At 37.7% G+C, this 144,179-nt stretch overlaps 2 protein-coding genes across 8 annotated transcripts; both read left to right on the top strand.

Annotated features, from left to right (window-relative positions):
* The first annotated feature begins 5,657 nt into the window (after window positions 1-5,657).
* TFPI (tissue factor pathway inhibitor) lies at window positions 5,658-51,460 on the top strand. 4 transcript variants are annotated; one of them, XM_076342180.1, is made up of 9 exons: window positions 5,658-5,830; window positions 18,021-18,140; window positions 25,482-25,682; window positions 34,714-34,752; window positions 37,927-38,103; window positions 39,684-39,779; window positions 40,259-40,351; window positions 50,620-50,802; window positions 51,174-51,460. In XM_076342180.1, the coding sequence occupies exons 2-9, from the start codon at window positions 18,026-18,028 to the stop codon at window positions 51,284-51,286; spliced, it is 1,017 nt and encodes a 338-aa protein (XP_076198295.1). In that variant the 5' UTR covers window positions 5,658-5,830; window positions 18,021-18,025; the 3' UTR covers window positions 51,287-51,460. The 4 variants fall into 4 exon arrangements, with proteins under 4 accessions (XP_076198295.1, XP_076198297.1, XP_076198298.1 ...); XM_076342181.1 differs by lacking the exon at window positions 5,658-5,830 and adding an exon at window positions 10,975-10,994; XM_076342182.1 differs by lacking the exon at window positions 18,021-18,140.
* A 7,438-nt stretch (window positions 51,461-58,898) lies between these two features.
* Window positions 58,899-128,297, top strand: CALCRL (calcitonin receptor like receptor). 4 transcript variants are annotated; one of them, XM_076342178.1, is made up of 14 exons: window positions 58,899-58,991; window positions 90,417-90,571; window positions 95,321-95,417; window positions 96,452-96,596; window positions 98,116-98,226; window positions 99,186-99,298; window positions 102,381-102,472; window positions 108,096-108,222; window positions 109,820-109,973; window positions 111,226-111,286; window positions 111,407-111,473; window positions 117,227-117,445; window positions 117,811-117,852; window positions 124,437-128,297. In XM_076342178.1, the coding sequence occupies exons 3-14, from the start codon at window positions 95,370-95,372 to the stop codon at window positions 124,656-124,658; spliced, it is 1,401 nt and encodes a 466-aa protein (XP_076198293.1). In that variant the 5' UTR covers window positions 58,899-58,991; window positions 90,417-90,571; window positions 95,321-95,369; the 3' UTR covers window positions 124,659-128,297. The 4 variants fall into 4 exon arrangements, with proteins under 4 accessions (XP_076198293.1, XP_076198292.1, XP_076198291.1 ...); XM_076342176.1 differs by lacking the exon at window positions 58,899-58,991 and adding an exon at window positions 59,002-59,146; XM_076342177.1 differs by lacking the exon at window positions 90,417-90,571.
* The last annotated feature ends 15,882 nt before the right edge of the window (window positions 128,298-144,179 follow it).

Below are 144,179 nucleotides of genomic sequence, written 5' to 3'. Positions count from 1 at the left end.
GCTTCTTCTCTAACAGATTTGGTAGTTCAGCTGGGGATACTTTTCAACCAGTAAGAAATTGATCTGATAATCAGTTTCCTCTCATCCATCACTGCTTCTTTTCCTGTTCTCACCCCTAAAAATACCAAAACAAATTAGGATAATCCACTTATCCAACTTACCCTTGTTAGCCTTGCTAAATGTTTGACTTTCAAAGCAGAAAACCCTAAGACATCTGTGATAAAATAAATTTGGATGTAAAGCCTGAGAAACTTGTAGATTCTCTTCCCTTTAAAATAGTTCCTACATTTCCATCAGTCAACTTCAGTAATATTGTGCCTTCTACCTTTGAAGTGAGGACAGAAACAAAGCCTGTGTTTTTAGAGTTTCCTTATTGTACTATCTCAATATTCTGCTATCAGCAACAAGTCACCCTCTTTGTTCATTCTAATTTCAGTCTTTCGAAAACACTTGAAATAGCCATGGTTTTTATATAAGAACAGGAAGTTGCAGGAAAGAAGAACAGTAAGGGGGAAAAGAGGAATGTGTTATAGAGACAGGTTTTCAAGGGCCAGCTGCTGGGTTCTGATCTTCCTTTCACTGAAGAAGATCCTTCACTTTCACTTCCTTTCATGTTTTTTTAGGTGGTTTTTAAATATTAAATGCTATAAAGAGCACAATAAAAATAATACAACAGATATAATATAAAACAGTAATAGAGCCATTTGCAAAACTCTTATTAAAAGGAACTTATCTTAAGTTCCTCTTCTAGAACCTGGTTGGGGTTTTGAAGTTGTATGCCATCAACATGTAGGTGACCTCAGCTGGAAATGTAGGCATATACTTCAGTGGCCTCAAAAAGATCAGCTAATCTTAAAATAATGTAACACTTTTAACTACAAAACTGACTACTAATAGTGCAGGTGTGGAGTCTGTGATAGGTAGCTGACTGTCCCCTCATGTAAGTGTTTGCTGCGGCATGTACACATGGGAAACAGCAACTTTCAGTGCTTTCAGAAATTCTGCAAGAGCAACAACCTTGCACTGTGTAAGATGATTAGCGTCTGCGCTGAGGAAAAGGCCCTTGGGAGGTTTTAACCTGTATGCTGACAGCGACCGCTACATCTTAGCTCTGAATTTAAACTCACTGGGGCAAGCCAACAATGCTAGTGGTATTTTTCCCGTAAGCTTGCTATCTAGTTCCTTATGAGGATTCGGAATACCCATACTTTTTCATCCAATTCAAGTACCAAGTAGAAGTATTAAGTTATGATGTAGTTTGTTGAAGGTGGGAGACAGGAAGCTCTTGCCTCCGTGAAAATTTTTAAAGAACTAAGCAGTGGAAAAATGAAGTGGCATCACTAGGGGGCAACAAAACATCACAAACATCTATGTTGTTAAAGACCAAGCAATGTCACACCCTCGCTGAGAGAGGCATTTGTGTCATGACCTGAAGAACAGCTTGTGTAAGCAAATGGTTTTGTGTTTTTCCAACTGTGTTACGTAGTAAATCTTGCTTCAGGGATGATAGAACTCAAAAAAATATATATATATTTTATATATGCATACACAAAACTTTTCATATAGTTTTGTGCTGCTTTTTCTCTGTTCTGGTACAGTAAAACAATAACAAGATTGGACATTTTCATTTCTGAACACCATGTATTTAGCACTGTGGTTAAGTATAACATATTCTGCTAAACCCCATCCACTTTGTACAAATAAAGATGCACAGTATAGGAGAATTTGAATTTGAAGTTCACTTCAAATGAAGTCTTTCCCTCCATCCCTTTCAGTCTTGGCATGACCACCAACCCAAACTGATGACAGATTCCAGAAGACAGTGACGCTGCCCCAGTCCTCTGAAGCTATTTGGTTAGTTATTAGCCCTTGTCTTCCATTTTCATGATGTCTTGCTGTCACTAACAATACTCCCAGTGTAAAACCAGTAATAGCTTGCCACACTGCGGTGGAAACGTAGGCTGTGGTAGTACCATGGCAGATGATGGAGGGAGGAGGGTGGAGTATCTGACCTGAAGTCACTGGTTGTGGGTTGTAAGCATTTTTCAAAGCCTAAGACTTTTACCATTAGGATTGTTGGCCTTGCCTACCTTCGGCAGACCAGTAGTCAAGACAGAGCTCTAAGCTAGGGGGTGTTCTGGATAGATAGCACATTCTCTCCTGTTTTTGCTGTTGGAAAAAATGGAGCTGTCACCAGAAAGAGGTCAATAGTGAGAGCTACCAGTTGAGACCCTGGAGCCGAAGGATTTTTCCTGTATTCAGATGGTAGCCAGTGTGCCTTTTCAAGCAGCGTCTGTTCATTCATCAGGTTTGTAACGACGCTGACCTCTCACATAAAGCTTCCTCCATTTTTTTTTTTCATTCCCTGATCTCCCAATTTGTGGGTAGCAATTCTATGCACTGTCAGAAGGCTAAAATCTAATCATCTCAGCTTTGAACTCTCCAGAGCCAAACTACCTTTGAGTATTCCAAGAATTTGTACAAGGCATTTTTTTACGGCATCTCTTAGTTTACTCTACCTGTACTGTTGCATATATCTGTTTACTGATACACAGTGAGGCATGGAGGTCATGAAAAATGGAGCTGTAAGTCAAATTTTTGTTTTTATCGAAATGCAGTATAAACTGTGCTCACGTCAAATTTCTTTATGGAAGTTCTCAGTGATATGAATGATCTGGAATACATTCAGTAGCGCCGGTCTTGTTTACTATCCTTCAGACATTCCTGCTGGGCCTCCTCTGCCCCTCTCCAATCTGTGATGTTCTGGGGTTGTAATCCCTCAGTAAAGCTATCCTGGCTATAGAAAAATCATATAAATGCTCTCTGGACTTTCCTTTGACTGTCAAACCCAAGTAATTTCAAAATAGGCCAGCAGAAAGCAGCCTGTAAAGGAGGCTGGAATATTAGGCTTGTACTGGCCCTGCTGCATGCCAGTGTAATCTGTGAAAAACAAGCAGAATTTGGTAGCTAGCCTGCTGATGTATGTACTGTAAATGGTCTTTTCTCACACTGATTCAATAACGTGTACAGTTCCTACTATTGCATAACTGGCCAGAGCTTGACTCTGTGGGTTGACCTCAGAAGTCATGGGAAATGGTGATCTTCCAAAATGTAATCTTTGTATTGGCAATTGATTCATGTAGCACATGCTGTAAATAAACATGAAGAGAGAACATAATGATAATGTCATAGAAATTCCCTAAGTAAGGATTCTTGGGTTCTTCAGAACAGCAACAAAGCTTAATAAAAGTAACTACAGTTACGTGATATCTTAAGGAGAAGCTAGGTTGGTGAGTTCTGTGATTTGCAAGTTTTACTTTTTGAGAGATTTCTAGACTCCCATAGGACCTTAGAAAAGTGCTTTTCAGTGACTAGTTTTAGAGCTCTCAGATTTCATCTCGCTGATCTCGAAAGCTACGTCTAAAAAGAAACAAAAAATGTTTTTTAGAATTGTAGGGACTTTTTCCACTGTGGACCTATTGACAACGGTCTTAAGCTATCAGCAGGTTTCAGGACAAGCCAGGGGTTAGTGTGATTGTCTAGGACAGGTCATAGCTGAATGGAATTCTTTGATCCCACTAAAGGTTCAAAACAGTTTTATTTCCATCTTCAAAATCTGATTCCAGTTTCAGCTGAAGCTTTTTATGTTATGGTTACAATGCAAAGGAGTCCAGAGACCCTCCTGACAACTAAGTTAGGAGGACTGCACGTGGGAACTGGAGAGACATTAACAGGATAGAAAGCAAAAATATTAATCTTAAAATGAAATACTGTTTCCTTTGAATTTTTCTTTTGGGCATGTGCTCTTCATACACATGTTGGTATTTTTACTCTTATCCTGTTTTATTACTTACCAAACATTTCTTAATCTAACTTTTAATCAAAATAAGGGGTTTCATTCTATGTCCCCCAAAATACTTTTCTTTATATGTGATTCTCAACTTATTTGACCAAAAGAAGACAAAATGTGTTTTAAGACTGTAGCATTTTCTTGTTTTTCATGTCTGTGTGGACTATTTCTTTCAGAATTACTTTATTATTTTGTACATCAAATCTGAGTGACTTGAGTGGGATTTTGCGGGAAAAGAAAGAACGATGCTGACACATTATGACAGAAACTTTTTATTCTTTTTTGAATGTTCACTTTTAAAAAATATATATTTCTTATTAAAACCAAAAAAGCCCACTTGAAGTTTTGACCAGGTCAAGTCCCTAGATTAGGAATATGTTTTCATGGACTGGTAAATTCAGACCATTCAGCATCCGGTATGACTAAATATAAAGCAGCTCCTCTGTAAATGCCTGGTAGAGTGGAGCAAATTTGAAACTATATCTGTTCATCCACATAGATGCATTTTAAGAAAAGCCAAACGAAGAAGTATTTCATTTTTTGGAAATCTAGTTGGTTTTGTTTCTATTATAAATGTACAAACTGAGATTTCTTTAAATCATGATGTCATTTTAGTACATCTGTTTTGGGCTGTCTTACTTGTGACCTTTAAAGAGATTTATGGATAGCACTGCCAGACACCAATTCTTAATACATGGGCCACCAAAATATGTTTTTCAGTGGCTCGGTGTCACACAAATGACAGACTGACCATTTCCATTTAAGCAACTTCTCCTGAGCTGGGTTGCTTCTTGCTTTATCTGAGCTAGGAGTTGGTAATTAGTAACTGCATGGTAGACTCCCACCACCAGCACTTAAACCGCCCCTTTACTTTGTGAGTGCTTCTAGTCCATTTCAGGACAGTTAATCCATTTGATTATTGACCCAGTTAATAGTCAGTAGACTCAGCTGACTACTGACTTTGCCCTCAAAAGGATTACAGACATTCTTACAGTCAGGAGCAACAGGCAGGAGAGCTAAGAAGCTGCCAGGAGCACTTCTGCTTGTGTCAGAGATAGCTAATCTGTTATCTGACTATCAAAAACTTCCAGTCTGTTTCAGGATGGTGATGAACAGATGAATACAAATCTTCAATGAAAGTGATTTAACTCACCTGTTTGTCTTTGCCCTGAAATAATTGCAATTAGTTACAGCTACTAACCATGTAAGTTACTGTTCTTCAGCTCTTACTTCTGTCTCAGTTGCTGTTTAATTCATTAATCCAGGACTAGGATTCTGGTCGTCTGTCTCTACATCCACAAGTTACAAGGTCTCAGTCTTACAACTAGAGTCCCCGTCTCTGTCTTCACCCATGGTACTCTTAATGATGCTTAACTTTAGTTTTAGCACATACTAGCATGATTTGTAAATAGATGGCATGTTCTAGCTGAAGGCAGAACAGCCTTTGTAGTACAGCTCCAGATACCGTGATGAATGTAGCCCGGATCTAGAGTGAAGACCATGGCTTTATTTAAAAACGAACAGTCAAACAAAAACCAACAGTAAACTACAACATATCTCTCTTAAATAGGCAGCGAGTATGGCATCCTCATGAGCCATATCAAAGCCTGCAAGGTACAATGAATAGAGTATCCTACAGACTGTCTATCATCTTTAAAAGTGCATTTCATTTTAGCGAGTGCTGTTTAGAAAACAGTTGCTCTAAACTGCAGGCAGATCTGAAAACTTTAAACAGGAAGCGTCCCTGCCGCTGCTGCAGATCTCTGACTTCTACCCAGAGTGAACCCATGTGCTCTACAAAAAGCAAGAAGGAGTAGCTGATTAATCCACAGGCAGGAGCCTGCTCTAGGAAGATCAGGTTGCAATCCTGCCTTTGTAGCTTTACACCACACCCCTTCAACGTGAGTTAGTAGGGGAGGATCATATCCAGCACTGATTCAGGAATTCTTTCTTTCTCCAAGGACTGTTGCTAGGAGTTTGGTGAGTACTTTGTAACAGACTTTCAGTTTTACAAGAGAGCGCTTTTTTTTTTTCTTTAGCTGGCAGAAAGGAGTATCTACTGTTATGTTTTCTTTAGAATGTGGTAGATGCAGTAGTCAGATGTTTACATTCAAAGTCCAGCAATGAGTGCTGCGAAAAGGGAGACTTTTTTCCTCTGTAAATTTGAAACAGTAGGACAATGAATATACTGTTATGATTACTAATACAACTCGTCCTTTGTGTCAGAATGTCAGACTAAGGTATTTTGAGCTCCGAGATAGTTCTTTGAAAGAAAACCATCCTAAAGGTGAATATGTTAATTTTGATCAATAGCTGGAGTTTGGAAAAAAGCTCTTGTTTTTTAAAACAATTTCTCTGCTACAGTAGCTCCAAGGAGGCTTGATTCAGACAGAGTGGTCTGCCAGACTATTTCAAATCCTTCCAAGGCATGTAACATTTGAAGCAATTAATATTTTGAGAGGTATGAGAACATTTTAGGAGAAACAAATTAAGCTAATGCTACTATAAGCCAATTTCACTCACAGTGTATATTGAAATTCTCAAGAAACTAAAAACACTTGAACTATGAGGAGGGTAGTGAATGAGGCTTACAGTGGTGGCAATGTAACAAACACCACCCCGCCACCCCCAAAACCCCAAAATATTATTGGTGATTTTTGTAATAGTTTACTTAGAAGAATTGACATAAACTTAATTTTCAGTAGCTGTGTAATGAAAAACAATGATACTAGCCTGTACTTTAAAAAAAAAAAAAAAAGTTAGCTAAAATTTAAATAACTATGTTTTAGAAAATCTAAATACAATTTAAATGAGGAAAAGGCATGTAACAATAAAAAAGTGGAGTAGGGAGAACTAACATTTTGGATGGGGGGAGTCTGTGAAAGGTCAATGTGACTCAGTACTCTAGAAATTAGTCATCAAAGTACTTCATGGAAGACATGTAAAGATATAAACCTTCCTTCCTGAATGCCTTATGGACAGACGCAAAGACAGGAAGTCCAGCTGTCAGTATAGATATGAACAGCAAAGGCATGCTGTAGGAATTGCTAGGCACCTACTTGGGAAAAATTGTCAGCCTTTTCCCTTTGTAATCTTCTGCTCATTCTTTAATTCTACTAGGAGGGAGTTTGTGATTGTCTGTGAAGGCAGCAAGTATCTATATCCACAGTAAATTAATTTGGATTATTGTTTAAGCTGAATTTGAGAATGGTAATCAAGTTTACTTTGTATGTAATGCCCACAATTAGAGCAATATTGAGGAGGTAAAGATGATTAAAACACATTCTTCTCTGGCCTTTTCTCCTGTCAAATTATGTCCCACATGAAAGAGTTCATTAGAAACTAGCCATGTGGGCAATTGGTTGATAAATACATGTCTTTAAAATTTTTATAACTTCTATGCTGGAGAATCTCCAAGCGTGCTTTAAATTGACTTTCAGCAATCTTTATGTTTAGCCTTACGTTGTGCATTGCATAGTTTGCAATCTGGAGATTTAATGCATTTCAACTGTCTGGTGTAGTTATATGACCTTTAAAGTGCATTTAGCCTTTTAGTGCAGTGCCTGCATTTACTAATATTGCTAAGGAAAACTCACCTAGCTAATATTCCAAATACAGAATAACTGGAAACTGAAGTTTTATGATCTTCTTGACTCAGGGCAGGTAGAACAATCAATGGCATTGAATTTATCTATCCTTAATCTCATCAGAGAGTTAGTTTTGAAAGTCTAATGGTAAAAACTTATAAATTGTTGTTAACTATTTTAGGATTTAGTGTCAGATCTAAAGGGCAATGAGGGAGAGTGTACAAAAAGGAGGCAGAGTTTCTGTCAGAGAGGAAATTCTGAGAGATTGGGGAAAAGTGGCCCAAGATACAGTGTGTCTAGGAAACAAAGCAAAGGTGTAAAAGAACAAGCTTCCTAGTAATAGGCTTTCAGAGGACATGTCCAGAGCCTTTAATGAGTTTGAAATCTCACCCCTAGCTAGGCCAGACCCACAGTCAGAGAAGGAGAGTTACTGGATTCCAGATCTAGCTTCAAGGACTGTTTATATGTTTCTCCAATAACCCTTCCAAGTTAAGTGCATAAACAGGAGCAGACACTAGCATTCAGATTGTCTGTTCTCCAGTACAAGGGCACTGATATCCTTTATGCTATTTGTGTGACCCTGTGGATCTTGAATGACTTTTAGGGCAGAGAACACAGATTGCTCTCACCGATATATCAATGGGATTAGAATAGTTTCTGGAAACATGAATATTAAATCTCCTCTAGGAAAAAAAAGAGACATTGACACTGTCTTTCACATTCTGGGAAGCTGCTTTAGCACCTACATTTACTTTAAAAAGGTGATTCTGGCAATAACTCTCTTCTACATTTTAAAATAAAGTGGTAGCTGCTTGAAGTGCTTTGTAAATATCATGATTTTGTTTGTGTGCATTCAGTATCTTCTGAGTATGTCTGCCAGAGAGAGTCAGAGCGTGTGTACAGGAACAAGAAAAGAAATTTTAAAATAAAAAAACAGAACATCAGTAGAGCTTAGGAGCCTCAAGAATTACGTGACTCTCATATCTCACAATTTTGGAGCAAACTGTTTAAAATCTGTCTAATTTCAGTACTTTCTGTTGCTCCTTGTTTGGGCTACATTCTGAACAGTCATATTTTCTCTCTAAGAACTGGGAGAAGCTAACAGTTCCTAAAGAAACCAGAACTGGATAGATGTTTTGAAGATGGGATCTTGATATCTAAAGCTGTTCTTCACACTGAAACCAGGGAGAGCTGTCTTAAAAAGCAGGGACAAATTACCTACTTCTGTGTGTTTCTCTTATGAAACTGTTTTTACTTTACAATAGGGACAGAGTGCCCCTGGGGACAGAATGAAGCAAAACCATATGGGGAATTGTATAACTCCTTTCCTCTCATAGTTGTTTCACAGCAAAATAGACTTATTTTTAGTCCTTTTAATTTTCTCTTGTAACTCCTCTGTTCGGTTTCCTTAATTACATCCTGTTGCTGTTAATACAGCTGTTCATTTTCCATCTGTAGTATTGTTGCCATCTTCCCTGACATGTGCCGTTCATAACTGAGTATACCTCTGAAGTTAACTGGTTAATTTGATTTACTGTTTAGTGAAAAAATAAAACTAGGCATTTGAACATGTTGACCCAGGATATGATTTGGACACAAGAAAGTTCAACCTTCTTCCAGAAAATAGAGCATTCCAAAAGAACTGATTTTAAAACAATTCTATTGAAAAGAGCAATTGCAGCAAGTGAATTAGAAAGACAAGTATTATATGAAGGAAATACTTAGCTGGCACAGTTTTTATGAACATCACAGAAAGGTCTGCGGAAGTGCATTAGCATTTTCTGCAAACACTTTCTACTTTGGCTGAGAAGCAATCTTTTTCCTCTATATTCATACAATCTTTAACATAATGAGGTCCTGGACAATGATTTATGCTTTCATCAGTCAGAGAAAAGGTAGTGTAGAAAGATGAGGCTAAAGTTTTCTGTGCTCTGAGATGCATCTGATGAATGCTCTATGTCCACAGAAGCTGGCACTGCCACCAGAAGTACACGATCTGTACTATGGAGGGAGATGAAGGGGATGTGACCTTTTCTTTTCTATGGCAGTGTTATTTCATGTTGGTTTTAAGTATTTGTAGGGTGATAATCTGAAGCAGTCTGAATCTGGGGGTATTCCCACTGATGACAATTACAGCACTGTGTACATCACCTGTGTGATGATCCAAAGCTCGTACATCCATTGCAGTAGAAATTTATGTGGTGTCTCCAGCTGGGAAAATAGACAGGGTGAGCTAAACTTGCTTGAGAAAGCAAGGAAACTTGTATTTTGATTTTTGATATGCGTGCAAAATGTAATCTGTGTGATGATGAGGTTACAAAATGTTAATAGTAAGATATGGTAAAAATCAGCCACACAAGGTATCAATGTGGAAGGTAGTTTCCTCCTATGCCTGCCTGTTATATTTTCAGTAACTGACAGCTTCGCTTTAGTGAAATCGAGTAGTTGTGTTTCTGTAGAGTGTACAATGTGAAATTATGCACAACTGGGTTGATAACAAATATACAGCACTGAAATGACTCTCTCCGTTAGAAAAGAAGGTTGCGGTAAGTTAACTGACCTCTAAATACATGACTATTTATCAATAAGCACAGCTGAGATTTGAAAACATACACTATACTTTTCAAGTCCAAACTGCTAGAAAAAAACAGGCTAGAGGCTTTATAATGTTAATGTTGGGACTGCCATGCTGTGTTCCTAAAACCATAACTCATATTGCTGCTTGTCTGTTTTGCTAGTGGCTTTTGTGCTCTGAGAGTAGCTATTATTAGGATGCTGAAGGCATTCTCTGTTTGAAAACAGGATTGTATGACCTATATTTTTGCTACAAACAGGTAGTTTCTGTCCAAGTAGTACAGGTTTGAGCATGGTGGGTTTGGTGTTTTGTTTTTTAAGATTTGTGAAATTCTGTAAACTAGTAATTTGGTTTAGTCCACATTTAAAAAATATTTTGGTAGGAGCAAAAGAATATTTCCTTTCTCTGTTGAAAGCTACATCACAATGAAAACAGGCTGTAAATGTGGAGTAGAGATTTACGTCGGCTTGGGATGTGGCATGTCAGATAGATGCAGTTGCCACATCTAAATAAATAAGTGGTTTATTTCTTTATTTCTGTTTGAATCAGTCTTCTGTGACGTGGAAAGTGAAATTCAAATAATGTTCTCATTATGTCCTTTATGAGAAGCTCATAATGTTGGGTCCTGTGCCATGTGTTTTATTTTGGATTTTTTTCCCTATGGCTGGTAGAAGGAGCTACAAAATCATTTGTCATTCTCCATAAAGGTATCACTAGTAGTTCTATGACTTGATGTAGGCAAATCCAGTGTTCCTGTGAAAAGTGCAGCTGTTTTTAAAAATCACTCTGAACTTCAGAGTTTATAATTCACTTGGACTGTTGCATCAGGTGCTCTGCACTGCATGATCAGGGAGTTAGGAAAATTACTTGCAGGCTACTTTTGCCAAGGCATACTCTCACCATCTCTCTGCCTTCCAGAATATATCCAGTTCCCAGCTCTTGGGTGATGGATGTCATGGATATGAGGCCCGGACTGAGCCAGGTGAGGAGAACTCAATGGAGGAGAAATTAGGGTCCTTAGCTGTGTCACAAAAGAAGCTGAGTGGAGACAGGATGGCAAAAGTACCTGCTGCCAGGTGTGAGCTGACTAGGAGAAGGGAATAAATAGGTCCTGGAGCTAAGTTGGGAAAATGGAAAACAGTTTTAAAGCACGAGCGAAAGGAGTTGACAAAGGAAAGTGAAAAGGCAAGAGCAGTCTATAATTACGTAAAATAAGAAGGGTGTTCTTGTGGTAGGCTTATTAATTTTGGGGGTTTTTTGTTTCAATTTCAGAACATATCAATGTTTTTTTTTCAATTAGTTTATCAGTTGTGTTTGCAAAGCAGCATTTACAACCTTAAAGCAAACAGAACCAAAGTGGGTTTGTTTTTCTAAATTTTCACTCCCCAGTTTTCACTTCATTTCCCAGTTTTCACTTGGTAATCTAAGAGGCTGGAATAGTGCAGCAGCAAGTCAACGTTTATGTTAAATGATGAAAGGTTGGTAACCAAGCAAAATCCTCTTTCACAACAAGAGGGAATTTTGAAGTTCTTGGAGGAATATGATGGAGTCTCTGGTCTCAGGACTGATACAAACTGTTAGGGCTGCTACTGCACGGCACAGGAGGGAGATAAGTTGGGGGGGGTGGGGGTGGGGGGCTGGAATTTCCATAGCTCGTGCTTTCAATCAGTAATGTTTGCGTGCTGATGATCCACAGTAGACTGCCTCCCTTTTTATTAAGTTACTGTGACACTGCAAGGCTTTGCTCTGGCAGAAGTCAGTTTGAATGAGAGACCAGCACTGACTCTGGGACTTACAAAACTATGTATGTATCATCATTCTTTGTTCAGTTTACATCAGAGCAGAGGTGATAGAATTCATACTTACTTCATTCTTCATACTTACTCCAAAGTAAATGAAAAAACATGATGCTTCAAACAGCTGCAAAATAGCACATGTAATAAAACACTTGTTAAGGGAACTCACTGACTGCCAGCTGGGAGACAATGCTGCAGGTACAGTCTAATTAAATCTCTGTCATACAAGTCCTAGTAGGTAGTACAAGATATTATAGGGCAAATATAATGCCTGTGAAGTATAGTGAACTGAAAAAGGTCTGCTTTTATATCAGAGGTGCTATAATCCTGTCTAATTAGTCCTTTTTCTCTTTAATTTTAGGCTGTGCTAAATTCAACCTCTGACTATGCACGTCCTATCTCCTTGCTATTCATTCCTCTATTTACTTATATCCTTTGCCTTCTTTTCTTTTCTTTTCTTTTCTTTTTTTTTTTTTGTGTGCTTCCATTTCCTGGGTTGTCAGTGTGAATGAGTCACTTCTACAGTCATTACAATGTCACTTTATGCCATTTTCTAAAGCTGGCTTTTTTTGGCTACTACCGGAAATGCTAGCTTTTATTTTGCCTTTTCCAGTTAGCTAGTTAGAGATGAATACCATGCTGAAGAAATGTTTGCTTCTACACATTCTGGTAACTGTAGAAATTGGTGTTGAAGAGACTGCTAAGTAAATATATATACACACATAAAAGATCTGACTCCAGAGGCTGCAAACTGCACAGAGAACACACCGAGTTTTATACTTGACTGTCTTTAACAAAAAAAATCTTGAGGGCTTTCTCATATTTCTGTGTTTAGGTGTCAGGATAAAAATGGCCTGGTTATAAGACCAGGTAATAAGGATCTACTACTGGGAACTTCCTTGATTTCTTGTGGTCTGCTTTGTCTACCTATATTCCAGCTTGAGGGAAGCTAATGGCATTTTTCACAAATGAAGACATTTAATTAAACCAGTAAATAAATCAGTGTCAGTTATTACCCACAGATCTTTGATCCCCTTTGTCAAGTAACTTAGACGTTGTCTGTTGTAGATATAAAAATGTCTCATTCAAAAGGTAGGTAGTTTGGGAGCAGTAGAGTGCCAGTTCCTAAGGAAATGTCTTAGGAATTTATGAAAACTGCATTAATGACACTTTGATGTCAAGAACAGCCGGTATTAATATTGGACTGATTCTTGGCTGTCCTAAATTAGAACCCTTCTGGAGTAAGGAGCTATATTTACTCCCAGAGATTTTCAGAATTTGGCCTAAATAATCAAACCATTTAACATGAATCTTTTAAACTCAAAACATTTCCTATCTTTCCCACGACAGACAGTCCTTCACAAATGTGTGCATTTGATATTCTACTGAGCCAAATGTCATAGATGAAGTATTTTGAATTGTGCTTTCCATATAAATGCAATAAAAAATAAACAGAATGCATTAAAAAAGGAAATAAAATCAATATCATAAGAGGCTTACAGCTTTAAAGTTCTGTTACTGGGCAGCTGAAGATTAAATCAGAAAACTTGGACTTTTCTCCAGGGTTTGGGTTCTTTAATGAAAAAGCAGTGCCAAGTTCACTTTGATCTTGGATCTTACTCTTCCTTTAGGAATTATAAGAAATAATTAAGCTACAGAAGGATTTAAGCATTTCAGTACTAAAACCTTCACCCCCTTCATCCCACCTCCACCCATACCTGACACAATGTTCTGGGAATGTGTGACCTTGGGGGAAGGTTAGCAAGAAGCTAAAGGAGATTACGTTTGGTCAGTAGACTTTGCAGTAAGGCAGATATGCAGTTATACAGCCTAAATTTTTCCTCTTGGGAAATTGCCCAAGCATCAGGAAGCCCAGCTTTTCACAAGATACGTTCTTCAGGGTAACGTAGGAGTTGAGTGGAAGAATAAAAATACTGTACCCTGGTAAGATTTTTGTTCTCTGTACAAATGCACTAATTTATCCTCATAATCACAGAGTGACAATTATATACGGTAGTTCATGTTATACTAAATTCTATTTTTAAAGAGTCATCTTCAAGTGAAAAATAGAAACTTATTGAGGATTTCCATTTTTGGCTGATTGTTTCCTATATTTTTCTTCTATTTGGGAACAGGCTTTTGGGAATATTGGATGACTAAGTAAAAATGGATTACTAGATTTTGCAATCTAAATCTATACTCTGCAGAATCCTGGAAGAAGGAACCAAGGCCTCAACTTGAGTGATCCAAAAGCAAATTCAAATAGAATTTTTCTGAACTAGTGAGAGTTTTGCCATCGTGTGTGGAAAAACTCAAATATAGAAAATGAGAGCCCAGGGGCAAACTTTGAATTAATCCATGGGCAACTGAGGTCGGGGATAATTTGCAAGTTCCTTTATGAAGGGTCACAACTGTGCCAACGATTACAAATTAAAACTTCTAAGGAAAACAATGTACTTAGAAAATTACCCTTTCCCATGTCATTTCAAAAACTAAAATTGAAAGTGTATTTTGTAATTTTTCATTCCCATGAACTCACAGCAGCCAGGCAAAGTGTGAAAGCTTAGGATCTGTTATTACTATATATCTAAGTATCAAATCTGAATATTTGATGATATTTCTGCTTTTATTCAGCCTAGATGATGTCAAACTGTCACCAACTTTATTTATATTACAATGCTAAGTACTTATTCTTGTGCAGTTGTTTGAAATTTTTTACTTAATATTTCTCCCCATACAATTTTTCTTAGTTGTGGATTTATTTTAATTTTAGTTAGTGTCCAACAAACATCATAACTCGGATGTCTCTCAAATCATAAAGATGATCTTAGACAACTTCAGGTTACCTTGTACGCAGTTGTTTTGTTCCTCTTTTAAAGCATGACTGGACTTTTTATTGGGGGTGAATAAAAAGATTTGCTGTAACTATTTCTCTAACCTTTGGATAAAAAAGTAAATTTCTTCCAAGGCCATGTACCACAAAGCTTTTCATGGAAGAAAATCTGGTATTAGGCCAAATGCATCGTAAGAGGTAGTCTGTTCCTGGCAATCATAGAATGGACTCTGAAAGCTGAAAAGAAACATTGTTACCTCTAATCACTTTGTGCAGAAATACAGTCAATGGAACTCCTTTTTAAGATGTTTTCTTGGTTTATTTTGGATTTCTGTTATACTCTTACATGGTATTATTTTGATATGTAAAAAGCTTTGCTTATTACCTATGTGATTTATTTCTAGCATCTGAAGTCTAAGACTATTTTTGCCAGGTAGTGTATAAAGAGATCTATTTCTGTGGATCTTTTGGCATTAAACTTCATCCACTTTCACAGAAGCTGATCAAATTCAGGGAAAACTTCCTGAAGCTGTGACAGTAATTTCAAGGTTGCCCATTGCCCTTAGTCTGGAACAGTTACTTTGCTTTCAGTTTAATTATAGTGTGTACTGTACTCAGAAAAAAAATGAAGAGGGAATATCTGTTCTTTGATTGATTGGAAAACTTGAAAATTACCTGAATAATGACAAGAAATGCTGAGAACATCCCAAAGAGAGAGCATGCTAATGCTAATGTTGGGTGCTTAACTCAAAAGTATGCAGTGGATAGCAATGATCATTTCGGGAAGGACTCTTCCTTTCCTTTAATAGTGTAATATTTTAAAAAGTCAGTGATGAGATACCATTGGGACAACAGCTGGGAGGAGGATGGCATTAGAAAATGGAAATAATTAACTAGCTCATAATTATCACATATAAATAAGAGACTTCCAAACAGACTGACAAAAGAAGTAAGGCAAATGAGAGCAGATGGGGTACACAAGTAAATGTAAACAGCATTAATTAATGTAATTAAGTCTAAACATCTGGCATGTTAGAGTGAACTGATAACTGATAAATCCATAGCACAGTGCCATGATTTTTTCCTCTGTGTTTTAGCAATATTGTAGGGATATCCTCTGGTCAGCCAAGCAGCCCATAAGTAATTCCTCAAGTAAAGAGGTTGGGGAAAAAATATTTATGGATTATTCACTCTGAATGGAGCAAACAGATTACTAGAAATTTGTCGCTGAGGAAAGGGGAAAGATAATACCTTATTAGATTAAGTTTTAATATGTAAAACAGTATAGGAATGTAAAACTCGAGCTCTAGTTAGAAACATGAATAAGGACACTACTTCTGTTTCTTTGAAAAATACCTGAAAATGAGTGATTGTAGCTCTTGCATGTTTTCTCAGTTTACATAATGTTTCAGAATTTGTAACAAGTTGGTTTCTATTCCAAGAGTAGTTATTACATCTCTAGTAGAAAGCAACAATTTCTGAATTTGCTCATAGAAGTAAAAAATAATATTTGAGGAAATTTTGTTTAAAAATCATGATTAATAGCACAAAATGACATCTGAATTATTTTGCCAAACTTTATCTGGATAAAGGATTTTATATGTCTACGTAGAAATTAAGCTTAAAAATTTAGCTTAAACAGAATGAAAGACAAATGCATTCTTTTTTTTATTTTGGCAGGAAAGCATTATGATGCAAAAATTAACACTGTCATATTTTCCGGCTAACATAGAAATTCCTTTGATCCCAAAATTCTGTTCCTTTACACAAAAAAAAAGAATGAAGACACCTCTCAGTGTTTTTCACTACAATATATACTGAAGCCTTCCAAAGGGAATTGTCAATTTAAAAAATTATCCAAGTAATTAGTGCTACTCGTGGTCTGGTCTGTAACTTCACCAAGACTTATTTTTAAGAACGCGTTTCTTTTTTACTACACATGCTGCAAGTTAGGAAAACACTGAATATGCAGGAAGGAAAAATTGGTAAGTTGTCAAGAGAGAAATGAAAACTCTGGCTCTGATGTGGTGTTGAAGATACAGCTGCATCTTCTGGCTCTGGCACAGTTCAGAGCGGCTGTGGCAAATTGGTTAATCTCTGCGAATTTCACCTTTCTGAGACATTGTTGCTTGCTAGTGTTTTCCTAGATACCATAGCTATGATTTACTTCTAACTTCATAGACAAAGACATATCACTCAGAGAAAAGTTTTATCTGTTAAACGTGACTTCTCTTAATGTCACCTGCCACTTCAGCATCATCTCTTTAGCCTTCCTACTATAAAGCTGTATCCCAAGCACAGTGACAGGTCATCTCATCTCCTCCCACAGGCCCTCCTGCCCTCACTGTTTTAGGTGATGCAGACATGCTGTCTTCACAGGCATGTAAACAAAAACATTAAAGACAAAACAGCGTCTGAAAGCTAGGAACTTCCTAGTCCTTAGATCTCTAATTTCTATTAAGTTAATATTAATTCGCCAAAGTTTAGTATCGTACTTTAAGAAAAGGGGATATCTATAGGGAATCTAGCTGTTGGTAGCTAAAGGAGATATTGAGCTTATTCTCTAATTAGAATTAAAAGATACTTAAGGAACTTTTAGTTAGTTGGACAATATGTATTTCTAAAAAAGTTACAGCAAAAGTTTTCCAGAGGTACTCTCATATGTGCATGCATAACCTCATCTTTGGCAACTTGAACATGCCAGCTGCCATGGAATAAAAGTATTTTCTTTGTGTGAATGCCTATGGTTGCACTGATCCTATGTGAAAAATAGTAGCTCTGCACTTAAGTGAGGTATTCAATATTAAAGGGATCTACAAGATACAAAATACTTCTTAAACCATTGAAGCCCATGTTGCAAAAAGTTCACTGACTCCTATGAAATGCAACTTACGCAAAAGTCCACTATAAATTGATGGGTAACTATAAATTGATGAAATATTTGTTAAAAATAGAATCCTATGTTTGTGGCAATGAATCTAGGATCTGCAGACAGGGTAAAACTTATTTGGAAGGACTGGACATGCCAGCCAACTATACATAGTGTAAAACTGATCAGGACGTTAAAAGTACAAAGTGTTACATTTTATATCATGTATTCTGGGAGGTGATTTCAATTGTGGCTTAAAATAAAGATAATAGCAGTGCCTCATCTGTACTGGAGATGGGATAGAAGACTTGCAATCAGCTGAGCACAACTATAAATCTTGTCTTGTTTTTCATTGTGCTTACAATATAATTATACTAACATAACTCACATTCTTTCCAAAGCTCCCAGTTTGTATGTACCCCTATGGCTATGCGCTACCCTGCTAATGACTTTTGCAGAGCACTCAAGGAATTTGATTGAAGTGTATATTGTCATTTATATGTTGTACAGGAAAGATGAAGGGAAGAAAGAAGGCATGTTCCTTACCTTTAACCTTTATCTTGCTGTTCGTTTGTATCACTGGGCATGCAACTGCTGACTTAGATGACGGCGAAGAAGAGGAAGTTCTGGGTAAGAGGTTACAAAAATGTCACATAAAGCTATCTCAAATATCAAAACTCACTATGTTAAAATGCACTGTAGATGTAATTCTGTACTTGAGAATTTTTCTGGGAAACTTTTGAAAGTGGAACTAAGCTAAAAATGCACTAGTTTCTAACTAACAGGGAGATGCTCAGAATTTTGCATTAAGCTCTAGCAAAATTGCCTTCTGTAAAGGCTTCTGTTTCCCATGCTTTTTGGAACTTCTAATCCTAATCAAACAGTGTGTTAGATTTCAAGATTATTCCCTTAAAGCTGTGCTTTAGGACCCATGGAAAAGTTCAGTGTTTAGGGGGGAAAAAACCATACAGCCAGTAAACTCAGGTTTTGTCTCCCCACGAAAATGGAGCAGAAACATGATGAATAACATTGTAGACTGATGTTACTCTGTCCTGTGCACAGCTCTCGAGTCACAGTTACTTTGCTAAGTTTGGTCTAAAGGTGATGCAATTACTGCCCTAGTTGTTTTTCTGGGCCTTGAAGAAGCTCTTTGTATAGCCCCAAGTGATTTGATATGGCTGGATAAATAAAAACTCGCCAGTTAGAAAGAGATTTTTGTTAAGAAAAATGATGTCAGAAGTATGACTGTTAGAACTGGGGAGGTTCTCGGATTCTTACCGTTGTAAGATCATTGTTTACTTTCACTTCATTGACATTAAGTAAGGTGAGTAAAAATTCTATACTGGATATCATTGTGAAAGATATTTTAGTTTCCTCCCAGACAATTTTGAGAAAGCAGATGAGGCAAAAATACACTTTTTGGGCCGTACTAAAATATTCTTCTTTCCTTTGAGAAAATGATTTACAATTGTGATCGCTTTCTTAAGCTGCAGAGAACCGTGCAGTGGATACTTCTCCCATTTGACAGGTCTGATGTTGAAGCCTAACTGGAAACGCAGCTAAGGGGAACCTTTTTTTTTATGTTGGCACTCTACTTAATCTGCCCATGTCTTGTCTGATTTCCATTGAGATTATTTCTCTCTATCAGTCTTTTGCAGCAGTGTTCCTTGAGACAAAAATGTTAATTGTGCACAATCATGGCTATACTACAAACGAAGCTAGTGCTTTAGGACTGCGTCACAATTAGTCACTACAATTATAAGGTATGCACCGTTCCGCATTAAGCATATGCTTAGCGTGGTTGTGTAGTCAAGACTGTTTCATACAGAATAACTTTGTTTCTCTTTAACCCTGAAGTACATAAATGCCCTTCTTGTTTGAGGGCAAGGTCACATTTATCTTTGCTCTACCCTGCAACTCTTAGTTTTATAAAAATCCTTAGCCTAAGCTTGCAGTTTATGAAGGCCAAATTGTCTTGCTTGTTAAAATAACACACTTCATCACCAGAACAAGAAATCTGCTGGATTTTTTTTTTTCCTCTATTTACTTACTTTGTTGATAAAAGACAATAAGAAAATAATCTCAAGGAAATTAAATAGTCTTTTTATTGGGCATTATATTATCACTGATTATTTTACAACCAGTCATTTAAGATTATACAACCAGTAACTGATTTAGCGTGAGGAACAGTTCTCAACTTTTGGGCTTGTATTCCAAAGTAAAAAAAAAAAAAAAAATCAAATGTGATGCTTAGAAATTAAACTAGGACCCTGTTTCTGTGACTACTGTTTTTTGTTTACAAAAAATATTTTTGTAGTACCCTTTTTCTATAAAATGTTTACATTGTTGCTAATTAAAATTATATTTGTGGTTTCTTAAGAGTGAAATTCTGGTCTCAGTGAATGTACCTGTAGAAACTCTGTAGGCTGCAATTTCACTGGTAGGATTTATTTTCTGAGTTAGATAGTTATAAAACATTGACATATTTTACCCTAGATTCAATAAATTTCAGGTATTAAAGGATACAATAAGTTATGTGCATCTATTATTTGTAATGTCATACTTTTGGATCACATTGGGCACAAGTGCTTTATGAATCTAAGAGGGTTTTTTGTTTATTAGTATTTAAATTACAGTAATAATTAAGGTTGCAAGTCAAGTCCAACGGGATAAAAAGGATTCTCAATTTGTTCTCTTCTGGCAAAAACTGTCATTTTTCCACCAATAAATAAAGGTGATAACAAAAATAAAAGATATAAAAACAACTAGTTTATGTGTATTGTTCAGTAATACCTTATGTGGTTGGGAGCACTTTAGTTGATGTTCCAAAGCCTGAAGAAAATGATTCATAAGTTGAATGTGCTTTTTATTCGTATGTGGAAGTTTATTGAGAATAAATGTGACTGCTTAAAGAAAGGGTAGGAAACACATGGATAGGAAGAGCCCTGAACAGTGTGCGGGTGGGAAGCTGTCAAAGTGACAATGATGAAGAGAGAAGAAACAGCTATTCATTAGTGACAAGGTGCTTAGTATTGATATCACTTATCAAAGAGACACATTTACAAGAAAGCCTGGAAAGATGACAGCGTATCTTTATAACTGAGGATAACCACAGAAAGTCATATAAGGTTGAGAACACACAACCTAAGCAAAAAAACCCAGAAAGTATTTTACACAAAAAGTCAGAAATATTCCTGACCAAGTTTTATTTTCCCAATTTAATTTATATAGTTCTGTTCTGAAAAGCAACTGTGCAATAATACTGTTGTCTTTTATATCTATTGTGCCGTAGGTATAATACGGAAATCAGTTCACTTTCTAATTAAAAGGATGTATTTTTAACAGCCAGCCCTGCAGATTATCCTTAAGAGTCTGAAAGTCAAGTTAGTCTTGTATTATGCCTACAGCCAGGGGAAAAAGTACTGGTTTTACTTGTATTCATGTAAGAGGATTAGAGACGTTATTCACCACTTCTGGTTTTGTAATATTATATTGCTTACTAGTAAAGTGATAACGGTGCTTTGCATTGACTAACTGCAGATTATTAGAGCTCTCACAATGAAATTACTGCATGTTAGTTGATAGTAGCTGTTCGTGTGTTAAACAGCCATGTCTTGACTTGCAAAAGTTGCCATGTGAATGACAATAAATGCGAGAATGGCTGTGCTGTGTGGGAACAGTCTTGGCCGGTATCCTGTTTCTGGCAGTTGCCAAAAATAGGAAGACTGAAGGAATGGAGGAAGAAGGCAGTGATGTAAAACACCTGCACTAAACTCTTGCTCATTGTGAGCCGTTTCATCAGCATTACTTTGCACTTACCAGAAAGTAAGTGGTAAACAGCGGAAAGATTGTTAAGACAGAGCAATGGGCACTTGGTGCCTTCTGTTATGAAAACCTATGTAGCTGATGTAATAAAGTCATTAAATTAAAAATTTGAGGAGGGTGGGAGAAGGTGAGGAGAGGAGGTTTTGCTTTGCTTTATTTTGGTTTTAGTATGTCAAGTAATCACTTTTGTGTGACATCGAGCATCAGCTGTAACCATTACTTAATGTATTTCTAGCAAAACAAACTCAATTTTCTTGGTCTAGGGTAGTACAGTCCTATAATTCTATAGGACTTTTCTAAGTTTATTTGGACCAGATGCCTAAATTGGATGACTAATAAATATCCAACAGGGCCAGATCCAATGTGGACGATTAAACTAATTTTCTTTTTAAAATGACAAATGCAACGTGCTATGCTTAAGAAGGAGAGTCAACGCATTCATAAAAATAAGGTGGAAAATAACTGTTGATGCACCTGTATAACAAGGTTATATTTGCTGGAAAGTAAGTGGAAGTTGCAGAGCATTACAAAAATAATGCAATGTTGTTGTAAAAAAAAAAAAAAAAAAAAAAGGCAAGTAATTCTGTGATGTATTAAGAAAAAAACAAAGGATAATTATTCCACTCTATTTGGCACCAGTGATGCCTCAGGTAGAGGATCATGTTCAGCTCTGGGCAGCACACTTTAAGACAGACCAATAGGAAAAGATCCAAAGGAGTGTTGTAAGAGGGTTAGAAAACAAGGCCAATAAAAAGTTTGGAAGGGAGTTTATTTAGTGTAGGGATAATTAAGAAGAGACAAAAATCTTCCTAAAGAAAGACTGGATGGTTTTTAATTATTCTGTCTATGCATTGAAGGAAGTACAAAATGATTTAATACGTAATAAAGAATATTTAGGCTGTATATTACAAAAAAGGCCTGTCTTGTGAGAAGGGTAGTGAAATACTGGAACTGGCTGCTTCACGTTGCTGGGCATTTTACTTCACTGGAGTAATTTGAACATCAGTCAGAAAAGGTCTCAAGGTATTTATACTATTAGAAATATGCCAAAACTTGAATGAGAAACTCCATTAAAATTCCTTCCAGTTTTAACTTCCCATGTTTCTATTGAAGAATACTCACTGACCTTCCTGACAGACATCTTCCCTAAATGTCATATCCTGTGCTTTTCATGCAGGACCTAAAATGTAGTAGGAACAATTTGTTCCAGTGTTCAAGAGCAGAGGAGGAGGCCTTATACTAAGAATTCATTTTCTCAAGGTATATTCCACATGTGAAATGAGTACAGGCAGATTTGTATCCATGCAGATCTACTGGCCATACGATCTCACTCGCCTTCTCATCTGCTGCGCTAATCTGAGAAGGAAAGCTAATGTTATATCATCTGCGTGAGTTAAGTGTTCCCAGGTGTAAAATAATGGGGAAGAATTCTTTCACTGTTCCCAGACACAAGAATGATTCAGTTCCCATGAATCCCTTTGAGACTTCTTTCTTCAGAGTCACTTGGTTATTGTTCAAAGTTGGAGGGTTTGGCCCCTGAGGGTTTCACAGGGTACAGATTTTAGCCAAAGTATGGTAACTTGCTAGCACTCCTAGGCAAATAAATGTCTCATTGCCAAAAAGTGTGACACAGACAGCCATTATGTTTGCAGCAGATGTCAGTGCATCTGACAGTGGTAACAGTGTCACTGTGACTGCAGAGGGAAGGCCTTAGGAGGTAAGGAGAACAATGATTTAGTTCTGTGGGTTTGACGGGAAATAGGCTAGGAGTTGAGACCAGAAAGTTCCTAAGATAAACTCTACTAAGCCATTTGTTCATCATCTTTGTGTAGTTTTGCAACTATGCTTGCACACCATCTCTGTTTTGATAGCCCACAACATTGGTGTGGCATAATGTAGCAAGCAAAATGAGCTGACATAACCCCATGTCTGAAATTCCAGTAGTTAGGAAACCTAGTAAGTTTTCACAACCTCTTCTAGACTGAACTGGGTCGCTAACACAGGTCATGTAGGAGATCTCATTTCTTGTGTGCCAAGAAAACAACATGTTTATCAACCAGCTGCCAGCCCTCACCCCAACCGCATCTGAGTTGGATCTGTTTCTGTGGAGCTCCAAATGTTTGATTTTACCATTTCAGGAGTTACTCCAGAAGTTACTGAAAACTTTGATGTTTTGAAGGCATTTTTTCCCTATTACTGAGTGGGGGAATTCCAAAGTTTCATTTTGCAGTGCAATATCCTCTCAACTTTTGAAGTTGAGCCTTTTTAAGTCCCTTCCAAAGGATTCCCAAACCTGTTGGAGAACTTTAGACGTTTCAGGTCCAACTTGGAATCTCTTGTGATTCCTAAATCCTAATTCTTCATGGACTCGAGAAGACCCAGATAAGGAAAATGGCAAGAAACAGAATTCAGAAATCTGGCAAGCTGAGCTCCATAGGAAGTTTACTGAATCTAACATCTCTTAAAAATGTTTTAATCCATCCACATTTCCTCTTAGACAGTCTTCAATAATATTTTCAAATCTATTTTCCAAACTTCAACATCTGTAAATATAATTTCACTAATGAGGAAACAGTCACAAACTGGTTTAGGGACTGAATATTTAATGAGAATTTTGAAATTAGTCCTCTTAATCTGTATTTTAACACCAAATTGTCAATTTTTGGAAGATTAATTGTGTGCTACACTTTTTGTGTTGGTGGTAATTGTGTAATAAAGGTTGTTAATTTTTCAAGGATTTAAATGTATGAGTTAAAAGATTTTACTGCTGAAAATTGTTTCTTTCCTGTAGGTTAAAGTAATAGTTATCAATGGCTCAAATGGAATAAAATTAGTAAACTTCCATTGACCTCAGTATTTATAAGGATTTATCTCAGCTGTGCATTTCATTTAAAGATTATATAAGGCCGATTTTATATGTTAAAATTAGATATCCACAGAGCAGGTAGGTACTAGTTATACCAATTTCCTTTTTACCATGTCGTAAAGCCTGATTTTTGTGGGTTCTTTTAATTAAAAAACTGGAAATTTAATCTAGTTAGTAGTAGGAAGCTGTGCAACGATTATGTAAACTCTTGTCCTCATCCTTTTTTTTTTTTCCTCCTGTTTCCTGGGCCACTGCAAAGAGCACTGATAGACACTTTCACATATAGGTGTTAAGAGACATCAATGTTCTGATTAGCTCTGGGAGAATGAATGACAAATTTCAGGTCTGTTCTTCTGGCTGCTATTGCAAGCACACAAGCTCTGTAAAGCTTTCAGAACCCTCTAGAGTAAAATAGTTCCTTGGAAAAGCAAAACAGGAAAAGATATTAAACCATATATTGATAAGGGAACAGTACCATAAACTGGATCATCAGTCAGAATTTCGTTATAGACATTGACAGTGTAAAACTTTGCTAGTGTTCTTCACAATATATATGACAATTTTTACAAAACATTCCCTGACATAATAATGTATATTGAAAGACATAGAAATGACACGATTTGAAAAGATACAGTTTCTTTTCACCTTAACTTTCTAGTTGTATACTTCTTAGCTCCTGACAGCTCTGACGCAAGAACAGTGAGATCAAAGAAAATAAGACAGTATGATGACCTTTCAATTGTACCGGCTGGGTTTATGTACCAGGAAGGTGTAATCTGATAGTGGGATGGTGCCCTCTGCAGGGCTGTCTTGCTTAGTTCGTCCCACACTGTTCGCTGTGAGATGTCTTTATGAGCTATGTTCACTATTAGACGTGCATGGAAGAGAGCACAAGGAACCCTCTTTCTGCCTTTTTTTATGCAGGGGTAGTCATTGTGTCTTTGGGAGCTTCCAGGAGTTTCTCAATGTGTTTGTTGTTCAGAATTGCTCACTAGCTCCTGTGAATAAGCCACTATCCATAGCTATTTAGAGATTTATAATGAGGAATATGAGCTGGTTTGGTTGAAAATTGAAACCACACATTTGGTTTGACTGAATGGAATTTGTGTTCCAATGCAGATGATGATTTTCTTTTTACATCTCAGTTTAGTTCAGAGCTTTACAGCCAGATGTTATGCAGTTCCTCTCTAGCAGAAGACGCAAGCAATCTCATTTTGAAGTTATGCTGTGCAGAGAAGCAAACTAACCTAATAACATTCTACTTCTCCTCTGTATTACAGGTGCTGCTTTGCCGCCAGTGAAACTAGGGCATTCAGTCTGTGCCATGAAAGCAGATGAAGGTCCATGCAAAGCAATCCACATGCGCTATTACTTCAATATCCAAAGCCGTGAGTGTGAAATATTTGAATATGGTGGATGCCATGGCAATGAGAACAACTTTCTAACACTGGAAGAATGTCAGAAGAAGTGTGTGGTAACAGGCCAGTACCCATTCTCTTATCCTCCTATCAGTTCTTCATTTGCATCTGTTATTTCTCATCCACAAACCATATGAATTTTGGAAGTAGAGGCCCTCTTCAGTTCCTATTGATACAGTAACATGATGCCTCTGATTATGTTCCCAAATATTATACTATGTTGTAGTCATCTGAGTTATTTTACATTGTGCAAGCAAACAGTCAGGATTTGGAAAGATAAGTGTGACCTTTTTTTAGTGGAACAGTGGAATAGAGAGACCAATACAAGAAAGCTTATTTTCTAGCTAGAGCCCTGTTTTGAATAACTTCTTAAAGTGAAATTGATTTTCGGCTAAGCTGGTGGGCATCACAGATGTTCTTTATTGCTTTCAGAGTATCGAACCCAATTTTTGATCCCAGGTTTCTCCTTCACGTGAGAAGCTGATAGAAGCTGTCCAAACTCTTGGACATCTGCTTTGATTCAACATAATTAGAACTACAGTAGTAAATAATTCTCATGAAAAATGTCGGTTATAGCTGTTTGTCATAAAAGATCTGTTTTGTTGAAACCTCATCACTTAATCGTTAGAAAGAGGAAAATGAGATCCAAAATATGATACACAGCACAATATGCAGAAAGTGCCTTGTGAATACTTTTTTTGCTATTAAAATTGATCATTGGAATTAACTAAGGCTTTCAGCCTTGTGAAAGTAACAAACTCCTGTTCCTCACAGGAGTGTATGAAACTTAGAAGATTCTTAAAATTGGAAGTTAATGCCAGTGGAGCTAGAAATTCGACAAGTTCATATTTTTAGAGGCTGAAGGAATTCAAGTCTTATTGAGAGTTTCCTCTGGATACCTAATATGGATCTTGCTTTCATGGGAATTAGATGGAATGTGTCTGGCTGTGTAAACAGGAAGTGATAGTGAGGGAGGTACTGAGGGAGGGCAATAGAAACAGAAGGAAAATTCCAGAATAAAGAGCTCCTCAAAGGTGTGTGATAACCCTCAGATAGTATACCAACTCTGTGTTTTTTTTCCCAAGTGAATTCATATATAGGATGTTCATTTATTTAGACTTTGAAGTAAGATAGAAGGATTCATTCTCAATAGAAGGTACTTTTCAGTCACATATGCCTTGCCCAGCAGCAAAATATGTCATTAAGTGTTACTGAGCTCAAGACAGTGATGCTGGACAATCCTGCAGTAGAGAACAGTTTACAGGTTATTCTGAGGATGGGCCACAAGCAGATGAAAATTGTTAATCTCTCCTGCCTATTAGAGATGTACCCTGGTAGCACCATACTGCTATGCAGATCTTGGTAGATGTCACTTTGTTTGCCCTATTGTCATAATTTATTCTAGCCCCGGGCCTTTCCATAAAACTGGAAATCTGCTGATGTGCTATAGGCACTGAGTTGGTTTGCAGGATATAAATTTGTACCTTCTAGGATCAGCATAAGTCACTTTCAAGCACAGCAAGTTTATATATGTTACAAAAACTACGTCCAGAACTTTGAGATTAGAAAATTTATTTCAGAAGCTCCTTTTTGGGTTTTCTGACCAAAACAGGCTCTATATATAAGACAAGCTGATTTATAGCATCATGCTTTGTCTGTAATAAATGTAACTGTCTCTGTTAGCCATCTCCCATCCCTTCCAGAATTCACATCTGCGTAGCATTTAGATCAGGCCTTAAATCTGTTACATTGTCTGTTTCACAACACATCTGTATTTCCTGATAAAAATTACCATGAATTGTGTCACTAAATTTATTCTAGACATCAAAGTAAGTATCTGTCTCCTATCCCGGTGTCAGAGTAATGGCTGGGGCTGATGTGTACATTACCCTAAGTAATATCTTAATAATGTTTGTTAGTTATAATGCTTCTAATCCTCAGAATCTGCAGGCATTAACTGATCATACCAATAAGCCAGGTACTGTAAATAAGCAATTTATTATCTTCCCTTTTACTGACAGAAGAAGAAAGGTGGTAAGGTAACAGAAAAATAAGTGAAGTCCATAGACTGTGTTACAGTCAGAGCAGGGAGCACAGCTCAGGGTGTCTGGCATTCACTTGACTAGTAGGTAAAATCTCTTCTCTTCTCTCTGTATGAACTATATAGTCTTGATCCTATATTATATAGTCTTAATAGCTATTTATACTTCCACAAGGTTGGTCAAGTTTTTCAAATAGTTATAGGTGTTTTAAAATGAAAGGAAAAATTCCTAAAAAGATTTTGCAGGTTCTGTGTTTCCTTATACTACTTTTCAGCTACCTGTATAGGTAGCTGATGTTTCCTCGCAGATGTGTTTATGTAATAGAACAATTCATTTGAATACAAACCAATGCACCAGCAACACGTGCATTGTCCAGCATAGGCTTTGCGAATTGCTCAAGTCTGTAATTCAGTTCTTCGACTCAGACTTTTCTCCCTCTGTATCCAGTCCAGCCACAGCAAGGGAAAGAATAAGTGAGTATATAAGTTTATTATACATTTCTAGTCTGACAATTTCCAATGGTGTTTACGATTTACAGAGTAAAGCAGGGTTGCTTTCTTACCTACACAATGTGAGCCAGAATAGCGTGGCTGAGTGGAACAAGGCCTCAATGGGACTGTATGTATAAATAATAGCAAAATTTAACCTGATGTGTTGTACATGAGCACAAAGTTTCACTGGTGAGAAAATGTCGGAAGAACAGCTAACAGAGGAAATCCCATCCTTCCTAACAGGTATCCCTGGTCTTGATCCCTTTGGTCTTTCCAGCGAGGAGACTACATGCATTTTATATACTCACTAAATACTAAGTCAAGGCATTATTTACCATTCACACCTATTTTCTGATCTGCTGGTGCCACCATGCATTTCTGTTATTGTACATGGCACTATAGACAATCCACTCAAAAGAAAAAAAATAAATAAACACAAATATGAACCTTAAATTTTAGAATGAAAGGAGATTTCAGTTATTTTTCTGATCAGTTACGTTTTACTTTCAAACAGTTGCATGCTTATAAAGCTATCAGGATGGAAAAAACACTACGAAACTTCACTGACAACTTGTCAAAGTGAAAAAGATCAGATCACACCATTCTTTAAGTGAATGGCAGTTTTTCAGTGCATTTTACTCTAAGGATTAATTTGAAACTTATCTTTTGATGGCTTCTGGCAAGATCCGCTAATGAGCCTCAGAGAGCAGATGTGCTCCAGGGAAGAAGTGGCAAGAGTCAGTCACAGTCTCGCTCTATTTTCAGGAGTCATATATGGGTAAACATAGTGCTAATGATATTAAAATAAGGTATATCTTGAAATGACATCCCATTGAGGAAAAATTATATGGAAATCATAATTCCTGAGTTACTAAATAACATAATCTAACATTTCAAGTCAAAAAAGAGGTGACATAGAGAAAAGCATCTTCCTGAATATAAACGTCTTGCCCTAAATGCAAGCACACATAAAGTCAGTGAAACTCTGTCCTACTTGGATCTGAATTGGGTCTTAAGCCAACTCTTACTGAACTGGCTGAGAGGGGAAAGAACCTTTACATCAGCGATTCAGTTTCTTTTCATGTTGAAGTCTCAGATACTACTGTATCTGAGTGCAGATTACTATTTTGGTGCTCATGTGACTGTATTTGTTTCTTTAGAAATCAGTTAAGATAAAAGCCGTTTACATCATTGTTCTTTCTCCAGACTATACTATTTGTGTCTTGGATTCCTCATACCTGAGTAAAAAAAATAGATACAAAAGTAAGATAGAATTCAAGTAATGTGTTTTTAAATCTTCATAAGAAACTACTGGATAGGAGCAGATGACAGTTCTTGGCAGAAAATCAAACAAGGCAGAAATTCATTACAGAAGAATGGAAGATCAGGGCTGTGCTTAACCAGTATACAAAACTAACATAAAAATGACATTTTGCTCCTTTTCTACCTCTGGTATTTTGTTCTTACATTTCTACAAATTGTCCTATCAAAAGTTCTAGCTGTTCATTCTCTTCAGAAAATGAATCCTACAATATTTAAGGAGAGCAAATAGCCTTGTGTTGGTTATAGCACAGCTTAGAATCAGTAACACATTTCAAATTTCTTGTATCAAGGCCTAAGTGATAATTTTGATATCTCTGTATCTGGGTCATTTTCTCCAACCAGAATATGCCAGGTTTAGTGCTTGTTAGTAGAGAAGGTAGGGACGTAGTGCTTGAGGCTTAAAAGGCAGGAGCTGGTCTTGCTTTCAACTTGGGCTGAAGGTTGCCACCCACCAAACTGGGTGTAAAAGACTTATGTTTAGCGTTCGCTATTCATCACCCCCATAAAGATTTATGGCTAAAGAAGCTGATGTCCTTCCTCTACTTAACCCAGCCTGGGTAGATTTTTGAGTATTAATCAATATTACTTATTCTGTATAGTTATCCAGAAGATGTATCTCTATTGGAATTGAATGATGATATTTTTGTAAGCATTCAAGACAAATTAATATAATTTTAAGGAGTTAAAAATTATTCAAATTGTAGCATTAATATTTTGCATAGCAATTGTCTGTTTATCTGACAAATGGCCTTTCTAGACTTAAAAGTCTTCCTTTGTCATACGGCTTTCATGGGTCATAAGTTTGTATCACGGATTTAACAGATTTTTTTTTTTCCTATGGACAACCAGCTTAAAAGTTTCTTTCCATATTTATTAAATTTTCAGCACAGAAATTAGTGAAATTTGCAGCTGAACTCCAGACTTAATACATACATATAAGTTTAAAAAATCAATGTTGGCAATGTCATTGTAAGAGAACAACCTTCCTTAAAAGGTATTTTCTTCAATTCTACAGTGTTTTGTTTAGAAAATTGTGATTAATCTGTTTCTAGTTATGGCTCCACAAAGTTTAATGAATACAATCTTTTAAGATAAAAAATGGAAAGTTATTTTTCTTGATTAGCTTTCAGCGTCAGAAAGACCTGGGATCTAGGATGTGAAGATAGCTCTTCTTTTTCTGTCACCAGGCTGGCTTTTGGTACTTTACATCTGGTATCTGGTTTTCAGTTTCAGCTGGACCCACAGCATTTTTACCATGCTTGGAGCAGGGTTGTTTGCAGGACTGCAGCTGCCAGTATCTCATCCAAAACCTGCAACTTCCTGGTAATTTGGAGTGTTTGTCCTAAATTCCAGTTTAAAGGCTAAGACAGAGGGCTAAACTGAAAAAGGCAGGGTTGATAGATACAGAATTTGGAAAGAAAAGTGTCCAAAAGTCATGATCAGGTGCCATGAGTGAAGTTCTATAAAATTATTTCTTCAATCTAATGTTGCTATTTTGACTAATTCTGTTATTTTGACTCTGGCATGTATGTTGGATCAATATCTGGAACAGATCTTCTTGACTAAATCCTGTACTGGCATATAATCGGTATAACTCCATAGAATAAAACTGAAAGTTGTTTAAAATGAGAACTGGCTTAGTGTCTACAACTTGGTACTCAGCCCAAGTACAGTATTTGGTGTATGCATAATAGTGACCCAAGAATCTGCAAGCGTTGAATCTGCTGTGAGGAACTGGAGCAATAAAGGCTCATTATTTCTGTATTCTCTGAATGAATAACAGCAGATAAAATGGTTTGGTGGCACACATAGCGTGCTGTCGACCATCAGCCATAAAACAAAGTAAACTAATAAGTTAACCTGCTTTTGCCAACATAATTCAGTTAAATATAATTCAGTAGGTTCTATTTGTTAAATCTGGCTCTGTCTGTGCAGTCTTGCAGTATATGGTTATATTCATCTTACTTAATGTTTCCAGTATTTCTTACAGCAGGAAGATCATTGTTTAGTAACTGTAGAAATCAGACTGAAAAGACAGTGTGAGTGATAGGAAAATGCTTAAAAATAAAGAAAAATCTGAGAGATACTCAGACAATTATCACTGTGAAACATGTGAAGGTCAAGATTGCTAAAAATAAGCTAAAGGGAAGTTATGCGGTATATGTACAAATTCAAAAGAAATAATGTGAATAGTCAAAGTGTCTGATTTTCCAATATTAAGCACAAATACAAGAATAAATGAGCCAACATGAGTCAATTGCCAGGCTTTTTAAATCAGAACAACTTTTTAAAATTTTTGAATGAGCCAACATGAGTGAATTGCCAGGCTCCTTAAATCAGAACAACTTTTTTAAATTTTTGAATGAATAAGCCATCAAAGACAGAAATGAGTAATTCCCAGAACTGACTAAAGTCAGTACAAGAGAGTTCAGAGGGCCCAACTGCAGGCTGGCCACTCCAAGACTCTCTTAAGACAGTGTTCAGATTCAAGATGCCTAGTTCTGACTCAAGTCTCTTAGAAATCAGCTGCATTTTTTGTTTATTGTGCCCAATACTCACGACTTCAGGGAAGAAAAAATTGCTTTTAAGAGGAGTTTGCCTGTATGCTCCATTGTTTACTGGATATGAGTAGAATCACAAATGTCATCACTAGCACAAAGGTCCTAATTTTCAAGGAAGAGAATATGTATCTTAGGCTACTTAAGCTTCTAAAATGGGAAAATACCTACTGGTAAAAGGTTCTGGACATGACAGCAATTCTAATGTCTATTATTTACACAGCAGATCTACTCAGAAATACAGTTTGTTTACAAAGAAGAAATTAACTCTGCTGTGGATTTGGCTTTTTGACTGAAACCAGAAGCAAAAAGACACTTGACACGGTAGTAAGATTAAAATATTCTAGGCCTATATAAACTCACAATAAATTGTTCCTGTTCTATGTCGGAAGAGTAGAGATCATATGCCAAAGTATGATTGCTGATTTTGGCCTGAAGGGGACAGCTGAATGAAATTTTGAAATGGCCTGATGTGAGTGTCCATGGTTTAGGTCACGGGTTTAAATGCTGAAGGCACAGCCTCATACTAATAGGAAGCACTGGAAAGATGTTCAAACAAATGATGTGTCACTCTAAAGTGCATGTCATTTCTTTAATATTTTTTAAGGATGCCAGCTGCATTGTCTCAGAGATGGAATGAAATGTATCATGACAGAATTTCTACCCGAAAGATTTACTTTGAAAATATAACACAGGCCATATTTCCAGAAGAAAAAAAAACAAAACAAAACTGTGGTAGGATTATGGCACACAAAGGGCAGTACAGCTAATGATAAAGGCTTATTAGCCATCAGCAGCACCTCTTAAAATAGGAGCCACGGAAGGTGTATCACTATATAAAGGATGGTTAGAAACACTTGCTCTGGAATATGAGTGGAGAATAAACTGCTAATATTCCTTTCAATTTGGACTGTGAAGAGATTGTTATAAATAGTCAAGGGGGAACAACCTTATTAAAATTACAAATTACAGAAAAGGTGAGGATACAGATGGCTCAAGTATCTTCTGTTACTGCTTCCATTACAAGTAAGGACACAGCAGCAACTCTACTTTCCAGCAGGAATTGTTTTCAGTCTGAGGTCTTGCCTAGTAGGTACCTCCAAGCTGAGATAGGGCACAGCACTCCCGTATCCCCCACCCTCACCAGCTGGGCAGAGCAACTGCATCTCACACACAAAGTCAGAGAGAGGCTGTGGTGATGTCCTTTAGGTGTATGACTTAGAGGCCTTCTGGGAAACATGGCATGAGAGACTAATGCATCTGATTTAAATTCAGATTAAAATCTATACTTCCCTTTGAATTCCCTTTCATTTCATGTTTCAAAGAAGTCTAGACCATGAGTTACACTGAGGCTTTATGAGCAGGTCTCTGGAAGACATGTATCCACTAAAGCAGGAAGAGCCATCAGCAGTAGAAAGCAGTCGTAATATGCTTCTGCTATGGAACTGCCTCTCTTGGCATGTATTATAGGGAATTGGTATCTTCTTAAGGGGGGCTGTGGTAGCTATGTAAGATGGCCAGGGTCAGGCAAATTTATTGCTTCATTATAGTATGTTTGGTTGCCTGACAAAGCAAAATGCAAAATAAAATTGCATTTGCTTTCCAGCAGGCAACTTCAAGCAAAGCATTAGCTGTACCACTCTATCCCTTCCCTCAGATGCAAAAGGTCAGTAGGCAAAGGAGAGTTTTAGAGAAACTAGCATTTTATAATGCCATGAAGAAAAGCACAAGTATAAAACAAGAATTATGAAGCAATGCAATTAAGATGACTTAGGTGAAGTCCAGAAGCTACTATTTCATGTGCCTTGCAAAATCTCTCTGTAATAGAAAATATATAAGCTATCCTTGGCCACTTTTCTCTCTCTCAGCTGCCGAAAAATTTTCAGCCTTTATTACACATTGGCTGAGCTGGTCTCTCCTTGGACTCCTTTGTAGTTTTATGATTAGGCAGTCTCCTAGAGGGGGAAGAAGGTTTGTTTTCAATCGCTGAAAAGGAATGTGGAGTTGAAGTCAGATATCCAGCTTCTTGAGCAAGTACAATAAAACCCAGGCTCCTCCATTAAAAATGACAATAGCAACTTCATCACTGCTGATCAGGCACTAAAAGAACAGTGCAAACAAATTTGTCATCTATATTGCCCTAAAGATAGTTGGAGATACTTGGCCGAATGGGCTTTAATATCATAAACAGCATAATGAACACTTTATTCAGACACTACATAGCATAGCAAAGGAAATTAGATAGCATGAGAGAGGTCTTTATTGCTAACTAGATCAGCTCCAAAGCTATTAGCGCTATCACTAGCTACAGCAGTTGGGTTAAATAAGTCTGTGAATTACTCCTCTTTTGAGGAGTAAGATTACATAGTACAGGATTCTGCTTCCAGTAACATGAAGAGGAATTTCTCTGCTCAATTAAATATTGGCATAATTTGATTCCAGTGCTTTCCGTATCCTCAAGTTTCCAATATAGCAGGTCTTCTCATCCAAAGGAAATGATACTTCAGTGCTCCAGAACAAGCTTTTGTGCTACTTCTCTAATAAAGAGAAGAAAGAAGGGGAAGAGGTGCTGTATTCTTCCTCCTCACTGCTCATAGTCACTGCTAGGCACCCTGGTATCACAGGTGAGACTTGACATGTCTGCTTTTGTTAAATACTTTCCTTTTTATTTATATTGCAGAATTGCCTCAGAAGATGATGTTAGCAAAAATTAAGAAAGGTAATTATATTTACATGGTAATCTAAGACTGTTATACAATGATAAGGGATTTAGCTTCTTTTGATAAATTCTTTATGTATTGTTCCAAGCTATCTCCTAATAAAAACAAGAATGTCAGACTAAAATGAGTTCTCATTCCCAATCTTCTTCTGTATTCCTCAAAGACTTTGAGGACAGTTGTGGTCACTGAAGATAGTAGCTGCAATCTCTTCTCCCCAAAATAAACACAGCATGACTTTTTTTTTTTTTTTCTCTTTCTTCAGTAAAGAGAAAAGAAGGCCTCTGCAGAGATTCAAGCATTATATAATTAGGCATGATGTGGAATTCTTATTGTGTGTTCTGAGAATAAACTAAATGCTTCCTCCCCTGTTAGCAAAAATAGTAAAAAAATCACTCTGAAACACAACTTTTCAAGCATTGCCTGCGTAGCAGCTAACAGAGGTTAGGGCAGATCCCCCAATTACTCATTAAGCAAGGGGGCATATTTCCCCCTCCTGAAGGGGCAGACTGTTTACAGAAATTTAAATGCCTGATACCCGGACTTCCTAAATAGCCAGTGCTTGAGCACTGAGAATCACTTGTCTGAAACAGTGTTGGTCTATTGAGGTAACCTGTGTTCCTAACAAGGATATTTAAGTTTGACGCTTATAATAGAGCTTGTTAAGGCTTATTCCACCCAACCCTCTCTTTCTACATTAGAGACTTATCTGGATTGGGCCCCATGCTGGTAGCCAGAGTTCCCCAAATACAGACTTGAGTAAATTTCTTCGCAAGTCAGCTCCTCTTTCTCTGCTTACCCTCCTTCCCTTATCTCTCCTTCCACTTGCTTCCTCTTGAATTGGTGTGCATTTAACTCCTCACAGAAATACCAATATTTGCACATTTTGAAATAGACTAATTAAATCATTTATCTTTGCAGAATGGCATTCTGGAATATTTTCATACTGAGATGGTGGTTTTGTTTTCCTGTTGTCTACTGTCTTTTCCATTCTTAATGCGTAAAAAAAATCGTGATTCGATGCTATGGAAGTTACTAAAGTTGATTTTCAACAGAATCTGCAGACGTTTGGCACTACTTCCTTTAAGGTCTGACCCTAGTTCCCTGCTTTTAATGACAAAACAGAACATATCCTGTCAAATTCAGCTCGTGGCTATCGTCAACATCATTACATGTTTACTATTGTTTCCAGTAATGTAGTCTTGAATATTGAGTCTGGAGAAAGACATGGCATTTAGGAGTATAATAATAGTTTGTATAGTTAGGATTATATTGCCTTCATGACCTTTCTCTTCAAAAGTGGCTATAAAAGTTAGCTGTGAGCTCAATTTATTTGGACTTAATTTCCTTTTTCTGCAAGATCCATTTTAATATAAGGATTTTCTAAATGAAGAGCAGCTGGTTTTAAGAATCAGTCACAATCCTGTAGTCTACTTTACATACCCTTATTATTATCTGCCTTCCCTTCTCAGTTAATAGCTATCTAATAATCTTTTATTTCACAATATTATGCAATGTTTGATGGAAGAATTGTTTCTGTAGCTCCCATTGTCTGTGAGCTCCTAATAGATGGTATGTGGAATAGATACTACTCTGGTAGATTCTTGCCTGCTACCTGTCTATATAACTGTCTCATTTCCGTTCTCAGCTGAAAGCATATCGTATGCCTTGCCCATACTTTTCATATTTGTTGGCCTATGTGAACATCAATAGGTGCTGCATTTGAATAGTAAGAAATGTGAAATATCTGAACTGTACATATACTTACTGGCAGAGAATGCAATTTGTAGTGAAAAATCAAAATTAAGCTATCCAGGAGTGCTTAAAATAGTTGATTTTGTTACTTTATGCGAGAACATTTTAATGGTTTATTTTTATATGTGATCTCTGAAAATGACATTTTGCTGTTCATGAAGCTTTATAACAATTGAAGTACAAGATATTGACAATTATTTCTTGGAAAAACACTAATTATGAGCTATTATGATGTTTTATATAAATGTATGATGTGCATCAATTCAATTTAATAATATTCTTGTTCTAGCAATGATTTTTAATAGATACTTGGCTAAAATAGATGTAATAGGATTAATTTCTTTACAACTCCATAATCTACCCCAAAAATGTTAGGGACTTCAAAGTAATTGTTCTATAGTAATTTTTATTAAAATGGCAGCCCTCTGCACACTGTTTTAGTCTCAATATTCTATTAAGTTTCACGAGTAAGGAAGGCCTTTATATGTCACATCTGATATGATTGTCTTATTTGATGGCTAAATACACTTTTCTCTGCAAGACAGCACAGTCAAGAATCATATTTCAAAGTATCTACTAGCAAGAATTTGATAATACTTCCACATATATTTAATTATTGTTTCCATGATTTACTTTTAAGAATATAATTTTGAGAAAAAATTTAATATGGTGAGAAATTGACATTTGGGGATTATTGTATCGCTATGTGTTTTCTTCTCTGCCAGAAGCCATGATATCATGCCTTGATATTCAGTCAAATTATATAGTATTCATTTGTTAACTTTTTCTTGGTTAATATTATAGTTACTGATTGCAAACTAGGAACTGGGACTGAAAAATGATAGTTAGAATAGCTGCTCTGTCCCTCAGTTTCCTGTATCCTTTTATAGCAGTAGACTGTCCCAGACAAAAGGCATTGTTAGATTTTTTTTTCTGTTCTTTTTTAAAAACTATTTCCTTTTTCCTCCTATTTTAACATTGCTTTCTGTATATTTCACACTAACACTGACTAAAATGACTACATAAATGACAAGAATGTGTACTTAGACTAAAATGATCCAGCTGGGATTCAAGTCTTGTTTTAATTCAGAGTAAAAACTGATTTTCTTCTTAGAGCTTTAATGTAGGAGGACACTTAAAGGAATCATTAATCCTCATTTTCCAAGGTATAATTTACTGGCTACTTGAAAAGAGGAAAAAAAGCAATAAAAATGTCCCTATGATGCTCCAGCATAGTATTGCAGTGTTATATATGGAACAAGAGCAGTACAATGAAGCAGCAGTTATTTTACAGTTGGTCTTTAGTCTAAAGTTACAGGTTTATTTTATAAACTTCCTCCAGTTCTATTGTTGTCTTGGAATGTGTGTTGATTTTTTTTTTTCTTCCTCCACCCCTGTTCATCATTTACCATTGTTCGTAGAAAAGCCCAACTTCTGCTTTCATGAGAAAGACCCTGGAATCTGCCGAGGCTATTTTTCCAGGTATTTCTATAACAAAGAGACAAAGATATGTGAAGTATTCAAGTATGGTGGGTGCCTAGGAAACCAGAACAACTTCAAGAATTTGGAAGAATGCCAGACTACCTGCCAAGGCAACTGTAAGTTGTTGTCTTCATTATTCTTAGGTTTATTCTTGTATAAACAATGTTGTGTTTTGAAGGTATCTTGCATGGAAAAAAAGGCAACTTAGGGTACCCTGAGGTGGCAATAATTTATATCTGAAATTAACATTAATTATATATTTTTTTAAATAAAAATACAAAAATGAAAAATATAAACTAAAAAAACTGGTAGGTACTATTCATTTTAATGAATATTACAGGACTCCTACTTTTTTACTTTTCTCATGACAGTTAGTTGCCTGCATATATGTTAATTCTACAACCCCTTGCAAAATATATATTAAATCTGTCTAAGAAAGAACACTATATTAGTTTTCAGAAATCTGCATACTATTTATTATATCTAAGTTGAAACAAATAGTGTGTGATCTATACTTTGAAACAAAATGTTAGAAGCAATGCAGACAGATGAAGTAATTAAAGTAACATCAATTTCAACCGAAGAGGGGATTTGGTCCACAATGAGTACTGTTTCCTGGCCGTACCTTGGCATTAGAGCATCACATTTCTCCATTAAACTTGCCATTAGGGGAAAAATTTTATAAATACACTTTCTAGGAAAGAAATTTGGGGAAATGTGGTTTGAAACATATTGTAAAAATATTGGTACCTAAATTGAGGAAGGCAGAGAGTTAACAGTAATAGATATTATAATGATAGGGAATGAAGAAATGGACCTATTCTGGTTACAGCCACATAAGTCTTTTTTTGTAATCTAAAATCTGCCAGCTGCTTGGCTTTGTAATATCATAAAATGCTAATGTATATTTTTTTAACCTGTACATCTGAATATACTCTTTTCAAACCAAGTCTTGTAATGAAAAGAGGTGCCAATGCAGGAATTTCTGGTTTTACTGTTTCCTTATTGTACATTGCTAGCTTCCCACCAAAGAATCATGGGAAGCCTGTCCTTCACTTCTGAAAGATTTGGCTGTGCAGCTTAAGCTACAAAACAGCCATTCAGACTGACCATAGATCATTCATCCACTTCCTCATCCTACTAGTTCCTATGAATTGTTCTATATCAGAATCTCGTAACCTTCATAACTCCTCTCCCCTTCACAAAGTACTTCATTTTATTCATAGGACGAATACATTTTCCCACCCAGAGCCTCTAGACCCTTTTGTCTTGCTTGCCTCTAGTGGGCCTTTTTCCAGGACTGTTTCATAATCTGTCATTTTGGCAAGGGGAACTTGAGCTTATTCACATTTAGAAAAGGAAAGGCTTACTATGGTTCTTTATAAGATTTTTTCTAAAGATACACATATAGAGCCGTGTGCTTTTCCCCTACCTTTGCTGAAGCATTTCTTCCTGGGCTCTGATTCCACTTTTACCTTCTGGACTAAAAGTTGCAGAATGCTTTTTTTCCCCTGACTTTAATCTGAAATAACACCTCCATGTAAATTTGTATGAATACCCAAGAAGAAAGAGAGGATTAGGGGCCATTGCCACAGTTTAAATAGATCAAATTTTTTACCTTAGTGATATTGAATCACTGATACCAATTGGTTTTTGTGGTTTTTTCCTCATTGTTTTCATTTCATTTTTCTTTTAGCAAATTTATTGCCAATTGTTCCAGCCGAAGAGCATCCTAACACTGGGAACAGTAGTTCCCCAGAGGAAGAACCCAACCAGTTTCCTGGGATTTTTGGTAAGAATTTGCATTTGCTGTTTATAGTTACCCTTTTTTAAGGCAGACACTCCTTGGCTCGTCCACTCATTTTCCCATTTATTTGAAGGTATGTATGTTAGTTGAAATACATAAGCACAGTGAATTCAGTAACATCAAAACTAGCTTCATAGCCATTTTGTTGTCAGTAATACATATTTTGAAAAAGGCTTATAATTGCAAAGGTTAGAATGTCTGCTAGTAATATAAAAATAACCTTACCAAACCATGTTTGATTTAAATCTTACATCATTAAAATTAAAGAAGAAAAAGGAATCCATCCCAAAGTTGCCTCAGCACATCAGCTTCCTGTGCCTTTGGGACTTAAAGAAATGCTGCCCTTTAGTGGTATTAATACTGGTATGGAGCAAGGCAAATGGGTACCAATCATAGCTTATTTTCAGAGCTTTGCTATGTCTAGATAACCTGTCACTTACTGTTTCACCTTTTTTTCCTTTTAGTCAATTTGTTGCCAACTGCTCCAAATGAGAAGTCCAACACTCTGAACAGTAGTTCCCCAAAGAAGGAGCGCAACCAGTTTCCCATTTTTTTTGGTAAGAATTCACTTTTGCAGTTCTTAGCTCTCAGTCTTTTATATGTGCTCTGGATTGCTTTTCCATTTCCACCCATTTTCCAACATATCTGAGACTAAAGAATGGGCTTCTATCTATGTCAAAAGTTTTGATAAGCAGAGAAAGTCAAAGCAAAGAAATATATTGCTACTTACAGATCTTCCATAAATATCAGAAAGTGGAAGACTGACCACATCTTGTACTCTTCTGAAAGCGCGTGCTTCCTGAAGGTCTGATAAATACAAAAATTTAAAGACCAAAAGCAGTGATGCAGAGTTCTTTTAGTCAAAATTAATATTTTTGTGGGGATCTAATTGGCAGCTGATTTAAAGCTCCTTTTACCTGTTAAAAAAGGACCATATCTGGACTTTGGAATATGGCACAATATATTTATCATAATAAATTTTTATTTTCACTAAGGCCATAATAACCTCAGTTCTTGGTTTGAGTATAATCAAAGTGAGTGTGAATTAATTTTGTGTCCGCTTCAAGGTATTTTTGCACTATGTATTACAACGCAGATGAGACTTTGGACCTTTACTGTAGAGGGCTAGGTTTTAACAGTTTCTACAGCTGGAGGCTGTCCACTATAGATTGCTGATACTTGCTCACACTGTACAGGGTGATTGAATTTGAGGCATGTCATTTTTATGATCCACAGTTATGCAAGAGGAAACAAGAAACAGTTGGAAAAAGCCTGAGCGTTCTTACCAAGTATTTCTGTTGGTTTTTTTGCATTTACGCTTACTTGTATTTTTGGGGATTGAGTGATGGCTTACAAATTCATTAAGGTTTTTGTGTTTAATATGATCTCTAAGATAATGGGCATGTAGGATAACATTCCTGTGCTCTTTGCTTAGAATGATATGTCTAATAAAGCTTGAATGTGTGTTGTATTCTTTTTTTTTTGCCTGCACTGTGATCCACATGCACTGTTGGGTTGAGGTAAGTTTCTGTGATAGTTGGATTGTTTGTTTACCACATACAAAGCATCATTGCACTCTGTTATTAAAATGACTGAATATAAAACAGTGAAGCTTTTGGCAACTTATTTCACTGAAAAATATTTGAATGATTTAAGGCCTGGTAATAAGTTTAGGGACATAAGAGCATACACGTTCCCTGAAGGTTTTTACTCATCATATGAATCCCCAAAACAACTAATCTATACAAGCAAAGGGGCATGATTCACTATGTTTTCTCAGAGGAAACTGAAGGGTTCTTGGTTGTGTCAGCAGTAGTGAATTTTCTGGTAAAGCAGACTTTGGGAGGGAAAGGTGAGGGGAAGAGAGAAGACTCAAAAGTCAGTGGAAGAAAGGGTCGGGGAACAAGGGGGGGTGGAGTCAGTGTAGCTGGATAGGTCAGGTAAGAAACGTGACCTTGGAAGGACCAGTGTGTTTCAGTGGAAAGTCTGAAGACCACACAGGTTCTTCCCTACTATACAGCCTTTGTCTGTCTTGCACTAGCCTGCCCCATGCAGCCACCTGCTGCCATTCTGTTTATCAGCCTGTACCTTTCAGGCTGCTGGAATGGGCTAAAATCTTGTGCTTTGTGCAATCCCACTACAGGGGGAGGAAACGGTAGGGCCAAAACTGACAGCTGATTTCTCCAGAGATGTGGAGAACATAGCTTCCATTCCTGCTATTACTAGAGGTAGAGGTATAAACTGAAGTTGCAAGGTAGAGCCATCTCACACAAACACGTGCTGTGACTCCCCATGGCCCTCAATGAGGGACAAGAATTTGGCTGTGCACATATGAGGTCAGGATGGACTGTTTGGGATGGAGTGGCTTATGCCCATCTTCTCAAGCACAGGCAAAGTAGCTGGTCTGCCACTGTAACATCTATTTTGCATGTGTATTGGCATGGCTATGTATCTTCTTTTTTTTAAATACATGACCACCATTAAAAAAAAATGTTGCAAGGAGTTGCCTCTTGTGGAATACCTTACCTCACAATTGAAATGCTATTTCATCTTGATTTCAAGAAAAAATACATATTATTGGTGGTATGTATAACTCTGTAATGATATCAAATTAATAGATTTCCAATAAAGTTCTTGAGCTTCAGAAAATTAAACTCTTGTGTGGCCAAACAAAACTTTTTTTTTTTTTTTTGGCATATAAACATGAAACTTCTAACTCTATCTCTCGGCAATGAATTTTCTGCAGAGTGTGAAGATTGTTCTGGTCTTACTCTGCTGGAAGATCTAAAATAACTTTTATTCTGGGAAAGTTAAGAGAAAGTGAAGCCAAGAATCAAACCTTTCATTTTTAGATTATATGAAGCGATCTATGTTAGGAAATTACGAGTGCTACACTCCACATTTTATTTGTGAGATCTAAGTGGGATGCAGGATCAAAAGTCAATTTTCAACTCAGCAAATATGGAATGGCACACAGAGGCAGTTCCTGTTACTACTTCTCAAAGTCAGGGCCATATCTTTTGCTGATGTAAATTGACGGTCCTATTCGCTATAATGGATCTGCACCCATTTATACCTATAGGGTACTATCAAGTGCAGATGACTCATCATTTTTGTAATAGCTTGCCTACTTAAAATACTCTTATTTTAAATACTTAAAATACTCTTATTTTATCTTTGCTGCAACCAGAAATGAGATACTGAAGTCTGCATATATAAAAAATCTGGCAATAAATCTGTAGCTTCATGAATGTCACTCACCTGTGTCTAGCGAAAGAGACTGCAGTAAGCATTGTTTTTCATCCGGCTCACCACAATCATTTCAAACTTCTTTTGTACTGTCATCAATTAAGAGTTCATTGTCACACAATCCCAGCTAAGCCTGAGGGATAATGATTATTGTTGCAATGCAGAGTTGGGATTATTTTTGATAAATATGAGTCTATATCTGAATATGCATGTTTCAGAGATTCTGAAGTATGATCACGTCATCTGTTCACACCACAGAGGGGGGTGTCTGGGATTCAAGAAAATGCTGTATTATAAGAATTAAATCTTAAACCATATACATTTAAAGATTGTTTAGGTAGCAGTGAAGGGTAAGATACAATAATCTCTTTATAGGTAAGAACAATAGCCTTTTTTATGTACTGCTTATTTCATATAATTAGTTTGCCTATTTTTTCAGAAATAAAATATCAAATATTGCAGTTTTGGGTCTTATTCTCTCACCAAAACAAAATCAGTCCCAACATCATCATCAAGAAAAAGAAGTAACAGAAAGATAAGATAACAAAGATCTACACTGTATTTTGCTGTTGTAAAGCCTGAAACCCAGTTGAGAAGCTCTTGCAGATCTAGTGGTGGGAGTTCCAGTTCCCAAGCTCCACTTTAGATGGGTTCCAAGGTCTAATTTCCTTCAAAAGTTTTTGATGGAATTGGAATGTTTCTGAGGAACAGAATTTTGTATTTCATTGTATCAGCATTTTCCAGAAGAAACCTTTACACCTGGAAATATTTGACTAACTCAGTTTGGAAGCTTTCATTTGTCTTTTACCTGTATGAACTGTAAATTCTTTTTTCCCATACCTGTTCATGACCTGACTTATGTCACATATTTTTGGCAAATAATATACATAGCAAATCCAAGTTTATGAGCTTGCTATTGGATACTTAAAACCTGTTTAAATCAGATATTTTGGATAAACAGAATAAGCACGAACACAAGGGTGAAGCCAGAGTCTTAAGGCCTGTTGCTGTCAATGTAAATAACTGGTTGATCTCTGTAGAAATTGCATCAAAGGCCATAGGATGGGCCATGTAGTTGCATGTATAAAAAAGTTAGGAAGCATTTAATGACATTTATTAATTTTTAGGTTCATATGATCCACTTGATGTTAACGTGTAATGAGTTATGTAATGTAATGAGTAATGTTACTTGCACTGTGAAGGGAAATTGCTAACATGTAATCTAAATTGAGAAAAAAGTGGAGTTAAAAACAGCATTTCTGTCTCAAGTAGTCTCTCAATAAAGTTGATATCTGTAATTCATAGACCTGTAATGACTAGATTAGGGGAAAATAATTCTGATAGTGGGACATTTATTGCTAATTTTTTACTGTTTCAGTGTGTACCCCTTCCTCTCTGTGTAGTTTTGTGGGTTGTGGGATTTGCGTCTTTCTTTTTCTTTTTTCCTTCATAGAAAAAGCAGGAGATAAAACATTTCAACAACTCAGAAAAATAAGGTTGTAAAGCCAAAACGTTTAAGAGAGAAACTCAAGAACAGGCATAATATCTAAACTTATGTATATGATGTTACAGTAAGTACAGCATTAGAAGCTGGGGCTGAACAGAGAAAACTTACCTGGATCTAATGCTCCCTGTGACTGCGTTAACATATTGGCTCACAGGCCTATAGATTGTCCTGCCAATAGAGATGTTGGGCTGGGCATGATACAGTACATATTTTATGTTTACAGTAACTTAAAGTTAACAGGTCTTTTAGTGATCAGTATATTAAAATCAATTCATAATTTTTATGATCCTTAGCAGACAGGAAATTATGATAAGTCATTTCACTTTTATTTTAATACACTGTTTTGTTGAAAAAAAATGTCTGTTATATGGCAAAATTAAGAGGTTTTCTTCATGGGTTGGTTCCTTCTGTGAGTGTAAAGAATATGCAGATATTTTGAAGATGAACAGGAATAGTGTTTGGTATCTGGGGCATTTATCTAGCAATGATCTAGACAAAGAACAACATAATTTTGAGAAAGAGTACAAGAGTGATTCTGAATAGCATTTGGATGCAGCTGTGCCGGTTGCATTATACGTACATAGGTAGTCCTTATTCACCAGTAACCACATCAATGGCTCCATGGCTCCCCTAAAGCTTACAGTCGTTGTGAGAACTCCTTCGTGAGGGGACTCTGGAGTCTCTCCGGAAAATTCTACATACCAGATAAGTAACTTACATTACAAAGTATATATTTAAATTCTGTTATATAATTAACAAACCTATGCTGTTTGGCCCTTTCATCACTGGCAAGCCTTTCTGCTTTGTTCTTTTTAGGTTCAGAAATTATCAGGTTAAAATAGGTAAGCTTTTTTTTTAATGTTGCTGAACATATGCTTTGAAAGCTAACATCCTCTCCAGCTAGAGGGAGATGAAATTAGTTCTAGGCACAAGAGTTCTCAGTTAGAGCAGTACCAAAAGCATTGCATTAATTAAAGTACCATCTTCATTATAAATAAAATAGTAGATTTAATATAAATTGTATCACGTTGTGGGCTCTTACTCTGGATCCACAGTGAACCTTACTCTTACAATAATGTCACAGTTATAAAAGAAATTAAGTAGTGCTCATTTTATAACCTGAAACTAACTTAATCTATTTTGAAAAACCTACTCATGGCTCAGTTTTTGCATTTCAGGATTCTTTTTGAATAGTATGATGTTGCTAACACAGCTTCAAATATATTAATTTCATTTTGCTGTCAGCTTTTCATAAATCACCATTCTATTTCTTTCCCAGCAATTTTTCATACTTTTTCACCATGCCAGTTCAGCTGTTTACTTGGCAGATGAACCTTTTTCAGCAGGTGTAATATGTGTAAGACAAGTAAGATGTAGCATATTCTTTTTGGATATTTTCTTGTTGGCCTCTTGAATTGCCCAAGTTAATTCATAACTTCTTGCTTTCAGCAACTCATCTGCTTCCCACTTGTGTGACAACAGGGTGTCTTCAGCTCTGTTGAAACCCAAATTATTCCCTAAATTTTTTACTTGGTTTTTCACCTGAACCACTTCTACCTGGCTTTGTAATCACAGAATCATTAATCACTAAGGTTGGAAAAGACCTCTAAGATCATCGAGTCCAACCGTTGACCCAACACACCATGCTCACTAAACCATCTCCCTAAGCGCCGCATCTACACGTCTTTTAAATACCTCCAGGGATAGGGAATCCACCACTTCCCTGGGCAGCCTGTTCCAATGTTTAACCACTCTTTCAGTAAAGACATTTTTCCTCGTGTCCAATCTAAAGCTCCCCTGGTGCAACTTGAGGCCATTTCCTCTCGTCCTATCGCTAGTTACTTGGGAGAAGAGACCGACACCCACCTCGCTACAACCTCCTTTCAGGTAGTTGTAGAGAGCGATGAGGTCTCCCCTCAGCCTCCTTTTCTCCAGGCTAAACAACCCCAGTTCCCTCAGCCGCTCCACAGAAGACTTGTTCTCCAGACCCCTCACCAGCTTCGTTGCCCTTCTCTGGACGCGCCCCAGCACCTCGACGTCCTTCTTGTAGTGAGGGGCCCAAAACTGAACACAGTATTCGAGGTGCGGCCTCACCAGTGCCGAGTACAGGGGCACGATCACTTCCCTACTCCTGCTGGCCACACTAGTTCTGATACAGGCCAGGATGCCATTGGCCTTCTTGGCTGCCTGGGCACACTGCCGGCTCATGGTCAGCCGGCTGTCAACCAACACCCCCAGGTCCTTTTCCAAAAGGCAGCTTTCCAGCCACTCTTCCCCAGGCCTGTAGCGCTGCATGGGGTTGCTGTGGCCGAAGCACGGGACCTGGCACTTGGCCTTGTTGAACCTCATACAGTTGGCCTCGGCCCATCGATCCAGCCTGTCCAGGTCCCTCTGCAGAGCCTTCCAACCCTCGAGCAGATCAACACTCCCGCCCAACTTGGTGTCGTCTGCAAACTTACTGAGGGTGCACTCGATCCCCTCATCCAGATCATCGATAAAGATATTGAACAAGACCGGCCCCAAAACTGAGCCCTGGGGAACACCACTTGTGACCGGCCGCCAACTGGATTGAACTCCATTCACCACAACTCTCTGGGCCCGGCCGTCCAGCCAGTTTTTGACCCAGCGCAGAGTACACCTGTCTAAGCCGTGAGCCGCCAGCTTCTCTAGGAGAATGCTGTGGGAGACGGTGTCAAAGGCCTTACTGAAGTCCAGGTAGACCACATCCACAGCCTTTCCCTCATCCACTAGGCGGGTCACCTGGTCATAGAAGGAGATCAGGTTGGTCAAGCAGGACCTGCCTTTCATGAATCCGTGCTGGCTAGGCCGGATCCCCTGGTTGTCCCGCTCATGCCTTGTGAGCGCCCTCAAGATGAACCGCTCCATAATCTTCCCCAGCACCGAGGTCAGGCTGACAGGCCTGTAGTTCCCCGGATCCTCCTTCCAGCCCTTCTTGTAGATGGGCGTCACATTGGCAAGCCTCCAGTCGTCCGGGACCTCCCCCATTAACCAGGACTGCTGATAGATGATGGAGAGCGGCTTGGCGAGCACCTCCGCCAGCTCCCTCAGCACTCTCGGGTGGATCCCATCCAGCCCCATAGACTTGTGAGCATCCAGGTGGCGTAGCAGGTCGTTGACTGCTTCCTCTTGGATTACGGGGGGTTCATCCTGCTCACCGTCCCTGTCTTCCAGCTCAGGGGGCTGAGTACCCTGAGGATAACTGGTCTGCCTGTTAAAGACTGAGGCAAAGAAGGCATTGAGTACCTCAGCCTTCTCCTCATCCTCAGTGACAATGTTCCCCCCTGCATCCAATAAAGGATGGAGATTCTCCTTGGCTCTCTTCTTGTCATTAATATATTTGTAAAAACATTTTTTGTTGTCTCTAACGACAGCGGCCAGATTGCGTTCTAGCTGGGCTTTTGCCTTTCTCATTTCCTCTCTGCACGACCCAACGAGATCCCTGTACTCTTCTTGAGTCGCCTGCCCCTTCTTCCACAAGCGGTAAACTCTCCTTTTTTTCCTGAGTCCCAGCAAAAGCTCCCCGTTCAGCCAGGCCGGTCGTCTTCCCCGCCCGTTCTTCTTACAGCGTATGGGGACAGCCTGCTCCTGCGCCTTTAAGACTTCCTTCTTGAAGATCGTCCAGCCTTCCTGGACCCCTTTGCCCTTCAGGACCGTCTCCCAAGGGACTCTCTCAACCAACGTCCTGAACAGGCCAAAGTCCGCCCTCCGGAAGTCCATGGTTGTGGTTTTGCTGGCCCCCCTCCTTACTTCACCAAGAATCGAGAATTCTACCATTTCATGGTCGCTAAGCCCAAGACGGCCTCCGACCACCACATCTCCCACCAGTCCTTCTCTGTTAGTAAACAGCAGGTCGAGCGAGGCACCTCCCCTGGTAGGCTCAGTTACCAGCTGTGTCAGGAAGTTGTCTTCCACACACTCCAGGAACCTCCTAGACTGCTTCCTCTCTGCCGTGTTGTATTTCCAGCAGATGTCCGGGAAGTTGAAGTCCCCCACGAGAACAAGGGCTAGCGATTGAGAGACTTCTGCCAGCCACTTGTAGAACGCTTCATCCTCCCCTTCATCCTGGTTGGGTGGTCTATAACAGACTCCCAGCAGGATATCTGCCTCGTTGGCCTTCCCCCTCATCCTTACCCATAAACACTCAACCGTATCATCATCACAATCGTTGAGATCTAGACAATCAAAACACTCCCTAACATACAGAGCCACCCCACCACCTGTCCTTCCTCGCCTGTCCCTTCTGAAGAGTCTATAGCCATCCATTGCAGCACTCCAATCATGAGAGTCACCCCACCATGTTTCTGTGACAGCAACTAAGTCATATCTATCCCGCTGCACAATGGCTTCCAGCTCCTCCTGCTTGCCACCCATGCTGCGTGCTTTGGTGTAGATGCACTTGAGCTGGGCTATCGATTTCGCCCCCAGCATCGGCATGCCACCCCTAGGCTCATCTCTAGTGGGCCTGGTTTTATCCCCTTCCCCCTTCGAACCTAGTTTAAAGCCCTCTCGATGAGCACCACCAATTCATGAGCGATGATCCTTTTCCCCCTGTGAGACAGCTGAACTCCATCTGTCGCCAGCAGGCCCAGTGCCGTGTAAACCTCCCCATGATCAAAAAAGCCAAAATTCCTCTGATGGCACCAGCCCCTGAGCCACGTGTTGATCCGGTGTGTTTTCCTGTTCCTTTCAGTATTCTTCCCTGCCACTGTAGGGATTGAGGAAAACACTACCTGTGCTCCTGACCCTTCAACCAGTCGCCCCAGTGCCCTGAAGTCCCTTTTGATCACTGCAGGACTTCTCTCTGCAACCTCATCACTGCCAGCCTGTATAACCTACAGCAGGTAGTAGTCGGAAGGCTGTACCAGACCAGGGAGTTTCCTAGTGATGCCTCTGACCCGGGCCCTAGGGAGGCAGCAGACTTCCCTGTGGGATGGGTCCGGTCGGCATATTGGGCCTTCATATATTGGGTAACTTCAAGAAGGCCATCTGGCTAGTTTCACATTTCTATTTATGCATTCAGATCTCAGCTATCTCAATTCTGCTACTTCTTGAAGGAAAAGGATGCTCCTTTGGGTCCCTCATAACTGATGATATAATGGCTGCCATTCGGTTTCTTGCATCCTGTGCAGCAATTGTGTCAGTTCTGATTTTGTATATGAGTCACTCCAGGGTGATAGATGATGGAGTTCCTCCAGGTTTGGGAATTCTGGCACGGATTTGCTTCTTGAACTTGTTCCAGTGCCCGGGTACTTTGGATACCTCAGGCTCATCTTCCGGTGTTTCAGTTCTCATACTCTCACTTGCAGCGACACTGAAGAAACAAACCGTCAGCCTACTCCTTGGAATGGCAAAAATCTAACAGCAGCACTAAAGCACCAGCATCTCAGTCACTTTGTGCACTTATTCTTCACGTGCAATCCTTTGTTATTCTACGAGTTACAAGCTATTTCTTGATAATTGCTCAGTGTTTTCCAATAGACCAACTTCTATTACTTAGGTCAAGCTTTCTGTATTCATACCACAAACCCAATATTAAGGTATTGAATCTTACATTGGAAATGCTGGGTGCTTTTACCTTCTATTTGATTTCAGAATGTCTAGCAGCAATTAGGAAAATTCACTTCATTAATTATCATAAGTATTTACCATGTTTTTAAAGCTGTCCAGGTTTAATTTATTTTGCTTCACTTTCTACAAATGCTTCACTTGAAACTTTTCTAATTGAATTTGAATACTATCTCCTATCACAGAAATGGCAATTTTATCACTAATATATAGGAAACAAACCTTGCTTCCAGGTAAGCTTTTGCTGGCTTTTGGAATTCAAAGAGGGAATAACATTTGCTGTGGTATTTTTTTGTAATCATAAAAAGACAGATGTTTATGTAAAGTATCCTTGATTTTCAGGAGGGCAGAATTAAATTTGCCAGTAAATTTCATATAAATTTCAAAGTTCTGTGTGCTTCAAATCTCATCTATAATATCAATATAACAGAAAACTGGTAGACTGCAGTGTTGTCTCTAACCTTGTTTTTCTTGTATTTCTAGAACCACCCCCTATCCCTTCTTTGTGCATGACCCCTGTGGACAGAGGACTCTGTAGAGCCAAAGAGTTAAGATTTTTCTACAACTACTCAACTGGAAGATGTCGCCCATTTAGCTACAGTGGTTGTGGTGGGAATGAAAATAACTTCACCTCCAGAAAGTCATGTTTGAGGATCTGCAAGAAAGGTATGGGAAGTGATACTGCCACAGACTATCGTAAGAGGTAAATACTATGCAGGCTGAAACATTCTTGTAACTTTTGGTAGTCAGTATTGGCCTGATAAAAGGTAATAGTTGAAAGTCTTAGAAAAGTGAAAATGGAAATCAGAAGAGAGACAGAGCTAGAGAGAGAAAGATGCACAGTAAAATATGGTGTGGAAGAACAGAAATAAGACAACTTGGCATTGGTCAGGCATATGAAGACTTTAGGTAAGACAATGTTCTTTTTTCTTTTTCTAAGAATATTTCTTGAAAACAGCACTTGTCTCTTATTTCTGATAATCTTGGATGTGATAGTCATACAGCATCTAATCTTACTTTCTTCATTTTACCTTTAGGATTCAATAAAAAAAAAGGCGAGAGAAGATTAATAAAAATCAAGAAGAAAAGAAAGAAACAGTCAGTAAAGGCTCTGGGCGAAGAAATCATCCCTGAAAGAATACAACTTTGATTTTTATGGAAATGTGAAGTAAACTACTATTCACCTGTGAATGAAAGCCTTTAGTGTACACCCTTTAAATATATTTACTGTACTGATTATTTGATTACATGTTATTAAGCTGCTTATATTCTTATTATGTATTCCTCATTCATGTTAATAAACATTACCTTTTACTTTGATAAAGGCTCTTAAATTGTAGCTTGATTGTATATAATTGTCAGAGCTGAAACAGGACAGAACAGACTGTGTGGGTATATAACTCATAATGATTGAAAAGTAGACAAGATTCAAATCTACTTTATTACCCCATTATTCTTTTTTGAAATCTATTTTTGTGCTAAAGAAAGCATAATGCTTGTCAAAGAGTAATCACTTGTCAAGCATGATTGTTTCAATCATAGATGAAAAGACAAGTCTATAGTTATAAAGAGGAAATAGACACTGGGTTTGTTTTAACCAGATTTATTTTAGGTTATGCAAGCTAGATTTAACTCCATCAAAGTGCATATAGTTACACTACTGTAAAATGAACGTGAGATCAGAATTAACCCACCAAAAACCATGAAGAGAATGTTAAAGTTGTAAATGTGTGAAGCAATGTGACAGATATTTGCTAAGTTTTAAAAATATATTTGCTGGGATCATTGACTTTTATCCTTGTTACTGAACTAGACTCATGGCTAACAAGTTAATAATTTCCAGAAATACATATTAAATTTTTACAAAAAACCCAGAACTAATTCCTTTCATAGAAATAAATACAGTTGCTTTAGAGATAACACTATACTTACTTACTCTCCAGTTGACTTGAAGGGGTTTTTTTGGTTGGGTTTTCAGGTTTTGGGTTTTTTTTAAGACTGACATGAAACAGTGGTACAATTCCTGCCCTCTCCAAGGCACCTCTCTGATCTTGGGTAAATCTTTTATAATGAGATTTTTTTTAAAGGAAAGAAAAAAAAGAAAAAAAGGTAGTTGGTTTCCTATTAAGTTTTTTAGAAGCACCTTGTTGCCTATGAAACAAAAGATAGCAGGATATTTTTGAAACTCTTCCCTATCTTCTTTGATGTTGTAAATATTTTTTTTTTACGTATCACGTTTTCTCTTTATGCTTAAAACTACTGAGGATAGTTACACTGCTGTTTGTGAGAGGTGGTGTGGAAATAAGTAGCTGAAATCAACGTGAGGGGCTCAGACACCACAGCAAGGAGCAAGGACAGCAATGACAGAATAATAAATGATCTGTTGGACTAAGCTGCCTTTGCCTGTGCACTATGAATTGCATATGTGGTTTCAGAAAACCTGTCTTATATGCCCGATGAACTTTGGGCTAACACCACAAAGAGACTAAGCTTTACTGCTGAAAATGAAAGCATTTATACATTCTAAATATCTGAGTGGGGGGGGGGGAAGTAAAAGTCACAGATTTTTATACAGAAATTCTATCTAAATCTCTTTTCTGGTGCCTAAGTCCTTTCACAACTCTTGTATTCTAGGATCTATTAAGTCTGATTTGAAAAACGCTCATGAAACTGAAATGTACACCAGAAAGTATTTGTGTAGAGTCTTGTTATATAAACTGTATAAGCACCACAGACTTACAATACAATAACTATGTAAATCAGACGAGTGCATTTCTGACAGAAAACCTATAAACTCCATAGACTGCTGAAAACTAGTAATGTCAGTTTTCCACACAGAATTAATTTGGTGTGTAGTTATCTGCCAGTTTCAATTCCAGTTTGATATCTTCCCGTTCTAGTTCATCATTTTTATTGCCCTTACTCTCCAGGTATTGTCTGTACTCCACGCACTAGGAGTCAAGTCTGTAGGTGCGAGTGGCACTGCACAGGAGCAGAGCAGTAGGTTGAATACTTGGACCAGCTGGAATTTGTCATTGCAGACAAGCGGAGAGCCCATGGTTTAAACTGCTCCCAGGATCTTCCACTTGCAGCACAGCAACTGCCTTAGCACAGTAGTGTACGTGGCCTCCTAAAGCACGAGTTGCTTTAGGCGCACTAGGTATGGGGGAAGCAGGACTTACCAGTGGGCTGAACACCCCACTAATGCCAACGGTTACCCTGCTTCTACACTGACACTGGCTTGTATCTGCCTGGCAAGGAATGCAGGTGAGTGCACAGGTGTCTGCACCTTTTCTTGTATAAATTTTATGATGAAGGCAGTAAAAATATCTAATCTTCCATTCTTAGTCATAATCATTTCCCATAGACTGCCAGTATTAAAACTTAGGTAATTGCTAGATCGTGTGAGGTACTTCGGAGTGGAGACAGAGCTGAGGTATGTGCAACTTGGCTTCTCCATCAGCTCAGTGACTCAGTAAGGGCATTCTGAGTCTATGGTTTCAGATTAAAGAAAGAAAAAAAGAAAAAAAAAAAAAGGTGTCAAGTGCTGGGTAAGTAACACATTTGCAACAGCCGCCTTCTGTCGCTGACGTCTGACAGATAGGCAGTACTATCCTATACACCATGTTAAAAACCTTTTAGGAAGAAACGTGGTATTCCCTAGCATGATTCTGAGCTATCTGACCATGATTCACATTAAACTAAGACATCTTCTAGAGCTTTCATGTAAAAGAGAATGAAATTCACTCTTTAGCAGCAGGAGTGCAACATTCAGGTAATTCCAGTGTTTATATGACTCTTCGTTATCGGTGGCAGTGTTTCTTTAAGGAGAGTTTTTCCTCAGCGTGAAGCTCAAATAAAGGTGATGGGGACAGAGCTGTTCCTGAGGCAGTGTCCTCTGCCCAGCTGTGACTGCAGCTCTAAACCTGGTGGTGTTTTCAGTTGTGACAGGACTCTGATCTGAGCCTTGCAGGGGCTGGGAGGAAGGGGAAGGGGTTTGCCCAAGGTGTTTCTTAAAGCAGTCCCACCAAGAACACGAAGAAGGACTTGTAAACTCTGTAAGTTTTATGAGATCATTAACTAGAATGATGAACTTTCTAAAACAAAATATTCTGAATGAGAAAATAGATATAAAAGATAGGAAAGAATAGATGCACTTGTTTGTACACCGATTGCTTTGTGATCCCTGTGTCATTTCATGGCAGTATCTCTCCTTCAGGCTCCCTCTTGGTCCAGCGACTTGTCCCTGGCTGCCTGGATTCAACACCTACAAAATCCACCCTGGAAGTCTAGGAAAAATCGTCCTTTCTGCCCCTGCAGAAACCTGGCTGCGTGGCTGCTCCCCGTTCTTCTAAGTCTCCTGCTTGCTGAGCTCTCCTGCAAACCGACAGGGTCTCCTCGCTGAGTGTGCTCAGTTGCTCCCCAGGACTGTGCAGTCTTCTTTTCTTCCAGAGCTGCTGTAGCTGCGACAGGAGTAACAGGTACTCCCCCATACTCTCCCACCTCCTACTTACACTAATACTAGAGAAACTTCTCATGCATTCATTTTGTAGTAACAGTGATTAAACAAGTGATCCATTGAGGGATCTCTTATGTCATTGCTGAGACAGAAAAAGACTTTATAGTTACAGCATCTCAACAGTACCTCTGTTCCAATTGACTAAGAAAACATTACAAAGTGATTAATCTTTGAGGCTCGTGACTTAGTGCAAGGAGAATGAAGACTGGAATGTTGTAGACTGTATAAAAACTGATCTGATTATAATCAGAGATTTGATCTGAGAGTGCACGTTCTTCTTGGTGTGTGTACTAGGTTTGGCCACCATACCAGTTATCCAGCTGTCTTCCTATCTTGTTTTTGTATAGCTCTACAGTGCATTGAATTCTTTTCTCCCATAAAAAGTCCAAATTGCAGTGTGATCTGATCTGACCTTCTTCAACTCCACAAGAAGTTTCTTTTGTGCCCTTCTCCTTCATTCGCTTCTTTTCATGCCTGTGCCTTCAATATCTGCAAAACCACTAAGTGCAAGAATAAGAAAAAAGATCTATGAATTTCTCAGAGATAATTAAAGGGTGAATGTAGAAGGGGGAATAATTGAGCCGTAACACAGGGAAAAGATAGGGAATTGGATGGCAGAACGGTGAAGAGGTCAGAAAATGAAGCTATGCTAAGGTGTTACAGTGACTGTACGTTTCCTATTAACTAGAGTCCCTTCGCCCAGTCATTTCATTCCAGAATCAGCCCCGGTTGCTTTGGAGGAAATATGCAGGGTGCTGTGAAATTTCTCCCACTTTGTATGATGGGAGCTGACGAGCCGAAGCAATTTGACAGAGGTTTGATGAGTTTCCAGGTATCATCTGACCTGCAAAAACTTGGTACGTGCCCTTAGTCCACACAGATGATGAAGCAAATGTCTTTGAGAAATAACCTAAAGTCTCTTTATTCATTCTCTTTTCCTCACATTCTTACTGACGTGCCCTCCTTTTTCTCCTTTTTACTTTCTATCCCCTGCTTCTCTTTTCTTTCCAGTTCATTTGAGCCAGCGTTTCTCCCTGCATCTGCAACCCATCTACTATTTCAAAACGGATAGATTTATTTACGTTTTGAGAAAGTCTTCATCTTTTCTAGATTCTACCTTTCAAACATATTACAATGGACATAAGGATTACGTTTCATAACTGGTTGCTTTCGGTGGTACCTTCTCTTGAGAAAGAACCAGGTTCAAGTGAAGTGGAATGTGGCTATGAAGTGTATAAACGTGAACCCTTAATATTTTATTCACAGGCAACGCATTGCCAAACGTGAGGAGTTTCCTCGGCTTGCTTTGTCCCGTAATCGCTTGTGAACCTGTAGGAATGCCGCATTGCAAGTCAATCGTCAAGGATTTTTTTCACGTGACTCCTTTGTCATTGTCCCTGCGTGAGTTAGGCACCCTGTCTCCAGGGGAGCACGACCTACGCGCAAGGCGTTCCCGGTATTCCCGATTCCTCGACTCGGCGGGGTACGAGGAGCTCGGCGCAAACGCTGGCGGGAGCGGGGCCGGCAGCCCGCGGGCCGCCGCCGCGCGCCAGGTGGCAGCGCCGCGCCACGCAGCGCGGCGGGGCCCCGCGCCGCCCCACGGGCCGCCGCGCGGGGGCGCCGCCGGGGCCGACGGCGCAGGTGTGGGGCCGCAGCGGCGCCTCGGCAGGGGCCCCCCCCCCCGCGGGACAGCGGCGCTAGGCCTGCCGCTGCCCCCGCCCGGGCTCCGGAGGCTCCGCTGGGAAGAGCTTTACGGTGGACGAGGCCTCTGCGACAGACGGGGTCGGGAAGCGCGGCGGCTAGAGCCTCTGCTGCCCTGGGCACGGCCGGGTGCGGGCACTGCGGCCCTCTGCGCTGCTGGGCTGTGCTCCGCTGCCCTACGGTCCCTTTATCGTCCGGGGAGAGGCATTTGTCGCAGCTGCAGCGCTAGAGAGAGGGACTCTCGTAGCCGAACATGGGTAGTCTCGCTCTTTGCAGAACCGTATTTATCCTTGAACTTTTAGGATCAGATCAAAGTTTGCGGTAAGAGGTAGAACTAGATTTTTTTTTGCTTCGCACGGTTTTAAGCTTTCTTTGGTTAAAGGGCAGTCAGTTGTGCTCATTTAGATCCCCTTTGGACCGCTCACGCCCACGCTGTTGATAACCAAGGCAGCCCGTATTGGTGTAATTTACGTGCCTTTCAGCCAGAAGAAGGGGTAGCTGGAGTAGCGTGGGGGCCTTCTGCGTCTTTGAAGTGTAAATTACACCAGCTGAGACGTCTCAAATACCTGCGGAGTAGGAGTAAGAAAGTTCCAATGATAGCTAAATAAGTAGAATATAAGACTTTGGAACTAAAATAAGAAACCCCCAAACCCCACACAACTCCGCTGAATTTGACATGCCAAATCAAACATGGCCTGTGTAATAAATCTCTCCAGCTGATTCAGATGCCTGTCTTGAACATGTGTGCTTGGCTGGAATACATGGATTATTTTCTAGGTTACAGTGTGTAACATACTATGTTGTAGTCTATAGCCCAGACCTAACTGGTCTAAAATAATGCAGCCGGTCTTACTTCTGATGAAATTCCACTACCTGAGGTGACACCGTTTATTTCAGAGAAGTAAATTTCCATCACTGTTCAGAATCAGAGCTAATCCCCGGCTTATATCTGCTTACATTGCCTAGAAGTTTAGAGTGCCAGTTCTTAGTTCTTCACTGATTATAAAACTCAAACATTCTCCTGTTGATGTAAGATCCTAGAAGCACCAACACTCGCATATGCCAAATGAGTATTAAAGTCATGTGCCTGCTCTTTTAGTGACCCTAGTGTGATTTCACAATTTTTATTATCCAGTGGCTATATGGATTTAAACTATTCCTGCCCCCCTTTTCCCTCTGGATTTTTCCTGACCCTGGCGTGGGGTTTTTTGTTTGGGGTTTTTTTGCTTAGTTTTGGATTTCTTGCTGTTTTCATTTTTGAGGAAAAGATTTTCAATGGCCAGATAAATTCCCTCATCCCGTTCACAACATGTTCCACGCAAGTTTCTGCTGGTAAAAAGAGTGGATGAGCAACAGGCAGTGAGAAGCAAGCAGAATACTTTATCTTGTTTCAGGAGCAAATTAAATGGTTATAATTTTGCTGCGCACTTATGAAACCACGACCTTTGGGAGGTCCTTATGGCCTTCCATAAGGAGTACTGGTGTTACAGGTGTTAACAGTATTTGAGCTTAATGCTCCATGAACTCCCCGTCTGTTCAGCATAGTGTTGTCATTTGCACACAGCAACTGCCTATTGATTTGGAGAGCACAGATTCTGTCTATAGCACAGGTATCAATTGTACGAGGAACAAGTGATAAATGCTCTCAAAGAAACATTTTTAGGTCCTGATACAAAATTCTCTGAAGCTAGTAGAAGGACTGCCATTAATTTTGTTTTGTCTTCACTTACGGCAGTTTTCAAACCGGGCAGTTCATAGTTGTGCTTTCAAATCACTGGCATTTAAAAAAATGCAGCCTAGAGTTCTGTGCAGCAATAGTAATATTCCTGCTGCCTTTTTTCTACCCTTGATATTTCAAAGACTTACTTACATACAGTTTTTTTCTTGGGTATAAAACAAAGCGGCACTTTAAATTACGCACTTGCTTGAAATTGAAAAATTTGATCTGACCTTTAATGCAGTTTTACGTTTGAGGAACAAAAGTATTTCTCTCTAGAGCTTTTCAGCACTCACAGTATGGGACATAATGCAGCCCCTGCAGTTTCTGGCAGAGGTGGGTCACGTCAGTCATATTAAGGAGGAATGCGGCTATTGTGTATTATTTGTCTCCGAATAAAGGTCCAAGCTGAGCTATTTCTCTGGGTCTGGTTCGAGGAGGAGGACGAATCCCACCGGCTCGACACGTGAAAAGACGGGTCCCGCGGTCTCCTCCTCTCCAACAGAACGGGTGCGTGTTTTCCGACTCGTTTCAGAGCGCTGGCTTTTATCCGGGCGGACGAGCTGCAGCCGACCTGGGCGAAGGTGCGGGCAGAGCGTCTCCCGGCGGGAGCAGCGCTGTCGGAGAGCAGACGGCCACCGTCGGGGCTCGGGCAGCTCCCCGCTCCCGTCTAGAAATACCGGAGGAGCCTGGCTTCCCTGGGACATGCCATTTGAGAAAGAAAAGTAACTGAACGCTGGCTGCAGGCGGGGTCAGGGTGATGTAACAGGAAGCTCTGATGTTTCGCTGCTGCCGCCGCTCCTCACTTACAATCTGACACGCTCCCGGCGCTGCCCGCAGCAGCGCTTCTCCGCGCGGCGCGGCGCGGAGCGGAGCGGAGCGGCGGGGGCACCTTTCCCCCTGCAGCCACCAGGCTCGGTAACTGGATTATACCCAGCGGGAGGATCAGGCTCTCGTAGGCTTGGCCGGGGAGGGAGGCAGGCAGGGAGGGAACGAAAAATCTCCTTTCTCCCTCACTGAAAAGGGAAATCCAACTGATATATCTGAAACCGCTCTCGTAAAAACTCGGTGTGGTGAGTACCGATCAAAACAGTTTCACTGTGTTACCTAAGAACAATATTTCTGTGCCATCCGAATGCGTTTATAGTTACGCGTGTGTGCATGCTTTTACATTAGCCTCAGCATGTGACATGTAATCTGCAGGGAGAAAGGGGCATGAGGAAAAGCTTCGTTTATTTTTAGTGAGCTGAGCTGATTTTGTAACTGGTGTTGTTATAATATATCCTTGAGGAAGTAATCAGCGATAAATAGGTAGAATGGGAGATAAAAATACCCTAATCAGCACTTAAAGGATTCTGTCTAAAACCTCTTCTGTTAGCTAACCAAATTTCTGTCTTTGCATCTGGAGAGAATTAGAGGCTCATTGGTTTGAAAAGGGTCCTTAAGACTAATTCAATACAACTGGTGCTCTTTCAAGAGAGGCTGAATTAGGTGATGAAGTGGTGTAGATTTTCTTACTGAATATCCCTTTAATCTTATTGATGTTATTGTACCGGAAAGAGGTCATACTTGAGTAATTTCATAGTTAGGTATTGTGCTGTAATTACACAACTAAAAAGATAAAGCTTCTGTTTTGTTTGGACTTTCTGTTTGCTTGAGAAAAAGTTAGCTCGAGTTTCAAGCTTGTACGCGTGCCGGGGTGTTACTGTTTGAGGCTTTTCCCACAAACACCAAACTGATTTAGCGAAAGGTAATTGTCCATGATTTCATTTCCTTGAGAAACTATTGAACAGGGGGAAGTGGGTGATTCTGTGCCTTCCAGTATCAGCTGAGAGACAGTTAAGAGGCTTGCCACTTCTTCAGCTTTCCAAAACAGATGCGATATCCTCTGTTTTAACAAATACGGTTGCATTACGGAGATTGCTACATCTAGTCACTTGCTTGTGTGTGTAAGCAATGGATCTGTAGCATCAGGAAAAGAAATCTTGTTTCTGAAGGATAGTTAAGAAATAGTATAAGCTATACACTTGGATTTGATCTATAATGATTCATTTAGTCATCCATACGTTTTATAGGGGCTGAGATTGAAATAATAATAAAAATAGCTGAGTTTTTCTGCTCTCTACCTTAATACACTTATGCCAGATACCTTGGGGCCAGATTTTGCTGCTCTTACAGCTGTGCCAATGCAGTCTTTCCAGTCATATTGTACATACTGGGGATCTTGTCATTCATTTGCAGTAATAATGCATATAACAGTTTAAACCCGTTCAGATCAGTGATGTGCTAAAAGCCTGATTGTTGTGCTCTGAATCTGAGGTTCTTTCAATGGATTGAAAGGAGACACACCAGATCTGGATAAATATGAATGAGATCAGGTCTGAATCCATGTGTTTTCTTTCAAAGTACACATGTGATACTGTCTGAAATTCTCAATTAAAAAATAATGATCTGTAGTTTCACAGTATTTACTTTTGTAGTCTGCTTAAACTCTCGTTGACTTCACTGCATATAGGAGCAATCCCAAAGTCTTTATCCAACTTCGAAAATCTTCAGCACAAAAGGCACTTGGTGATACTAAATCAAACAAGATGACACTTCAGATAAAAAGTGTTCATGTTGTTTTAATGATCGGTGCAGTAGGAACAACTGTCTTCAGAAGGATTTCAGCTAAATGGTTTAGATTCTCATTTTATGCTTTTCTTGAGTAACTGGTTTAGGTTGTGGTGAGACTGCCCACATAGGAAGTGTCAGGCATATATGCGTTTGCAGGTTTGATGCCAGAATCTACATTACTTGCAGTTTAAGCAAAGACAGTGGCAGGATAGTGACATAGAACAGTGTGACTGCACTTTTTAGTGGACAACACTAAGTACCCGAGTATATAACATGCATTGCTAGTTCAAGAATTGCATTATGTGTGTCCTGTCAACTTCAAATGTTACCGTACTCTGAATTCCTGATTAGCTGGAGTCTCGCTCTGCACTAAGAAAAGTAGTGTTTGTTCCTTTGAATAGGCTTTTCCTGATACAACACAACTGTTGAAATCCTGGCCCACTGAGAGCCAGTGGGAATTTTTCCAGTGACTGTCAAAGGGCAGGATATTCCTAAATGTGGGTATTTTTCTGTTGAAGGAATTACACGTACATCACCCATCCCCAGTCAGTTACCTTCTGTAGTCTGTTGGCAGCTGTTTTTTGATAACTTCTATAATTTTTGAATGCTCAAGTTGAAAAACACAAATCTGCAGGTCTCGTTCTGGGTGACTAACGTCTTACCTGGCTAAATAAAGGGGCCTACTCCAGGAATGCAGTATTGTTCTGTGGGCTGTCTGGGTATTGCAAACCAGATTTAGACTAGGATACAATTAAGAACAAAACTGAGGGAAGAAAGCACATGAATACATTTCCTTTGCCACCAATATAACTACTGACTTGGTTCTATATTCTGTGCGTTGAAGTTAATCAGCTGCTTCCAACAGCATTCCTGGCATGTGCAAGAGCTGGGTAGGATTGGGCCCACAGGAGTCCACGAAGTCATACAGATAAAAGATTCAAACCCGCCCACAGTCATTTGGAAGAAACTATTGCTATCAATATATTTTTAATAATAACATGTACACAGTGATATTTAAAAAGTATATATCTAGTCACTTCTGTAGTAAATACTGAACATAACATAAGCTATTTGTGAAAGCAGTTGAAGGAATTTCTCCAATGAGAAGTCCAAGTCTACAGTTAGGAAAACAAAAAGGAATTTCTCTTTAAGAAGTTGTTCCCATCTGTTCCCAATGTGTTTACAGTGTTCTTGATCTGCTGGCAAAATTCCTTCTGTGCTTCTGATTAGCTGTCATTCCTATAGAGCGTATAAACAATATTGGCATTACCTCAGTGTTATGGTCACCTCTGTTCTAAAAGCACGTGTAGCTATGTCATTGGGTTTCATATGTAGTAGTTTCCTTGGTTAAGCTTTACACTTACTGAAAACAGTCTCTTAGTTGCTCATGTAACTGTTCTGTTACTAGGAAATATTTTAAGTCTTTGGTGTAGCAAATTGTCAGAGCTCTGGAATTAACTATATCCTTGATACCACTGTGTCAAGGAAGGAATGAATACTTATATTACCAAAACAGATGTGGGTTGACAAACAAACAACTTTCAAGCAGTGAAATCAATCTGGAAGTGTGTTTGTATATGTGTTTATGTGTATTAGACATATAATAATATATAAAATACATTATTTCTGTGTACATATATACAATATATGCGACTCTACCTCATGCTGACTTTCGTTATTCCTAATGTATCAACTAAAGAGAGAACATGTACATTTTTAAAGAGACTTTCAAAGTAAATTAGTCCTAAACCTCATCCTCTGTTTAGAAAACTGTGAGTCATGAGTGTTAATATTTTAAATTGAATACATTTGAATGTTGTTTCCTTGTAATATTTAAAAGAAAAAGGAGAAAGCTTTCCATGGGTGTTCACAAGCCTTTTTTTTTTTTCTTTTTTGGCAATTCCAATGTTTTCAGTGTAATACGCTTGCACCAGAAATCAGTCTATTACTTACCTGTTATCTTGATGGAGAATTCCACAGCTAGTGCAGTACAATATAAGATCTTCTTATTAAATTTGTTTCCATTAGAACATTTGGTTTTAGCAATACTTTCTCTTTTTTTTTTTTTGGACCTATTTTAGAATCTGGGCAAAAATGGAAGGCTAAACTTTCGCATTTTCAAAGTTTTGTTTTCACAGTTAGCTGTCATACATATCTGCCTTAGTCTCCCAAGCTTGTTTATACTGTTTACATTTTCCCAGCAAAGTCATTCTTTTTCTGCCCTAGTTCTGTTGCAAACACTTTCAATCATTGCTGCAGTATGTGCTGTCCAAAAGAACAGAAGTGATTTATTTAGAGTTGCTTTTCCTCGGAAAGATGCATTTGAAATCCACTTAACTGGATGTACTGCATTAAAAAAAGACTTTCCATGAGAGAAGCAATGTACTCCCTTCAAGAAAAGAAAACAGATTCTTAACTGGTGTAAATTTGCATGTGTCTGAAGCTGTTACCTTTTAATATAGCATAGATGTCACCCAAGACTTTTCTGACAGTTTTGGCCACTATTAAGCTGTAGCTGACCATTAAGATACTAATTGAATTTTAGAAAATAAAACAATGTTATATTTCTGGATTTATGCCTGGATCATGCAGGCCTTATTTAAAAAATATCCCAAACAAAATTAGTGACAGAGTTTTGTTTAATGAAGCCTGTACCAGTCTGACTCCCCGTATAAATACCAAGGACAAGGAGCGAAACACAGTGATTAGTGATTTTTTTTATTATTATTATTATTATTGTTATGTTCAAAGCAGCTACCTCATGTTCTGTGGGTACAGTCAGCTGTGTTTAGGCTGAATATCTTTTTAGTTCCTAAAAACTATGTCATCTTTTCAACATATCCTTTGATAATTCTGAGCTTGAAAACTGCATAACCTTGATGCTTGTATGGGCATAAAGTGTCACTCTTCAGATTTTCGCCTCACTTTTTTCCTCCCCCATTACAGTGGTAAAATCTTGGAAATTAATTTTAATAATTTTTGTATTATTTTAATACTGGCAATGCTGGTAGAGTTTCATAAAGTAAAGCAAAAGATGTACTGAGAATATATTTGTTATACCAAAACTCATTTGGTTTAGGCTTTAAAAATACTTTTCAAATTAATATCAGAAATTAATTTAGTTTGTCTCCCAATGTTGTACTCTATAATCCTTCCTAAATAGAAATTTAAAAATATATATTTCAGAAATTAATAGAGCTTTAGACGTCATACTTCTTTCCTCTATGGTTGCATCTATGGATTTATTTACTGCCCTAAATGAAGCAAAAAATATGATACTGTACAAACCTTTATTACTAAAAGGGCACATTTTTGCAATGATTATCCTGAAATGTTCTGTATAATGGGGATATCTGCCCTTTTGCTTCTGTTAGTGAAATCCAGCAGGTGTCACTCTGGGGATTAAATAAGGAATATTTCACAAATAAAGATAAATTTGTTGGGGAGATGAGATGTAGAATTCAGAAGTATTTATTCTAATACATTTTTCCAGGATAATTTTTTGACCGTGCATGCCTCTTTAAATTTCCTTTTTTAATTATGTGATTTAATGGGTGTATTCATCTTTCTGTGTGTCCCTTTGAACGTGCAAAATGACACAGTAGTTAGTATTGGACTATACAATGAGAAGTTTTATGCACAGGTGTCAATTTTGAAACATAGAGAGAGGGAATCAGATGAATATTGCCTTTATGATATTAAAAAATGCTTTTGTCATCTTCTCTGGGAACCAAAATTATTCTTTTTGTCAATGGAAATTCTAGTTGCACAAGTAATGTGTTTTCAGTTATGATGAATCCAAGGAGGTGCTCTGCAGTAGGCTGCTGCGAGTGAACGTAGTTATTGAAACAGTCTACGTATTGTTTTCTGTTTGAATTAGCTAAAATGGACATGATAGGTGGCTAATTATCCAAAGTTTCCAGTAAAAATATTTGGAGAAGAGAAACTTTTTCACTTTGCACCCAGTTGCTAGTACAAGAAGGTCAGTGCTGTATTTTTGGGGGGAAAAAAGAAAAAAGTCTTGTTTACTGCACAGAGTGTTTCTTCAGGGAATGGTATAACAATGTGCTTGCTGCATTCTGGTGGATTTTTACATGAGTGTATACCTCCATATTATGTGGAATAGGAGCATGATTGTTAAAAACTTGTGCGTTTCTAGAGGGGATTCTTGTTTATTTCCCATACCATGTTAATGCCACCTGGTACTGAAACAAATACCTCAACAGGCAGCTTTGGAAGACAATCCACAAATACAAGTCTCTTTTCAAATAGAAAGAAGTTGTTTTTTATAAATAAATGCATACATACATGTATTTTTATATATGCATAAATGTGCATATATATGTATTTTTCTACATGTGTATAGATATATTTTACATATATATTTTAAAAAATCATCTCATTATAGAACTTGTAACCGCAGGCCACTTTAAACAATCCAGTTTCCTTTCTCTCGCTTCTTTCTCCTGTTTAAGCCCCCATCCTGTTCCGTTTTTTATTCTATTCAACTTCCTTTCCTGTGATGACTCTGAATGAATCACTTTGCCAGGCATTAAGAATGTGTCTTGACAATATTTCCAAAAGCTTATCCTACACTGGCTCATGCAGATGAAATTAACCTCTGCCTTATCCTTCCTCTCAAAGAGAAATGTCTGTCTTCACACGTCTAGTTTCTTGGAAGGGGGAGGTGGGGGTGAGAACCCTTTCCATAAATGACTCTATATTGAAATTCATAGTCATCTTCCTTGAAGAGGAACAACAGATGTGTGTACCGTAACAGAGTATCAAGATTGGTAACCTTTTTTAAATTGATTTAGTGTTTAGTCAGGAAAAAGTTAGTTTAAACAAGTTCAGGAAAGCCAAAATTAAGGCTCTTTCCTGAGTGCCATTCAAGTACTCTTTCCATGGCCACCATTCTGCATTCTTCACGTTTTATTAAATGTGTTGTTTATTGCATCATAATACACTGAAGGCCACCAGGATTGTGCTTTTTTTCTATGTAGCTGGCAGCAATTGGAAAAAGCACATCCTTAGCACACTAAGTGGGCACTTAAACACTGAACAAAATTGTAGCCTTTCTTGTGGTTATGTGCATGCCAGTGTAGTGTGGGGTTTCTGGGGGTTTTGTTTGTGGTTTTTTTTCCCTTTGGGTTTTTTTTTTTCTGTTTTGGAAGGAGTGGGTAAAGAGGGATTTTTTAAAAAATGTTTCTAATCTGTTAATTGTGTACGTGCATCAGGAAATAAAAGCCTTTCTGCTGAAAACAAACAAGGAAAATTATAGTCCTAGAGAAGAATAACTTTGGAAACCAATATGCAAATGAGAGTAAGAACTCGCATCAAGTTAAACTCTGCTATTGCAGTGTTCTTGCCCCACAGAGCTGGGGGATCTCATGCTCCATCCATTTTCACTAAGGGACGTCTGAAAGGTTATATCGCTTCTATCATTTTCTGTGTTATGTCATAAGTGTAATTAACGTTGACACAAATTACACACCAGTGAGCAAAGTAGAAATAGAAAATTTGTTCATTTCTATTTGCTATCACAATGTGGGTTTTATGTAAAACAAGTAATGGTTGTAATTGGAAGATCAAACAATTCTGTCTGGAGTACAATCATTGGGTATTCATTTATATTCATTTAAATTTATGTTTCGTTTGTCATACTGGAAATGCTTAATTTCTGACTAAAGGAGGTGATTTGAGCAGTCTTCAAATCTTGACAATGTCATTCTTAAATTGATTACGGAAGTCACAGCACGGTCTTACAAGAGCCTTACGTGCCCCCACCCTGCATGCTGGATGCGCTATCTTAGCATTTTCAGAGTTCCTAGGAAACTAGGTAGAAAAACATAATTCAGATGTTTTTAACCTTTTAGCGTGAACCACTGGGGTAGCTGCTGGGCCTAGGTCTTTTTTCTTTTTTGTTTTTTTTTTTCCTCCCCCAATTATTTCAGAAGAGATTGTACAAGTAAAGTTTCTTCTCTAGAGAAGATCCCTCTTCTCAAAACCATGCGTGCAATCCAAGGGTAGAATTCAGCCAATGTAGTTTAACTGGACACTTTTTATTTAGAGCTACAGAGATAAAATAGTCTGCTGACATGCTAAGCTTTTCCTAGAGTCACATTACAGCCCAGTGAAGGACATGGCAGTAATTCAGGGTTTGTTGGAAGGATGGCAGAATACTTGTGCTGTCTCTGCAGGGGCACTGGGGCACCAGAGCATGTCAATGTATACTGCCATCCCTAAAATTAAGTGTATACAGTTAGGGTGAAGTCAGCACCAAAAGAGCCCAGATTCAAAGCAGATTTTAGGGACCAATTGCAGTAAGCTTTCTAAGTCAGATTAGGCAAGGGGAGAAAAGATACTGTTGAAATACATTTTGTCCAATGAAGACAGACTGGCATGATAGACAGTTACCTGAGATAACTCGGCTTCCTCAGGGAATGCACATTTGCCAAACCAAAGTGTTCAAAACCAGCATTATACCATGCAGGAATGTGGGACTTCTTAAGCCAGAGGGTTTTTTTGTTTTATTTTATTTTTAAAATTTCTTTAGCCCTTCTGTTTCCTCTATTTCCAAGCTTTTATATTTTTAAACATTTGCAGCTTTTAAACAGGACAGTTGTCCAACTCGTCCTTCCTTGAGCACTAAGTAACAGTAAAACAATGAAGTCTTGTAGCAAGGAAGCAAGGAAGATAAAATGATGGAAGGAATGACAAATGCACAAAGAAGAAAAATCTGAACCTCAAAATGTAGTTCCCGTAGGAAAGTAAACTGTGAACAAATCAGTAAATGGAACGATGTTGCCTTTAGCATGACCTTCTACTTGCAGAGACAAAGCTGAGTCAGGTATCCTGTGGTCAGTCAAAAGCCATTTCTTTACATAGCCACTTGGATAAACCGAAAGATTCCTTTAGATGGTGAGAAATCTGTATTTGGAGTTATGTGTATGACATGAATTCACAGAGGGTTGCTAAATTAACTGTCTATTCAGTATTTTAATTTGGCAACAAAAGCAGATGCTGGGTTTCAGTACATGATCTAGTTAAGATGCCAGTAACTGCGGTGATAAGTTAGCTTATCATTTCTCATACATGAGTGAAGGTGAAACATCCAGTTGTCACACATGGAAGATGCTTATTAGCACATCTCTTCTTCTATGCAAGGGAAGGATTCTTCCTGTTTCTGCTACAATGCTAACTTTAAATGTACTGACTATAAGACTCCACGATCTCTCAGAATTTAAACCGATGATTTTCCTTTTTCATTCCCATTCTTCTTGTCATTTGTTGCCTTTCATAGGTAAATTGATTCTCCGATCTTCTCAGTGTTTACAAATCCTTCAGGCATTTATAGGTAAATATTTTTGTCTTATTCAAGTTATGCAAAGATGTGGGGTTGTTTTGTAAAGCTCCACATCCAGATAATAGCCCACTCAAAACTTCTCTCAGTGTGCTAGGGTCTTTCTCACCTCTATTATGTGCCATGATTTGTGCACGTGCAATCCCACATTACATTGGTTCCTTTGCTGCCATGCATCCGCTATTAAAAAAAATTGCTGAATGAGAGTAATAGAGAGGAACAATGGGCTATTACAGGATGTTCAAGACAGGGTCATTACAGTATATTTTCTTGTGCAATCTTGTTATGAACAAGCTTCATATTTACCAGCTTGTTTCATTTGTCAGCACCCTATTATTAGTGTTGTAAGGCTATGAACTGCCCGTTTTCTAACAAAGTTCAATTTGATGAAATACAAATTTTATCTAATAGCTCTGTGGAAAGCTGCTTTTCAGTATTTATAATACATTTATATATTTCCTAAGTATTCAGTATTTATTTATCATAATTGGTTAATGCGAAAAAGAGCCAGGAAGTTTTTCAGTATCAAACTGCAAATTAGCTCTAGTGTACTTAGCAGAATGAAATCACAGAAGCTCATGATGGGCTGTTGAACTTGAAAGTCTAGATAGATCATTTAAAAAACAAGTATTTTGCTTTTGAAGTTTAAAAAGAAAACAGCTTGTTCGCAGTGCTGCTTTTTGACATACAGGGTATTTTTTCCATAATTTCCAACACTTGGAATCCAAAGGGTCAGTCTGATGTAAAAGGTGAAGATAAGAAATAGCACCTAGTGGGCCTCTGAAGCAACTGTGGACTGTTTCTGTGATGTGCGATTAAATTAACAGTTCTCTAGATGAAGGACACCCACTAATGGGCACAGTTGCAAACATTTAAGAAGGTTTCCAGCTAATGTGAAATAAGGATTTCAAGCAAGAGGATTCAGTCAAATTTGGGAAGACATGAATTTGGGATTGGGATCCAGGGATTAGTAGAATAGGCTAGAAACCAATCCACAGGGATTTGGAATGCTGATGAAAACTGCGTATGTTTTCAGCATTGTATGAAAATGTCTCAATCTTTAATCAAGACCCATCATTTTCTTAGATGTGAAAATGGTCTTGTTTGTGTTAGTGGAATAAACACAGCCTAATTTGGAATACTGGGCTGTATTTGTGTAATAGAGTCTAACGAATGGAAAACTAAGGGTACTGTAGGTCAGCATTGAGGTTAGCAGAACTGTGAGGGGGAAGTCTGGCAGCTGAATATCCTCCAGCATGTCTCAGTGCTGCCTTCTTTTGCATGCAAGGACAAGGGGGGTGGGGGAATCGGCCACTACAGGAATATACATGTGAGTCTGGTTCTCGCAGAATAAAAAACATATTAACTGACATGAAGCGCCAGTGGATGAGATTTGAAGTAATGCTACTCATCAAAAGCTTTTCCAAACTGTACAGCTTTTGTCCAGTTTGACAAATGGCTCATTTGGAAGTGTTAGAGACCAACTGCTTTTCTTCAGCTCTCTGACTCCATTTGGCTTTTGAGTCTTCAATCCTATAAAATCCTTGAAGTCACAAGTAGTATACTTACACAGTTCCACATACTTAGTGAAACTATATGGATGATATGCAGAGCACAAAACAAGTCCAAGGATTTGCAAAAACAAGCAACAATTTAAAGGGAGTTATAAATGGGGGGAAAAAAGCTAGTGACGAGTAAGAAAATATTGAAGAGAAAGTGTGTGTGGGAGAAAATGTCTTTTGTCCACTGGGTCCACACTACTACTCCTTTTGAAAGGTGAGACATAGAGGGTGCTCAGTAATTATTTACCACGCCTAATGTTATTTGTATCTGTTTAACAAACGTTATTAATATATCGCGTGGTATAGGAAGGGGAGTGTGCACTGCTTAATGTAAAAATAAATCAACTAATTAATACCAATCAACAGTATTTGTCACTTTAACTACAGCACAATAGTTAATGTGCTCCTCCTAAAACACCACATGATCTTATGTGCATGTATGTAAGCAGTTTTTTGAACTGAAAAAGCTCCAAGAAATACACGTTGGATGGATTTCCAGAATCCATTTGTAACTTTTTAAAGCAAACACTTAAATGCTCAGAGCATTGAACACGTCAAAAGGATTACATGTGATGATTTTTGAAATCAGCTGGGTTTTCTTAGAGGGTGACCATTTGAAAGAGCACTAGGTTTCTTGGGTGTATGTCATGCCAGGAGAGGGACCACAAATGTGGTTAAAAATTATTTCTGTTGGGTTTCCAATGCGGTGACCTGCAACTGATCGCTGAAAATCTTTCTCTTGACTCTCTCAAGAGAGAGATTGTAAGCATACTCTAGTAGAAAATAAATTAGTTCCAGTCCCGTAGCGGGGGATGAACTCAACTTGTCACAGACAGACAGTTGTTTCCTGACATTGGGCACTTGGTTAACAACTTCCAGTGTTTGAAGATGTCACGGGTCATATGGATTCTGAGTGTTTGTGGCCCTTTGGGCTTAACAGGAAGGTCACCAAGTTATCAAGCAACTGCTGTCTGTTTGAAGAGATTCAACTGCCTTTCCTGCCCCACTGCTGGAGAACCTCAGCTTTCAAAGAGAAAACAGTGCTGCTCCTGTGAATTTGCCGGTATCTAGACCTCGTTTTCTAGCCAAGAACAGCAAAAAAAAGATTGAACTGTAATTTTTTTCATTCTCATTTCCTTTGTGTTCCATCTGATCCTATTGACTCTCTTTTCATCTAGCATAACCTCTGTGGAGCAACCAAATATATCTTCGCTCCATTTCTTTTTCTGTGCTCTGAGAGTCTTGGACTGCTGCCTTTCCAAAGCTGTCTGTATCCCCAAATCTTTAGGAGAAGTGTTCCCACTTCTCTGCAACCCTCTGGAAGAACTTACTGTGTTTTCCACCTATAACCTGAGAGTATATGTTGTGATAAAACAAAGTGTAGAATAATCCTTGCTCAACAAACCTATATGGATAATACAAAGGGTGGTTGAGCCAGAAACCTTCTTCCCCCAGTAGACCTTTTGACTTACTTTATCCTGACTGCATGAGAGCATGGTTATCAGAAGACCTGTTTCTAAGTTGCATCCCTTTCAAAGAAGTGCAAGATATACACGTGGAAATTCTCGTTATGTGATTATTTGCAGGAATGTAACTACCTCTATTTTTGTAGCCAGTGTTAAGGGATAACACACAAAATCAGAGTTGTTGGATTTTTTTTTCCTTCCAAAATGTAGCAAGCATGTTATCATTGTTACTGATAGATGATCCCTTTTCACAGTCTTTCAATGAATTGACTATTTTCCTTGTTTTGTGTAAGGAAAGTAACCTTTGTAACATCCTGTTTTATTTACCAGCCATATCTGTAAGCTGCAGAAATTCTGTGTGTGAAGTCACAATACAGTGCTCAAGAAAGACAGAAATCCTTGATCGTTATTAGAAAACCATTTGGTAACAAACTGAATAAAGCTGTGACTCCTGTCAGATGTTTGTTTTAAATAGCACCAACTAATGTTTTTTTCAAAACTAGAAAAGGGTGAAGTGATTCAAATGAAATCAGAGTCCTCTTGTTTCTTCCCCAAAATTCAGGCTGTACCGTATTGCACATTGGTGAGGAATAGGGAAAGAGAGTTTTACTACTGATCACTCTCTCTTTAAAGTTCACACGCCTCTGCAGTTCCTACTCTTTTGCTGGGGTTGGAATCAAAGTACCAAAATACTATGGAAAAAGGCTGCTCTTGCATTATTTCTGGCAGGCTCATAACCTGGGAGTATCTAAAATATCATCAGAAAGCCTGTTCTCATGAGATTCCTGTCCAAATTTCCAGACCAACAAATCTGGAACATTATCCAAAAAAGTGTAGCTACTTATACAATCACACAACTACAGCAGAGCTTGTGGTTGAGTTTTTTGGTGTGGGTTTTTTGTTTCTTTGTTTGTTTGTTTGTTTTGGGGTTGGGGTTTTTTTTGTTTGCAGTTCTTCCCTTTTTTTATATAAAGATTTTTGCATAATTTTAGCTCTTATCTATTCTTTCACTCTTGTCTTCTCAGCTGTGCAAGAACTTCCTTTGTCCCCTTCCCTTATTAATAGGTTTTTATTCAGATTGATCATGCTCCATTCTCTTAGAAATAAGCGTCATTTTTTTATGAACAACAGTCTGTTAAAGTGGAGGGTGATGAGAATTTTGCAGAATGAACTATAGAACCTGTTCATACTCATTTTCTAATTGTGACTGTATCGCTACTGAAGATTAACCCAAGTTAGTGGGTGGATATTATTTAAGAAAATATTTTTTCTGTGCTTAGTTTCAGGTAGATTTAATAATGAGTTTGCATGCTATTGCTGTATAAAATTTTCCTTACTAACAAATATTTGCTAGATATAAATGTTTCATAGTTTTAGACACAGTCGACTACTTTGTTCAAATATTACTCTAGAAGTACACTACATGCAAAAATAATTCTGGAAAAGCTCTGTATTAAAGCAGTGGCCACCATGAGCAAACAGCTTGTTTGCTAGGCAGTATAGGTGATGCAGTTGTCAGTGCTATTGCTGTGTTAGTATTCATCAGTAATTAATTCCATTGCTTGAACAAGAGTGCTCAGAGACCATGTTATCATTCTAGCAGAGTCCTGCCAAGCAGCTGGTGCTGTTTCTTGTTTTTGTTTTTTTCTCAGGGAAGTAGGATTGAGCTCACTGGAAATGTTTCTCATCTTTCACTGATATAAATCAGTAAACATAATCATTCAAAGAAAACCACATTTGACATACGTTACCTATATGGACAAATACATATTATGCAGTGGTGACTCCTGTTTATGGTTCCTTGATTCTGTAATAGGTAAACTAGTAAGATATGTGTGGTTTAAATTTTATTTATGACATTAGCATCCATATGCTGCTAAAATACAGTTTGATGATCACATAAGCTTAAATTAATTTGCCTTTTAGGAGGAAAAGCTCTCTGTCTATGTGATGAATGTGAGGGACAAAACATTGGTCAGCACAACTTGTGACTACAGAATGTATTAGGGTGCTCTTTTAGAATTTATCTTTATTTAGTTACATGTATTTTCCTGGGAAAAATGTACTTCTCTAGCACCTACTTACTGTTGCAGCTGCTCTGAGGAAATTTTTGCATATAGGAATAATGTTCATAAGATTCCTCTATTAGGTGAGAGACTTATGAAAATATATTCACTGTGAATAAGGAGGGGAAAATGCTGCTCTTGGTAGACTGTTAGTGTTTTTTGCACTGAGCAGACCTGTGCTAACATCTTTGTATCACCCTCAATTCAGCAAACATTAGTGAGTTTAGTTTTAAAATTGTACTTATTAGATAAAATATCGTGCCTGTGTGCCCTCTGTTAATATGGAGGAACTTGCTTGCGCTTGGAAGAACATTAAGTACACAGAAGGCTACATGGCTTATCCAACTATGCTGCTACTTATTTGATGAACTGAATTTGTTCATCAATTCCTGATCCTTGGTCTTCAGCCTCAGCACCCTCCCACCCCGCCTAGTATAAATAGTATAAATACAGAATTTTTCTGTCCACTTAATGTGCAGATTTGCTGCAGTAAAAACAGCATGATGGAAACCACATACCTCCAAAATAAGTCAGCTCAGAGAGGACTTGCTACTAATAGTCTGTTCTCAAGTCTGAGATGGTTTAGGTATGTGATTATATTTGCTGATAAACATCATTTTGTTTTCCTTCACTCTTAATTTGTGAATTGGCTCCTAGCTACTGCACCTAACCAAGTAAGTAGCTTAGTCTTTACAAATTTTAAGTGGATATCGGATAACTTTTATAACACAAGAAATTTTCTGGCTTAAGCAGTTTCAAGGTGCTGGTGGTCTATATATAATCATACCATATATTCATACCATATTCTATACATATTTGTACCTTGCAACTGTAGCTGTAGCTTGAGAAATGTTGTAAAACTGACAAACGTGCCAAGTCTCCAGTAAACTAAAGAAAATGTGCAAGTTTGTTTCACATACTGGGACTGAGCTCTCTTTTTCCCACCGTCACCTTCTCTCCAATTCTGATGATTGTGTTTTTTTCTTAAGTTTTTAAAAGTTTGGCTCTGCAACAAATTGCTCATCAGACCAATTAATGTTGTGGAAACAAATGTTTTTGATTTGTTAGCAGTGACATGTTGTTTCCAGGGATCGGAATATCACAGGGATATTATATTTTTGTAATGCAGCTCGTGCTTTTCATTTATTTTAGGATACTTAATGCAGTTTCACAGGTATAATTGAACTGTAACCTTTACACTCAAAATGGAGGATTTCCCATCTTGAATCAGATCTAGGCCAGTGAGCTTTACTATCCTTCTTTTGACTTCTATCTGTACCCTGTGCATGGTGCTTCCTGAAATGAAAAAAATGTATGCGTCATTTTAAGAAACTGAATTTATTTTTACAATCCTTTGCATAAAGAAAAAATAATTTCTCCTTGATGGTCTTGGGAACTAACTATGAGTTTAGCTAACAAAGATAGTATAATATTATCCAGACTTTTAAAAAAGCCAGTGACTGAAAGCAGTTGAATGAAAGATCTTTAGTGTTTATGCAAGCTATATGCTGGGCTATATAAAGTAACACACTATTTTTATAATTATCAGCCATTAATTGTGTTGACTTCCTTCTCCTCCTAGAATTAGCACAGAAAGGAAGGCATGCTTGTGTTTTGTTTAAAGCCTTGATCAACAACAGCTCCCTAACTTTTTTTTTTTACTTTTCTAAAGTTTACTTGCTCATAAATGGTATTTGTCATAGTGATAAAATTCACATTTGCCAGCTAGGTAGTACACTTGGACAACTACAAATTCAGTTGTCCAAGAATGGTAATGAAACGTGTGTACAAAGACCACTTGAGCATCTAGCATTATTGAGGACAGGATCAGCACTCACCAGCTACTCTAATCTTGTTCCTTCCTACATCAACATGAGAATTGGATTAATAATGTGAGCATGAACCATTCTGCATTTTAATAATTTCTGATGCCCTCAACATGGTAGTTACTTTTCAATGGCTGTTTTCTCTCATGATGGTGTAAGGGCCAATGGGCCACGGAGAAGAGTAAAAGAAATATAATCACAGTTTCTGTAATGAAGAAGCTTTTCAGGGAAGAGTCATGATCACCCCCAGGCTTCTCCTGGGCTGAGAGAGCTGACAAGCCATAGAAGCACTTAAGGGGAGTAACACTGAAGAAATGACATTGAGCAGTCAATTCTCAATGTCTAATCAAGCTGTGAGGAGAGAAGTAGCCCAGGGAGAATGACAAATGTGTGAAGACTCGCATTTGTAGTTGTCTCAACAAGTCTGTCTCTGCAGTTAAATCAAAAGACCCCAATCCAAAGTAGCTGTCAGATGTACCAGAAAATGATGGGACTTACAAACAGATTTTCACAGTTCTAAGCAGTTCATAGCTCTTTAACAGTTGCATGGGAGATAAATTGTGTTAAGAGTGTTAAGACTTGCCTTTAGAAAGTGTAGATTTTTATAACTTAAGCAGTTCTGCTTTCTTACTTCCATGGTTTTTAGTCCAAACAAGAAATAATGTGCAAATAACACTGAAAGTTATTAAAGCATTGCATCCCTTGGACATAAATACAGCTAATGGTGCAAAAGCATGGCTCTGAAGAACAAAATTCTGAAATCCATAGCTCAGATAATAGCTTTCTGCAATAATTCCTTAGTTATCCCTATGGGATGTGGCAGATACAGCTAGGACGAGGAATGCTAACAAACCTTAGGATGTAGCAGCAAGTATGTCATAACAACTTTTGCCAAGAAACTAATCCAATCCCACAGTGATCAGCTCCACCTATGTCACAGTCCTGTAGGAGACAAAGGATGTTGCTTAGCGAAATGCACGTGAGCTATTTTATGGTAGAAAAGAGTGGAGATACTTAGGTTTTCAATGAGGATTTAATATAACCAGGTGGGTTTTTTAATTTTGGTTTGGTTTTTGTTTTGGTTTTTTTTTGCCTTGAAGCCTGGAACAGGTTATCATAAAGAAAATTCCATATTATACTGGTCAGATATGAAATGCAAATGATATGAAAGTGAAGTATGGAATAGACTTTGCACAGCCTCATTTTTTGTTCCCAAGAAATACATTAGAATTACACAGTGTAGCTTTCAAAGCTGACTACCTGAATATATTGAGAAATAAAAAGTAATTCAAAATCATAGTTTGATTTTTCATAGAGTAGGAACCTATTACTTAAGTGTAGCATCTTTCATAAATAAAACTTTTAATAGTTAAAATACAGTTATGTGAAAGCTGCATAAGCACACAGTGCAGTAATGAGTGATGTTCGTAACACAATTCACACAGTTTTGGCTGTTGGAAGCTGTATTGTTAGGCTGCTGGCTGGGACTCAGGATATCCCTTACTGCTTTCAAAAAAAATCTCTTGGGTCCTTAATTTCCAGCTGAACAGTCACCAAAGGTCCATGGAAGAGACCTTGAGCAAAACTTAGACCTAATACGGCAATGCAGATGCATTTTTTTAGAATTTTTTTTTTCCTCTTAATGCTAGATCTGTTTGGTCCTTTCAGCTCTTACTTATGTGGTGAAAATACTTTATATGAGAGAACTTACAAATCGCTCAAGGGACTGTCGAGATTTACAGCCTGGTCTTATTTTAGCAAAGTATGGCACTTCTCCTTGAATATATATTTCTTCATCAATTATTGTCTATACAAAGATATATTTCTTTTGTATTTTGAGCTCTTTTGGGAAGTAGAGAAGGGCGCTGGTGTGCTGCTTTTATAAGATTATACCTTCAGAGCTGCCATTTTTAAGACTGTTTGGCAAAGCCCAGCAGTGTCAATTACAATCACAGAAGCAAGCGCCTAAGCTCAACAGATAATGATACTTAAGTAAAAATAATCTTTGTTGTGAAAGGATACCACCCTTTCCTCCACCTCCTCTCTGTACTTCAAGATCATTTGAATCTTTTGGTCACTTAAACTACAAGTAGTGCACAATGTGAAGATATATTTTTTTGGTTATTAGGGCACATCGTGTAAGTCATTATTAAGATGGCTGAAAAAACTGACATCCACAATGCTACTATATGCAATTCAATCTGTAGGGTGAGTGCTTGGAATGGGTAGCAAGAGATTAGAAAGGGATAGAGCTGGGCACAGGACATCACTTTAGGTAACGATTATACCTTCACTTCACTGTATGGGAAGTGAAAAAAAAAGCCTGTGTAAACAGGACAAATTAAACACAGCCTACAGTACTCATCTGCCCTAGTGACTGTAATAGATTACAGTTGCTGGAAAACTGCACAAGTTGCGTTTGCAGCGTTCCTCCTATCTTCTGGATTCTGACAACCATGCTGTGACGATGTTTCAGCTCTTTGTTGGGATCTCACCCAAAATTTTCATGGTGCTCTTCTGGCTCTTGTTGGGGTTTCTCTGAAAATTTTACTTACCAATTTGCCCTTTCTTTGCAGTCTTTGGAGGTGGTCCAGTCTTTAAGCATCAAAGACTTAAGTCTTTGACTCCTTTTCACACAAGCTTTGTTTCTGAGTTGTTTGATTCTGCTCTGGGCATGTCATGACTTAGTGACTTTGGTGAAACTGCTAGGAAACCCAAAACATAAACATGCTGTGTATTTTTTACTCTTCATCAAATTTTCATTTTGTTTTTTCATGTGGGGTTTGGTGTGGTTTTTCTTTCTTTCTTTCTTCCTGCTCCTTCAGCTAAGCTGCTTATAGGGAAACTGTTAATAGGAGAAGGATTTGTAGTGTTACGTGTTTGGGTTGGGATGTGATTACCGACTACGCAGGCATTTGCTACTGCCTGGGAAGCCCACCAGGCCTGGTTGCCGCCATACAGGATGCCCCAGAGGCATTGAGGCCAGGTTTGGCAAATGTCTCTTATACCCTCAGGGCATCTCAAAGGGCACTAGGTGCCTATGTGCGGGCAAGTGAACTTAGCCTTTGGTCTTGATCTCTTTCATTACCTATACATGGGAGGAGTAGCATTGGCAAGATGCAGGATGTACATAGTTACATCTGTGTGTTTGCAGATTGCAACCATGATATAAATGGAGTTAATACTAGGGACTGATTATGCTACTAGCAGTTTGTAGAAAAATCAAAATGAGAGACAGTGGTTTTATTTCTAATGTTTTTGCGCTTTCTGCAATATTCATATGTGTTGTTCACCTTTTGCTTGTAAAAGATCAATTAAAAATGAAAGGATGATCATGATTAGCTAGGCAGGTCCATTTCCACTGCACCAGCACGTGTTGTGAATGTCCCCAGGGTATTTTTTGGACAGTAAAATTGTTAATGGTGCTGGTACTTGAAAACCTATAATTAGCTTCTGAAGTTAACACCCTTTCAGTTCTATTGTTTGATTTTGAGTGCAGAGATTGGAGAAATCCTTGGTGTATTGCGACCACTATGAATAAATTTCCCCAACTAAAAGGACTGTAGAGTTGTTCAAAATCACTGTTAGTCTGAGTGAGTGCTTCAAAATCTAAATAAACACTTGAATCTTATGTCTGCAGCTTTTAAAAAATGATATTCAGTAATGATAATTATCAGATACTAGTTTTTGAATCTCCTGTGGTGTAACACGGATATCTAGCTCTTACATATATTATGCACACTATTTTAATGTAAGTTGTATTATATTTTACATTGTAATATTTTTCACATTTTTAATCTAGGAATACGTTCTTTTTCGAGTAATAATAATTTTCTTATGGTTCCTGTCCTTTCTTAACATTCTTGCCCTCTGGCACATGTTTAACAGGTCAGACTACTTATTCACCGTAGTTCATTCTGGCACTCTAATTGCATAATTTATAATAGTAATAATAGGACAATGAGTTTGGGTGCTGTAGAGGTGCATTCAGGATTCTCATCAGTCACAATGGCTTGATTAACAGCTGTGATTCCTTTGTGGTTATGTGACTAGGAAAAGATTTCTAATTCCTCTTAGGGCTTTATGGGAGAAATGAAGGAATCACGACAATCAATGTGACTGATTGCCAGATTGTTAAAAACAGGTATTTAAGTCACCTTTATTAATGCCTGTATATTGCAGGTGACTGTTATTTAGTGGAACGTAGCACTAGTGTTTCATTACACTTTAATACAAAGTAGGTAGTCTTGAGTTACGAGTTGAAAATTGCAAGTAGTGCACAATGTGAAGATATATTTTTTTGGTTATTAGGGCACATCGTGTAAGTCATTATTAAGATGGCTGAAAAAACTGACATCCACAATGCTACTATATGCAATTCAATCTGTAGGGTGAGTGCTTGGAATGGGTAGCAAGAGATTAGAAAGGGATAAAGCTGGGCACAGGACATCACTTTAGGTAACGATTATACCTTCACTTCACTGTATGGGAAGAGCCTACTTTGTGTTTCTTAAGTGCAAAGAAAATATTAGATTGTCTCACTCAAGTAACTCTTCACACTGGGAATTTCTTGTGGGAGATGTTCCTTTAAACTCAGTATCTGAATTGTCCCTAGCGATACCACAGACATTAAGGTCCAAACCATAGCCTGAGAACAGATTTTTGGTCTGAGACCATCTTACAGACAGGTAAGTACAGTTACAAATGAAAGACTGGTGTAGAAAATAAATGAGTGATAATTTATTAGCAGATATATTGGGTTATATTTTCCTGACTTTTCATTTGTCCGGGTTTTCTCTTACTTAGCCCAAGGACTTTTACTCTCTTTTTGCAGTCCCTTTGATGACAATCCCTACAAAAATGGATGGTAAATCCATTGCTAATTGCTGAGTGGATATTTAAAACTCAGATGAGACACAACATGCAACGTGGTGATGGGCAAATCACTTAAATTATGTTTGTTTGTTTTTTCCTCAGACGCATCAGGGGTTTTATTCCTTATATCCTTCAAAATTTATCTGCAGGGTTTTGTAGGCCTCTCAAAAGCTGTAAATCAAAGTAGACTGATTCTAAACAGTACACTTCTCACTGATATTCTCTCCTACAGAGAATGAAAATTATATCTGTATTAGCAGTTGAAAGACATTTAGATTCTCAGGACTGTCTGTCAGACAGTAAGCTGGTTAAAATACCTCTCACAATCGGTATGTCTTTAAGAGCCATACATTGCTTAAGAATTCTTTCACAAAACCCTTACTGAAGATAGCAACTGATTCTCAACTCTTTGATTCGGGATCAGTATTTTTAATTATCTTAGTCTCATCTTCCCTTTATGTTTCTTTCTTGGTGCTTCTCTGTGACCTTAAAGGAAAAACTACATTGAAGGGGTTTTTTTAATTTGTTTCTTCATTTTAGAAATGAACCCATTTTTTTCATAGTGTCATCATTCTACATTTGGTAGCACTATATAGTTTCAGTAGCTGATTTGGCTCCCACATTTGGATTAGCCTGAATTTCCCATCAGTTTGGTAGTCTGATTTTCAACAGATGTTTTAGGGTCATCCTCCTTGTAATGTCTGACCCTCAGAGATGACCAGCCAAGTGGGGTTCAGAGTTCAGATCTCTGGGTGATGGCCACTTCAGATTTTAAGTTCTCTGTTCCTTAAAAGCACTCGTCAAAGGTTTATTTCTCTTCTCCATAGCCTTGTAAAGTGGTGTAATGAGATAGACTGAGGATTGATAATTACTACAAAGTTAAAAGTTGTCTGATAGCAACTTAGTCTGGTGGTTGCAAATGATGCTCACTGATATCTCAACATCTTACTGAATTCACATCTGGGAGATGATGTCTTTTAGAATAGGACAAACCAAATATAGCTAGAGTTGTCAGTGTCCCTCTTGACCAGGGTCTGTATGTAATCCATTTTATGCTTTGCTTAGACAAAGCAAAAAGTACTTTGCTTCCTACTCTATAAAATGTTTATACGATATCCAGAATAATTAATGCCATCATTAAAATGCCACTAGTTTTGGAATGATGTGCAACAACTGTTTAGCAGTGCATAGTCAGTAAAGATTTGGGATGTTGCAAAAGAAAGTGAAGAATAAAGATAATTTTGTGATTTTTGTACACTATCCTCATCATTGAGCAGTTATATGCTAGTGCAGTAGTTGTCTTCTAATACTCTCCTGAGAAAGGGAATTATATTTACTGGGTAGGGAGGAAATCTACCAGGTTTTATTCCCGCAAATTTTTATTTCTTTTGAGAAACCTGGAGATGTTAGGTCAATGAGAAGTTAGCTCATGAAATGTCACCTGTTCTTTGTGTGGTGTAGACCTGTAGCAATAGCCAAGCATTTTTATTTCTATAAAATTACTTACAGGGTCAGTAAGACACATACCTGTTATGGAATTCATTTGCCAGCAAGACTTGCATCCAGTTAAGAATTAGTACAGAAATTTTATGTCTGCTCTTGGCCCAGTTATGTATCTCACCAATAAAGCACTTGATAGTTCCTTTGGAAAAAAAAAAGATAGCTGTTCTTACAGCTTCAGAAGAGAACAGAGTTCTCTCTCCACCATATATGCTGATTAATTCAGAATATCACACTCATTACCTGCTGTGTTTCAGCAAATATCCTGCTCTATCAACAGCAGGAGGAAGCCAATGCAGGAGAAATCTGGATTTCACCAAAGGAAGTTTGGCATAAGCTACCTTGATAGAAATAAATGCAGGAGATTTTTTGTTTGTTTGTTTCTGAATGGTTCCCTCGCATGGAATCAGTTGGGTGATGTTGTTTCCGTTGGCTCCAGCAATGTCAAGGCCATTGATGATGAAAGTTTTGTACTGTTTTTCCCCATTGCTTGGAAAATTGTCTCTCCCCTCCTCCCTCCCTCCCTCCCTCCCTCCCTTCCTCCCTCCCCCCACAACCAAATCCCTGCCAAGCAAGCAGCTGTGAACAAAATTTCTCAGCAAGATGAATTTGAAGTTTTGCATGCTCTGTGGAACAGGATACACAAATACAGCTTTGAGAGGGCAACAGTTGAGGGGTGCAAGTCCAGACTCTATGAATAAAATGCGTGCGCATGAAATGGATGAGCCTTTTAAGGTGTCTTATTAAGTTAAAAGGTGCAGGAAAGAATCAAAAAATGCATGCGAAGGTTATTTTTCCATAGTGACTTTTGGTACCTCAGTCTGAGGTAAGTAATGCCTGAAAGTTTGATGTCCAAGTTTTGCTATTAAAGTCAGTTAGCAAAACTAGTGAATATGAGTGCTGCGGTTGCATCTGAGACGCTGGCAGACCAATGGCAGGAACTGGTCTGTAGAATTACAAACTCAATTGAATATGTTTTAACTTAATTTTGGTAGACGTTATCCTTATCAAAGCTTCCCATCAAATTGCATGCATTTTGTTTCCACCAAGGATTTTTTACTGGAGTGTGAAATCAGCATGAGAATTCTGTTGGGTTTTTTTCTCCAGGAAAATAAATGCAGGATGTGAGTGTGCAGAAAATATGGACACCTATATTAAAGCCACCTAATATTTTCCGTGCTTGCAGTGGAAATTTTCAGTTGCTTGCAATTTTGACAAGCTTTAACTGAGATTTTCCATTACATGTTTCTGCCTTTATATTATTATTATTTTTACATTTGGAGGGGAGATAATGTGCTTAAATGTGTAAATGACATATTAATAACATTTATACATAATTTATGACCAGAATAGCTGTGCTTGGTTCTCATTTCTCTGCTGTAGCTATAGGGCTTGTAATGTTTTATTACATTTGGTATGTAATATTTCATCTTCATGAAGTACCTTGTCCAAGTGAGACTTGAGTTTATCAAGGCAGTGATTTTTGTGTCCAGTTTATGTAATATTTTAAATGTTCCTAGTTAATATTTTATTTTGGTTTGCATTCAGGTAAGTCAGGGTGGAATACTGCAAAAGGATGTGGAAAAGTCTGTTTGTAATTAAAGGAACGCTAATTGGACTTTAGGGACTGTGTGTAAGATACACTAGTCTTTCCCACGGCCACACCCTGAGCATATGATCTTTAACTGAATTCATGGAAACATTCACACTGCTTCCTACAGATTGCAGCTGGCACTGTCTGTAAAATCTCTGCTTCACAAAGAGCAGAGGATTTTATGTGATAATGTGCAATGATACATTTCATTCTGCTGCAGTGTTACTATACAGCTATGTGAAACAGATGGAATGCATTGTAAAAAGACTGTAATATGCAATGCAGTTATGCAATAATATCGAAATCCTAGTAATGGTCATCCTTGTGGTTCTCGTTCAGAGGATGTGAAATAGTGCAGCGCTTGACCATCAAATGTGTGTGTGGCTTACAGATTGCATGCCAGCTAAATTGTTAGATGACCACCCACTGCTTTTGCTATTTCAAGCTTTTAACATCTTTCCCAGCAGCATAAGCTCTGCGAGTAGAATTTTTCAGTGGCACAGAATTTTTCTATTAACAGCATGAAAATGTAATAGGCTGTCAACTGAAATATAAGGCCAGTTAGACCTGGGCCCATCCAGTTTTCAGCAGTTGTTAGTCTCTGGCATGTCAAAAAAAGAATTAAGACTTTGTAAGACACAATTGATGGATAAATTTGAAAGTTAGAAAAGGGTTAGTTTCTTACTTTCAGGTAAGGACTGATGTAGATGTTCCACCTACAATTTCAGGTAGCAGAAATTTTACTTAAGTGGTATTTCAGAAAAGATATACAAACATATTATTTCAGTTAGTGCTAAAGATTTCTCCTTAGATACTCTCCATATTCAGACTAAAAGACTGTCCTCATGTAAAAGAGAAATTATTCTTTTAAAAGAAAGTGCACATTGTTAAAGATAATTGATAAAGATCACCACATAAATGTGTTCTAGTTGGTTGAATATGGCTTCAGCTGTCCAAACAGTCATCAGTGCCTTTTGGGGGATTCTGTGTAACACAAGAAAAGTTTGAGACTCTCGCGTTTATACTGGTGCCGATTGTTTTGTGTTCTCCATGTACACTTTCAAGTCAGAATGAGGAACGTATAGGGCAAATACCGTAAGAGGGGTTAGTGTAGTGACTTGGTAGCAGTTTGCTTCCTGTTCAAAGGATCTCACTTCTCATTTTGTTAAGCTGGTTAGTTAATTGCTATGTCATGTAATTATTTTTTAAACTGACAGCAACTCTAGCAAAACAAGTGTTTCTTCACTCCTGGATGCTTCAGTCTGTGTCAGAGTTGTGTTTATGTCAATATTCTTGTGGGTGTGGTAGGGTGTGGATGAAGCTGAAGGGAATTCCCATTTAGAAGACTTTGCAACATTGATGGATGTTATTTTCCTCAATTTGTCAACACTAATGTTAACTCAGATTGACGGAAAATGATGTTGATGTAAAATGTCATTGGCTGTAGCAAGATCTTGGTACATGTCTTCACTGGAAGGAGTTACAGGTAGAGGATAGAAAAACCTTTTATCACTCTGCCTACTTTATGGCTACCTTAAAATGATTTCTGCAGCTAGTCTGTGAGGAGAAGGAGAGTTATGTATGAAAAGAAAAGCTCTGGTTATAAATGTAAAGACAAAAGCTTTGACATTGTTTTGTTCTTAATCTGTCCTTTGAGTATGTGCTTCCATTCTTTTCTGTCATTAGAAGTCATTCACAAGCCTTTGCTGCTCTTCACTGTACTGAGTATAGGCCCTTGGAAGTCAAGACTTGTGTCTGTGTGGGTCTCAAGAAGATGTGCATATACCAGTATGCAGCTATAGACTTTAAAAAAATATATAGAAGGTAATTTCTTTCCGTACTGTTGAAATTAACTACTTCTGGTTTTTAACTTTCTTGAGTCTCACAAACTCCTTTATGGCTAGCATACTCTGTGTGAGCCCAATTTAAAACATTTGCTGCTAAAATGCCATTTTAGGAATACAAGAGATGAAAAAAACATAGGAAAGATGGGAAATATCTGTAGCTAATTAAAAGCAAAGGAGACAAGCTTCAGACCACTAGAATTCAAAAGGTTGGTTTTGGCTGCTGCTTGTTCTTGGCTTTTGCTACAGGATGGATTAGTAGTTTTGATAATTTAGCACAGTATAACATGTATTGTCTAATATTCAAAGGGTGAAATATTCCAGATCTTGCACTTTTGACTTCTGCCATATGAAATTTTAAATTTAAGAGGAAATGTTCCCAACTGTGATGACTTAGGTTGACCTGGTAAAGGCTTTGAAGTAGCTGGTGGTTTATTTTGTTCTGAATAAGTATGCCAAGCTGAATTTTTCTAAAGCTGCCTTAAATTTACCTGAACTTTTTTGGAATAGTAAATGCATCAGAAACATCCCATGAGAGAAAATGTTAATATTTGGCACGAGCTTCCCATCTGAAATTTCACTCTCAGCCAGACCAAAATTATTGCCGGTGGAAAGAAAACTGCTTTGGGGATATTTTAGGTTTTTGTATTATGTTTAAAAAAAAAAAAAAAGTAAAAGAAAGAAACCCAACACAAAATCAGAAGACCATAGTCCTTCTGACATTTCCATGGAGAGTTTATCTATATTTGGTTCATCAGTTCTGTTCAAGTCATTGAACAATGGTGAACCCAAAGTTAGGACACTGGTTCTGATGCAGTGGCTGCAGCAGCACTGTGTTTATGCTGGCATAGCAGTTTCCTTTCCTGGCTACCTGCTCCCTCCCCCTCCTGCTCCAAGTTGCTGGTGTGGCATGGTCCACCTAAAAATTAATAATTTCATAAAAAATTATATTTAAAAACTTTATAAAAATTTATTTGTAACTGAATGAGGGCATGTTTGTGTGTATTTGTGTGTAAATATTCACATTTCTATGTGTGAATCTAGAAGAAACTGATGTAAAAACTGTGAGTTTCATAGAATACGCTTAACTGCCGAACTGGGTTGGGGCCAGTGAGAAAAAGCTTAAGTGGTAAGCTCTGAAAAAAAGAAAAGTCCTCATGCATTTTGGTTAACCCATTCTCCCATTCCCATTGCCATGTTCTGACCTTAAGAAAAGTCTTTGAACTGTGGAAATACTGTTCTTGTAAAATTAGCATGTGTCAATGAAAAAATAACAAAAAAACTTTTAAAACTCGGCCAGCTGAGAAAATGACTTCCTGCTGTAAACATCTTCACAAAGAAACCTTTGGATCTCTTTTGGGTCATTACTTGGTAAACCGCATCAGACAGAGTCATTCAAATAAAAACACTAACTGAAAGGGATACACAGAGCAGCAGTTCACTCTCTGCAGCCTTTGAGCAGCAGTGTCTGGGGAAAAAAAACTTCAGACATCGGAGCAAGGGTTTTTATACAAGTGTTCAGGTATATTTGATGAATTCATAAATTCACACTGCCATTGTTTTCATTCAGAACAGTAATAATTCTGCTTGGAGTTGGAGAAATATACCATATTTTTCACGTAAGTCATAGAATATCTCAAGTTGAAAGGGAGCCGTAAGGATCATCGAGTCCAACTCGCTGCTCCTTGCAGGACTATCTAAAACTGAATTATATGACTAAGAGCGTTGGCCATATATAATTGTATCTGGATAACTATACTCTTCCCCCCCCCCCCCCCCCCCCCCCCCCAGTTACACTTTTGTTGTTACTATCAGCAGGTGCATGCTGAGGAAAGCAAGATGGAAAACATTTTTCTCTAAATTGGAACATGTGGTTAGGGTCCTCTGTTCTCTCCCTTAGAGTCATAGCAAAGAAGTCAATGTCTGCTCTCAGTTAAGGGCTGCCCCCACACCCTTCAGTGTTTTCTTAAGGCCTCTCCTAAAATCTTTAATACATTCACTGTTTTTGATATGCATCTGGAATGAAGCAATAGAATTTGGGCTCAGGCAGGAAGATTCAGTAGCTCCAGTGGCTATGTGCAATGCTTTGCTATACTGTGTAATTGGGCTTGAGGTCACATCAGTAACACATCCCTAAGAATTTTGGGGTTTGGCCCATGAAGTTTTGCTGCGTATGTCTGCGGATATCTTGCTCCAGTTTCAATTATGGGTGTTGGGATTTTTTGGGTTTTTTCTTTTTTTTTGTTGAACACGTGAGGAATACAGATTGGCAAAGGGTAATGAGGCATTAAAATATACCTAATAAGAATGTGGGAGCTCTCCAACTTTTTCATAGCATGAAATCCATGGAAAAGAGAGAATGTCATGAGCAATCCCCTTGTATTTAAAATAACATGTTAATGGGAACATCCTTGCCACAGCATAGCAGTTGCTTTGGAGGAAGAGAAATTTCAGGAAAGTTTACCGAATAAGTTTTTAACTACATTTTAAATTACTATAGCAGGAAATTACTATGGTAGGAAAAAAAGAGAAGTACCAGCACTAAATCGTCTTAATCAAGCAACGATTGGAATTTAATCATTCATTATTTTGCTGTCATCTTCATGTCTATTAATAATCTTTTCTAGGGTGTTTGGTAGTGGCCACCCTAGCATTTTTACAGATAACTTTGTTCAGCAGAGCAGTCTTCCTTCTAAGTTTCTTTGTGCTTGAATGAATGCTACGGAATTTAAATGCCATGGCTTACAGAACATTGAACTGAACTTGGTGAGTTATGCCCAAAAATATAGGTAGCTATGTTGATGGATTTTAGACATCAAGGTACAGTTTGGGTTAGGGCTATGGGGTGAAAAGGGTTAAGCTTGTAAAGTAAGCATAACAAGTGCTTACAGAATGATAGTTAAATAGCACTCACTGAAAAATCTGGAGTCATTAATACCTATAAACTGTTGGAAATCACAATTGCATCTCTGAGAATCAGCCATGTCAGTCTGTTGTTAAAGATTTGCTTTGCCAGAATCTCAGTTGCCTTCATTTAACAACTAGTTCCTCAGGAGGGAAGCATTTTGGGTGTTAGTGTCACTGTATAAGACAGTGTAAAAAATACTATCATTTAAAAAATGTAAGTAATGGGGGAAATATTATCCTGAGGTTTTTGTATTTTGATAAAATATGTAAAGAAGTGTGTTACTGGGGAACTGATTTCTGCAGTAAAGGTTGTTTTATGTTAGCTGCCAGCTCTTGCTCTCTCATTTCAGGTTAGAAATAAGAAAGTTATACTGTATTGCACTATCAGACTCTGATAGAGGTTTCTGTTCAGAAGACAGAATAATCAGTACTTTAAGCAGAAAACACTATAACCAAGAAAACACTGCGAAATCATTTTGGAAGTGCGGAGTATTGTGTCTCTTACTTATCCTAAATAGTTTTACTTTGCTTCGGTATTTTCAACATGCATGTGATGCATTTATTTGGCACAGTTAAGATATCCTGCCGAATTGTAATTACAACCCTAATTGAGTCCTTGCCTATCTTCCACATGCAATTGCAGCATTTGCTACTGCTGGCTTCATATGTTCTTAAGTCAATAGAAAGTTCATCATATTTGAGAAGGACGGGTAGAGCCTTCATAATTTATAGGAAAAGCATTGAAAGCACAGAGGCCAAGAGAAGACCTGTCTATGTAAAAGCAAGAAGGAAATGCTCTTTTTTTTTTTTTTTATCAGTGGAAATCCTGTTTTAAAGAGCCAAAATTGGTGTGATGGACAAAGACACATAAACATCTTAGCTCTGCAGTCTGCTAGGCTGAGAGGAGTAATGTTGCCCAAGAGCAGAAATTGCACAATATTCCAGGGGAAGAACCTTGTGGACGTTTCCTTCTCCAAACCCTCATTCGGAGGGTTTTGTTGTGGTGGTTTTTTCCCTGGTTTTTGGTTGTTGGTTGGTTTGGTTTTTAACTGGACCTCCATAGCCCATGTTTCTTCTCAGGATAATTTACAATGTCATCCAAACCTGTGAACTGAACAGAAGAAGAAAAGTCTTACAAAATAGTGAGGGTTCCTTCCCCCCCCCCCCCCCCCCCCCCCCCCCGGGAAAAACTAGCACCACCATCACTCTATGATAGGTTCTTATGATATTAGGTACTATTAGAACTGGCCAAGAGTGTTGTCAATTACTGCTAGTAATTTCTGTTGGGTGCAGGAGACAAAACTTAGCTGAAAGGTAGCCAAAAGCTATTAATGGAAAAAAGTACACAGGAGTAATTTAATCTGTGTACATCTTATCTACAGATGGTTCTACAATCTCTGCAAGGCCTCTGGCAAGCAACTAGAGTGATGCAAAAACAAAAAAAATCTGCATGCTAATAGAGAGAATAAAAGATGTGAAACATCTTTGTGAACTAGACCTAATTTTCTGCTTACAATAAGCCTGAGACCTTGAGACATGCATAGCATGTGGCCCAAGAAATAAACAGAGAGTACTTTCTCGTACTGAGCTGAACTACCACATAATGCATGATGAAGTTATTATAATAAGACAGTAAAATTGAGATATGCTGCTCTGTTTCTTCTTTATTTATTTTAATCCTCAAGAAGAGAGTAAATGCCATTGTGCCACAACTGCTCCCTAGGAAGAACTCCTGGAAAGAAAGGTAGAAGGAGGAATGTTTCAGTGCGGCATTTTTTTTTTATAATGTCTCCATGCGTGTGAGCAATGCTGTGGGTTCAGAGAATTAGATGTCTAAAGAAACTCGGCTTGTTTATAAACTTGGGGTTTATTTCCTATAGTACTTTTCATGGTGGTTATATGAATATTGCAAATCTTTTCCTAAATACTGATTCACTTGTGGAGGTCTTCATGCGCCCTGTAAGCCTCTTTGTTCTGCAGTGCAAGAAGAGATCTCAGTTTATCCCTATGTAAGCCACTGCATTTCTCACACAAGCTCTTTGCAGTGTTCTGTCTTTATGATGATGCTAGCTACCAGTTGGTGGTACACACAATGATCTATCATAGTACTCCCAATGAGTTCAAAATAGTATTAGGAGCATTTCTTTTATTTTTGTTGTTCCGTTTTTCCTGACATGCCCCATCCGATCTGAAGAGAGGAGGTTACACTGGGAGTTTGAAAGAATAACTGCAGTGAGGATAGGAATGCCTTCTTACAGCAGTTCCATTAGCATCACACTTGAGTTGTACCAGTGTTTTAAACCAGTATAGTAAGTTAAACTTTGTTTATTATAAAATCCAGCAACATATGGATCTGACAAATTTGGGTAATATACCAGTTCCTCCAAGTGAAGGAGAATACGTTAGAAAAAAAACAAGTCCTGTCACTAACTGAATGAAGAGAATAGTGCAATGAAATCTGTTGGAAGCTGTGAAAAGCTTATGCTTCTGTATTGTAAAAATTTTCTCAGGGAGGATCAAACTCTTTTGATCTCCTGTCTCACCTGTTTTAGGAGTCTGAATGCTGATTCAGCACTCCTGAATTCAGGAGTGCTGATGCCTGGGTCTTAATTCAGAGTGGTGCTGAGTAGGGAATTCTAGTGTTATGAAACTGTGCTACCCAGCGTTCATTAGATTTGTTCCATAACTATTATTTTTGAGCCTTCTTAAATCCATAATTATTAGGAGGATGGAGTAATTCCCATGCATACAGCTGTGAGCTGTCATGTGATACCGTCACAGCAGTCTGGTCCAAATCCTGGCAGAAGTGGTTCCCTCAGAAATGAAGGCATTTTACCTGATTAGGAAGATTTCCAAATTGCCCTGCATTGCTGTCTAAGGTAAGCATGGAGATTTTGTAGTCCACTTGCAGGACTAAATGAATGTGGTGTGTATTAATGTTTGGCTGGCACTGCCCACTTGCAAAGCCCTTTTAGTTAGAAGAGAATCTGCCCCTCTGCAGGCAGAGTATTTCCCAGAAAGTTTATGAGTGGAGATGTATAAGTGAAGGCTCTATCTGTAATTCTGTTTGAGACTACTGTTTTTTTCTAACAGTGTACTACAGCAATTCAAATTAGGGACGCTTGAAAAGGGTTGGGCGTTTTCCAACTTGTTGTTTTTGCCTGTATCTTGGCCTGAAACAACCAAACATTGCCTGAGGTTTTAAATACTTTGAGTTGTATGCCTCCCTCTAAAAAGAACCAGAAATAACAAAACAGCATGTATAGCTATTTTTGAGAGATACTGCAACAAAACCAAATCAGGGAGTGCTAGAACAGCAGCAATGGGGGTGGGGCTGGTCAAGAAAATAGCCATTCTGACCCTCATTTTCAGTCAGAGAGGAAGGCTATACATCTATATTTGCACATGTTCAACTTTAGTGTTGCAAGATTATAGCGGACTGCAAGATATGTAGTTTATACTGAAAATGTTTTCGGTGTTTGTTTGTTTGTTTTCTTTTCCTGGGCAAATCAAAGATTACCAATTAGTGAAAAATGTTTGCGCGTGTGTATGAATGTACATGCAATGACATAAGTAGACTCTCCCTCCTATCCCACTCCTACAGAGTTGCATTCTGACTTAAAGTCAGACTCAAGGGCAACTGCTTAAGGTAGAAGCTGCCTGTGTTTTTTCTTTTGTACTAAATGCGGTCAGGTGATTGAAGTTCAAAAAATGATTTTTCTTGCTGACTACTTTTTTTAACCCTTTTGCTGTATCATTGAAATGGGAAGTGTCTGGAGCTCAGCAAGGATGACAGTTATTCTTAGGAGGATGGGAAAAGGTTAAAAGTAGAAACAGCTGACGAGGCAGGATGGCTCTGTAGAGAAAGCAGGAGGGAGAGAAATGTACATCTGTTAAAGCTATACCAGTGACTATTTTGGCTAAGTTCAGCTTGCAGTTCCTTTTGAATTCCTTCTTCTTCAGTAGATGTCACTGCTATCAGTGACAAACATGATATAGGCCTTTGGAGTATCATTAATTTGGGTAACAGAGGATGTAATAAAGAGGAAAACGGGCAGTTCCTTTTTTTTTTTTTTTTTAAAGTTATCCCAGCCTTCAGTACAACATGCACTAAAAATAAAAATGAGATTTTGAAGATCTGATTTGCTATTGCAAATTCCCCATTCTCTTCCCACTGACGTTCCCTTTTACTGGGAAAATACTTAAGCCAGATACTACTGATAGTAGTTGTAGTGTTGTGTCCACTGCCTTACAGTTTCATTCAATACCTATCAAGTAAATCAGGGTCCTGCTGGCTTTTGTTCAGATCCCCACTGTCACAGGGTGGAGTCAGGGGATTCTGTCTAAGCTTCCACCATCTTTTCACTCAAGCTAACATTCAATACACTCACATTAATCTCAATCCAATACAGTTGTCCTCTCTTCCCCACAGTAGAATTGTCAAAGATATTTAATAGCAGAAGAAAACTTGGGAAGCATTATTACTTCAAGAAACCTAAGAATGGGTCTCTTTTATTATTAATTTCTTTTCCTTGCGCATCCAATACCTCCCAGCTCTGAGAGGGAGAGAACTTTTTGAGAATTGTATTTGTTTTGCATCTCATCAGAACAGATGATTAATAAAAGCAGCCTGACTTTCTCAGCAGTACTGGCCTGCTACCTCAATCATTGGACTACGTTGCTGTCCATTCTTAAGAAAGTTTTTGATCTTCCTGTGAAAGTTCTTGTCCAAACTAACTGGAATAAATGTTGAGTGAATGAATTCATGTAGTGGTGCAAGAAATGCTTTCCTGAAGTCCAAATAGGCATCTGAATGACCTTCATCTTGCATTTTGTAATTAAGTCCCAAAATAGTGACGTTTAGAAAAAGGATTTTTTTCTCTATATATGTTTTTTGCAGTTAGGAACTGTGAGAAATGAGTGGAAAGCACAGAGTGAATTATAGACTTGACTTAATCTTTTATCTCTTGGGAAGAATTAATAATTTAGCAGTGGATACTGAAATAGTTGATAGGAAATGTCTACAAACCCACTAGATATGAAAAGATTTGGACCATTAAAGGAACTGAGCTAAGGGGTGACTTTTGATATTGTGAAACATAAATAATCATGGACTGTGAATCAAAGCAGATAAATTCTGCCTTTGTTTATATAATATTGTATCTTTTAGATAAATAAAAATAAGCAAGGCTAAGTGAGGGCAGTATTTGAATATGCATTTTAAATTTGCCATCCAACATTTGTTTTAGCTTGAGGATTTTTGAAACTATTATAGAGAAAATTATTTTGAACTCTTGTGTGCATATATAGAAAAACATACACTAAATTATGGTTGCTATGTTCTACTTGATTTGTCTCTTTGCTTGCCCTGTGCACATTATTTATGGGTTTTAATCCTGCGCAGATGTGCTTTGGCATACTTTGGACAGAGAAGATTACTCAATTACTTTACAACCAAGTAGTTAACTCCGATTTCCTTAGAAGGCCAGTGTTTTTTTTCCCCTTCCTAGGTAAACAGACACAACTATAAATGAATGAAACTTGTAATAGGTTTGAATTAACCTCCCTTGCCCCCAATTATCATGCAGTATTGAAATCATATTGCCTCTTTGCTAATTTAGATATCTCCATTTGTATTTGGGTTTCAGTCAATCTTTAGTCACTACACATAGATATTTTGATTTTTCTTTAGTTAACAGATAGTGGTTTTTACAATTATCTATTCACTGTAGTTCTCATCACACATGGATTTTCCAGAGAAGTATTAGCTCAAACCGAGAATATATTTCATGTATGCTAATTGGTCTTCCTGTTAGTGCTTTAAGAGCCTTCAGAACAGCATATTTGAATTTCAGTGTCTCGCTGAATTACCTGTGCAATTTCCAGCAATCAGTGTTAGAGGATTGCATGCCAGTGGTAAAAATAGAGGGAAGATAACTGATAGAGTTTTAGTCTGGGTTAAACAGACACAACAGTAACTGATTTTACAACACATTTCTTGTAGTTGCATCAAGCTGTACAATAAACAGCAGTGATCTCATATGTTGTAGTCAGTATATCCTACAAAATGCTGTTTATTGTATTATAGTTGTGTTAAGAGGACCCAGTCTTGGTGTAAAAGCAGAAAAGAAGTAGATATAGAATGCTTGCTTTTTGTGACTACGACAGGTTTGGTTTGGGTTTGTTTTTTTTTTTAAAGGATGGGCTTTTTGTAAAATTACCTCTGCCAGCCCATGTACTGTCAGTTGTTTGTCATCCACCAGTCTCTCGTAGGACGTGCCTGCTGGATAAGAAAAACTTCCAAAGACAAGAGCAAGTGTGATCCAAGGGAGAATGTGGCTTGGGTTAGGAGGCAGGTTTGCATGTAGGTACTCGGCTCCCCACAGCCCTCTTGATTCGGTAGCAGTGGGATCTTTGAGCTAGGTATATGAGGACCTTTGGGGTACATGAGTTTTATATGTTAAGTAGCAGTATTTGTATTTGTATTATTTGTAGTGAATTAATCTGTACAAGGGAGCTAAACTCACTTAGATGTAGTCCCCTTTATATTGGCTGATAATAGCTTCGTTAATGCTAGTACAGTGAGATACTTAGATTTTGAAAGGTGGTTTAGTTGTAATAACTTAATCTAAATGTGGAGAGGTCTTTTGCTACCGTGCAAGCAGAAGAGAAGCTCTTATCTCAATCCCAGGCTCAGCTTTGTGTTCTTCTGAGGATACTTCAGGGCACTGAAATATTGCATGAGAAATCTCTTACATGTTACCCTTCCTTTTGAGGGAGTTGTTACAGCAGGGTTATGCTTAATAGATGGTCTAGGTGCTTAATAAATAACTTTGTATATTTTATGTTTTAGGTGCATTTTACATTTCAAGAATCAATTCCAAGAACAGCCTGCACTCTAAGATGATTATAGCTGTTTTGGGTAGTTCTGTTTTCTTCAAACTACAGATAGAGTAACTAGTTTACAGCTACTGCAGATAAAAAAGCTAGTTTACATCTACTGCAGGTAAAAAAGCTAGTTTACAGCTACTGCAGATACAGAAACTATTTTACAGGTCACAATTAATCCTTGCATTGCCATTGTCATCCTCGCAAAGTTGTAACTTCAAGATAAAGTGGCTACTTACTAGATCAGTTCTTCCAGAAATGGCAAAATCAAAAATCAGCTGGTTTGAAGAGAACAGGAAATAATTGTGTGCGTGTGTGTTTGTGAAAGTCTAAGTCTACTTTAGAGGAAACTGAACTGCGGTTTGCTATGGTTGCCTGAAGGCAGAGATGTCGAGGAGTCAACTCGTATCTCAGGGCTCATTGCTTGCTACATAGCTGTTAGAGTTGATACCAGCTACCTGACTGAGACAAACCCTCTGGAGAATTGGTGTTAGTTGAGGCAATGGAGGCAGCAGTGCAGGAAAAACCCTGCTGCTGGAATTCACTGCGGGTGAATTGAGTGCATTTTTTTTACATCATATTGTACATCTCCATGTATATCACATGGCGTCACTATGTGTGAATAAAAAGTGAGAGGACCTCCACTGATTTGTTTTAATTCAGAAAGAACATATGAAGTCTTTTATCAGTTTTGGCTTTCATAAATTACTAAATTTCTTCCTACTTTTTTTCCATTGCAGTTTGAGTTCATTCAACTACAATATAAAATTCACTGCACCGGATATAAAAATGACAAAAAACTGGATCACATTTTTGCTGTTCTTATCAGTGACTATGGTGAGTCTTATGAATTTTTTTAAATCACTTCCAGTTTTAACAAATGTGTACAGAATACCATAGAAATTATTAATAAGGAAATGCAGAAACAACTAATCTTGCGTTCAAATGTAGTTTCTGCACAGCAGGATCTTTATCTACCTTCTGTTCTCCTTTTAATTCCTGTGGTAAAGGAACAGAAATAGTATTTACTTCTGCTGAACGCAGCATATCCTTTGCTGGCAGAGAACTTCACAGTAACAGTTGACAAGTGACATATAAGCAGTACTATGCAGACCCCAGGAAGAGTGGAGGAGACATCTAACTCAGATTCAGAGGACATCTTTGGAACTTTTAATTTCACCCCTTATATGATAGTGGTACAGTATTTCAATCTGCAGCTTTGTTTTTCCGTGAAGTTTAGTAGCTTCCTATAAAATATTTTAACTCCTTTTAAAAATGCACTTAAAAGGTTCAGGTTTTGATCAAGATCCACTTTCTAAAATTTTTTTTTTTATTCTTTTCAATAACTATAAAAGTGGATGTCATGTCTTTTGAATACCTTTCTGTATTCTGAGGGTTGACTTTGTGGTTCACAAGATTATAGAGAAACCAAATAGCTCTAAACAAGCCAAAAGCTTCAGTGCGTAGAGTATATGGAAAGTCTCTTTTCATAAAGGATCATTTTGGGTGTGATTCAAATGCCTTTTAGACTAATGTAACTTCGATATATTTTACTGGATTTTGCAAAAGCTGTTTATATGCTTCTGACTGTCTCAGTGCTTACTATGCATTTTTCCATTATTATTTACAAACCTTGCAGATTGCTACTCCCCCGTGCTCATTCAGGAGATATTTGTCAAGATTCAGTAGTAAGAAGAATTGCTATATTAACCAGAAAAACACAAAAACATATTGTCAGTAATAAGATTTAAAGATCATTTTCCTTCAGTAAAATAATATTTAAAATATAATATTTAAAAAGATTGAAGTTTAAGAAGTTTATATTGGAGTTTGTACATGACTTGTTAAAAAAAAAGTCTTTTTCCTCTTAGTTTTTTGCCACTGCTATACCGTCTGAAGGGCATCAGAATATGACGGAGGACTTCACTCAACTGAGTGTTACACGGAATAAAATTATGACAGCACAGTATGAATGCTACCAGAAAATTATGCAAGATCCTATTCATAGGAAAGAAGGTAGAGATTCTTTTCTTATAAGGTTTTACAAAGGCAAATGGTCAACAGATATAATTACAGTAGTTCAGGATTCTTTAGTTATACTCATTTCTTGTCTTGGTAGCAATTGTTTTTCAGGCTGTAACTGTATTTGTACAATTTTTTAGAAATGTCACTTTGGGATTCATGAAGATAAAGTAATATGTTATATTACCTGTCCATAGCACCACTTCTTATATAACACAAAGCTTTTATTTCTGATGAGATAAGAAAATGTTAATTTAAATAGATATCCAGATTAAAAAATGGTGACTGATTAATCTTACCACTTTATTTCATTTCATGCTCTTACAATACCTCTTTCTCCTGGTCACATCTGCCTTTAAAAATTGAAAGTATCTTGATACACATAATTTTCCTGCTCTGAGGGTTGTGTTAGTGTCATTAATGCTTTTTCTGGTAACTCATTCAGAGATAACCTCAGTAACTCTACCTGTCACTGTATTCACTGTTTCTGACTTTATAACTTCTGGAAACATTGAATGGCTTTTGAGGCAAGAAGATGTAGTTGCATTCTTTTACAATGAGGTTTTTTTTCTCTTCTGAAATGATTCTTTGGAGGAACTGAATGTCTGGAGGTCAGAAATGGATACGAGTATGACAGTGTAAGCTTATGTCCAGCCTGAGGCATCACAGCTTCAGAAGGATCTGGACAAATTGGAAAATCTTCTGATGAGACGAGGAGGAATTACATGATGTTTGAAAAATGCAGTCTTTGAGATGGGGGGCGTTATTAAGTCTTAAAAAGAAAACTGAAGGAAGATGCTAAAAACATCTTCAAATTTGTAGAGAGGGTCAGTCATTCTGCGTGCCTTTTTGGAAAGGATTTGTTCATAAAACCCCAGCTCATTCTCAAGGGAGATTTATTTTAGATGCTAAAATTTGTGTGAGCGCAATGAGGCATTGAAACAGGCTCTTGAGGGACACTGTGGATTCCCTGACCCTGGAGCACTTAGAGAAGTGTCTGTCCACAATGACCGCTGCAGTCCCAGCTCTGCCTGAGGCAGAGGAGCTGTGGCTGCCTCCCAGCCAGGCTTTCTGATGGCTTCTAGGATACCACGGTGTTTTCAATTAACTAGTAAACACATGTATAGGCTTGTTATACATCCAAAATGTAAATAAATTCAGTAAAATGGTCTTTGCAAGCTTAAGGCTCTTTGCTAATGTGCGTTATTTGGTCTGAATTGATTTAGGTTTTTTTGCCTACCGTGCTCTAGATCTGAGGTTTGTAAATTGTAGATGTAGACCGTTTCAAGGTGAGTGATGATGGATTTTAAAATGTGTTTGAAGAAACGTACATATAAGGAACTATTTTTATTAAGTGGAGTTTTAACTAACTACTGCTAAATCTTACGTTTCTGTTTTCTTTTTTTCTCATTGCTGTGAGAAACTTACCTTATGCAGTCTTACATCTTACTTTTGAAAGACTATTATGAAAGAAGGGTTGTTATTTTATTACCAGGTCTCTACTTGTTTGCAGGTCCTTACTGTAACAGGACATGGGATGGCTGGTTGTGCTGGAGTGATGTTGCTGCCGGAACTGTGTCAGTACAGCGTTGCCCTGACTACTTTCAGGATTTCAACCCATCAGGTAAGTGTGCATGGGCTTCTACATCAACATATTTCATAATAAAATGAGGTTTTGGGTGCTTGATGCCTCCTGTATCCCCACTCAAGTCACTAATGCTCCAGAATTTCAGTAACTCCAAACCCATTATTTGCATTTTACCTTTATCACATAGAAAACTGACAAGTTACTTATTTTCTTTTCTGAAATATGTCCTTGAGGGATTCTGTAGATTAGGAAATAGAAATTGAAGTTAGATCACAGTTTTTTCCTCTTAGAGATGAGCTTTTCTCTCTGACAGACAAGCAGAAATATGACTTACTCTTTTACCTCAATTTAGCAGCTGAAGTCGACAAGAGTTTCTCCCAGAAGTGAATCTTTTCCTGTTTCTGTAGGCTAAACTTCGCATCTGTGAGCATGTGGAAAATGTCATGGACTTCCACTCTTGTCTTTTTCTGCTGCGTTTGGTATTTCCCAGGGTCCTTTCATGCCTCTTTTTCTATTTGACAATAGAAATCATTATGCAGTCCCAGAAATTTTCCAGTTTGGTTCTTGAGCAGTTTCTCTATTGATGTTTTCCTGCGTGTCCAATCCTAATTTACAGTGGTAGGATGTCAGACTTCAGTTTAGATCTTGGATGTTAAACAAGCCATTTAAATATTCTTGTCACTTCATCCGGTAGTTCTCTAACAGTTATTTTGATATATTTTGATACTTACTGGATTGGAGGAGGCAAATCTATTTGTTTTCTTAAGTAAAACACATCATCAGTTGCCCTTGCCAAACAAAAGCAATGGCCTCTAGTTTCTCATAATTCATAGTAACAAGCAATGTCTCTCTAGTCATATTAATAAAGCTGTCATTTGTTTGCCAATCTTTCTTCATTAAATACTAGGCATCAGGAAGTAGAACTTCAGTGCTGACTGTTGTGTTTTTCTTTTATTTTTCTTTTTTGGTTTTCTTTCCATCTACTTTGACTGTAGAAAAAGTTACGAAGATCTGTGATCCAAGTGGGAATTGGTTTAGACACCCAGAAAGCAACAGGACGTGGACAAACTATACCCAGTGTAATATCTATACGCATGAAAAAGTGAAGGTATGAAAAGAATGGATGCATGTTACCAGTGTCAAGAAACTGATCTGAAAAATTTCACAAGTTTCAAAACTCGAATGGCAGCAGAGTTGACGCAACATCAAAATGCAAAAAGAAGAAAGCACGACAAATAAAAAGGATGAATTCTGCATAACAGACTCAAAAAACCCCAATCCACCTGCTTTGGCTTTTACAGCTGATTTCAACTGCTTGAATAATATGATCATACTTTTTTTTTTATGGGTATTTTAAATGTGTAGGTACTAGTACTTGTTTAGGTCATCCACAGTCATCTAGTGGAAAGCAAAGTGTATGCCGTATAAGAGCAGATCTTTACATTTTGCTCTGTAATTCTGAAGTTCAGCAGAACTGCAGGAGGTTTGCACATCTCTGGAAGGCGTGCTGAGTGCATGGGTTTATCCAATTAACTCATAGTGACAGATTTTCAGCAAGTGCACAACCAGAGTTTTACTTGGGATTAATACATCTTCAAGGCAGCTTTAAGTAGAGTTCTGATGTTTTGATTTTTTCTCCCCAGTGTGAAAAGCAGAGCTAATCTTTTTTACAAAAGTGTAGGCAAGCTGTAGTTGAGTGGGTTCACCACAGGATCTTTGGAGGCCAAAGGGAAGTAAATGATGAGAAGTGTTAGATATAGGGTTTGGTTTTCCTTGTGATCTTTTTCCTGTGTACGTCTTGTGTCCTGACTCACAAGTGCCATTTTTTCAGTTTCTGAGATATTAAGCTGCTCACATGAATGAAAAACCTATACTTCAAGTTTATTTAAGTGAAATTTTGGAAGCATCCAAAATTATCTCAGGCCAGGCAGCAAAATGAGTTGAGAGTGTTGTTTTCTATATATCAAAGGTAGACTCTATGTACACACATACCCATGTGGGTATATGTATAGATAGTATTTTTAGAGACTTCAGTTTATCTTGAAGATGTCCATCCATTGACAGATTTAGGGGAAAAAAAAAAAAATCTGGTAAACCTCCAAATGCCCTCTTTCTGAGATACTCTGTAATATGTGAGGATATAATGGGCAAAATTTCATATTTTGCCCTCCCCCCCCCCATGTCCACTAATATTCTTTATGTTTATGAAACATTCAGTCATGGGAAGCAGCAGTAAATTAAAACTGTAAATGCCCAAGAACTAGGAATATAAAATGCGGGTCAGGATAGACTGTAAATTAATTTGGACCTCATGGAAAAGAGCTCATAGTAGCAGATTGTGTCAAGAATACTGACATCTAGCAGAGATCCTAACTGCCTGCATCATTGCTGTCAAGAGTGCTCTAGGGTATTCACCTAGAAACCATATTGAGAAAAGGTGGTAATAGATGATAATAAGGCATTTTTGTATTGCTTTTTCTCAAATCATGAGACATTGAACATGCTAATGGCAGTTTAATTCTACTAGCAGAGATGCTATAATTCATTGATTCTTGCTAATATTTGGCTGGAAACTGAGAGAATATTATTCAGACAGGAGCAGATCCATGCAGGTCCTTCTTTATGAATAATGAGCTAGTTTTCCTCAGGCTGTTTTGCCAGCATATTTCAACTCTGTCATGCATCAGAAGCTATTGTTTAAATGGAATAATAGCTTCGAAGAAAGCCTTACTGCTTGCTACAGTTCTGTGTGTTGTTATATTAAACAACATTATCTTTTCACTTTGCTCGGAAGGCGGGTTAGATAATGCACAATAAATGTGACTTGTCCATTGTTCAGTTCTTATTGTTATTGCCCTCATCAGCAGTCCCTGCTGTACCGCTGTTCTGTGCCAGTTCTAAATTGTGTGGAAATCTTCTAAATCCTTAACATGCACCTTTGCCTAAATTGGTCACTGAGAGAGGTCGTGATATGGGATATGGACCTGTCATAGAAAGGCTGTCATTATGTATATGTAGCCCAGCTTTAGCATTTCGGGGGTAATCCTTTTTTTTTTCTCACTTCCAAATTTTTATGAAAGTTTCACTTAAACCTATTGCATTGCTTTTGGTTTTGGGGTTTTTTTTTTAAGTTATCTCATTGTTAAACATAATGATAATTTGAAAAATTCTAGCATGAACAAAGAGGTACCCTTGTCTCATCTTACCACCTTCTTAAAGCTTTACCTGGAATCTTTTTATATTATTTCAAAAGTCAATATATGTAGCAAGCTGCAGTTAGTCTATCTTAAATTGGAATAATAAGTTCAGAGTATACATACAGTTTGGAGTAGATGAGCATTTGTATGTATGCTCTAATTCTTCCTGTAGAATCCAGATAGTTATGCTTTATTGTGATAGTATAAGGTTCAACCTGAAAATCTTCATTTCCTTATGTACAAAATGATGATCTTGCATTTAATCAGACAAGAGAAATTTTGAGAGAGAGAATTAATTCAAAGAATTAATTATAACATGTTATATATATTCCAAATATTAATTTACTAGTTCCTCTTTTTACCTTTTGTATCTACCCAGCTTTTAATAATTCTATAATTTAGCTGTAGGCTTATTTAATAAGACTGTTTAGTCTTCACTATTTTTGAGTCATTGTTAATTTTTTTTCATGCCCTTCCTTAAATGCTGAATGAAAACTAAATTTCCAATATCATAATCACAGCTTCCTTTGAAGGAAGTATCTTTAAATGATAAGAAAAAACCTTCTATGAGGAAAAATATACATAAATTCATATAGGAAGCACATGTTTTACTTAAGAGTTGTGTTAATAGATGAATCAAGCTTCAGACAGGAATGCACTCAGTGCAGTAGCATAAACAGCCAGATTTATGTAAATACTCAGAAAACACATAGCAGTATATATTAGAAACCTAATGTTTTAACTGATAAGAGGTAAGTTATAGTGATGATTTCAATGAATCTGTTGTCTGTCCTACAGAAAGAGATTTTGGTAAGGTGTTGATTTGGATTGTTGATCAAGGATTCTAGACTTGACTCATCATTTTCTGTAATGTTTTTATTTTCTTAATCCTATTATAGTCATTTTGTATGCAGAAGAGATGTATAAGTATGTGCTTTATCAACAATAGTTCTGTATGCATCACAGGTGCTTGGTTTTGTTCTTGTATTGCAGACTGCTCTCAATTTGTATTACTTGGCCATCATTGGACATGGTCTTTCAATTGCATCACTTCTGATTTCTCTTGGCATATTCTTTTATTTTAAGTAAGTATATTTAAAATCCTTTACCAAATATCAGTGGTTGCAACAATCCTAATTTCGATACTTTGAAACACCAGCCATCCCAATGAAATTAGATGGAGCAAGAAGGTGAAGAAAGTCAGTATATTCATTTGGCATTGAACATTATATTGTGATAAAATTTTAGGTTTCTGAGAAACCTAAAATCCCAAATCTGCAAACCAAAAACTGTAGAATATATTGAAAATAGAAAATGGGAACATTTTTGTTTGTTTGTTTTGCATTTGGGGGGTGTGTGTGTGTTTTTTAATAATAAGTTACAGTGTGGATATGCCAAGCATCAACCAAACTAAAGAGCAAATGGAAACCAAAATACTGACGACAGATGATAGGTACAGTAACATTCCAAAGTAGGTAGCCACAAAGTACGATAAACTGTAAAGAAAGTAAGGCTAAGAGCTACAGTAGGAATGGGAATAATAAAAATAATCCTCGTTTTTTATTCACCATATTATGTCTGTGACAGTTATATCATATCCACTGACTAATAGTTATTATGTTACCTTCTCAAAAGAAAGTTTGAGCGGTGTATCACCTCTGTCACAACAACTTGTGATATAATGCACAGGTCTTTTAAAATTAGTCTTCTTATTACTTCACATTTTGTGAACTTACTTTTCTTTCCCCTGAAAGACTCTTTAAGAAGTTGATGAGGCTTAGTAGAAAGGTGAAACCAGGAGTGTTACCACATGAGCAGAGCTGAGAGAGACGAGTTGTTATCTCTGCCAAATACTGCACTGCACAGTGTAGGCTTTCTTTGTTAAACTGGCACTAGTTTAATCATGCCTGCATCGTTTTTCATTGGATAATATAGATCTGCTCTACGGTCTTACCTGTTTCTTACCGTTATATCCTACTGTCTCACTCCACCTTTTATTTTTTCCTAACATTTAAATATGAATAGCACATACACCAGCAACTCTAGGGCTAGCTCAGGTTTTGCTCTGGACTTTGATTAGGTAGGGGTAGCAGATATCTGATAAAAAATTATCCTGTTTAGTCACATCTGGCTGAATGTAGTGTTTCTAATTTAGATACGCATTATTTCCCCAGGTTCTGGGACAACATTTCCACAAATCCCCAACAAACCAGAGTGTTTCAACTTTGTAGCCTCTCTTTATGAAATCCAATATTCAAGATGACTTTTCAGCTCTTTCTGACTTCCTTTCATGAGGACAAACCAAAACATTTTTGTTTTTTAATCAATTTATTTGCATATGACCTGTAAAAACAATGCTTACCATTTCCAAATTCACTTTCCCTCCACAAAATCAACATGTGAAGTGGCTCTGAGCCCTTATAAGAAGCTTGATTTTGCATAAAAAAGGGCTATACTGTTGCTATAAATGTCACAAAAAGCGTAACACACTAAATACCTAATGTAACAGGAAAAATGCTGACATAGACTTCTCAGGAGCAAGCAAAAAGATTTGGAATGCAATATGATTTTAAAAGTTCAGAGACAGTAAAGCATGATTTTTCCGTACTATATTATGAAAACCAAGCCAATTTCATCTTGGTTTGTGGCACTTAATGCAAAAGCAGGTGATCTGCTTTGCTACCATAATAACTATGTCATGTTTGTCTAACCCTCCAGGGATTTCTTTCTCCTTCTGGTAGAAGGATCATCTCTCCTCAGAGAACCACATGAAATTAACCCAGACCCACAAACCACGTTTTCTAGACTGTGGTTATGTTGGGATATAAAAGGGAATTAAAAAATTTAAAGGAAGCTAAAGAAAGTCCTCTACAAGTTGTTCTCTTGGGATGTACAGTTCCTCTAAAATATTTTTAGTACCAGAAGGGTATTTAAGGATCTAGATTAATACCAGGTTGTATTATGTATCGGCTGAAGCTTGTATAATTATTCACAGCTTTAACAGGTGGACTTTTTTTTTTTTTTTTGCTATTGTGTGGGGGTGCCTTTGAATTTGTCATGTTTCCAAAACATTTATTCTGTTAGTCGATTGGTAGTTTCCAGATGACATTTGCTGGATTGCTGACCATTAGAATATCTTTAGGTTTGACTAGAAAGGTGGTACTTTTCTCCATAGGAAAAATGACAGTTTCTTTCAAATATCTTCAGCTTTTCAAATATCGACCATTTGGGTTTTGAATTAAATTTTTTTTAAGATTAAAATGTTTTTGTGCATTTTATTTTTTCATTTGAAATTCTGTTTTTTCTTCAGGAAAATTGTCTCATTGGAAATACTTGTCCAGTTTGTGACTTGTGTTCCCCAGTGGATTGGAGTTCTTGGTTGAATAGCATAAAATGGGCTATAAACTTGGAACTCCAATCTTCCTCTCTGAAAATTCATCTATGACACATAAAAGTAACTTCATGCAGTGGCTCTGCTTTCTCATTCTGTTACGTACTCTAGATCATACATGTGTTTATTATAAATCTTCTGTTATAGTAGTTGTATGGTTTTCATAAAGAAAGAAAAACAAGGCAAGAAAAAGCTTGAAAAAAACAGTGAATTCAGAGGAAGGGGAGCTATAATTTGAAAGATGCTTCTCCAACCCAAACAAAACCCAAAACAAACAAACAAAAAAACCCCCACCTGAAATAAAGGAGTTATTGTTGATCAAGCATCATGTCAAATCACATGACAGCACTCACAGAGGATAGCAACACTATGTTTAAAGAGTGGGCAAACAGCTGAATGATAGATTGATAGAGAGATAGGAGGTTCCTAAGTCACTTTAAGTTAATTTCAGCTGAACGGATAATTTCCCTTAGGTGCATATGTGGCTCTCACTGGTTGAATTTTGCAGTATTTGAATACCTTAAAAAATTAGATCTCAAACACGTCTGGGGGCTTTTGAAAACGTTACCTTTTTTCTTTTGGAGAAGTATTGGAGAAATGATTTTTTCCCTAATGCCCAAGACATACAGGAGTCAAAATAGGAAGGAAAAAAGGTAATTTAGCAGAAGGTCTGTTTTCATTTTACTGCACGTGGTTTAATCCAGGGGTAGGTCATTCAAATGTTCTTAGATCATAATTATGAGAATTAAGTGATTAAAGGATATTATGTCATTAAGAAAAACAGTCAGAAAAAGGAATATAGGAAGGGTAACAGAAGAGGGAGGGTGGGGAGGCTTAGGAAAAAATCCTTTTATTACCAAAAGCAGTCTTCGTTTTTAAATGTCATCAGTCTTGCTTTCTTGTTTCTTGTCTGGTGATCCTTTCAATCCTTTTATGCATGGGTGGAGGTGGGTGTGGATGGGTGTGTTTGAATATTCAACAGGAACAGCTGCTGGATGACCCTGAGAGATGGCCCCATTAGCTGTACGTGCTTTTCCTTGCCTGTGCATTGAATCTTAACAATAAGCAGACAGAATTCCAGAGCTCTTCAGGACTTGTTTACACAAAGCCCTTGGCTGGAATCTAGCATTGCCTCTCTTTTCATATATAAACCATATGGGGGGGGGGGGGGGAAGCATATAAAAATACAAAGAACATAAAAAACTGCATATTATAATAATCAAAGCTTTATGCGTTTTGGGCATTAAAACGGAAGACAAAATTTAAGAAAGCCTAATGGAATATACTTTATCACTTAATTCATATCCAAACCTGTGTTCTGTATTTTGGGTACTTTTTCTTTTCTGTTTTCTTCAGGCAAATAACACTTGGCAACCAGAGGTTCACGTAGGGTAGTTCCTTGTGCTGCATGGCAGCACTGGTTTCTAGAGTGGTTTCCTTCCCCCATCTTTAGTGACACGAGCCTTAGAATGCCTCAGGGCTCCCAGGCTTGACTTGCAGAAACTCTGCCTGATTCATGGTATTGCACTGTGCACATCTGAACCTGTTAGCTTACTCCATGTATCTGTGGGGTGCTTCATACGCTCTTCTTGTGATAGTTGCAAAGAATGCAACCAAGAAGTGCAGTCTCCTCTATAGCCAGTCTTTTTTGACTGTCTCTTTTGTTCAGTGGGGTCATTTTGTTTCTTGTTTCATCTGTCAGATTCTCAACAGTTTTCAACATACTCCTCCAGCTTTTGTGACTATTCCATATGTGCATTTCTCTGTTAAAATATAATTCTTCTCCCTCCTGCCCACACAAATTAAAAATGAATCACCAATGTCCGTACTTCATCTTTTCTTCCAGGCATGCTATTTGAAAAGGCTAGAAAACTTGATTTTTTTTTTTTTCCCCCTGGGTGATAGTTTAGACTTGCCCCCTGCTGACCTTGTCAATGTATTTCTGATTTCTTTAACAGTGAAGAGCAGTTGCATGTGTACGTGATAGATTTTGCTCCTCCAGTTAGTAATTTCATTTTGTCAATCAACTGCACTCCATGTTGCTGGCTATAAAATGGAGGTAGGTAGGTGCGGTTATAAAGCACAGACTCTTTACAGCACAGGCTTCAGTAGATGCTTTCTCCGAAGTAACCAGAGAGTGTTTCCTGAGAGTGACTACAGCACCACGGGCTTCATCACTTCTCTTTGCGTGTGGGAGATGTTTCTCTGAGCAATGCTTACCCTGCAAAACCGGGCTCTGTTCCTGACTGCCGGCACTGACGTGCTGTATGACTCTGATCGAGTCAGTTTGCTCATATGTGCTGCGCACCCCCTAACTTAAATCTAAAAGAATCATTTTTACCCAACTTTGTAAATGGATCATCTGCTTTCATAACAAAATGGATGTTACTTGCTTTTTCAGGAATTTGGAGCAATAAGCTTTAATATCCCAGTGATCTGAATCGTTTATATATCCATATAGGCTTTCTATGTTCTTTTGTGTTTGTCTGTAAAGCTGAATTTCTTTGGAAAAACTTGAATGAGAAGCACTCCTGCCTCTTGGAATGGCGCTAAGTTAGACCTGCTTTCTCTAGAATGGCAGATAAACAGAAATGTGCTGTGACTATGTTCATCTTCTACTATTATTTAATATTATTGCACCTCTGTTTAAAAAAAGAAAGCCCTTCCAAAGATATTTTTCTCTTTAATTTTATTGCAAGATTAAAAGCAAACCTTGAAAATTAACACAATTAAATGCAGTTATATATTCCTTTTTGCAATTATATTCTATATACAGTTTATAACTTAGTTATATACAAAAGTCAAGATAAGATTTGAGTTATTTTACTTATTTGGGTATTTCTTTAGCTATAGTATTAAGGAAGAAAAATGGCAAGAATGTGAGTAAAAGAGAATTATCCTCAAAAAATCTTAACAGGTTTGGGTAAATGGAAACGTAGGGTAAGACAGCTTCTTCAAGCTCAGGTATGATAGTTAATTGGGAAATTCTTAAGGTACTAACAAAAAAAAAGGTGTAAGTCTTCTGAAACATGTTATATTATCACTCTTCAAATCTTTTTTAGATAGCCACTACAAAGCAGGTCCTTCACTGGAAACATACTGGAACTGAATGTACTTGCTTTGCCTCCTGTTGGCATTTAAGGGAAGGTGTTACCTTTCACATCATTCTATTAAATTTGGACTGGAGCTGAAGAAAGGGTTGATGTAAGACTTGTTAATAAAATAAAGAGCTCTAGTATTTCAAAATTTGACGTCTCTCCCCAAGTACACACAGTTGTCCCCCTGTGTATTCATTTGTTCTTGTTTCTCTTTTCTAGGAGCTTGAGTTGCCAAAGGATTACCCTGCATAAAAATCTATTTTTCTCTTTTGTTTGCAACTCTGTTGTAACAATAATTTCACTGACTGCAGTTGCCAACAATCAGGAGTTAGTTGCAACTAATCCAGTAAGTGAAAGTATATTTGGCAGCCCTGTTGATTTGTATGTGAAAAACTTCAGCAACGCAGAAGAGTTGAGACATGAATACTTGATGAAATGTTGTATATAGCGAGGTTAAAATGTTCAGGAACGATGTATCCATGTTATGTATTACAACAGATGTCTAACAATGATATGGGCATTTCACATTTGAGGTGTCAAAATATTAAAAACACTCTAAGAGACAGAGCACACTGAACTGCTTCTGAATTTGTACAAATCACTTTTGCACTGAAACAACTGCAAGAAAGTAGCCTATTCTAGATGATGTCAGTGAGGTTATGACAGTTGAATTCACCAAGGAAGGGCAGTAAAAACAGCTTTGGGGTGCATTTTGGATGTCAGCTACTTTCCTATGGCTTTAACTTTGTCATCTTCAGTTGAAATAAGAGAATTAATTTTTTTTGTGAAGGGAGATAAAGCTGACCCTTTTATTCCAAAAGTAAAAAGCAAAATAAAAAAGCCGGTGATTCGGGGCTGATTTTTCTCTCTCTCATTTCCTGATAATACTGGGGTAAGTGTGAATCAGTAGCCTCTCCCAAAAGGCTAGGAGTTATAGCAACAGAAGAGCCTGAAAATGAAATACATAAACAAACAAATCCCTAACTGTGGCTTTATTTTTATTTAGACCTGGAAGATAAATTTAAATTCTGTGAAAGTTAGGGCAAAACTCCAGAAGCTGAATCAAGTAAAAAGATAAATTCTCTTTCTCCTGTAAAAGCTCATCAAAGTGCTGGAAAATAGGCTTGAGATAGCTGGTAATAATCATCATCAAGTGAGTTAGGTAGCAAAATATGGTAAAACAACACTGATTTTTGGTTTGTTTTAAGCTAATTGCCAGAAATAGATCAATCAAACATACAGCAATTTCAGAAGGAGAAAAAAAAAAGGATCTGCTATGTCCAAATCTGGAAGTTACCTATTGCTCCTTTTTCACAACCTCACATTTTAGTCTGCACAGTAAGTTATATCATAACATTTCAATTGAAGAATATCTTTTGAATGAAGCTAAATACAAATATATGCCAACAAGAGAGCTTCCTTCCAGAACCTACTGTGCAAGTTCTCAACTGGCCCTGAGTGCAGCTATGACTAGGTTAAAATTGGAAGTATCGTAAGCATTTTAAAAACATAAATCGTTCTCTGGAGTAGTTATATGTTGTGATTGGTAAAACCAAGAGGGGATTACCCTCGCTAAAGTACATTTCCTTGTGCAGTTACCATCAGATAATTTAAGGATTCCCTATTGATTGGAATGGTCAAATGTGGCAATGTTTGCAATAAGGGAAAATATCATTAGAGCCTTCTGCCATCATGCTTGAGGATCTCGAGGACCTCATGTTTGAATAATAAAGATATAGACTCAGTTACCAACTTTTTTGTCACCATGAAGTATGGAATTGTAATTCCTGAAAATTCTATTAAAAAAAGAAAATATGTAATTGTAGTGAAAACCAGAATAAACATTAACGTTTGACTCGATCAGTATTTTTTTCCATTTTGCAAATAAAGCTCTGAGATTTTTGCAACTTAAAAATTTATATTGTACTCGCTTTTTTCTACAGGTTAGTTGCAAAGTATCACAGTTCATCTACCTGTACCTAATGGGTTGCAACTACTTTTGGATGCTGTGTGAAGGCATTTACCTGCATACTCTCATTGTGGTGGCTGTTTTTGCTGAGAAACAACACTTGATGTGGTATTACCTTCTTGGCTGGGGTATGCAATTTCACGTTCTGTATTTTCAGGCTAATGCAATCTCTTACTCCTTTTCATGAGAATTTGAACATCTGTCCCTTTGCTTCTCTGAGCGGGTAGCTTTGAACAACGATGACACACCCCTCTTCTTTGTCTGTAGTGTTTTAACAGGCTTAGAAATGTTAACATAGGAAGTTGTATGTACCTCTATCTTTGCTGAAAGAGAGATTATGCATTTCTGGAGTCAGGAAGTGACTCCTCCTTTGTATAGAGAAAATAGTCTCCTATTATAAAAAAGACATTAAGAAGTAATTATTCATTGTTCCTCATCTTGAAGATGTTTATTCAGGAATGAATGTTTGTTTTCAGAGAAGTCTCGCCATGTCTAGGGTGGAGGGTCAGCACGGAGTCAGAGATGGCCAAGGATTTATTTTTCCAGCAGTTCCATTTGACCTGTATTGTTCACTAAGCAAATACAGAATAGCCATAGCTGAAGGCCTCAAGTGATATCAGTATCAAAACTAACGAGCCCAACCTGGTCATTTCAGATAATGCACAAGAGCATGTTCACAAAGTGCAAGTGAGGACTTTCTCCTCAGCTTCAGTGTATTGGCCCATTCAGCTATAACATGACTTGGTACCTGGGTCGCTAGCTGTCCCACTACAGACACAACTGAGATGTGGTTAAAAGATCATAGGTGCTCGGTAGTTTCTGAAAATTAGGTACCACCAGGGTGTCAGGGACCCCAGATAACTATTTGTTTGTTTGTTTTTAAATTTTGAATTCAGCCTGATTTCCGGAGTCTGTTTTCAAATGGTTTTTTTGCAAGTGACCTTGTTTTCTGAATACCCAGCAAGTATCAGTGAGGACATAATCAACATTGATAATCATACTGTTAAAGCTATGATCGTATTATACAATTACCTTTCTAATGTTACTTACCTATTTAGCTTTATTGCAGATTGCAGTCTGAAAAACATCTGTGTTAATGAAAATTGATTGTTACATTCTAAAAAGTTATAACTTGATTTGCCTTTTCTTTCTGTGTGTTAGTATGGATTTCCTGGTAAAACAATGGCAATAAGGTTTCATACGCGCCTCTGAAAGAAATCTGACAAAATAGAAACGGAATTGGTCCCTGTTTCTTTATTCGCTCTGCAGGTGTATAGTTTGGAAGAGGTGAAAATAGAGAAGATTGCTGCAAAAGATGCAGGTTTACTTAGTTATTAGCCAGGTTTATATATGAAGAAAACATTGTTTTTTTCTTCACAGGTTTTCCACTGATCCCTGCCTGCATACATGCCGTTGCTAGAAGTTTGTATTATAACGACAAGTAAGTAGCATCTCAACTTGCTGTGCAAAACTGTTATGTTTTCTTTAAGGAAAAAAAAAAAGAATACAACAGATAATAAAATGCCAATTTTTTTTTTCTTTCCCTGTTTGTTTTCTCTAGTTGTTGGATCAGCTCTGATACTCATCTGCTGTACATCATCCATGGCCCTATTTGTGCCGCTCTGTTGGTAGGCATTTTTCAGATGATAATTGCTTTTCTTGTTTGTTTTCTGGCTGTTCTTCATGGGCTTATAAAGTTGGTAAGAGCCTAAAGCCAACATTTAGAGGTCACTGTCATTTGCAGGACTCTCACTTAACCCAGTAGGTGCCTTAGACATACCAGATACACAAGTCGGCCTTATTAAGGAGCTGTACCCCTGGTCCTTTGAGAAACTCAGGTTTTGCAATGTTGATTATCATTCCACTTAAATGCTAGTGACAAGGAAGGACTAAATATTACCTGGAGTACTGGAGGGCCATGTTCAAATCCTTCCTTTAGCTGAGAATGCTTTCTCACTGCCCAGGCCATTTGGCAGGTTGACCCTATACGAGCATCATTGTGTCACTGTGCTAATGTGGCCAAACAGCTACCAGACTGGACCTCACTGAGGTTCAGAAAGAGGACTCTTGAATGTCAGGACTGACTGTGGGTGGGAATACGGGATGGAGAGAAACTAGAGCAGGCCCTTGGGAAAGAACCAGTGAAAATAGTTCTGCAAGAATCTGTGACTGCCCCTGTTCTGATACTAATCTAGCAATGTGTGCTTTGGCCACCGGGGTATTGCAACTCCTCTGCTTCATTAGTCCTCATGAACTCTTAGAGCGCAGTGTTCTGTCTTACACTCCAAGTTAATGCCAGCTCTATTACATGCATGTTTGCTACTGAAGACATTAAACTCTAGGTAAGTAACTGAAGACTCCCCTGTATAAAAATCAGTGTTGTACTTCAATTTTTCTAGGACTGATTTAACCTATGAAATTTAGTCAATAGGTTATTGCTAAATAGAAAGAGGTGGATAATAAAAGAAAATACTAGTATGTACCTACTTATACAACTGTCTACATATTTTATATCCATGAATGCATAACGCAGAGAATGCTGCGGTGTAGAGGCATTCTATATGTGACCAGAATTAGCTGCTGACTATTACAGTCATCTCTCTTATTGTAACAGAAACTTCAAACTGATCTGGCAAAGGTATTGTATACATGTCTACTGACTTTTCTTATGGCTTTTCAGTTCATGCAAGGAAATTCATTAAGAATGAAAACATTAAGTAACTTTTTGGAAATAATTTCAGTTTCTGATCTACGTGAATTTCTTCTTCTGTTAAACTGTTTGCAGAGGGCATTCTGTGTGTAGAGAATTCTCTCTGAAGACTGTTGTATAAATCCTGTGGTTCTTGTGACTCCCATTTTCATCCACAGTGAAATTAGCTGGTGAACTTCTATTTTGAAGATTGTGTTGATACCATGACACACCTGAGGTCCTCTGCATGGGAAGCCAGAGGCAGTCCCCATGAAATTACTGAGATCCATGGCCCTTGGGGTGTGAATTATTACTGATAATCCCTTGTTCTGTTAGTCAGGTCTGCCATGTATGTTCATGTTAAGACACTTCTACTAGTGCTCTAATCTGTAAACTTAAAACGAATTCTAAATCCTTTCAACTTTTCTTCTCTTTAATTTACGCAGAAGGTGGAATCCTGTTTTCACAGAAAGGGATAGGGGTTTTTTGCTCACTTCAGTGGTGCTGTACTTCACCCAGAAAATGTATGCTATTCTGCATTGCCTTGTTGGCTCTTACTTCCTTTCCCCAGGTGTCTCTTCACAGATATATCACTTAAGTAAAGCTCTTTAAAGCTGAAATATAATTCGTATTAGTCAGAGCTTGCTTAAATAACAACAGAAAAATTTGTTTAAAAGTTATGAGACTATACCATCTTCCATGAAATGACCTCATTTTAGGATGAAGGATCATTTTCTCCTTCCCAGCAGTGGCCTCCACAAAGTCACGCTGAAAACAGTGGTCAGACTCCTACTGGTCTCAAATGTACTGGATCAGTCCCAAACTGTCAAGTCTTCTTTCCATTGAAGGCAACGCTAAGAATGTCCTTTGATTTTACTGGAGGCATAATAATCGCTTCTGTGGGGTTGGTTTGGGCAGAATCTTTGTCCATTCTCTTTGTAATTTACAAATACGTATACTTTTGATATTCCTATATTTTTCACCAAGTTTAAACACAACTACACATCTTGCCTGTGATGTGAAAGTACCTTAAAGGAGTTGCTTTCCTTTCTGGTAACAAAAAAATGCAATATGTCAATTCAGAAAAGACAAGCCAGGGATAAAGACATTAGATGAAATACATGTGTTTAGGCTTTGTGAACAGAACCCTCATTTGCCTAAGCAGCTTGCTTGCCAAATACAACTTTCACACTTTACTAAGCATGACCTGCTTTAGTAGACATTTAAGCAACAATATTAAGCTGCAAATTAGATAACAAGGGAGAAGACACTGTTTCTACTTGCAGGAGCAAGATGTCAAAGAACATGAAAAGAACTGTCAAGTGGGTGCCAGGGAGAATTGGCAGAAGCCAATGGGCATTTAACTCATGTACATCACTGCAAATCCTACAGTTACATAAAGTTAACAATAACGCTGCTTTTACGGTCCCTGTTTTACATAACTGTGGTCAGATCCCTGCCAAAGAAACTGGAAATGGGAGAAGACATAGGTTGCATTTTGATTGGAATTGTCTTCAGTTGACCATTTAATTACAACTGTTTGCCTAAGCAACCACAATTAAAGAAATAGTGTGGGAATGAAACAGTAGAGGGTGATGTTAGTTTTTACACTAGACAAATATTGATCAAAATGGAGGGGGGGGTGAAAAAGCAATGGATTTGAACTTTAGTGAAAGCAGTATTGATTTCAGTGTAGATTTCAGATGTGCTAGTGCACTAGTGATGTAGTTTGCATTGGTGCCACTGAAAGAGTAGATTTTGATTTAGTTATGCCATTATTTATATAAATAATACTACAGGGATGTTTATTTTGCCATATAATAATGTTATGTATTGGTGTCTTAGACTGACAGCCTTTTATAGATGCAAATTCTTTTAGCAGAAGAAGTAAGCGTGCTCAGTGAACATGTACTAGAAGGAAGTTCAGGAGCTCCTAGCTTTGTCACTGACCCATTTAATGCCTTTAAGCTGGACTCAGTACAAGACTTAGGAGTTTAGAAGTTGAATGCTTAGCATTCATATACCCAGCCTTGGAAATGTCCACAGGCCAGGTATAAAACTTGTCTTCATGAGCACATACAGGTGTTCTGCCCAAGCAAGCTAGGCTCAAGCAGGCTAAGATCTGAAGCTGCATAACTGTATTAAAAGCCAAGCAATGGCTACCAGCTAGTATCTAAGAATATCTGAGCTTCTTGAGCTGAGAATGGTCTGTTTATATCATCCTAAGAAGGAGTTTAAACAGAATTTAAACCTACATGCTAATAAAGATTACCATGCTGCTTAGCACAAACTCAACATGGAGAGAAGTAGAAATAGCAGGGACCTGAGGAAAGTTTAATTCAAGAACTGCAGCACCTATTGACTTATAAGCTCAGCTAAGTTCACAGCCACTCTTAAGGCAGAACCTAAATTCTACTAAGTTCCCATTATAGGCACAAACATTTCTTTTTATCTAGGATTGCCTTCTCTGCCTTTGTTTCCATTTTTGTTCGTTTGCCCGGTTCAATTTTCAGGTCACTGTGGAGCTGCTGGTATTTTACTATGTGTTCATACTGCAGCTAGCACAACAGGACTCCTTTGGTGTTTTCCAAACCATCACAGTCAATTTGATGATAATATATATGCGAGTAGTTCCACTGGCCTCCTTTTGCTTAAATGTAAAAATCTACTCGCTACCTTGCTAAAATAAAGACCTGTTTTCATCACTTTAATTAAGAATTCAGTTCATCCTGATCTCACTGTTTTGTGACAGAAGAGATATTCATCAAAAATTAGTGCTGCATATTTTACTGACACTCATACTGTTCTCAATTCTGTCCTCTGCTTTGCCTCGTTCATCTTTTCTGTTTGCCCTAGTATCTATTTGCAAACTCTTTGCATGCTTATTTTTGTGCTTTTTGCTTTTGGTGGGTAAGGGGAACAATTAGAAAAATTCTGTGCATCTCACTGTGTTGTAAACAAAATAGTTTGCTGGGTGGTATTTTACTCCTGGCTGTTGCAACTTTCATCTTCAGTTAGCATTCAAGGATAGTATTATAGGAATTGGCCGTGCTACCAAAACACGAGAGAGCTGAAAACTCTGTGTTTGAGACACATTTAGAAATGGAGGAAGGTCTTATTGTCTATGTGTACTATAGGAAGTTGGATGAGGATCGTGGGCTGCATAAAATCTAAATAAATCCCTTGAGAAAGAATCAGACCTCGGTTGCTTAAACAAAGCTTAAAGATAGCTGGAGACTTCCAAGAGAAATTCATGCAGTAGTTTCCGATGTAAAACAATTTCCTGTTAAAATTATTTAAATAGCATGTAAGTAGAATATAAATAACATCACATCTCTGTCAAGGGCCATGTTGCCATAACAATACACAGCTGTTTATTGTGAAAACCTTAACTGACATGAAAGAATTCTGCCGGGGTTGTGGGGGACATGGTGACACACATGGTCTGAAATGGATTCCATGTTTGCACTTGTCCTACAGCAAGACAGAGGCCTCCTCCTAGACCAGGAATTCCTAGTCTTTTTAGAAGGGAGTTGTCTGTCTGCTGGCTTCTTCCCCCGCCCCGCCCTTTTGTCTCTAGATTGTCTGTCCTTGCCAACAACTATTATCTGGAAGAAGAGATAGGACCAGACTCTAGGTCTCTCCCTTCCATAGTGGGTCCCCTAAGCAGCATTGTCTTGCCTCGGTGCCCTTGGGCAAGGCGATGGGACTGGCTGAGCTCTCAAGGTCTCTTCCAGCTGTAGTTTCTATAAGGGGCTGCCGTTATTGCACGATAGATGAAAATATGGTGTAATCATCCCTAACGTTGCTGTTGTGCTGGTTACTAACATCCTTAGGCTGGTGTGTGTGTGTATACACATACACATACGTGTGTGTGTATTAGTTTTGTAGTTGCTTATGAGTGCTCACATGTTGAAAGACGTAGTCTGCATAGTTGTGATTTCAGTTTGGGATTTTTTTTGTCAAACTGAATGAACAGATATACACCACTGTTAACGAGAAAAGCCTTAATAGCTATAGAAATAATCAAGTTCAGTAGTGCATGAGAATGATGTAGAGCATCATCTCAGTGCTTGCCCCATTTGCAGTTCTGCTGAATGATTCAAAAATCCAACCATTAGCCACTGTGAGAATGTTAAATCTGCTGTTTGTCTACAGGAGTATACAGTTCCTCGTAGCAGCATTTTGCCTGCAATTTTATTTCATTTTATTTCTTTTTTTTTTAAAAATCTGACTTTTTCTTCTCTATAAATTTGTCAAATTCATATTTGAAAAATAAAGTAGCAGCTTTTTGAAGAACCGTATTTAAATACAAAGAGGGAGAGTGTGTCATCCTCTTTCTTGACCAACCTAAAAAGACAAAATCATTTTAAAAAACCTAATCATTCACCTGTGTGCTGTTATTGTGATAGCAGAGAGAAAGGTGCATGGATTGTTAGCACTGGAAGACTGACGGTTATCTGGGTGGATACTTGCTTAAAAAGTTAGAGGAATGGATGTGGATATTAGATGTTACAGCCACATCTTAGTTACTTGAAGGTGTTTTCAAAGAGTTTTAACTCATGTTTATTGTACAATCACAACGCTATCCATGTAGTATGAGTTTTCTTGAGTTTCTGGTTTTTAGTATCACAAAACAGCATGTGGGATTCTTTTTCAGACTATCTTCAGTGTCATTTTCTTTTCTGACAGGTGAATCTTTTCTTCCTGCTAAATATCGTTCGTGTTCTCATAACCAAGCTGAAAGACACCCACAAGGCAGAATCCAACCTGTACATGAAAGCAGTGAGAGCTACCCTGATTCTTGTTCCGCTACTTGGCATTGAATTTGTGCTGTTTCCATGGCGACCAGAAGGCCGGATTGCTGAGGAAGTGTATGACTATGTGATGCACATCCTTATGCACTACCAGGTAGGAAGCATTACACAGTTTTTGCTCACTTGAGCTAGACAGCAGTTGGCATGTGAAGCAAATAAAAGATAAATGATCGTGTTATTTCATTTTTAAAGACCTTCATGCAATATTCTTATAAATTACTTTAACTTTCTCATTATGCTGAATTTTCATTTCTTAAAGGAAAGAAACATCATGGTAAATAGCTGGCCCGATACTTCTTAGTAATGTATTTTTAGAAATAATTCACCAAGTTTAGATTTGTACTACATTTTCTTTGCTATCTATATCTGAATTTTATCAGGAACTTCTAATTATCTCAAACCTGGAAAAATCCATATGCATGTGAAATAAAGCAGAATCTTTTTATTTGTATTTTACAGGGTCTACTGGTGGCTACAATTTTCTGCTTCTTTAATGGAGAGGTAGAGTAACAGTTTTTAATATATTTATAATACTTTTCCTATTTTATATATTTTTATTTTGTTTCAACAATTAAAGAGATGGTAATTTTTAAATAATTTTAAAAAAATTTCTAAATCTAAATTTGTGAGGTAAAAACTAATTAAAAAAAATAATAATCTGGCTGCCAAGAGCAGAGCTTGGGAAAGACTATGCCATCATTTGTGGTATCATTAAGTTCTTTAGGACCGACCCTTTTGTGCTGAGCAATATACATGTCCCTTGATTATATACGGAATTGAAGACACTTGTCGCTTTGATATAAATTCTCAATAAATATCATATAGAAGTAAAATGTAATTCAATATCCCGAAGATATATTTGTCTATGTTAGAAGCTGTATAGCATCTGTTATCCTGGAGAATCACTGTATTTGGTCTCTGTGCAGCAGGACTAGAGCATATGGCATACATGTTGCTGTGCTGGGGTACTGTTGTGTTATGACAGCTTTTGGGAAAAATTTAGGCTGAAGTTTGGAAAACTCTTTTTTAGCACAGCTGAAAAATATCATTCCAGAAATCAGAACTTAATAGTGTATTGTGCTTGGGTCAGAAATTTGTGCTGAATAAGAAGTGCACGTTTAAGAAACCATCATCAATCAATTCCAAAAACAAACTTCTTTATTCTTAAGTTAGAAGATTTCAGGATTTCAGTAATATATAGTACTTATTCCGTTGAAGCTAACAAGCTTTGCTGTTACCTTGAATAGATCAAGGTCCAGTAAGTCTGGAGCGCACACAGTGACTTTCATCTAGAAACTCTGGCCCCCAAGCTGTACTTGAGAGTACACTTACAGGGCCTTACAGTGTCCGAGATCAAAGGGGTAGAAAGGCTAAAAAATATATATGCAAAATTGTTAATATGGCTCTTGCTTGCAAACACCTCCCCCCGCCCCCCCAGAAAACACCAACAAATGAACAAAAACACCCCACCAAAAAACTAACTGGTACTTTTCCAACACTTTGGCAGAGGAACAATTACAATCCTACACATCTGTTTGTTCTACATTTAGTGCAGTTGCAGTATATGGCTGTAAGCAGATGTGTGGGAGTAACCAGATGTTTTCATGTGACTGAACCCTTAGTTTCTTTTATCAGATGTTATAAAATTGTATCAGTGTGCTTATATAATATTATTGGACAGTAATACATACTTACCAGTAAATATTTGGCTAATACTAGAATTGATTCATGCAGATCGCCTTTCCTTCTCTTTCCAAGTCCGAAGCTGACTGAATTGCAATGAAACTTCCATGGGGTTTCAAGGTTTATTTTTATTCCCCCCAGAAATGTATGTGTCTCAATGATTGGTTTTTTTTTTTCCTGCCAAGGAGGTAGAAAAGATGAAGAGAGGCTTTCTCACAGTTTAGTGGGCATGGGGCAGTGGTTTTGATCTGGTTTTAAGATAAAGTAGATCCAGTTTCAAGTCCCTGCTTATATATTTGATTCAAAGCAGAACACATCATTAAGCGTCCTGGATCTGATCTGATCACTTGCCCACACTCGGTATTGATTATTTCACACACTCTTTCCCTTCTAAATTTTATAGTTCAGAATGCCTTCTAAAAACAGGTATTTGGAAAAAATCAAACAGAGAGTTTGTCCTGCTCCAGTGCAAAATGGTGTGGGGGGGACACCTTGAAATCTCTGCAGTTTCTATGAAACAACATTGTCCGTTGCTCAGTTCTGCCTTTTAATCCTTGTGGATCTTCTGAGGCTACTTGATTACTTAAACAAGTCAAAACTCTAATTTTAAAATATGATATAATCAGTAAGAATTGTATCTGTTAATATTCCATTGTTACAAACTCATATTTTTGCATGCTCCCTTTTGCTGTGTAAGAAAAGCAAACCCGAGTCATCCCACTAATTCAGTATCCTGAATTCACCATGGGCTGATCAGTGGTAAAAGATGAGCTTTTCCACAACTCCTACAAATGGTAACAGATTAATCACTTCTTGAACACCTACCGGTGGGATAATGTTAAAAGGGTGATTTAGCCATTTTAACATTAATTAATTTCGGCATTTAATTTTTAGACCGTGCGCCTTGACTTTGTCAGTTAAATGTACGTGTCTGTATTTGCTGTCTGTAGAGTGGAGATTTATGCTTTTTAAAGCAGTTTTGGGTTCAGTGCTTCAATGACCACTATTCACTTTTTTTTTTTTAATTACAACTTGTTCAAGGGATTTGTGGCTTTTAAACAACTGTATCAGTAAGGAAATCCATGGGGAAGAATGACGGTGTAGTTAGGAAAAAATGTCTGCACAGAAAAAAAAAGTGTTTCCTTTGGCTACTAAAAGATTCTGCTCCAGGCATGCGAGCCTGCAGGCACACGTGTGTTCTGTTGCCATTATAGTCTGTTGCTGTCATAACAACGCCTGAACAAAGCCTGCAACTGCGGCTTACCTGTTGTGTACGAGATGCTTATCATCACCTGTCACAGCAACACCTCATTAGAGACTGTACAAAAGGATGGGCATCAGAGAGTGGTGTTAATGCTTGTCTGCAGCAAGTCTGTGGTTTAAAGGTGAATACTGGTATTAGAATCAACACTGAAAATGGGGCAAAGCTTTTCCAGTGGGATATTAGCAATTAAAAATGCTAAAAGCACTACTTTCTTTCTGTCTAATCTTAGCATTTCCCAACTGCTACTGTACCGTTTAATGTTTTCTATACCAAATATCAGGAGCCAAACAGGAGTTGTTCAAGTGTTGGTTTGCAGGCCACCTCTGGTGAAAAAGGGAATGAAAGTCGTCTGCTAGTGGAGAGCTCTAGTGTAAGAAACATAAGAAAAATAGCTGGTATGTCCTGCTGACTGTAGCCAAGGAACATCTCCAAACTTCTTGAGCAGCGCAGCCAGGGATGATCTGTCAAATCCGGTTCTAACATGCACTGCAGCTGTTTGTCCTAAACCTCCTACAGACAAGGGCGTCCGTGCAAACCCTTCATCTTTATCTTTTGTGGCAGGGCTACCCTAAGGACACTCGCATTCTGCTTATGTCCCAGCATCCCACAGACTGAGATGCTTCTCGACTACCTCATCACGTTTTCCAGTTTGAGTTGGACTAGAGCGGCCTTTGGGGTGACACAGGCTGCAGTCAGAGGAGAAGCTTGTCCCAGATCTCTGATAAATCAGCAGAAAGATTCCTATTGAGCTATTAATAACAGGTGATAATAAATGACCTACATTATCCATGTAAGGTTTGTGGGGTTTGTTTTTTTTTCTTTCCTTCCACTGGTGTATAGAAATGTTGCAGTAAAGCTTATGGTCTCAGGTCTGCAGGATTATACAATCCCTTGATCAATAGGCGAGGTTGCGTTGTAGGTTTTTTTTCTCCTTGTTGGCTACTGAGCTGTTTAATTTGTGCTATACTGAACATCAAGCTACTAGTATTTTAAGGAGCTGATTGGAAGGAGCCCTACATGGAAACTCATCAAAAGAGCCGTTACTAATTAATAAGGTGAGAAAGCAAGAATCTGCCAGCTGGAACTGGCATCTCTATTAATGACGGAGAAACACAATTGTATTTATTACATTACTTTCTTTCATTAAATGCATTGCTTAATATCCTTTCTTGTAACAAAGTAACAAAGTGCTACCCCTCCTAAGCTGACTGCAACTGCTCAAAGCTGAGGAAAGAGTGATAAAAGTTCTGTTTTCAGTTCATGGGTAGACACGTATATTGTTAAACAGAGTATAATTACTGGTGAAAATTAGTTGTCTCGTTGATTTTTCCCATCTTCTTCTGTAAATGATTGATTGGACGGTTTAGAGAAGACTGCAAGACAGTAATAATAAAAGAAAGGATGTAACACCCTACAAGAATAGACACGTAGTAGGACAGAGGTGAAATACTGATTCAGCAGTAACCGAGAGGCTTTGGGAAGAATGCCAGAAATACGTGGCTTAGTTAGAAGTGCACCGAGAGCAGGATGGGCACTGGGGCGGGCATAGAGGAAACGGTGTTTGCCCATACAGGAAGCGCTATTTATAGCAACCTGTCACTGGCCAGAGAGCAAGCTTGATGGGCTATCTTCTCCCTAGAAGTAGCCCGAAGGCCCTTGTCTTGCAGGGATACTGATGGCTCTCTTGAGCTATGTGGACTTGATATCCTTTAGGACTGGTTTACAAATATTATTAACAACTGAAAATAAGACGAACAAATAAGTGTTACTGAAGCAACCAGGAGGAAGTGTGGGAGAGGACCTGAGTGTAAGGCTTTATTTCCCAGCTCTGCCAATAGACTTCTTTGAGCTTGGTTAAGCCATTTAGTTAGTTGCTGATGTTCTCCCATCTCAAGCCCGTCTTGTCTAAAGTGAAAATTGCTCAATATGTAATTTTTTTGTGTGTGCATCTACAATAAAACACTAATCTTACTGAGGTAATTGACTGTGGAAAGGAGAACAAATGGAACATAGCTTAGTGATATGCACAGATTGATTGATATGATTTAAAAATAAATTCCAAGCTTCCTTCTTGGAAAAGATGGAATTTTGAATGTGCCTCTTCTCTTGGCTTTATGAGGGATTACAGGAAAGAGATTCAACCCGTGTGAAGATTTAAGGCTGTATATTGCTATGCAATGCAAATTAATTAGTCACAAACTTCCTGTGATGAAACAACAACTCGCCATTTAGACTCAGAAGAAATATAGAATTTTGATATGAAGAGTGATAAGATCAGATACTCAGAAGTATTAAGACACTTGATTTCTCTTCCATGTTTGTAGATTCGTGTTTATATGTTTTGAGTGGATTGGAATGGTTTTATGAACAGTAAAAGAGCATCTCCTTTGCCCTAAAATAATAATTTCTTATGTTACTCAGTTGATACTTCTTCCCTTACCCTTTTACATTTTCTTTGTAAGGATTTTAAGAAATATGAAGTTCTCCTTTAAACAGAGGATTCTGATACCAGACTGCAGGAAAACTAAAAATTACATCCCTTTTCTTCTACTTATTTTTATTTTTCGTAATTAAAGCCAGAATAAAATTAGACAAAAGAAGGCATTGTGTTAGGGAAATGTAAAGCAAACACAAAAGAAACCCTGAAGACATATGGAAAATCCTAAAAATATTTACCCACAATATCAACATTTAACTGGGGGAATCGCTGTTCACTGTTTAGTTCTTTTGTATGTAACAAAGTGAAATGAAGGTCATGCTTGTGAATGAGGCCTGTGATTTGGGGTGCACTGCTGGATAAATGTGAGTGTCAGTGTCCCCCCCAGCATTTCTTGAAAGTCAGTGCCTTGCCAGTCAATGCAGGAATAATTTGTGTACAAAGTTTGGCTGAAGAGGAAGTTAAATATTCATGATCTGTGGGGGCAGTCTTTTTAACATTAAAAAAAATTCTCTTGAAAAAGCAACAACAATAGCTGTTACCATTCTTAGCATTCCTCACTTGGCATCTTCACTGTAAGACTAATTCTGTGTGAATTTCATGAATGTGATGCTTCATCAATCCAATATGCACAGGTGTTCAACCATATTGTAGGAGAGGAAGGCTATGATAAACATAACATCCTTTCAGTGGAGACATGTAAACCAGCTGGGGCCTACAGCTATTTCATCAGCTTTATTTTTAACCCTGGTAGAAATACAGAGTTTGGGAAATTGTCCTTCTATTCATTTGATTAAGGTATGGTCAGAAATTAAGAAAGGCTTTCTTGTGCCAGAAGGGCAACGAAGCTGGTGAAGGGTCTAGAGCACAAGTCTTATGAGGGGCGGCTGAGGGAACTGGGGTTGTTTAGCCTGGAGAGCAGGAGGCTGAGGGGAGACCTCATCGCGCTCTACAACTACCTGAAAGGGGGTTGTAGCGAGGTGGGTGTCAGTCTCTCCTCCCAAGTAACAAGCGATAGGATGAGAGGAAATGGCCTCAAGTTGCACCAGGGGAGGTTTAGTTTGGATATTGGGAAAAATTTCTTCACCGAAAGGGTTGTCAAGCACTGGAACAGGCTGCCCAGGGAAGTGGTTGAGTCCCCATCCCTGGAGGTATTTAAAAGATGTGTAGGTATGGTGCTTAGGAACATGGTTTATTGGTGGACTTGGCAGTGCCAGGTTAACGGTTGGACTTGATGATCTTAAAGGCCTTTTCCAGCTATGGTTTTCTGAGGGTATAAGAATTTACAGCTGCTGAGGATGTGGCCCTTTGAATATAAGGGTGAATAGAAATGCCCTTTTTCACCTGTAAATCTGATCTGTCCACACTGGACTTCAGTCCACAGGGGAGAAAGCAGACAATTGTGTTGCTGCTGCTCCTCCTGTAATCTGTGCTTTTCCTGAGCAACTAGTACGCTACAATTATAAAAGGTAATTATTTCACACCAAATTTGCCAAAGAATAATGCCTACTTAAATTGTAAATCTTTCAGAACATCTCATGTGACAGATCACATGTTGGTACCCCCATTTTCCAGGATTACTGAGCCTTACTACCTAATTTGCTTAGACACATTTATTATGGCACTCATGCATCGAAGAATGAAGTCCAATGATATCTTTCCAAGGGTTTTATGTGCATTTCTTTTTGTTTTCTGGCATAGGTCCAAGCTGTTTTGAGAAGGCACTGGAATCAGTACAAAATCCAATTTGAGCACAGCTTCAGCCACTCGGATGCTATGCGCACTGCTTCCTACACCGTATCGTCAATCAGCGATGTTCAAGGCTACAGCTACAATCACGACTGCACCAGTGAACATTTAAATGGGAAGGGCTACCATGACACGGAGAGTGTCGTTTTAAAAACAGAAAAGCTGTATGGTTGACTGCTAAAGGCTTGGCATATGCCAAGCCCTCGTGAACTCCAAGTTTGATTTAATGACTTCACGGCCAGAAGTTTTTACCTAACTCGGGATATGTTATTCTCCTGAATGATGCAAACTAAACCAACACGTTTTTCATATGTATGTATATGTATGCATATATACATATGTTTGTGTTTCTGTGTATCTATATAGTATGGACATCTGTACATATATATCTATATATGTATGTGCATTTATATAAGGATACAAACTTTGCCTCTTCAGTTTCTACTGTGTAGACAAAGTTGGCAATTTTTTGTACAAAGGGAATCAATGAAGGATTTCTTATTTTCTTGGAAGTTTGTATAAGACTGTGTTGTGTTGAAGCCACTTCATTTGCCTATAGAATCTTAGAGTGTAAATACCATACTATATTGTCTTAATTCAACCTAAAACAGAACAAAGGAAAATGGTTAAAGTAGGTGCAATAATAACAATAGATTGTCCAGGTTAATTTTGTGTCCAGCATTTGACTGTCAAAAAAGCCCAACAGGTAGTCTGAGATAACAGACTCGAAGATATTGATGGTTTAGTCTGGTCAAAGATATTGATCGTTTCGTTTGGTTTGGCCAGTTTGTTTTTTCCACTGTTTAAAATCAAGCATAGAGACACCAGTGCAAGTCTGAGACTCTACTTACTTCTGTACTGCAACGTAATATTTTACAGCAAGCTTTGAGCAATTTTATTTAAACTATTTTTTCATATACAGGGGTGTCTCCTTCTCTTCAAGTTTATGGAAGTTCCTTATTGGCTTTAACACAGACAAGATCAATGAGGCCTTACTGCCAGAAAGAAATGTAGTAACCTGAATAAATGTAAATCCTTCCAGACACTAATACATAATTGAAGCTGATGGAACTTCACTGTGTGATTAAGGAATTTACTCAACTGGGAAAAGATCATGTACGGAATTTGTTGTAGCCATGTTGTTGTTTTGTTTGTTTTATTTTTAAGTATTTCCCTGGCCATATGCTTGATAATTTATTCCTTCATTCTTGGGGCAAAGTTTTGATTAATATTGTTTGTTTGGGTTTTTTTTGTCTGAGAAAAGCATGCAAGACTGAACGCAGTGCAAATGACATACTACCTTTAAAGCCAGTCTGTGAGATTCAGACTAATCAAGCAAACTAACGTTAGTAATTATCATTACTTGGAAAATCCAATACAAGGTTTGTGTTATAAAGGTTCAAGACATTATGGATTGAGAATTTTAATATTATTTTGGAGTGCTTGATTCTGAATCTCCATCTCAGTTACTTAGCTTAGAACAGTACTTTATAAGTTGTTTCTTTGGTTCTACTGGTGAATAAAGGTCTCATTGAAAATGAGGAAGTGGTCAGAAAGGTCTTGAGAAAATGTGTCTTTATAGCAACGTCTGTTTTTGTAAATCTTTATGCTTTAAAGAAATAGTAGTTTTCTTAAGTGAAATGACAAAAATGCTCAAGACTGAGGGCGTGGTATGAGGTGAGTTTAGAAAAGTCTTATTAAAAATCACAAAAGTAGAAAAAGGTTTCATTGGTTTATTTTGCAGATAAGCCTACTTCAAGTGGGGAAAAAACAAAACTAAGTAGAAGAAAAGTAGATGCTGGAGTTGGTAGACTATTATGCTAATTAATGTATATCTGGTGCATGCAAGCCAGTCAAAAAAGTGAAAGACAGTTCTTTGAGACCACTTCAGTTTTAAATACTTAATTTTGTATATGAACAACTTGATTTTAACATTTAAACATTTTTGTCAGTAGCCTTTCTGTAAGCTTCATTAGCATCTAGTTAATTTGCTGTCACAGTGTTTATTGGTTTGTGACTTCATCAGGCTTTAAATGCTTTGTATTTAGAAGGAAAACATAAGGAGGATGCGGTAAGTTCATGCCACTTGCACCTTTTTGTAGTTTTTTACAGTTCTTATGTCTGGAGTTTGAATTTAGAAAGTGTTTTATTAATTATTTAGTTTCATAATATAGAATCTCAGCTAGGATGCACAAATCAAGATTTCTGTTCTTCTGCAAGGCTGTCTGGTTGATTGGTAGGAATGATTTGAAAATCAGTCAGATTCTGTACTTTAGAATAGTGTGGAATCTGGCAATCAGATGTCACAATCCCTTAAATTGTAAGAATACAGTAACGATATCTGCTACAACATGATTAGAGGTTGCTTACAACTCTGCTTGCTGATCTATATAGTGTTACTTAAAATCCGTGCAATGTTCTGAAAATATTAGCAGTGCAGAAAATCCCTGCTCTGGTATAGCAGCTTTACACTTGGGGAACCAGACCATCAACTGGTATAAATCTGTCTTGAGTTTCATTTTCAGAATCAGGGGGTACCAGCTGAGAATCAAAGCCCAGGCAGACATCTGTCCATTTAAAGTGCTTTGAAGTCCTTTATGGCATGTTATCAGACAATTATTTCAATGGTACCTGGAGGGTTGTTGTAATTAAAACATGTGATAGTTTAGAGTGTGATGCAGTATTAGATTTTCAATTAAGCTTCTTTCTCAGCTAGGCAGTTCAAATTTAATAGCCTATAAATTTTTATCATTTAATACAAAGTACTAGTTGCTAATTGCTCTCTGTCCTCTGTTAGAGGAACTTGTAATGCTAAGTTAGGAGGGAAAATTGTTTGTCCACAGAAATCATCCTATTTCTCGGTGGACAATCACAGCATGCTTCTAGGCACACGTCTGTCTTCACTTTGGAAAAGAAACACACATCCAGCTGGATGTGCAAGAAAATGTTTGTGGCTGTGGAGGGTTACATGGCATAGGAGAGCTACATTTCCCCTCTCCTCATGAGGTTAACTACCGTATTTCCTATTTTGCATTGGAAAACATAAATTCCGTATTTTGTCTTCCTACCTCACCTTTTTCAGTTCCTACACAACCAAAAGAAGGGTCTGCTTCTTAAAATGTTTTTCTGTCACAATAAATTAAAATCAAATCCTTATGTTGATTTCTCATGGCTTATTTTCTTCTTTACAGAATGTTGTAGTCCTTATCTGTATTCTCTGGGAGGGAAGTAAACTCTGTTTTGGTGGGGCTGTGAGATTCCTTTGAACACGCAAACAGTTATCTGTTATTATTTGCTCTTTATTTCTTTGTTATTTAGTGAGGATTTATTGTATCAATCTACAGGGGCTACAGAAATACTTGTCTTATATTTGGTATCTGTAATATCAGCATGTTAGTATTCTATGAGAGGGAATGTCTATTTTTAATGCTACTGTCTTCAATTAATAAAATGCTCCATTGCAGGGTCCCCTCAGTTGTTTGTTTGTTTGATATTAGCGTTTATGCTATGTATTTTTTCATTGTGATGATCTACTAGAGTATTTGGCTGTAGAAATGCTGCAACATGTACTCCTTTTCATGTCATGAAACATTTGGGCTGGAAACCAGGCAACATTCAAGTATAGTACTATGTAAATAAGATTAATAGAAGCTATAGCATTGTATTTATTGCTTACACTAAGAATGAAATGGAAAAAATGTGAAGTTATTTTTTGGTTGTGCTTTGTTTTCACTTTGTCCATATGAATCATCATGCATTTTAATTGCTGAAAGAAGTATTATGTTTGTGATCAATAAAATATTACTACATTTATTCAGATCTCATGCTGTAATACGGAAATAACAAAGCTGATCTAAACTAGGCTTTCACAGATGTCTTAACTGTGTTTTAATTAAATATTAATCCAGGGAGAAGGTCATTACATAGAGTTACTAACAATTATTCAGTTTTTAAGTGTTTGTTTATTTAATACTTACATTTTTAATGCATAGTAGAGTGTTGCCTTTCTGGAGGAAGCTTGCATAGATGACTTAATGTAAGATGGCTGCACTTAAAATTATTTACTCAAAAGCTTCATATTCCTATTTCTTGTCTCCTGAATCTGCCTTTTAATAACAATCTGTTAATACTTACTTATGTTAAGAAGCCAAATTTTCTGTTCCATCATGAGCTGGCAGCAGAGTAGAGACTGAATATCTATCTTCTTCATTCCATCAGTCTAGGTGGAGTTCCTCTCAACATGGTGTTCAACCAAATCTCAGCCAAAGAGATTTATTTGTGCAGAAGCTGTTTTGTTCTGTAAGACCTACAAGAAGCAAAGCAGGAGAAAAAATAGGTGAGATTTCCGCCCCCCCCCCCCCCCCAATAGAATTGATGGTGTCTGCACAAAAGCTATGAATGACAGGTATGTTTTAAATCTGTAGAATTGAGTCCGTTCTTTGAATACTGAAGCCTATCTGCCTTTAGAGAGATGCCTACCAGCATGTAATTGCTAAACTTTTGAATGGTATCAGCTGATGATCAAACCACTCTAACAGAGATAGGGGAAATACCAAAGGGCGCTTAATCTACAGCTTAATTTATCTCTCACCCAACTGGCACTAGCCACAACAATACATGGGTGTAGCAGCTCTAGTGGGGAAGCATTATAATTGTAGTTATATTGGGCCAACGTGGGTCTCCCTGCACTGTTGCAGGTCTAAGTTTCATAAGCTAACAGGGTTAAGTGTGCTTCCACCTACAATGATGACACATGAAATTCAGGCATCTGTTTTCAAGTGCAATCTGCAGGAATTCTGTTTAACTTGCTCAGTCATCCAAAACTGGGAAGGTGTTCTTTTTGTATGCCTTTGAGCAAATCCCATTAAATTTAGAGCTGGACTGCTTACCTGCTTCCAGAGTGAAACACACTGCTTCAGGTTTTTTTTTTTTTTAGTAACTCATTTGAGTGAGTTTCTAATATAGCTACTAAAAAGATCCAGCAAAACAGCTTTAGAATAACCCATAACCTGTCTGCGTTTTTTTTTCGTCTCAGACTGCTGCTCCTAGACTTTATGTCTGGGTGAACTGAAGGTATGGATCACAGCTCAAGAAGTACCAGCAAACTCCTCTCCTTCAGCAGACTTTTATTAAAAGGCACACAGGAAATCGCCATCTAGAATTGTTAAAAGTCTTAGGTCAACAAACAAACATGGTCCTTTGCTATTAGCTATCTTATAGCCATGAAAAGCAGTTCAATACTGGACTTAGCCTGAATTTCCTCATTTCAGAGATTTGGTTTACAAATGAGCACGTAAGATGATTCTGTTTACAGTTTCCTTGTGATACAAGATTAAAAGCTAAGATAGCACAAAAAAATTCAACTGAGGGCCAGAAAAAACCCCAAACTAACACTTGGTAATTTATTTTCTATTGCTATTTAAAGGCCTTGCTATAGTAAGAGTTGCCATGGCCCTACACCCTTAACCTGTTTCCAAATAGGAGGTAATATAACCCAGAACAGACAGAAATACAGCTAGAAGTCTTACCTTAATTGATAATTAAATTTCAGTTCTGTTGAGCTGTGATACAATACTAACTGGAATAAGCTATGACTGACTAGTTCAATTATTTTTGTACACTTCTAAGGTGCATAAATTGCTTTAGTATATATTGTATACCAGAACAGCAGATAAGTGCTGGTAAGTACAGGGCATTTTTTATTCTTTTTTTGAAATCGAAAGCTCTTCAAATTCTGTACACATAGTAAGAATTCATACCTCATTATCCATGTGAAAAAGCTGAAAGATGGATTAAGTGGTTTAACCAGTGATAATGTTGGGACGGATCCTATGTCCAACTGATGGATTAAAGTTGTGCTTAGGACACGGAATGATGGAAGCCATCAGCTATTTGGCAGCTCTGGGGGAAAAAAAAAAAAGAAAAGCGCTACATTTTTCCTATATTTACTTTGTGGGGAAAATGCAAGTATGAGAGTGAATAAGTACTCAAACAGAAGAATAAATAAATGGGTTATTACCTTTTTTTAAAAAACAGTTAAAGACTACAGAGCTTAAGGGATTTATGGGGGTGGTGGTTTTAGGAGACAAAGAAAATAATAGAAATAATATATTTTCATTGCACACAGAGCTGTAGCCACTCTAGAAGACAGCAGAGTGAGGGAAGGAAAGATAAGTACAAACCAGAGAATGGTGACTGACTTTAAAAAAATGCTCAAAATAAAGTGGAAACTGAATTAGGGAAGGTTGTTTCGGACTCAATTGTTTAGCCTAGCTCTGTTTATTTCTTGGCAAGCTAAGGAACAGTATTTTTTAAAACCTTTAAATAAAAAAAAAAAAAAAAAAAATAAAACCTGTGCCTCTGTTTGCTTCAAGTGAGACAGTATCCTTTTGAGGTTGGATGTCAGGAAAAGATGTGTGGTAGTGCTTGAGGGTGGAGAAGGAAGATGAAGAAGTCATTGTCCTGGGGCTTTAAAACAACTTCACTCTGAAATCTCATATCAGCTAAGGTATATAAGCAATCCTGAGCTAAAGAAATGTACTCAAGAAAAAAAGAAAACAAGACTGCCTAATTAAGCCAAACAATATTGGAACACACAGGGATCTTAATACCGAGTCTTAATACTACTGTGTGTATGATACCCATATTAAAGTGTGCTAATGTCCAATCAACAAATGCACAGTCTCCCAACTCCCATTCCTGACTTTTGAGCAGGAGCCTGTAATTCCAGGTTATTTTGTCGATCTCTAGTTCCTAGGACCAAATGTCAGTTAGTGGAAATTGTTACAGCCTCTACTAATACTAATTTATGTCTATTACTCCAGCTAAGCGTGTATGGCTTACTGTTTTCTACCAATACCTACTAATACCACTTACTGCTGCTTGGTGATACAGATTGTCTCTATCTGCATATGCAGAGTTCAAACGGTTACATTTAACAATTATTTTATACTTTTATATAAGTAACTATAGAGAAAAAGAAGTAAAGCAAATCCCAAGTTACTGCCTACAACATTTTGTCCTTATACCCAGCAGTAGAAAAGTAATACAAATTATATCCACAGTAGCATTTGCAATTGGAGTATATGCGCCTAAAAGCACGTAAACACAGTATTTTTCTGCTGAAAGAAAAATAAAACATAGCCTCCTAACCTCCGTAGATAAGAGTAAACAGCGATTCTTACATTTTATACATAATTTTAAAAGAGGAAATGCTCTTACAGCACAAGTAGCCTTGTAATATTTAGACATGGCAGGAAATATGCTAGAAAATAAAACAGAAAAAAAAAAAAAAACCAACTAATTTCATATCACCTATTGCCACAGAATACCATTCCACTCTCTGCAAGATATGAAGATTACGTCCTTTGAAAGTATTCCAAGTGCTCTACTAGTATATCTTGCATGGTCTTGTCATGGCAGTAACCATCAAAGCAAAAGTTTTAATCCAAAGTTTTAGTTTTTTATAGTTATCTGATTCTAAAAAAAAAAAATATGGTCAAAGAAAATACAAAACTCACTTTGAACTAGTGGACCAAATACATGCCAAAGTGAGTAATTCCCATTGTTAACACTAAGCCTGCAAACTGATCTACTACACATTGAAGATAAATTAACAGAATTGAAGTAACAGAATTAAAATTAAAACCCTAGTGAACATGAGTAAGCTGCTTTGTAGCTAGTGTTTGACTACAGTGTGGGCTCTCTATTCATTGAGAGTCATTATTAACCTTTTGAGAAAGGACAAGCTGAAACAAAATGCAAAACTCCACATCACATCACGTTTTGTTTGGCGCAACAATTTGTGTTCAGACCCATACTTGAAACTAGAATAGGCAAGTGGAGGACAGGGGAAAGCAGGTGGATGTGCCGACACACGCATTCCACAGTCTACAGGCATGTGGCTGCTGAAGGCTGCTATGAAGATTATGTAAAGCTACAACGCTAGCTATTATACCAGGCCAGAAGCAACAAGTGTAGAGTTTAGGAATCCTGTAGGAACAGCAGGATAATTCTTACTTGTATTGAAATAGCAATAACACACAAAATGCATTTAACACATAAGCAAACACAAGTATGGACACAAGAACCTTAGGAAAAAACAATTAACCTTTTTCAAATCTGACAGAAAAGCCTGAGTAAGGTCTATTTTTACATATGCTACTCCTATAAATAATAATCAATGAACAAAGCAAAAGTTCTTTCCCTGTCACTTCATCTTTATAGACTGCAAACATTCTCTTTTTCAGGAGCCCATCTCTAAACTGTAACAAGAGCCTGATGGGAAGTTCAGAGCTGACAACCCCCTGTTTATAATTAGAATTATTATCTATCACCCCACAGCTGTATATTTTTTAATAACTTTTAAAACTTACTGCCTAAATGAAGAATTTAGATTCATCCACATGGAGTTCATGGTTCATTTGAGACAAATGACATAGGATTGCTTTTTAAATTAAACTCAGTTTTATCACTACACAAAATAAAAATGTGCACACTAAACTGGAAAGGTCTTTGCAACTACAATTCCTAATGACTATTTCAAAGTCTTCTTCCCCTCAGCAAAACTCACCACTTTCTAAATGAAAACTTATGAAGGGAAAATATCTTCTGATTAGTGCTAACTCACATAAGACTTAATACATTGTTTCATGTGGACTTAACAGACTATAAACACAGAAAAATTAAAGCCTCTAAAGCATGTTTTCTGAAAAAGTACTTACACGTTATTGTTAATTCCTGCTTTCAGATGATCAAGCTTTTCTGGAAATTCAGATTGCCCAATCAGTGACAAACCAAAAAACGCCACAAAGGAAAAAGAGGTGAACACGGGTGCTGGGGCCCCTGGTGCTGTCTGGTTAAAGCAAGTGTTAACGGTAAGTGCAGTCACCTGGGATGCAGGCACCCTAAACCGAGTTTTTCACTCTGCAAGAGCTAGAGTTGACCACGAACGCAAGCCTCCTGCTTCTTAGTGTAAGGTAACAATAGTGCCCTTCTCTGACCTGGAAGAGCATGCATACTTTTTTATGTAGACAAATGGTTTGAAGTTGCCAGTGGGCCTACGGCCAGAGTTTGGGGCAGAGTTTAGGAATGAATCCTAAAGTTCTACAGCAAATATATACATAAGGACTGCACAAATTATGAAAGTAGAAAATAAGCTTGAATACAAATACGTATTTGCTTAGTTTCTTACCTTGATATTTGCAAATGAAACCTGACAAATGTGTGCCTGTAGCAGAGAAAGTGCTTCTGAAGGTCCTCCATGCATTGGATAGGGATCTCTGTTAAACTGGCGCTGTCTTTGACACAGTGCAGTAAAGTCCATGATCATCAGGTCTGTTCCTTCAGACTGTTGCTCCATGTTGTGACAGTCCATTGTATGAGCAATAGCTTTGCATATAAATATATAAGAAAACAAAATATTGAATTAGGAGGTAACAACAACCTTTTGATGTTACAAAAAGTGTATTGCACTGAACAGAAATACCTATCAAAAAGTTTTGTTATTTTAAACACAATGATAAACATGATGATAAAAACATTGCTGGGTATATTGGATTTAAAGTAAAAAAAAAAAGTAGAATGAACTATTTTGTGCCTATTTTTATAAACGCGCTACAGAAAGGTTTAAAATCGGAGTATTTTTACCTTTCATACCACATACTTGTAGACTTAGACAAATGATAATGACTGTCCCCTAAGTTCCACTGGATGTAAGACCTTAAACATCAGTGAAGAGCTAGGAACATAAATACTTAATCACATTTTACTTTGCTAACCTTGAATATGAGCCAAATACATGCATTTAACAGAGGGTTCAAAAGCGCATTTGGCTAGGTTTCCCGGCAGGATCTGTGGCCATATATTCCATAGCCCAATTTGTTTCTGTTACTCACAAGGGACTCCCGTCATGTGATTCCTAATGGACTCCAGGAGCTGTCTTCAGGCACTGGCTCCTTCTGTCACATTTTGGGCAGATGATGACAGTAGGAGTTTCCTTGTTCAAGGGTCTCTTTCAATATTCTGCAGGCAGACAGTCACCATGGATACTTCAGAATCTGCGACAAGAACAAAATTCACAGCAAGAGATCTCAGACTTAGATGCCTCGAAAAATCATAATGAAGTTGTATTACTATTCTGTGGTTTGTCATACGGTACAGTGATACTGCCTTGTTTTTCATATTCACAACTCTCTTACAAAAAGCATCTCAGTTTAACATAATTGTGATACACTTTATCCAGATGATGCAATGGACTAACTACAAGAATTTAGAAAGTTAGAGTATCAATTCCTTCAAAATCTTCATAGCAAATACCTGTGGTAGAACTAATTCAATTTCAGATATTTTCAAGGTTTGGACTCTGACCCAAACAGTCCCTTCCAGTCCAGGTCTGCATTTGCTGCAAGGTATAGAAAATGTTTCCCTTTCTTTCTGACAGTGGAAAAAAGACAGTAGCTATTCTTCATTTTTATTTAAAGCTAATCACCTCTTTTTTTTCTTATTTTTCCCCACAGGGACTTGTTTATAACAGTCAGAAGTGCTGTAAATAGCCTGCTCTAGCTGTAATTAAAAAGCTGATTAAAATGATCTGTAACTGAAATATAAGAAATTCTTAATGAAGAAAGTTGAATCAGGAAGCTTTCACAGAAATAAGAAAAATATTGAAAGCAAAAATGGAAACATTAGCACCAGAATGCTGGAAATGTGTCTTTGTTGCAGACAATAACAGCGCTATATACAGTTATGTTATTTCATCATATAATGGAAAAAGACTTTTTAAAAAGTCATGTAACGTAATTTAGAAATAAGAGCACTTAAAGTGGTAAAATATGCTTTTTATGTAAGTTCTAGCAAAATATTTTGAGTTTTACACCTTACTCTCCCACCACCTCAGACCTCAGTACTTCACTAGCATTCACATGATTATTTTTTTTATTCTTCCAAATAAAATCTTCCCCTCATTTATTAGTATTCTCCAAAGACCAGCACCCAGCGGGCATCCACATCCCTGCAAGATACTTTCCCTTCCACCAGCTATCTCCAAAGGTCTTGGGAACTGGAGGTAATACTGCTCCAGCCTAGCATCTTCTTCCCAACCCCACCAGCTGCGCCAGGACCACAGGAGGAGAGCAGCAGGCCAGCCACTAGCACTCACTGACTTTCCATTTCAGTTGAGGTACACTTGGCACAGGAATGAAGGAAGCGAAGCCTCAGGGAGTCTTTAATTCACACCCATTTCCTCAGTAAACCTGTTCTGGCACTGGGGAATAACTGGCATTGCGCCTTCCTGCAAGGAAGAATGCACTGAGCTGGTTTTCTGGCTGTAGTCTCCTCACTGTGCTGTGGAATCTCTGGCCTTCTCCTCAATCACTCCCCGTTTATGCCTTTTTAATGCTGTTGAAACAACTGAAGGGAGAAGGAATCCCCATCAGTTTCTACATGCAGAGGCAGCTGCAAGTTGAAAGCCAGACAAATCTAAGAATTCATCATATTTCTAATCCAGCAGAAGCATAAAATAAATAAAGCATAAAATTACTAAACATACATAGACAGTATGAACACCCTGCAAGCCAGTGGCAATATTGCAAATACACAAAGACAATATTAGCATGCAAAGCCTATGGAGCGGTGCTACCAAAAAAAAAAACAAACCACACCAAACTTGTACAGATATGGGCTGTCGGTGATTTAAGAACTCCAAAAAAGAATCTCTCTTCTATCATTGCAAAAGAATTGTACTTTAGAATAAAGAAAAATTGCATATCCCTCTATTTACAGACATTCTCCACTTGCTTCCCAGGCGCACACATGCTGATGAGAGGAAAAGTTAAAAGGGAGCCTGAGGCTTCTGCCATTAGCACCAGTGGGCACGGCTCATATGCTTAAGAGAAAGGATAGGGTAGCAACTTTACACATTCCTCTCTTTTTCCTTTTCCTTCCTTGAACACCCCTGGCCCCTTCTTTTATTCACAACATAATATCATCTGGCTTTAACTACAGTGATTCTACATGATGAACTCCTTAGCCATCCAGCCCAGTTGCCTACAATGGATGCCAAGATAAAGAAATCATTTCTATTTCCGTTAAAGCAATATTTACTGTTGAAGGTACTTACTGTAGAGTTTAAATACTATCTCCCTTTTCTAGACTAGATAAGAAAGTTCTCATAGACTTAAGTAAGGCAGTTTAAATAAGAAGATGTCTAGACCAACCTAACTCTCTGGAAGTGAGCATGAGCTTTTTAAAGGTTGAAAATACTTTCTTTTTTAATAATGTCTCCCTTGGTTGCAGCTAAAAACAACAATATATGAATATAATGAGAACGACTAGTCTAGCAATGGTTCACTCTGAACTGTAACTAACTAAATTGTACAGAACTAGCATGGGTTTGGATTAAATACATGTGGATGCGCATAATTAAAAAAAAAAAAATCAAATTTGCCCTGCTTGCTTCCACCTGACCCTTGAATTAGTATTGCCATCACATTCACAAATCAGCAGCATCTATGTGGTCTACCCAAGGAACACCTTTTTGCCATGGTCCATTCACTAGCTTCTTAACAACCACTATGAGACCATAGATTACAACTAATGCACTCGGTTGCATTTGACCTGCTGCCCCTGCAGCCTCTGTGTTCGTTGTAACTTTCCTATAGGTTCTGCACTATCTTTGTTTGAAGTCTTATACATTTCTTTCAGAGCGTTTATTTGAAGTAGTCTCTGAAAGCTTATTATCACCTACATGCAGGAAAAACATCAGATTTTAAAACTGACAATAGTGGTGTGTTCTCTAATCAAGGGCACAATAGTTGTCTGTGCATACTGATGGACAAGCTGTGTGTTTAGTGAGATACACTTGAATCATAGTTTCCTTCAAGTCGCAAGTAATTGACATTTACTGGAGAATGTGAGTTACCACAAAGGGAGAGAATATGCTCTGAAGTACATTAAAATACAAAATGAAAAATCAAATTAACAGTGCTTTCAGAAAATCCTAACACCCAAATTATTACCCTTTTCCAGGCCTATGGTATTATGTTTCTAGGCCCACAATGAACTGAAAGATGTGATGTATTAAAATCACTATATGTACATCTGGCTTCAGAGTGCAGCTGGAAAGAACAGAGGGGTACCTGGCAAAAATGTGTTCCACTGTTGCTAAAATTAAAGAGTTTTTATCACTGCTGCCTTATTGCAGTCATCTTCAGGATACTGTAGTGAATCTCCTTTTCTGGACTCAGTGTGACTTTGAACAGTCCAGCTAATGCACTGCTGCTTGATAGTTACAGGTCCAAGATGACACTTCATTGTGTAAGAGTGATGTTTAATTTTAAAGGACGATCCTGGCAGATATTACTGTATCATCACCTTCAATGCAGCTCAAGGGATATACTAAAGGCACATGAAATATGATCCAGTACGTTCTTTTGAATGCAGAAAAAGGCCAGACTTTTTCTGATGTATAGTATTGCCTTTCAGTATAAATAGCTGTTTAAAAATTGAGAACATGAGATCCCCTCAGTAACAAATGGTGTGAGCAGCATGTTCTCATTTCAGTGATGACAGAAAGCACAATTCAGCAAAAAAGATCTTGCTTCTCCCCACTTGCTTTGAACTTGTCATTTTTTTTTTTGCAAGCTTTCTTTATCATCTGTAAATACTTAGCATGGCCATGTGATAGGGAATTATAATATTATATCCCCTCCAACTATGTGTCATTAAAATTATCCCACTTTGCTTTGAGATTCAAAGTCAATTCATCTGCAGATTAGTTTAACTGCCTCTGAAGTCTGCAATCACAAGAAGATGTGAACCTCAAACCTACACTGCAAGTCTGCAATGGGAGTGCAACAGCGGTGCACCTGTCCTACCAGAGCTCCTGAAAACCATAGGCAGGACCTGAACTCTCAGAGCTAAATACTTATGACCAAGATCCATTTTTACCTGTCAGTTCAGTGAAAGTCTGTGACCACCCAGCCATCTTGACAGTAAACTAGTTCAGGTATCCTTTTTAGTTGACACTGTCTGGTGCTGGATTATTCTCTTATTCTTTCCAGTAAGCCATATAGGAACATCTGCAAGAGAAGAGCTCCTTGAGACTTCCACCTCTCATGTGAATTTGAACAGGGCCAAACATATTCTGGTCCTTTTTTGTTTAAGTATTTAGTTTATTTGGTTTTCTTGCCTCCTTTGACTCTATCTTGGCTCTGTTCTAAGAGCCAAGATGTTCTTTTCAACATCTAATGTCTTTTTTTTTAAAAGGGTTTTTTAAAAGGCCGCTACAGTACCCGTCAGCAAGTGCTTCATACACTGGCAGTTTACTACAATAGCTATTGCAGACTAGTTATTTCAGAACTCCCTCCGTGGACACTGTTCCTCCAGAATAAAATAGGGTTGTGTGTTTTTGTTCTCAATTTGCTTTATTCATGTTGGAACAAAACATTTTAACCATAAATATTTTTTCTGGAATGTCTACTTTGGCAAATTTCCAAGCACAGTCATCCCATCAGTAGCTAATGAGGAAGAAAAATGTAAGGCTCTTCAAGACTCCAGGGCATATTTTGGATCTATAAATCAGCAACCTCTATATTAGGTCCTTGAACAATCTTTGTTTAATAATTTTGTGCTAACAATTATTGTTCTTGTACAGTTGCCACATGACTCCATATCTGGTATGGTCCACCATTCAGCAAATAGCCATGATAGTAAAAATGTACTGTACGAGCTTATCATTCTTCTAGACAAAAACGTGAAGATATCTGGGTTTGCCGAAAGACACGATGAAAAAAACGTTGCAGAAAGCTTATATTTAAGTCTTCAAGAACTGTGTCACTAAAAATCTGTGTGGGTGTATGTGTATTTTACAAATGCACAAAAGCACAGAAATTGCAACCAGTGTTTGCAAGAGCATTAAAAAGAAGGCTATATAGTCAAGCCAATTCCCCAGTAACTTTGGCTTTATTCCTGTATAACTCTTCTGAACTCAATATACTTCAGCATATCTGACATCAGAATCTTCACCCAAGAGGCAGGCTACTTGGAGACAAAGAAACAAACCCATTCTTTTCTCAATTTAGGTCATACTCATTCAACATGATTTTCTATAACAGCAACTGAATGTGTTAATCAACAAGCTTTCAATCTGCGAAAAGCTCTAAGCAATCAAATCTGTTGAAATTTTCAAGGCTGCCTTACCTATGCAAGGTTCTGGTATATGATGCTTTGTTGTCTACCAGGCTTCATCCAAATGAGAGAAATTTGTCATATAAGAAGTCTGACAGAAATATGCCAGACCTGCACTCTTTGGTGGAACAGGATGCAGAATTGCTGCTGTTCGTTCATTTTGCTGCTGGGGTCTCCATCAGAGGTGGTTTGTTAGTACATGAAAGATCAGGTTCTAAATCGAATGGCAATAAACCGAATGTTACAGATGAAACTCTATTTCCGTCACTCCGGAAGAAATACAGTAACTAAACTGCCCTCTAAGAAATTAATCCTTTTAATCTTTTTTGGTTTTTTAAAGTTATTCACTGCATGACAATTTCCAAATATTGAGGAAATAGTGAAGGAAAGGATTGTTTACTTTTAGGACAAGTTGAAGTTATTCACTAAAAAATAATTTTGCCAGGAGAGAGATCATTATTTTTAAGAGGCTATGATAAAATATGGAACACAAAATCAAAATATGTAACACTTCAAAAAATACGGAACACAAAAAGCAAAATTCTGAAACGCTAAAATTTCCCATATTCCCTTCTCTCTGGTCTTTTGTCATTATAGCCAACACACCTTGGGTTTATTTTTCCCTGACATTTTCCTTTTGTCAATATGTCATATCATTTCAAACTTGGTAGATTAAAGCTATTCTCATCACAGATGCTTTAATTGCTGGAGCAGATCCCTGTTTTTAAATCCCTGATTGCAGTGTACGTCTATCTTAGAAATAACACGGTTCTATCTACCGTTCAGATCTGCTCTAAATGCAAACTCCTACTTTCCTACCAACCAGCTGTTTTCTTCAGGTTCTAGAGTCATCTTTCAAAGGCTCTGGATAGATTTGCTTTTCTTAACTCCCTTCAGACACACTAAGCCTTATGATGGGTCTGTAGCAGCGGTGTTGAATGAAGTCTAAAGAATTATGCCTCAGTAGTTTATGTTACTACGCACAGCTCCAGCCCCAGCTGCCCTCACAAAGCTGACTGTCGTCTCAGCAGCGAAACCATATTATCAGTGTTTCTGTACTATTCTGCTTACACGCTGGATATAACAAGGCAGATCTACTGTGTCGGTTAACCCCTTCTAGTGGGTATCCTGTCCTGTTTCAGCTGAAAAACAGCTAATGCCTACTTCATAGTTTTTCTCATGTGTTTTAGCATTATGCAGCGCACAGACTTGCGATTAAGCAGGTTATTTAAATGTACCTAATTTCTGGTATTAAGGAAGATACATATCTCCTCAATAGCTTTAAACAAACACCTCCTCTAATTTATATAGTACTCAATCTGATAACAGTTAACATATATAATGATATGCATGTAACACCCTTCAAGAGATAACAGCAAACTGTCTTAACATCTTTAATAACATTTTGGAGTTTCTCACCTTGAGCAATAGCTTGAGAATTTATTAAAAAAATCTTGAATATAGCATTCATATTTTAGGCAAAATAAGACAACTGTGGGTTTGTTTTGTGTTTTCTGATGTCACTCAAAGCAAAGAGATGCTCTGGGGTTTGTCCTTTTAGCCAGTGCACTCAAATCCATAAACCATTTCAGGTTTACATTCAATTTGTGAATCATGCTTTTGTATCTAAAACACTCATCTGTCTACTCTTGGAAAGGAGAAGAATTTGCCAGGATAATTTTTGCAATAGAAATTTTTTCCTTTCAGACTGTTTCAAACAACGTGGCCCTTCCATGATTCCAGACTTTTTTTCCCCAGCCCAACCCAATTAGATTACAAATATTTTTTTTAATCTGATCACACTAGCACTAAGATTTGTTAGTGTCTGTGATGCACAAGCTGAAAAAAAAACCAGTTTTGCTTATAGCAGGACTGTGCCAGTATTCTTCTTGGAAAGGTCTCCAAACAGCTGAAGTTTACACTTGTTGTCCCAGTAACATAACTACTCAGACTAGTCACTAAGACCTCGGTCCGGCTCTCATCCCATCGCAAAGCAGCAGTGTCAGATTGCTGATTCATGCAGCTAGGTTAGGCAAAAATGTCTCCATAAAGGCACCCTTCCAAAGGAATCGATACACTCAGTCAGCTGAGGCAGGCAGGACGCTTACTTTGACTTACTTATAAATCTTTGTGCATTCACCTCTTTCCCAAGATTATTATCTCCAGTACCATAAATTACATTATCGTTTAGCTATAGGCTGACGTTCCTGTTTCTTTCCAATGTTGTTCTGAGCCTCTGTGATGATCTCCTGTTTCCTCTTTTAGGTTTCTAACTAAATCCCTATACTACTACATTTGCCTTATGTTCAGCAACGTATCTGAAGTGCTGAGAAGAAGTAAAATTGCAGCGTGCTGCAATGGAGAGTCCAAAAGGCCACAAGTTTGTATTCTGCCTGTTTCTTTAAATTAGTACAGAAAAGTACCAACTGTTGGAAAAATATCTGACATACAGCTATCTTGCAAATTATATTTTTTTAAAGAAGTGAAAATATTCCCTTTCTTATTTATTTAATTATTTTGAGTCTGTTCATACAACATGGCTCTTTGGATGTTTTTGTTCTCTCCTACAACAAAGTGCCTATTATTGTTTCTCTGTATTTCTCCCCAGAATGATAAATATCCAACTATGGACACAGGCGTGCTAGGCTCTGCTTACAGCTTTCTTCATGTTACCTGCAGAATGGGTACTTAACAAATCTTGCTGGCATGTTGCTGACCACGCATGAAAAGCATATTGGAGAGGCTACGTATTCTAAGTCACAAAAACTTCCAGATGGTCCCTATACTTTTTAAATTGATATTAAAAAAATAAGGAGTTCTTTCCAACTTCATCGATATATGATGAGCTTATCTGTCACACTATTCATAGAGGTTAGGTAGTTGTATGTTGAAGCCATGCATAATACTGAAAGTGGAGTGAAGATGACTTGTCTACCAAAATGAAAATACAGATTAATTTGGCACTGGTTTTTTTCAACCCATAGTTAGGATAATTATTTTTTGTTAATTTATGTGTGTGAAGTAAAGAAAGTAAAAACTGGTGAAAAAAAGAAAAATTACCCATAGACATCAGAAGCTTTCTCCAAAGCTAGATTTCCTCTTAAGAAGGATACTTCTGCTGCCTGTCATGTATTTTTGTGAATTTACTCTTATATGGCTGTTTTCCTTCTCACTGACAATAAGAGCGTGTGAACTTTGAACAGTGACTGTGAATTGCTGTGAATTGCTCTGAATATTCTCCAATTTTTGTCATTATTTCAGTTCCTTAGAATGTATTAACAACAATCTTTGTTACTGCAATTTCAGCTGTCCAAATTCAATATTTGACAAGAAGCAGCAGCAGCCCTGGGGCAATATGGTCCCCAAGCTAGAGATTTTCTGATTGCTTGTCTCAAGACAATCAGGAACAAAGGGTACAAGGCCCAGGGGCTGGAGGAATTTCCTCCAAACAGATGACTGAGCTACTTCACCTGGAAATACTATCACTGCCTACAACAGAATGATATACTTTAGGTGCTCTTAGAATTTTGCATTCTTCCCCCTGCCTCCCCCATGACAGATAAACCTTCTAGGGTGAATCATGCTGCATGTAACATAATGAGTTACTGAAGACAAGGAAGCTGCAAATAAATGTTTTTCTTACATTGAGTTCATATGCATTTTGTTGGAAGAGTTAGAAAAAGGAGTGTTTGATAATTGAATTACTGTGCTTCCTTACTGAAGTCACTTCCTGATAAGCAGCCAAACTAATTTTCTAAAATAAATAAATGAGAGAGCTTGAATAACCCAGTCACCTCAGCTGGTCACAATTGGTGCAGTATTATTCTGGCTAAGACAACCTATGGTATTACTTTACTCCTAAACAATATGTACAAGCCAACTAAAAACATTATGAATTTATTGTAACATTCAGTTTCTACATTCGAAGAGGTAAAACCATTTACAGCAAACCACTGTCAAAGATATTAATGCTACCTTCACCTTTAACCTTTGTTTTTATTTTCCTCCCCAAAATGAAGTCCTGCTCAGGTTTGGCAGGTAATAAATTGTATTTTCATAAAATATGTTTAAAATACTTGCACATATAAGAAACCCCAAGAAACCACAACTTCCATGTGAAACTCACAATGAAATAAGCATAGGACTAGTCCCACAGAATTTAAAAAGCAGGTTAAATGATAATATCTATAGAATATAAAGCTAAGTAGTGCTGAATATGTTTGTAGGACTTTTTAATATACCTGAAATCAAAGAGAACATGCAAACACCAAACATCTTAAAAAGCTTTTTGGAAGTTCTATTAAAGCCATTCCTGATGTTTTATTGGAAGTAGTTCCCATCCTCAGTAAATTTCTTTCATGTTCTGCCATCATGTCAATGAATCTTTGTAGTCATGCTTTGTCTTCTATAAGAAACCAAGCCAGAGGAAGTAGCTTTCTTTTTTTCACTTTTATAGTAACTACATTTTCCATGTTATGACCTTAATTCAGAACATTTGGTTGCATTTTA

This window comes from Aptenodytes patagonicus, chromosome 6 (assembly GCF_965638725.1).
Source record: "Aptenodytes patagonicus chromosome 6, bAptPat1.pri.cur, whole genome shotgun sequence".
NCBI classification, from domain to species: Eukaryota; Metazoa; Chordata; class Aves; order Sphenisciformes; family Spheniscidae; genus Aptenodytes; species Aptenodytes patagonicus.
Note: the sequence above shows the minus strand (reverse complement) of the source record. Positions and strands in the feature narration are given on the sequence as shown.

Excerpts from the sequence above, each read along its gene's own strand:
- TFPI (XM_076342180.1), top strand. The coding sequence starts at position 18,026 with ATGAAGGGAAGAAAGAAGGCATGTTCCTTACCTTTAACCTTTATCTTG. Across the intron at positions 18,141-25,481 it reads CGAAGAAGAGGAAGTTCTGG|GTGCTGCTTTGCCGCCAGTG; the intron begins GTAAGAGGTTAC and ends TCTGTATTACAG. Across the intron at positions 39,780-40,258 it reads CCAGTTTCCTGGGATTTTTG|TCAATTTGTTGCCAACTGCT; the intron begins GTAAGAATTTGC and ends TTTTCCTTTTAG.
- CALCRL (XM_076342177.1), top strand. The coding sequence starts at position 95,370 with ATGACAAAAAACTGGATCACATTTTTGCTGTTCTTATCAGTGACTATG. Across the intron at positions 99,299-102,380 it reads ATACGCATGAAAAAGTGAAG|ACTGCTCTCAATTTGTATTA; the intron begins GTATGAAAAGAA and ends CTTGTATTGCAG. Across the intron at positions 108,223-109,819 it reads AGTTAGTTGCAACTAATCCA|GTTAGTTGCAAAGTATCACA; the intron begins GTAAGTGAAAGT and ends TTTTTTCTACAG.